Source organism: Strix uralensis, chromosome 14, assembly GCF_047716275.1.
Source record: "Strix uralensis isolate ZFMK-TIS-50842 chromosome 14, bStrUra1, whole genome shotgun sequence".
Lineage (NCBI taxonomy): Eukaryota > Metazoa > Chordata > Aves > Strigiformes > Strigidae > Strix > Strix uralensis.
In genome coordinates, this window is record NC_133985.1 from 23,720,803 (window position 1) to 23,841,958 (window position 121,156).

The 121,156-nt window shown below is 46.1% G+C and overlaps 4 protein-coding genes across 13 annotated transcripts; 3 read left to right on the forward strand and 1 right to left on the reverse strand.

Annotated features, from left to right (window-relative positions):
- Window positions 1–791: 791 nt before the first annotated feature.
- On the reverse strand, window positions 792–31,166 carry LARS1 (leucyl-tRNA synthetase 1). 2 transcript variants are annotated; one of them, XM_074883488.1, is made up of 32 exons: window positions 31,093–31,166; window positions 29,639–29,757; window positions 26,492–26,579; window positions 25,751–25,831; window positions 25,168–25,308; window positions 23,895–24,056; window positions 22,968–23,080; window positions 22,502–22,565; window positions 21,899–21,966; window positions 21,327–21,552; window positions 20,171–20,258; window positions 19,991–20,067; window positions 19,271–19,324; window positions 18,170–18,310; window positions 17,400–17,477; window positions 16,406–16,491; window positions 16,248–16,313; window positions 16,069–16,151; window positions 15,394–15,532; window positions 14,690–14,902; window positions 13,231–13,288; window positions 12,290–12,353; window positions 11,507–11,690; window positions 11,185–11,275; window positions 10,266–10,406; window positions 9,568–9,708; window positions 9,361–9,471; window positions 8,420–8,530; window positions 6,194–6,298; window positions 4,701–4,796; window positions 3,583–3,715; window positions 792–1,187 (listed from the first exon to the last, which is right to left on the reverse strand). In XM_074883488.1, the coding sequence occupies exons 1-32, from the start codon at window positions 31,096–31,098 to the stop codon at window positions 982–984; spliced, it is 3,534 nt and encodes a 1,177-aa protein (XP_074739589.1). In that variant the 5' UTR covers window positions 31,099–31,166; the 3' UTR covers window positions 792–981. The 2 variants fall into 2 exon arrangements, with proteins under 2 accessions (XP_074739589.1, XP_074739590.1); XM_074883489.1 differs by lacking the exon at window positions 31,093–31,166 and adding an exon at window positions 30,076–30,866.
- Window positions 31,167–31,863: 697 nt separating this feature from the next.
- Window positions 31,864–56,885, forward strand: RBM27 (RNA binding motif protein 27). Of its 4 annotated transcripts, XM_074883309.1 has the most exons (21): window positions 31,864–32,073; window positions 34,677–34,795; window positions 35,643–35,764; window positions 37,391–37,482; window positions 38,072–38,265; window positions 39,097–39,354; window positions 39,914–40,147; window positions 41,339–41,473; window positions 43,550–43,699; window positions 45,550–45,697; window positions 45,988–46,141; window positions 47,310–47,573; window positions 47,694–47,822; window positions 48,658–48,780; window positions 49,324–49,398; window positions 49,503–49,667; window positions 50,090–50,194; window positions 50,301–50,492; window positions 52,350–52,436; window positions 52,903–53,013; window positions 53,642–56,885. In XM_074883309.1, exons 1-21 carry the CDS (start codon window positions 32,015–32,017, stop codon window positions 53,726–53,728), a joined length of 3,003 nt encoding a protein of 1,000 aa, XP_074739410.1. In that variant the 5' UTR covers window positions 31,864–32,014; the 3' UTR covers window positions 53,729–56,885. The 4 variants fall into 4 exon arrangements, with proteins under 4 accessions (XP_074739410.1, XP_074739412.1, XP_074739411.1 ...); XM_074883311.1 differs by lacking the exon at window positions 43,550–43,699; XM_074883310.1 differs by lacking the exon at window positions 41,339–41,473.
- A 12,634-nt stretch (window positions 56,886–69,519) lies between these two features.
- POU4F3 (POU class 4 homeobox 3) lies at window positions 69,520–70,849 on the forward strand. The gene is made up of 2 exons (XM_074883661.1): window positions 69,520–69,639; window positions 69,929–70,849. Exons 1-2 carry the CDS (start codon window positions 69,520–69,522, stop codon window positions 70,802–70,804), a joined length of 996 nt encoding a protein of 331 aa, XP_074739762.1. The 3' UTR covers window positions 70,805–70,849.
- A 15,025-nt stretch (window positions 70,850–85,874) lies between these two features.
- Window positions 85,875–119,831, forward strand: TCERG1 (transcription elongation regulator 1). 6 transcript variants are annotated; one of them, XM_074884176.1, is made up of 22 exons: window positions 85,884–85,989; window positions 86,522–86,613; window positions 87,137–87,362; window positions 91,082–91,234; window positions 91,427–91,688; window positions 94,404–94,646; window positions 98,535–98,597; window positions 99,910–100,110; window positions 101,364–101,479; window positions 102,597–102,685; window positions 103,667–103,827; window positions 104,645–104,711; window positions 105,785–105,920; window positions 106,882–106,971; window positions 107,777–107,895; window positions 109,961–110,111; window positions 114,325–114,489; window positions 115,310–115,492; window positions 116,007–116,186; window positions 117,111–117,194; window positions 117,443–117,543; window positions 118,699–119,831. In XM_074884176.1, exons 3-22 carry the CDS (start codon window positions 87,138–87,140, stop codon window positions 118,898–118,900), a joined length of 2,991 nt encoding a protein of 996 aa, XP_074740277.1. In that variant the 5' UTR covers window positions 85,884–85,989; window positions 86,522–86,613; window position 87,137; the 3' UTR covers window positions 118,901–119,831. The 6 variants fall into 6 exon arrangements, with proteins under 6 accessions (XP_074740274.1, XP_074740275.1, XP_074740276.1 ...); XM_074884173.1 differs by lacking the exon at window positions 86,522–86,613 and having other exon boundaries at window positions 85,875–85,989; XM_074884174.1 differs by lacking the exon at window positions 86,522–86,613 and having other exon boundaries at window positions 85,875–85,989; window positions 102,600–102,685.
- Window positions 119,832–121,156: the final 1,325 nt, after the last annotated feature.

The window sequence follows — 121,156 nt, forward strand, 5'->3', positions numbered from 1 at the left end:
TCTGTATAACCCCAAACCCACCTGCCTGTTGGAGGGATAATGAAGGGCGGGGCAGACAGCGGCACACTCCGCAGCGCTTGCTGGGCACTCCCGGCCAGCAGCCCCCGCCCGCACCGTAACCTGTTCTCAGAGGAAGTTCAAATAAACTGTACGGAGCATCGAGAGCTGTGGAACTGCCGACGAGCAACGGCGCAGAACAAAGCACGCTGTGTCTCACCAGCCACCTTCCCCAGTTTGCAGACAGAAGCCCTGAAGCTGTATGTGATGACTCACAACTCAAAAAAGGGAAAAAGCAGCCTGCAATAGCCCTGAAATTACCAAAAAACATCACAATGTAAAAGCTATGAAAAGAACACTTAACCTTTCTACTTAGAATAGATTTATGAATAGTCTTATGAAAGAATAAGAAAGGAAAAGTCAGTCTTTAGCAGTGCTCACTACAGACACTCCCATTTTAAGAGCCAAGAAGCGTGGAAACTCCCATATTTAACTATTAAGAGTTCTTCAGTCGAACTACTTCTGGCCTGCTAGCCTGGGTAAAGGTGCCCTAACAGCGTTCAGTCACCTGGGTCACTGAAAAGTAAAATATAGAAATGTGCAAGCAACTTCTTCCCCACTATTACAGGGGATTTACATCCCACTTCCCTACCCAGATCCCAGCCTGTTTAGGAGGGAGTGGAATTCTGAGTGCGGTGTGCTAGTTTGCTCCTGAAACACTGGCCACAGTTGAAAAGGAAGATTCACCGTGTTAATATTCAGGTTAACTGTTTCTTTTCAAGAAAAGGCAAAGGGCCAGAGGAAAATAATTTTATTATATCCACGTTTAAAAGAGTAGGGGTGAACTCGCATGCAAAATTAGGTTGTTTTGGGTGGGCTTTTTTTTTTTAATAGAACAAATTCTCATCTTTGTTCATTACAGATGCTTTTGAAGTGTCTCTACAAACTTTTGCACTGCCAGGGATCAAGCCAGGTACGCGCCAGTTAATGGACTAGATAAACAATTGTGTCACCAATGTCCTTGGTCAGGCCATTCTCAGTGACGCGCACGTGTCCCTCGCCCAGGTCGATGTGGAAGACAGCTTGCTCCAGAATTGGCGTCTTCTCTGCCTCCTCTTTGCCCAGGACTGGAACACGGCGCGGCCCGAGCACGGGATCATCAAACCTCATCAGCTTCACTTTAGAGAGATCTGCAGCGAAGGGACAGGCTAGTTAGGCTCGGGAGCTACCCACAAGCTGGAGGATCTGCTGAATCCAAGCAACACTTAATCCTCAGTACGTCTGTATCTGCTCCAAGGAAATACATTCTCTCGGGAATAACAGTCGTGTTAAGATTTACACACCCACTGCCAAGATGTCATTCAGTGCTTACACAGCAAGTACCAGCAGAAACGGGGATAAACCACGCAAATACCAACTCCCAATATCACACTCTAAGCACTAAATTTGCCTTATCTGGCTTTGGGACAGCTGTGACAGAACAGTTACAGTATCATTTTCTGAGGAATTAATTTAGAGACTGGGAGAAAGGGGAAGGTGAGAATTGTTTTAAATACAATTCCCTATTAAAATGCACACTAATAAAGACTGCTAAGCAGGCCAAGAAAAGCCTCTAGGAAGCCTGGGATCTTTCAGCCAAGCCTTCCTCCCAGCACAGCCTCCCAGCCCTCACGCACCGACAGAACAGTGACACCTCCTGGAGAAGGTAGGGAGGGACGAAGTGTTTAATCTGGCCAGTTTTCAGTCGTTTCAGAATGCCCCCTGGCAGAAGGCTAGCAGGCACACAAACACAGCTACCGCCTAGATAGTGCACTCCCCTGCCTGCACTTTGCTACCTACGGATCACGGTCCCTGCCTGCACCACCATCAGTGTACAGTTGTCTTTGTTCTACAGATAAACATTAACATAAACACAAGCTGTTGAAAGACAGAGAAAGAAAAAAATTACTCTGCTGTCACAAGCTTTTGGATGAGGTCCAGTGTTCCTTTTATACCCAGCTCACAGTGCCTCAGATTTGTTTGATTCTTAATTCCTGCATTCTTCAACAAAAACACAGCTGCTGTTCCTTTAAGAAAGCTATTTTTATTCACTACACTGGCCAGAAACATAATGCTTCTTTCAACAATGTTTGACATGAAGTTTTATCATGTTATTCTGTGTTTTCCTAAGATATCCTTCCAAGCAGGTGTGTAAGTGAGGAATAAAATTATCAACAAGTAGGCTAGAAAAAACATTGCTTATTTCCAAGAAAAATCAAGGAAAAGCACCCACCCTGAAATACTGCTACTTACAGAGGCCACCTTCAGATTGTCAAGACACCACCAACATTTAAACTGACCGTAGCAGCACTCCTAAGAGGCAGCTTTTATTCCAACTGCAACAAGGCAAAAAACAGGAAAGGGGCCAAGATTTTCTCTGTGCCACACAATGACAGTGACAAAGATGAAAACAGCACCTCTCCACTTCTGCCTTGTCAGCGCACATCATCTCAAGAACTTACAAGGCAGCAGAAAAGCCCTGCATAAAGTTACCAGACAGAAAACTATTCAGAAAGCAAAGAAGCAAGAGGAGGCAAAGTAATTACTGGCAGCAACCAGGATTTTTGCCAAAAAAAGGCACTTCCATAGAGTTGGATGTTTTCCCTATGATAGAATTCAGGTTCCTAAACTACAGTACACCAGCCCCTTCAGAGCACTCCACAGCTCTAAGCAAACGTGCCGCAGCGGAAGCGGCGCCCCCTGCCCCCGGCCACCCTCGCCCACCCCTGGCCCTGCCCAGCACCAGGGGACAGAGCAGGCGGGGTCACAACAGCTTCAGCACAAGCTCAGGGTGCGCAATGACCAAGTGCCCTGGTCTTAACATGTTCCCACCGGAATCCAGCAGCACCCACGCACCGAGCGCTCCCAAAGAAATTCTTCCAGTACTTACTGTGTCTCTTACAACCACAGAATTCAACGTTTAACAGCTGAAATAAAGTATTAGTGCATAAAGAATACAGGAGTAGACAGGGAAGAAATAGCTCGGGGATTCAAAAGGAGTATTAAACTATTTCCCACAGAGGTTGCTAGTTCAAGTTTGGCATGAACAATGGTAACTGATGGGCTATTGAGCGATTCTTCAGTAATTCCAGTTTTAAGTGGACAGTTTTCCACTATGAACTGGGACAGAAATGATGAGGAGCCAACATAGCAACTGTTAAATTAATTCACCTTAACTAAATAGAAAAATAAATCTGGTAAATTTGTTTTCAGCCCTGGGTTCCAAAATCAAAGCGGCAGGAGCTGCCTATACCCAGTTACAGGACTAACCTTTTCTTGGGAATTCAGAGCACAGGGCCAAAGGTCATCCATATTCATCCCTGGCTGAAACTAGGCTTCGGTGTACCAGTGCCAGAACAAAAGACTCATGAGGAAACCCACAGAAAAACCTGTTTGCTTCTATGTTAGCTCCTTCCTTGGTCACTCAAACACAAAACTTCTTCCTCCTTTCTAAGCATCTATTACAGCAGCACAAACTTCAGCAGCTTTCCATTTCCGCTCCTCTCCTGGGAATGTTCAGCATGTACAGCTGTGCCAGTATTTTACCTTTGATTCCTCTGTCCATCTTCATTAAGCGCCTGATCACCATCTCTCTATTGTCTCCTTGCCTGATTTCAATTTTTGTAGAGAAGTGGCCATTTGACGGTTGAGGGTTCACCAAAAATACAGACACGCTGGGCTGCAAGAAAGGCAATAACAAACGTTAAAGGAGAATCTGCATTTGTGATCCAAGCCTCAGAGGAAACGTGAAACTGAAACAAATAAACATCTTCTATCAACAGATATTCCAGATGGATAAACTTCATTTAGAAACAGACTGCCAGTGGCACTCCCCCAACTCTTTAAAATACAGGACAGAGTATGCAGAAATTTTTAGGAGATATTTCAGGGAATCAGTGAAATTTTTACTGTGGAGAAGTGTTAGAGCTAGAAATACTCATACATGATACCACCCTTGTAGAGTTTCACTAGTCTTACACATTACTCATTAATTCTTCCAAGACTCCACGACACAGCTGTAGGATACTTTTGAAAGGTTTTATTTTTATGCAACTGAATGGAATTTACTAGCCCATTATAAAATAACTGATAAACACAGAAAGTATTAAAAAACACTTTCAGATTCAGCAGACAAGTAATACAAAGTTTCACATGGAGATTTATAATACTTTAAAACAAGTATAATAAGCAACACCACAATTTCTAGATAACAGTGGTGAAGTGAGATTCAGCCACACTTGCACTGTGAATTCTCTGTCTTTGGGCTGTGCTTTAACCAGGACACAATCTACCTTATCTAAACAGCAGGAGCTGAGGCACAGGGCTGAAAGAAAGCAATATAAGAGTATGTGGATGCTCAGGTCACTTGTTTTTAACAGTGCTCAGGTCAAATCTTTGAACTGCGCTGACTGGAAGAGCCTTAAAGCTAAGGTACAACCACAGTCACATCTAGGGCTCTGTACAGAGGAAGAATAAAAAAGAATAATAATTCCTTCAGGAAATGTTTCTTGTTTTGAAGGGGTGCTGGGTCAAAGGCAGAATAAATCCAACATTCATGTCTGATTAAAGTTTTTAAATGGCATGTTTGCTTTTGTCTGTTGTTTTGTTTTGGTTTTTTTTAAATTATTTCTTCAGACTTCAAATATCTGAATTTCTGATTTTACCTCAGTTCTGAATATGGAAAATGGTTTTCCAGGACAGCAGTCTTCTTTTATTTTATCTTCTGCTTCAGAAGCAAACTTCACTTCAATGTGATCCAGCTGTAAAAAAGAAAAAAGGGGGAGGAAGGAATGAACAGAAGTTTTTTCTGTCAGGTCACACACTCTAGGCTCCCCCCAGCCACCTTGCTGGTCCCCCGCTCAACAGCCACGAGTCCTCAATGCCTTTTAAAGCGGGGGTGCAGAGAGGGGAGGGTGAGAGGGGGGCACAACACTGACAGGGCTGAACGGGGGGCTCCGCAGAGCCGAGGGGACAGGGATGACTTCCCTTGACTTGCAAACTCATGCCCTGTATGAGCAGCTCCTCCCAGCGCAGGCCACAGGCAGCGTGGCTGGTCTGCAGCGGCAGCACGCGCGCGTTCAGTTCCCATGACCCTTGACAAGCCCACAGCAACCCCCAAGTCCCTGCAGCGGGGCTGGGGGCCCGGCCAGCACCAACTCTGGCAGAAATACGGGGTAGTTCCACCCTGGTACGGAACCTGCCAACTGCTGCTCAGCTGCAGAGGTCTGACAGCCCAGTTCAAGTTGCTCTACGTTCTCCCGCATGAAGGAGCCGCTGTTAACAGATCCACTGCTCCCTCCCGCAGTTCAGTGGGTTTTGCAGACTTACAGATATTTTAAAATAAAAGTTGTCACTCGCTCTTGACTTTGCTCTGATATGGGACAAGTCCGATAAGACCACATTTGTTTCATACTGTACAGGTTACAAAATGAAATTTTGCAATATATATATATAAAAATTTTTTTTTTTTTCCCTAGTTCTTGAAATAGTTTGGGGGGGATTGTTTTGAGTTTTTTTAGTTTGATTTTTTTTTTTAAACACAACCTGAGCTGCCCCCTCATTAACATATTGCCTACTGAATTAAACTCTGGTTATCATACGAAGCAGCGTAACTGCTACTAGACTGGCATCCCTTGTGCTACACAGTCTTAAAAGCACTGCCCAGAACCTGCTCCTTGAGGAGGGCATCGTCATCTGCTACAGCTGCCATGCCTTGGGAAGAGTCCAAGGACACAAAGCTAAGGACTCGGATCATTCTTGGTAGTAAAGCCTTGAAACGTCTCCTTCTCATTTCTTCAGCTGTAAAAATTGTAACATACTGGTTGACTCAGAGAAAAATGTCTCTTCAAAAGTGTCATTGGCCTTTCCCATCACAGATACAACCAGTACTGCAGTAGAAGCTACCTCTGTTTTGTGTGACCATGTTTGTATACTACACACCTACCACTGTGTCTCATGCCTATATTTAACAGATTTATACACCTATATTTGACAAATTTAAACAGCAAGATTGAAATACAGAGTTGATAAAAAAAACTATCAATTGAGCAATGTACACCCAGAAGTTAACGTAAACATGCTTAGAGCCTTAGGAAAGGCCAGTCCTCCAGCTACCCCGATAAAAACCAAGTAACAAATATGCCAGATAGGTACCAACCTCCAGGGAATTTGTCAAATAGACGATATTCTCCATCAGCACTGCACGTTCATCAAATTCCAGCTCCAGATCAAGAACACGTGAACCATTCTTCTCCAGATTTTCCTGACAGAGAAAAAAAAAAAAAAAGATTAAAACCCTCTAAACGCTGGAAGTAAAATGACGCTTCCAAACAGCAAACTATCTACATTAGTCATGAAAAGAATAGGCTTTTAAATGTGAGAGCTCTCTGCTGGCACAACATGCTAACACAGGAGCAATAATTTTCTTGTAACAGGGTTTCTTCTGCAGGGAGTTAGTGACACTGATGGGAGGAGTAAGAGCAATTAGAACACATTTTTAATATAAAATTGAAAAGGTGTTTGACATTCACAGTTATTTATAATCCCTACTTAATGTGCAGGTTGAGAATTCGCAAAATAAGTCAGCATTTCAGTGGTATTTCACAGCAGGAAATTCAGTCTTATGACCCAGTTTAAAATAAAGGACAAGCACACAACAACTGGACATGTTCACAGCAGTCGTAAAACAAGTTCTCTGCAGGGAAATAACTACTTTATATGTTAACATAAAAGTAACTTAATTAGTCCAGAAAGCCAACAGCAACAGTCACAAGAGACAAGTATTAAAGGCAATATAAAAACCACGTGAATTTTTTTTTTTTTACTAAAACAGAACTTCCTCTTTGGAATTTAATCTGTCCCTTTCTTGCTTTCACATGCTGAGCCAGCTGTCTCCTTTGAAGCTCTGCTTTGTCAGACTCAGCATGACTGTGGTTTCCTGGTTTCCTTGTCAGTTTAATGTGAAAGATTCCCTGCATTAACACCAAATTGCTTCCCTTTGTAAATCACAAAGTTTCTTCTACATTTAAGCCCTCCTCTGACGAATAGGAAGCACAAGAAGAAATGCTTCTTGTACACTGGAATTGCTGAATAATTGGTTTGAGAAAAACATACCGATCTAGGAAGCCTGAGCTCAGATGTTTCTACATCCTCATGCAGAATTGCTTACTGCTCTTTAAAAGCAAAGGGTGGATCACCGGGTCAGCCTCGGCACGCCCACCCCTGCCCTGCCTGCACCAGGATCGCTGACCACTGCCAGACTAGGGACATCGAAACGCAGGAATGGGTCTGACCTAGCACACCTGTAGGAGTGAAAGCTCGTCTGACCCTTCCCAACTGCATCAGCTGATCTAACACATCACTACATCTCTTTACAAACTTATACAGGAAGCTTCATAGCTGCTCTGTTCCTCTGAAGGCTTCTGAGCTACCATGAAAAGGAATAACCCTGGAGAGGGGGCAAAAGAGCACCTCCGTCTATTTGTAAGTTTTGTCATATTTTATAGAAGACGTTATTACACACAGTTTAAAAATGAAGCTACAGCTCAAGGAGAAAAAAAATATTGTTTTTACACTCATTAAGATTTTTTCCATTACTAATCCCTCTCACAACTTCCACAGACCATGAGTAGAAGTCAAAAAGGTTTTAAATCCTACTCTGCCCCCCCGCCTTTTTTAATTGAAATTTTGCTTATTCTTTGCTTCTTGGACCTTCCTAGCTGTTGTACTGAATTTTTATTTGCAACAGCAAGCAAAGAAAGGCTTCTTTTTAAAAAAAAACATGGAAGCAAAGATTTTCATGGTCTTGCACGACTCTGGGAAAATAATAATGAAGTAACAGAATATTAGCGATAAAAACATAAGAATGATACACAACGTTCACAGTTCCATTCAGGACTCAGAACAGTCCCTTTCTTCCTCCCTTAAACACAGTACAATCAATTATCTCTAGCCTTGTTCTTAACTTTCAAACATTAAGCACTTATGTCTCCAGAGCACCTTATTCTCATTTCAGCATGAAAAACTGGAGGCCAAATGCAATGCGTTTCAAATGTAGAGGAATCCACGTGTATTTGAAGCAGATTATGTAACCTGCAAAATACACAAGCCTCAACTAGACCATTAGTTCACCTGGGCTAAATCATGCAGAGATTTTTATTTTACCTTTCTTCCACAAACATCAAAGAAGTTTATAAAACCACAAAGATGCCAAAGAAGCAAGGGGCAGGACAGAGACTGAAGTCAAATGTTAGCAGGAGATCCAGGAATGAAATAAAGGAAACAACAATACCCACACACCAAGTTACAGAGTACCGTCGCCTTTGCCCAATACGTTCATCCATAAAAGCTTTTTTTACACAAGAACTGTCCCTCTAACGCTTACCTTAATCATGGCAACAAAGGGCATAACTTTCTTCATATACTTCTTCAGCTCTGGCAAGGTGTTAAGCTCACTGGCAATTACTTTATTATCTGGCAGCTCACCTCCACTGACCTAAACATTGACGAACATCCATTAAAAAGTATAGGTATCATTAAAAAAAAAATCGCCCTTTAATATCATATACCCTTTGTGCTTTCCCATAAATACCAGCAAGGCTTATCATCACCATTGATTCCACATATAATAATTCTCCTCAACCCTTTGAATCATTTTAAAAGTACGATTTTAAAACTTTGACAAAAAAACCCAGATAACTACTGCCACTCAGGCAACTCAGTATTATTCTGCATTTTCTTTATTCTTTATGGTGACTACATATTAATATACTTCAATTTCCTACCAGAATGTCAATGCAATCCCCAGCACAAACACAGGCTGGGTGAGGAGTGGCTGGAGAGCAGCCCCAAGGAGAAGGACTTCGGGGTGTTGGCGGATGGGAAACTGCCTGTGAGCCAGCAACGTGCACTGGCAGCTCAGAAAGCCACCCGTGTGCTGGGCTGCACCCAGAGCAGTGTGGGCAGCAGGGTGAGTGGGGGGATTCTCCCCATCTGCTCCGCTCTGTGAGACCCCCCTGCAGTGCTGAGAAGAATATACTTGAGAATAATAAGCTAACCACTTACAAAAGAAAAAAAAAATGAACAGAACATGAGCCACTTTTTACTCAGATTGTCAAAAACAGTAAAGTCATACTGTTATATCAATGACATTCCTTGGGACATTTTCATTAAGTACCAAAATTTATTGGACAGTTATAAAAGCACAGAGAAAATATCTTGCTTTATATTTAAATAATTTGGTTAACAAATTACAGCTTATAAGATTTTTATAGATAGAGAAAAGAAAGCCGGTAACAGCCCAAGGAAACATGAAAGGGTGCCAACCTGGTAGTGCTTGCGCAGAACCGATAAGGTGGTGTGCTGCCAAGGCGGGTAGTTCTTTGCCACATAGATGGTACAGTGAGAAGGCTTCTGAGAAGGTTCTTTAGTACTTTTCTGAGGAAACAAAGAAAAAAAAATTAGGAAGGAGTCCTGAGGCAATACAGAATTATCAAGTAGGGACGCTTAAAAGGACGACGTAGCAGACTTCACCTTTCCTTTCACAGGGGCCAGGTAGTTCTTGAGACGGAGTCGGAGGTCGTGAGCCGCCTCCATGAGGTACTGGGAGGAGCGGATTAACACCTCATCCACAGGGCCTGCTGCTGGCCAGGAGGCTCTCATGATGGAACCCGGCTTGGAGGAAAGGAAGAAATGACACGCACTGCAATGAAAACACCTTCCTATCTGGTGGGGTTTCAACCCACTGTGGCTTGACTGGAAACTGGAGTTCAGCCAGGCTGAACCTCAATGAGCATCCACCTCTAACCGGGCTGTAAAGGGGTGAGTATCCAGACAACAAGCACTTATTTGCAAGTGTGTGAAGGACTAGACATACCATCACACCTGCCAGATAGCTACGACCTGCCAGATAGCTACGTAACTTGAACTACAAGCACAAGGCACTTAAAAAACCCCTAAATTTCATGCATAACTGTAGGAATATTGCATTATTTGGGTCAATTTTAGATCACCTGTTTGTAAGTAGCCAACCGAATTGCCTTGTATTAAAGCTGCGTGTACCATCACAGCAAGAAGCTAACTCTGTGTTCACTGTCCTATGGACAAGAAGCTATTACAGCTCTCCATATTATAAGACACATTTCTTCTACTTGCATACGAAAGACATCCAGAAGCCTGACATGAGCCTTACTAAAGATCCACATCAAATGACAAAACTGCAACATGAGTACCTTTCCCAGCAGCGACCAGATGTGCTCACACAAGTGGGGGCAGATAGGAGCCAGCAGCAGAGTCTGAACTTCAATGAACTGAAACACCAGCTCTCGGTGCATTCCTTCTATCGCCAGCTCACGATATTTATCTTTTGCTGCCTGAAACAGAGCCAACACAACCATCGTTAACACACTCCAACTGCCACGGAGAGACGCTCGGAACACACACACACAATTCTGTGCCATCAGAACGTAAGCAGCTTAGAACTCAGTCACAGATTATTGCAAGAACTGTATTTTCCCAAAGCACCTGAGAGTGACTCTGTCAGGCAGCCATTTGATTTTTGCATTAATATGGTACTTTTTAAAAAGTGTTTATTGGCACAGACATAAAAGACAAAAATATCCACAACTATGTATCAGGCACTATCATCCCGAAGAGCTTGCATACAGATACTAATAAGTACTAAGAAAAAGGCAATGAATATGATCTATCATTATACATATAATTCAGCCTACTTAATCATATTCCTGAATATCATAAAGGAGCCACATAAAGGAGTCTCTGGAATTCATTAAGTGAAGTGGCATGGTTCAGCAGACACTATGGAGACATGGTTTATGGAGCGTATCAAAAAGCACTCTGCTCCCAAACAATTCTGTTGATGTATTAACTGGATTTCTTATGAAGAGTTCCTTATTACAAAGGAACTAAAGAAAGGAAACACTAATAGTGTCTTTCTTTTAAGCAGCTTTTTGCTCATATTAGATATCAGGACTATTTGCAGCATCACAGTAGTCTTCCTTGGCACAAGTCTGATTCCAATTCAGCTGTATAATTGAGGATCAGAGACATCAGGATCAAAAGAAATCCACAAAGTAACAAATACCAAGTGTTAGCTTCTTGGTATTTCTCACCTAAAAAGAGACCTCCTACCTGAAATTCAAAGAAGCCAGTTTTCAGAGCTTCCTTAAACATCATCTTCTCGTAATTTTGGTCTGTCTTCATTATGCCTGCATTCATTTCACTAGGGAGAGGAGGGAAGCAAAGTGAAAACATCAATATTGCATACTCTACCCCACATAATGGCAACACCGTGGAAAACAGCACTATCAACATCACCAGTGCAGCACAACCCCATAACCTGTTCTGTAATGTTTTATGGAATTCATTGATTTGTAGAAAAAATAACTACTGAGATGCTCTTTGCAAGAAAAAGAAAATTGACCAAACAGTATTATTAGCCTTTGTACAGTACCTGGCAAAAACTCTGTCGTTGAAGGTGCTGGCAGGACCGCCTCTCAGACTGTCTCTGTTTGCAATCATCTCCTTCACCCACTCCACCCATGTGTAGAGACGAAGAATACCAGCATCTGCCATGGCTTCCACAAAGTTGGCATCTTCAACAGTGTCTCCAGCATCAGCCAAGGCTAAACGCATGCCTGAAAGAAGCTAGATCAGCTAACAGGGCTGGCACACTGTTAGCTGGCAGACAGAGATGCAGGAGGCAGGGGGCTCAAAATGTGTTACAAATAACTTCTCATTGTGAGTTAATGAAATGCAAAGTGAATTTACAAAGTGCCTGGCCAGCTGCAGAGAGATGTCTCAAAGCACACACTTTACCCAGGAGAGGTACACTGCCCTCCCCGGGAAGGAAACCAGCCAGACACCAAGAACCAGGAGACCAGGAAATCACAGTCCGAAAACCAAGAGCACGCGCGAAGGAACAGGGGCACGCGTGTATACACACCGCCTGCACCAACAGCGCGGTCTGAGGCTCTGATCCCTTCAGCGAATGTGGGAGAACGAAACAGGCACCCTCAGGGAGGGTGAGCAGTTCTTGGTCAAAACCAAGCTATTGAGCTAACGTGCACCCCTGTTTTCTAAATAGAGTTCAGCCTTTTGAACAAGAACAGGCGGCAAGCGGTAGATTTATTGAAATTCAATACTCCAATAAACCCACAGCTCCTTTGAGAGCAAAACACTAATCTTAGTCATTCTGGCATAATTGAAAACCAGATGCAGGTCAGAACATACTTACCATCTGCAGAAAACTTGTCAACAGCTTGAGTTAGGGTAAGAAAGTTGCCTGTAGATTTAGACATCTGAAATAAACAGAAGAGTCTTTGCTTTCTCACACATCCACTTCGTCGTTGGATAAGCAAGACAGACACAACAAGGCTTTGGGCAAACCACTGAAAGTACTTTCTCATGAATCACAACAAAAGCAATTTGGCAAATCTGAACCGGGTCTCGCGGCAAAAGCAGACTCAACTTTGCAAGCACTCATCTAACTCCTGAACGTCGGAGCTGCCTCGCAGCGTGCACAGGTTGTCACCCCCAAGGTCCCTGCACACCCCAGCGCGGGGATGTGGCAGCTGCCTCCTGTATCGGCTGCGTGACGCGCAGACTCCGGCAGGCTTTGGAAAACAGGAAAACTTGTACCAAAATCTAATTCCAGAAATTACCTAAATTAAACTTAAATGTGTGTTTTCAGCTCATCCTGCATTTATTTTTCAAGAAGGACTCTGGTGGGGGTTTTTTGCTTCCTATTAGACAGTCTCCAAGGCCTAATTCCTAGGCCCAGGCATTTTTAATTAAAATTATTTTCAGAACTTGCATACTTTAGCAAGTTATTGGCACAAACTTTTTCTTCTTACTGCAATGCTTAACAAAGCTAAAATTTAGTGTAAAAAATAATTCTACATTCTATATTACCCTAAAACTTAACAGAAATGCACTGAAATCTTTACTAAACTGGTGAAGCTATACAAGAGCTAACTTATGAAAAGTGTTAGATAGAATTGGAGGAAAGACAGGTCTTTATCTCTGATGAATGAAAAACTGGAGGGCACCAATGAAGAAACTAGGATTTTCACTATTTCTTCCTCTTAAATTCCGAGAAGGATTTTTCCAGTCCGGCTGGCAAATGCCTATTTTGACAACCACAAAAGCCATCCCATACATGAAACCTCACCGTACCTTTTCAGAATTGAGGAGGAGATGTCCATTTGCTCTCACAGCTACTGGCCATTTTTCTCTGAAGACAAGATACAAAGCATTTGGCAAAGTAAAATACATTTTCTCTTAAAAAAAGAACAAACATTTTATGTTCCAGTTTGGGATGAACACCTTAAGTGGAATTTTCAAAAAACATCAAGGGGGTGTCTTAAAAAAATTAAGAAGTGTCTTTGAAGATGAAAAGAACTACAGTGTAAGGGCTAGGGATTATCACTGCTGAATGCAAAGCAGGGAGCACTGCACCGACAACTACACTTCATTCACCCCACCTCCCTCTGCCCAGCTGCGTTTCACTGAAAGGCCAGGGACTGGCACTGCCCAACACCCGACAGAGCCAGGGCCCATAGTTCTCTACCAACAGAGGAAGCAGATAGCAAATTCCCCACCATCATCTTCATTACACATCAGAAAACAGCTTTTCCTAAATATAGTTTTATACAACTCCTAAACAGAGGTTGAAGGGAATGCACACATAGTATCCGCATGCACAGAATGACATCCTTCTAAAAGCACCGTGTGACTGGCAAAGATCCCCAACCTGTACTGCACAGTCCATGGGAGTATATATGTGCTGTTTTAACAATCCTTGAGAAGTAATTAAGAAAACTTTATTATCATTAAGACACTTAAAATCTCAGTGCAGAAATACAATGCAACACTGGAAAATCCGTAGGAGATATTTACAGAAGACATTTGACTTTTATAAAAAACAGGCCAAAGAAAGCTAAAGTTAAATTTTTTTCTCCACTTCTGTACATTGGCTTTTTCATGTGGCTACCTGAGCATTTCATGCCTCCACAGACAGCTAAAACAAATGGAAAATAGCATCAAACACCACAACTCCAACATCAGCTGCATTCGGATTTAGCTCTAGATGCTGCTACTCAGTATTCTCTCCACTCCCAAAGGAGGAAAAACCCTAAAGATACACCAACACTGTTTCAGTATGTTTTTACACATATCCTCCAAAGCAGCACCAAGCCAAGGTTCTGTTTCGTTAGGACCTATAAACCCTTCGGTTTGCTCTAAAGCTGAGAGGAACTGCCAAGTCACCCATGCTACATGCTAGAATTCCAGTGGTCAGAGCAGACAAGCTTTCAGCAAGTCAGCTGAAGTCGTGTTATGCAGTTAGATATCAGTTTTGCTTTAAATACTGTTTTAGAATTTGTATGCAAGAATCTTACATCTTAAAATCTTTAAGGGATTCTAGAAAAAAACAGGGAAAATAATGGTAAGCAGACTTCAATGTCAATAACTTCTACTACAGACAACTGTAACAAAGCAGTAATGTGAAAGAATACATCTCCAACCGAATTCTGAATATCCTACAGTCCCAAAGAGACATTATCAAATGCACCAGCACTACAAACTCTCCAGCTTTATCTCCTGCACACCGGTTTGGTGTTATCTCCAAACTCACCTTTGATCTGACCACATAGCCACATGGTTATAGAGGTAGTACGACAGATGATTTGGAACAAGATCTTTGCCAGAAACTCTGAGATCCACAGGATACCAAAATTCAAACTCCTCCTTTAGCTTGTCCAACTTTTCTCTTGGAATCTCTGTTTTAGGAAATGGAGCTGCCTTGAAGAAGATGTAATCCCAAACTTCTTTGCTCATTTGGTGTGCCCTGCACAGAATTAGTCCCATATCGAGATATCAGTAACAGTTCCTCCTGCACTCCACAGCATTTTGTGTAAGACAGCTTAGAACTGTTGATTCATTCTCCCAACATATTCCATTCGATAAGCAAACATGGACAAGGAGTGCCAAGGTACTTTGCCTACGATCAGATGAGTCCAACATCAGAAACAAAATCAAAGTGCTGAAACCACTCACTCAAAAACACCTGGCAAGGACCATTTCAAGGCAAGTCCAACAAATATTAAAAAAAGGCGATTTACTCTGCATACAGTTTGCTTTCAGGGACATTCCTCCTCTCTCTCTGCCCACCATACTCCCTTCTCTTTCCTTATTTCCCTTCTGCAGATTTGCTGTAACTTAGCTAACAGCAGATTAAGTTTTAACAACAAAAGCAAAGAACCAGCCTCCTTGGCAAGTCTTTGTCAAGAAGAACTCAGGAGACAAGCACACCGAAACCAACTGACCCACCCTCCTTACCTGATGCCCAGAGGAGATTCTCCTTGGCCCCTCAGGTTCCCTCCCTGCAGCAGGTGAGCCACCGTGTAAAAGGCCATGTAGATAGTTGAGTCGGAGAGAGACTCAATCAGCCACTGCTCGTCCCAGGGCAGCCGGGTACCTAGCAGAGATTGACACAGTCACAACCACCCCTCTACAGCACAACACTCAAGCACACATAAGCACTTTAGGACTTCCAGTGGAACATATATATATGCAAGTACTCATGCTTATCCTTAACACAACTGTCAAACAAATCTCAGCTAATTATAATTTGCTGTGTATTATAATGCAGTTATAACAGCTGTCCCATGTCACAGGCCACACAAGATGAAGGCTAGTCAGAATTTAAGGAGAACACCCAAGAAACGGTATTAGTTCCTTCTTCTGGGGTCCCTTCCAAATCAATGACCCAGGCAAAAAGCTACAGAGATGCTGCACAGAATCACTGTAGTCATGCAAAAGTAAAATTACCCCAGCCACATGTGTTTTCAAGAAAGTGCCTTCTCTGGGATGCTGGGGCAAGACATGAGTTGGAATAATCGTTCTACACTTACCTACACCACTCTGGATTCTAGATAGCACTTAAGCCTTCCAAATGAAGGGATGAGTACCATCCTCATGAAGCACTGAGTGAGAAAGGAGTGGTTTGCCTACCTAAGCCATACGTCCTGGAGCATGCATGCTCTTGTAGCCAACCTAAAGTAGCTTCAAAATTCCTCCTAGTCTCTTCACAAAACCTGTAAGAAATAACCTGTTATTCCTCACAGCCCTCCTAGACCACCACCAGCAGCGGCAGGCGATCACTCCCCTTTACAACCACTTTCCTAACTTACGTCTCTAGATGTTTCAAGCACTCCGATGCCTGTTTCTTCCAGTTCACTTCACCGTAATCTAAATACCTACGGTCAGGAAAAGTTTACTGTAATAAAGCAATCCACAAGTAGGATATAACTTGGCAGTAACTTTGTAACTACAGTTTTACTTCACTCACCACTGGTCACAAAGGGCCACAACACATTCATCAGCGGACCTCGATGTAACTTGTTTCTCAGGCTCCATATAAATCATGGCTTCATCCTAAGTGTTGAAAGGGCAATAAAAGCTAAGATTTAAGAACTCAGAAAGTCTTCAAAATCCTCACATCTTGCTAAAAAACATCCTCTCCATTCTAATCTGTTTTACAGCATTTATTGCGTGGCTTTCATCACTGCACAGGCTCTTTGCCTCAGTATTCACTCTAGCAAAATGAGGGCAACACTTGACTATGTACTTCTCTGAGGTATCAGTTCACATAATTTTGTAAAGAATGTCTCCATGCATGACAAAAAGGAGGACAGAACACAAAATATTACTCATTGACTATGCCCCTATTGATTCAAACAGTTACTAGAAAACCCTGGAGGACAGAAGGAGGGAGGAAGGTTACAAAAAATAGAACAGTGAGCTTTAATTCTACCTTCACACACCACATATTCTGATGCAGAATCAAGTGTTGTATTACAACCTGACCATAACCATGTTGCAACAAGGGAATATTGACTAAATAACTGAAGCGTCTCCCACTTACAGTCCTCACCAGGAAAATCTTGTTAGAGAGATGCCATGATCATTGTTCATTTAGTACTCCCTTCTCTGCACGATGAACCCCAGAAACGGGGTGTTTGCACATCACAGATGTCCTCTATTGGCAGGCTTGAAAAACACCGACCACTCGGATCCCCCACTTGCTGTATCTTCCCAACTATACCAAAGGTTAAATCAGACCACCAAAATATTTCCTAGACAAGGTGACAGGATGAAGCAGGGAATAAGAGGTCCCTATTAAGCTATTCATCCCACTCAGTCCCAGAACATAAGGTCCTCCTTTTAACAGTATTTCGTAGTGATCCAGAGCACCACTGAGAGAACCACAGAACCAAAACAGAGGCTTCTTTAGCAACTCTGCTACTGTGAAAAGGAGAAGCTGTGTGCATACTACCACATACATTATCCACCATCATCTTCTGAATACATTTCTTGACATCTTGAACCTTTTGTCCTTTGAATCCATCCACCAACATTACCTGTAAAAGATGGGTCACAGGAGTTTTATTTTTTAAATTAACAAGAAAGAGATGTAGTAGCTCTTTAGATCAACATAAAGTAACAGTTACTGCAATCTTTGACATGAAAAAAGAATAAAGGATTTTTTTCATTAAAATACAGTCATCCTTATCCAAAATGAATGTGTATACATGTCAGCATGCACACAGGCAATCAAACACAGATATTCAGAAATCAAAATTGTTGCCAGCTTATACAAAAACAGCTGAGGAATACATCACAGCAAACCACTACACAAGTAAAGACAGGAGGGGAAAAACAAAACAAAACCACCAACAACAAACACACACCCAAAAAAACCCAAACACACCCCACACCAACAGGTTGCTCTTTTCATACCAGTTTCCAAATCAATACTTGTAACAAAACTGACCAACTCCCCAGGAGGTGATCACTTGATGGGAAATCAGATTATAAATCTCAGTTTGCAGTCATAGATTACTCTATTCTCTTTCTTCAGTTCTACATAACTGCAGAACCTGACTGCAGCAGAAGTCTAAACAAAAAATGGTCTGGGAAAAAAAGAAAAAAACTTCCCTCTTCCATGCAAGTTTTTGTTGCATTGTTTTTTTAAGTCTTTATCTTTACATACTTTTTTTTCTCCTACTCAAACTCAGCAAGAAAACACTTCTCGAAATCTTTTACTACTTACTCCCTCATAAAATGCTTTCAGGTACACTCTCTCCTTGGCCTCAGTAAGCTTCTCCCTGTCATTCTGGCTCTGGATTTTGAGTTCGTCACAGACTGATTGAGCACAAAGGTTGCCATAGCCTGGGATCTCAATGATGGGCACCTGAGAATTAAAAAAAACTGTGTCAGATATTCAGTTCAAATTATCTCAGTGTCAAAATCTACACAAAGATTTGTTTCCCGGATTTCACAAGCTTCACTAGAAGGGATGCATTGAAGGAAACACAGACAAGTATATTTGCTGGTTTGCAGTCCCCAGGCTGACAGGTGAGTCTGAACCAGGGATTATGAAGGGGGAAACAGCAGTCATTACTCGTTACCTGACAGCATTTGTGCTGCGTGGGCCAAAAGCAGTGTTAGCCAAAGAACCCTGACGGCAGCAGAAGCAGGTGCCAGGGCTATGTCAGACCTCTGCTGTATTGTGCTATTCTGCACATCTGCAGTGTCTAACGCTGACCAAGTTACACAGGACTTACACAGCATTAGTGCAATTCCACTCATCAAATCACCAGTTCCCATCAGTGCCCTCCTATGAGCCATAACCCAGCTGCACTTCCCGAGGTGACACCAGGCCCAGGCCCTACCAGGACTGAAGTCAGCCCGGGGGAGCGAGGGTAACACAGAGTATCAGGTGGCCTCCCCTGTAACCTCTGTTTTCTAACAAAAACTGATTCAGCCAGGAGTCTGCGTTAACAGTAAGGGACTTGAGCTCTTTGCATAGAACAGATACAATAATAATCTGGATGCTAAGGCTGTAAAATTTTCATCAACCAAAAAGTTATCGGTATGATGCAATCCATTCTCCAAAATAGGAATTCCCACAAAAATTAATACTTTCCTGTATCTATTAAGTATGGCACAGAATAACAAGTCTTGGTTGCAACCCCTCGCAGACCAAATAGTACAACTATAGCAAAACATGAAAACTTTAAACTTTACAGGTCTTTCAGCTGAGGACTTTAAACAGAGATCCTGGAAAAGGCTGGCACAGTTCTTGGTGCACTCCTCATCAGTGAATACAAAGGGACGTGTACCGCTGAAGGACACATGTGGGTGTACTTACCGGTTCAAATGGCAGCACCATTTCATCTTTGATGCCATACTTCACCCTCAAAGCCTTTGAAAGTTAGAAGAAAAAAGAATGCGATGTGGATAGAAGAAAAATGTTCTAGATTTAAAGGTTTTTATGCATTCATAAGGTCTTTTTGTACATAATATTTTATTATAAAGCAGACAAAGCCACTTCTCTGCCTTATCACCATTTCTCACACCAGAGTTTAATCCCCATCTCATTTCCAGGTGATTCTTTGTCATAATTGTCTATATTTTTAAGAAGGGAAAAACCAATATTGCTCTACCCTGAAAACGAGTGGGACAAAAATTGAATAGCCAGGGATAGCTGTTCAGATGCTGATGTACTCTTGAAGCTGTAACAGGAACAGTTACTTTAAGTCTCATCTGAAATTCTTACAGAGGTCTTAATCTCATCTCTGGGAGTCATTTCCACAACAGGAATTTATTTCTATTTTACTGATACTCTTCTCTACCTTAACATGCCGCAGAAGTTACACAATTCTCATCCAAAACTCTTCTTGAAGTCTGAGCATAAACACCTATCCCAGCCCAGCTGGTTTTAACTTCATTTATTTTTAACTACCTTGATTGCAAGTTAGAGATGGCAAAACTCCAATTACAGGGAGTTTCATTTTACCCACTGGATATCCACTTTTGACCCTCCACACTATGGAAAGGAAACAAACAGAAGCAGTTCAGTTAAACCAACCTGTTTTTTTTTCAAATCTCTCAGGGCTGCAATGTCATCCGGAGAATCAGAGGGAACACTTGTTACCACTCCAGTTCCTTGACAAACAAAAAGATACAGCAGGTAACAAGATTAGTCAACACGTACTGAGTGCACAGTGCACATCAAACAGGCTTTGGCAAGACACTATTGTCGAGTTACCTTTATCTTCCTTGATTGTGAGCATGGGAAGGACATATATAACTCTGTAGGTGGTGAGAGGCGCTGAGAGCGCAGCGCCAAGAATCTCCTATGCAGGACAAAGGAATATCATTACAATAAATAGCACTTTTTCAGACTAGCTGAATAGTCTTTAAATTTGCTGGCATTCCTTACATATTACAAACAAATAAATTGGAATATATATAGTTAGACTAGGAGAAAATACATATGAAAAGCAAGTGTGTACCGTTTGAGACAGTATATGAACTACTGGCAGAAAAGTCAAATGCCAGACAATATAAAGTAATTCACAGAAAGCAAAACTACTGCAGTGTAGAGTTGGAAAAAGATAGTAAACAGCAGAACAGTTTGTCTCCAAATATCTGAAGCACATCACCATCAAGACAGGAATGAATTGGGAAGCTAGTGTCAAAAGCCAGATTAAACAAAGGCAGGAAAAACATATTGTCAAGACCATTTATGCACTGACAAGAGGTAGTCTAGATGTTGCATTTGTCTTCTACCTCTCTAATTGGCTTGAATTCACATCATGTCTACTAGCAAAGAAACAAAAACTTTTCTACTTCACCCTTCAAAGCAGGATGAAGAAAGATGGTGACAAGTTTTAGTGAATGGAGACAGAGTGATGTAAACAGCATGAAGATGCTTTGCATTAGGATGGACAAATGCCACTAGCCACACCTACTCAAAGCACAGAACTTATGGATAGTAAATATCAAACCCACTAATGTTCAACTACTAAGCTAAGAAATTTCAGCATCAGCAAAAAGCCCTCTTCACATCATCCTTTCTAGCTATTTCTTTTTTCCTGTCCCTTTCCATTCCTCGTAGAGGAGGCATCGCTCTTCCCAGCGCCTCTAAAAATGCCACCTAAAACCATTCGTTCACCGAGTAATGCTAAGGCAACAGCAATGCATTTGTCCACAGGTAAGTGCATCAGGTTAATCTCCCAGCAGCAGTTGTAGCTCGGCTGCCAAGGAACCTCTCTTCTGATCACTTGCTTAGTCACTAAACACTCCAAAGTTCTTGTAATAGCTCCTCTATTTTCTTTATCAGTAGAATTCTACCCCCACCTTTGTAAGCATAACCTTCCCAGGAACAGACAAGCCTGGCCAGCAAGCTGCAAGACGCTTACTTCTCCCATCAGCTCCTTGACAACAGGTACGACTCCATTATCTTTTGTAAAGCCCTGGTAGGACATATTCCTGGCAGCTCTTTGGGTACAGATAAAAATATCCCCAGTCACAGTTTCAAAGCCGATGTACTTCATATCTGGGCGAACCCAGCAGTTAGTCTGTCCAAACATGGTCTCTGGTCTGAGCGTAGCAGCCACCAAGAAGATATTTTTTCCTCTTAAGCCACTGGGGGGAAAAAAGTATTTTAGAAGTCACCAAAATAAAAACATTCAGGGTAATACAGAACATGCTTTTAAGCTAATATGAACTTTTAAGTAACATTTCCTAAGGGATGAAAGTGGGTCATTAAGTTCTTTGCGGGTTTTTCATTTTCTTTTTTTTTTTTTTAAATTCCGACTTGGGTTCCACACAGCCTAGTGAATATACAAGCTCAAAACAGAGACCAAGTCTTTGAAGTGACAGAAGTAACAGGGTGAAACTAAATTCTATTAGGCAAAACAGACTGTCTAATTTCATGGTCACTTCTGGCCATAAGATAGAACCTATTTGCCATTACAAATTCAAGACCTACCTTAATTTTGCAGGATAAGGATCCAACACCTTCATTTTTATTAGCGTATATTCTTGAGGCCCGACACCCTACAATTCACAAACAATGCAGCAATCAATACATAACATTGACTCAAGCAGTAAAGAAAATAAATCCTATTCGGTAGGAACCTAACCCAAATGCTCTTTAAGGCACTGACGCTTTCTTCAAAGTAAATCATATTTCCATTGATACAAATGGCTGTGCACTAAAACGCAGACCAGAGAGAGACATTATACTTTATTCCTGTGTCCAAAAATTTACTCATCACTGCCACTATCTCAGCAACGTACAAGTTAGTAACAGCTGATTTGTTGTTTCAACAGATAGAAAATGATAGGATGTAGTGATGCTGCTGGCACAAATTGCCAAATAATCATAGAAAACAGCTGCGGTGGAAAATACTATGCACAGTTCAAGACAAATATTCTCAATAGAGGAGCTCATTCAATCTTCACACTTACTGACAACTGAGAACCAATAACTCTATGTACAATATACATTTTGCTCCAAGATACAATTTATTTTTTCATTCAGAATTTAAGATCATAGGCAATACATAAAAACGTCCATTAAAAATACTACCTCTCCTGTTTGCCTGTCATGATCCATGCAAGGCTGTCCATCTTTTGGAGAATAAATTGTGTATCTAGAAAAAGGTATGTTTTCATTTAGTAGCAAATACAACAACATGTAGACCAAGAGAGGGAAAAAAATTTTTTATGAAAAACAGACCTCTTAATGGTATTTTCATATTTTGCGTAAATCTGTTTGCACCAACGCCAACGTTCAGTTTTTGCAAGAGCTTTCAGTACTGGCCCTATTTCGCTTTGAGTTGGCACCCATGAAAAAACTAAAACAGGCACACAATCTCACGCACTTTGCTGGCACAATAAATACACTACCATGTCTAGTGGAGCATGGAAATGAAAGGATTCCAGTTTAATGTGAGTTATAAGCATGTTCTAGACACCTGTCACAGGGCTCTGTCTTTGGTAAAGCTGAGCTTATCCATATTCACAATAAACTCAGAGCGGAGTGGCAAGCTTACCGTTTCCCAAACTTAATTTTATTTCTTTCCTTTAATGTAAGAAATTGCCATCGTACAAAGGAATCATAATAAGGATTAACATCTGTAGTAATGAAAGAACGGCGCCAATCCACCTGGAAATGCATAAGAGTCTCTGGTAAGTAAATACAATAAAGAAATTCAAGGAACCTCACAATAGCAAAACTATTCATTTTAAAAATAAAAAGAAGTTTCTCTCCAAAAAGGTAATGCAAGTACATATCACACAAAGGGTCCATGCTTAAAAACATAACTATGAATAAAACATAGCTGCCCCTTCCCTGGGAGGGCTCAAGGCCAGGTTGGACGGGGCTTTGGGCAACCTGGGCTAGTGGAAGGTGTCCCTGCCTGGGGCAGGGGGTGGGACTGGATGGGCTTTAAGGTCCCTTCCAACCCAAACCCTCCCGTGCAGTCTGTATGTGCACTCTCTTTCAGAGCCGAGATGTCAAAGACCTGAGGGCCCCGTCCGCTGGCGACGAATTTCAAAGATTTTGTAGCAGTTTTAACCAACCACTCAAGCTAAATTTCAGCACTGCCTTGTCTTTATTTTTTAAAATCTGCTGTCAGTAGCACAAGCATCTTTATCTAACACCACGTCATTACTCTTCCTAAAACTACAGAACAGTTATCCAATATGGAAACCTGAAGTGAAAGTCATAATTCCTTTATTCAATTGTTGTTCCCAGTCGTGAACATTGCATAGGGTATAAGCGCTATATAAGAAAGTGCTTAATTATCACCCAAGACTATTAAAAGGTTAAATTAATAATTCCATAAATATGAGAAACATTTCTAGAATAATGATGTTATCATCCAGAAAGTCTCAAAGGAGAAGTAGCATATTCTTACACATACACCACCACAAGTGCAGCTGCTCTCACAACGGAGTTTTGGATCTCATACGGTTACCTTCAATCCCATGCTTTTCAGATCCTGGACAGCAAGGGGAGGGAAATACTCCAGCCAATGCTCAGCCTCAGAAAAACTGACTACTTCTTCATCAGAGAGACCCAAAGACTTCATGATTCCCCACTGGTACTTGGAGGAGCCAGTCTTGGCAGCAGCCTTACTCTGAAAGGACAACTGCGATTAGGAGAAAGTGTGCGTCCTCGTGTTCACGATAGCGTTATACGCTCAGGAGCAGCTTCTCTATTAATGTTACGGTTTCTATTTCCAGATCTACAAGTTAATACAAATATTCTAGCATCCTTTCTCTAGCAGTGAAGATTAATGATTAGTTTCTGAGCTACACCATTTCCGAGCTTGTATTCAGCTGTACATACACTAACCCCCCTCTTTTCAATGGCTCTGTGCTTCCACCTCCCCGATGCCCCTGCAGAAAGGGTGTGCCACGAGAGACTGGCAAGAAGTGACCTGCTCAGAGAAGGGGGGGCTTTCCCCATGAGGAGGTGGAGCAGTCCTGCACTACATCCTTGTATCGAAAACCTTTTCTGCTGTTACTTTGCTCATATTACTTTTTCCAGCTGTTGTCCTTCGAGTATCTTATGTCCATACCCAACAGCAACTTACTACCCCCAAGAGCAGCAAGGTCACATCTTCCATCGATGTTGAGCAGACAGAACCCCACATCTAAGGCTTCCAGTGTGACCACCTCTTTAGCATAAATAATATACACAACATATCTCTAAATTCTTCCTAGACTTGATTCTTTTCCTTCTTTTGTGATACTCCCAAAGTCATAAATCTCATTTAAATAACTGATAAGCCAAACTAGTTTGGATGACTTGACTTAGCGTATCTAGCCAGAACAGGCTAGATACCAATTTATAAGAGAATAATCAGAATAGTAGGTGTATACATCCCCTACCTCTGAGAAAGCAGGGTTATTTCCTACAACTTGTTTGTGAACGCTTTGTGCAGGGGAAAAGAAAAAAAAAAGAAAAAAATCAGAGTATTACTCTGGATGATCTCATTTTTCCCAGGAAACTATTAAACAGCGCCCCAGCTCACCACCAAGATTTCATGCATTACAATCTCTGGAACCATGCAGCTGGTGCATTTTTTTCCAGTCTACCTTAAAAGTACCCAGCTATCTTGGAAAAAACGATCAAAATATTTGTGCCACAGGTTTCTCCAAGTGCGAAGGAAGAAAAACCCATAATGCACACTTTGAAGCTTTGAGAGCACAGCTACCAATCCAGAACGTCTTTGGTTTGCTCACCTTTTTGCCTTTTGCTTTGTCTTTGATGATAATTTCTTCTTCTTTTTTAGCAGAATTTTCTTCCTCCTCCTCCTCCTCATCAGGAAATTCAGGTGGGCAGCCATATAGTTCCATTTCTCTTTTTAGCTTATCTGCACAAGCCTAAATAGTTATGAGCAGTCTATCAGCACCCTTCTGTGGCAGTGGCTTCCATCATAGCTACGGAGAGCTTTTTACTGATAACACTCTGCATTCCACTACAACACTTTAAGCTTTTTCTGGACACTGCATTAACTTTTAGAAGATCTTGCAACCTCAAGAACGCCTGCCATGGCAGGAAGAGGTGTGCAGTGAGGATTTTCTTGCAAACGAAAAAATACAATAGGTGAACTTGGTTCTAAAGCATTTTATTTTCTAGAAAGTGATAACATACAGTTCAAGCACAACTCATCTTTACCACAGATTCAGGTTCCAAATCACACTGTCTTGATGAATTTTTGAATAGATTAACATGATGCTCACGATGGACAGTAAGCAATGCTCTCGGTAGTCGTAGGCATAAAAAAAGATTAGAAAAAGCCCTCAATAACTCAAAACATCTTACCTTTATAGGCATCCCAGTGCAGTGCAGACCAAACGGAAACAAGCAGTTCTTTCCCTTTAGCCTCTGGTACCCAACTGCAAACTATATGAAGTGGAAAAATGAAACAGAAGAAACAAGAATGGCATAAGGGTAAGCTGGCGCCCTTCTCGATAAACAGTGCAAATCCTTTTTTAACATGAAACTTCTAAAAGATAGATAAATGCAGTCAAGAGCATCCAGAAAACTAATTAACGGAAAAGGTGGTGAAACTGGATTTTGTCATCAGATCTGCCACTCCCTGGCTCCATAAGTACAAGATTTCCTAATTTTCAGGGGGCTGTTTTTGACTAGAGAAGAATGGGTGCAAAGAAAAGATCGGTTTTGTGGAATCCTATCCACTAGTACCTAAAACCTGTTAACACACAGGTAACAGAGCACAGTAGCCACAAACAAAAGAGACAGTAAGGTTTCTTGGGAAGTGTGTGCCATTTAGCAGCACCTCCTAAAAATCTTGGCAAATCTGAAAAAATGAATAGAGGAAACACCTGTGGTCTAGTCTCCTAGAATTAAAAAAGTCATGAGTGGCATTTCTCTTCAACCAGCAATATTTCCACTGAAAATATGGGAAAAAAAGAAAGTTTGAATAAGTCATTATTGAATCTATGAAGTACTTAAGAGGCACTCTTAGCTCAAACTTTAACTACAAAACTAGCATTTGTTCTAGATTAGTGTTTGAAGGTATTGGCAAAGGAAAGTTTTTACCTCGCATTTAGATAAAGAAAATGTGTGTCCCAGGTGAAGGCGGCCGTTCATGTAGGGATAAGGAAAAGTAACAAAGTACTTTCCTTGGCTGAGAAGAAATTCAAAGAATTAAAACATGTAATTAGCTTTTTAAATGACCATCAGAAGATGCACAAGTAAAACAGTTAACTGGTATGTTCACTTATTATCAGCGCACTGTGACATTAAAATAATATTTTCCCTGCCAGTAACATGAGCCTTTGATTTTAAAGAACTGGTACACTAACAGGTTTTATCACCTTCGAAATAAACAAGCAAACAAAAAGAACCCAAACGCACAAAAGAAAACACCCACCTAGGACTGACATCACAAAGAACTTTGAAATAGATATAACATCTTCCCAAAGGTAGCAAATTCTAATCCTCCTTCTGTAAATTAATTACTGCAAAGGCTTAAAGTCATTTGTTTAATCTCCCACTGTCTGAGTTCAGACATTTTAGTGGCACACTGCAAGTAATTACTCATTTCACAGTGATATATTGTTGCACAGCGTTTTGAGTATGCCTTATATTGTTGTAACCTGACCTCTCAAAGCAACTCAGGTAATATCTAGATCTTTATGACACTGCAAATTTCTGCCTCCACCTTTACTCTCTACTCTGTGCCGTGTCTTTTCCCTTCAGACACTGCCACTGATGTATAAACATGGATAAATAAAGGCCAAGTCATTTCTTTGCTTGCAAAATATTACAACTTAAGAAGCTGCCACCGGTGACACCACTTCAGTTGTTACCTTGGTTTAGTCTGACTTTCCCACACAACAAATAACTGACCTCACACTGCCGAGGTCGCTGCTGTTTCAGTCAGAGACCTCCCCAGAGGACTAAGGCTAAAGTCCCCCTCTCCGCCATGAAGAGCATGGGCTCCGCGGACCCGAGAGGAGCCGCACTCCCGGCACGCGAGGCACCTCCCCAGCGCCTGGCTTAAACAAGCTTCGCGGGGCTCCTCTGGGGCAGAAACACGACCAAGAGTTAAACATTTGCTCCAAATCCCGCAGCACACTGCGCCTTCCACCCCCCAGCCCTGCTCCAGCCCTCCCTCGGGGTCCTGGTCAAGGCAGCTCCGAAGCTCCACTGGCTCAGGCAGCGTCAGGGAAGCCCCTCGCGACAGACGAGGGGAGGGAACCCAACGAGGGAACCCAAGGTTAAGGCTCAGCAGCTGCTCAGGCACCTCAGCAGAACGTACCTGCCACGCGAAGAGCAGAGCCCAAACCAGCGCTACACGTGCCCGTGACTTTAGAACCACCAACTTCAGAAAGCTGAGAACAATTATGAAGCCAGCCAGGTGCAGGAGAATTTAAGCAAAGCAATAAGCACCTTCCACAATCAACAGACAGCAGCTCCAGAATATTCTACCACAAGCCCAGAAAGCCATTATCAAAGAAAAATGTTATGTTGACCAAAACCAGCATAAGTTACAAGTAGAATACCCTATTAAAAAAAAAATCCTTAAGAAATAAGAAAGATCAAATTCACAGCAGTTCAAATGAATTAGAAGAGGCAAATACTAAAATGGAAAGGAAAAACCCAGATAAACCTCAGTACAAATTCAAGCACAGAGATGATACCAACAAGAGGGGTTCTTCCTTTTATTTTAACAAAATAAAACAACAAAGGTGGCCCTACCACTGGCATTATTACGTGGAAACAGCAGAAGACAAGAGATGGTTCATAGTCCCTCTACAAACACAGTGAAATCACGTTAGCAGAGGAAGCTTCAAGCAAAGAAGCAAAAATACAACAAATGCAGCAACTGGAACTGAAGTTAGAGAACTTCATAGTTAATAAAAAACTTTAGATAATATTCAAAAAAATATATCAGGAACACTGTCAGCCATTAAAATAACCTGAGAAGATCTGTAGTGGAATTCCATTCTTTTTAAATAAGGGTTAGATTCTTTTCCTAGGGAATCTCCTCTAGTCCAAACAGGAATTATATCAAAGAATTCATTAAAGTCTGAGTTTTGGAAAAAGCCAACCACACTATAAGTCATCTCTCCTGGCCCATTTTCTTTGAATGACTGTGATCTTTAATAATGATACAGATATTCCTGCTCCCACTTCCTACGATTGAGTTTTGCATGAACAGCACAGATCTCTTCTAGCAGTTCCATCTACATCAGAGATTTACCAGCTCAACACAAGAAAAAACATTGTAACAAGTTTCACTTACAAGTGTTACCATAGTAACACTGAAGTTTCATATTAAATTGCTCCATATTGTAAAACTGACCTACTACTTCAATTTTCAGTCAGAAACTAAATATTAATTACAGCCTTAAATTTCAACCTATAAAGTAGTGAATACTTAAAGCACAGATTGCATTCCTTTTAAGTCAAAAAAAAAAAATAAAAAGAGTTCTACCATGTAAGCAAAACACCCCCACACAACAGTTTTTATTACACCTCGTAATTCAGCATTCAAATCTTCTGACCTATTTGGGTCCTTCACTTTTTACTCAGTCCTGGGACTAACTTTGCTGGAGCTGCAGACCACAGCAGAAGCGCAAACTGAAGCTCGAGGATGAAGAGGCTCGCGGGACAAACCCCTGCCACACAGCTCACGTACTAAAAGCAGTCACAGCGCCTCACCCGAGGAACAGCAGTGACCACACGCCTGGCCCTCATCTACTTCTACACAAAATAAACCAGGCTGGCCTACACCAGGACCCAAAATATTTGTTTAGCAATTTTCTTTTCTCAGCGAAGCAGACCAAGGACACACCTTCCTTCAGATAAAGGAGTGGTCCTTCCTAAACAGGAGAGTAAAAGCCTCCCACTAGTAAGGGCTCAGGCATCACACCAAGAAGCCTCTTCCATGTCAAACAGTAGAAGGCACCAAAGAGAATCCATTTTGAAGATCTCAGAAGGTACTGATGCTACCAGGGAATGAGAAGAAGGCTTTCTTCATCCTGTTGGAACTCAGCCAACACATGTTCACCACTGGTTCATCTTGCCAGCATACGTAAGTGCCTCCAGATGATCCAAGAACACTATTTGTTCAAAACAGGCCACTTTTTTCCCCCTGGGTTTTGAAGGAAAAAAGTTCCTTTGAAAAGACATTTCAAGCAGTTCAAGATAAAAACCTGTAAAAAAATGTGATGATACCTCTTTTGGTTCTGCCCATCCGAAGCATCAATCTCAAAGATTCGCTCATCATCCCACTTTTGCTGGATCTCTTTTTCAATTTTCTTCAGGAAATCAACTTTTGCTGTCCCTTTTCGCTCCTGTTAAACAGAAAGAGGAAGAAAAGTCTGGTTGAATGGGTTAACAAATACAGAATTGTACTGTATTACAGACCACTCCTGAAGTCCTTTTGTTATGGGCATGCATTTCGCTGGACTCCGTAACACTGCAGCATAATCTCACAAGAGCGTTGTTAACATGATCGATGATCAGACTGTGTAAATTTGTATCCTTGAGATTCAGCCTTCCAAAATGAGATCAAAAATCTGCAGAAAAGTGTTAACAACCTTCTTCCAAGGCAAAGGACTCCACAGTAGCCAACATAACATACACACACACTAATAAACTGACCATCTTACCAATAACTATCAAACCCAGAGGTGTCCGAGTTGAGGAGGTAGGAATGGATATAAATTGTCAAGTGAACACACCCCATGGAATTCTGTTTCTGTTCCAGACTCTTCATAAACCCCATGTAATGTTTCTTCATCTTGCTGTACATTAAGTGGGAACAGCACTTCCTACGGCGGGAGAGCCTGGCATACGAGTCTACTCTAATTGTAGTTCACAAAGAGAGCTCTTCAGGTAAAGTATTTTAAATTCCATCAGTGCTTAAACACCACCATTAATCGTTAAATATTCCTTCTCCTTATTCTTTTATCATACAACATATGGCAAGTGTTAAAGGGTACATGCACTACAGATACCACAGTCGTAAAGCCTGGCATACACAAAGTTGGAGGATTTGGTGAGGTTTTTTCCCCAAGATCAAGGCACTGCCAAGAGATGTGGGCAGAAGTTGTGCCTACCTTTGCTCATATAGGCAAAGAGAAATCTGATTAACCATAGAAGTACTACAGCAAACCTCAAAGTAACTTTACAAGGAAAGCAAGGATACTACACGAACTTAATGAAAGGTTGTAACTCATGCCAAGCACTTTAATCACCAGTCTCTCACTCCCCTGTGGCACTGAATCATTCACCTTAGCGTGGCTCGACCATTTTACCAGTTATTATGCCGCCCATAGAGCCACGAAAGCAGTGCGGGCTTTCAAAGCGCGTAAGCTCCCCGGAAATACCGGCGGCGGAACCGACCCGGGAACAGGCGAAGGCAGCCGCAGAGGCTGCCCGGCCGCCGCCGCCCCAGGGGGAGGCCGGCTCTCAGGGTCGCGCCCCCCCGACCCCACACACCGCCAAGCCACTGCCCACCGGGGCGGCCGCGCTGAGGGGAGCGCGGGGAGCCCGGCACCGCCCCAGGCGAGGCGGCCGCAGCTCCCGGGCGGACCCTCCGCACAGACCCCGCGGCCCAGAGCGGGGCGCCGGGCCCGCAGCTCTTGCCCGGCCGCGCTGAGGCGCCAGCGGCCGCGCGCACTCACCGCCATGTTGCCGGGCCGCGGCGCCTGACGGGAGATGGAACCGCGCCCCGCCCCGCCGCGCGCGGCCGGGCCGGACCAAGGCGGCGGGGCGGGGCCGGGCCGGGCTGGACCAAGGCGGCGGGGCGGGGGGAGGCGGCGGCGCAGCTGTAGCGCGAAGGGCTCCCGCCGCCGCCCCGCTCCCCTCCCGTGCCCGGCGGGAGCGGAGCCGCCCCGGTGCGCAGCCACAGCCCCGCTCCCAGGGCTAAGCCGGCGCCGTGGCGGGTCCGAGCAGGGGCAGGGCCGTCGGTCTGCTGGCTGGAAACGCGGCCCAGCAGCGCGGGCGCGGCGGGGCCCCGCCGGTGAGGCAGCCGGGCCGCGCCGTGCTCGCCCCGGTACAGCCCGGCGAGCCGCGGGGCCTCTGCGCACACGGAGCGGGGCCGCCGCCTCCCGCGCCCCGACCCACGGCCGGGTTTGCTAGCGCAAGGTCCTGCGGCCGCAGGGCTCCCCCTGCGGAAACCTCGAAAAAAGGGGAAAATAAAATAAATTGCCCCGCGCCGCGGAGCTCCCGCCGGGCCGCTGAGGGCGCCCAGCGACAGGCTGCCCGAGCGCTGAGCGTGCTGTCACTTTAAGAGCACCCCCAAAGATGTCGCAGTGAGGTTCATGTGCTCGCTCGACCTAGCCTGCTGGTTCTCCGCTGACCTTCGGGACGGGCTCTTCGCGGCTGCTATTGGCTCGCAGCGCGCGGGGGCCGCCGTGTGATTGGTGAGCGGCGCGTTGGTCCCGCCCCGGCTGTGCCTAGCAGGTTCCATTGCGGGCTGGCGGCTAGTTCCTGTACTAGGCCTCGGCGGGGGGAAGGGGCCGGGGCGAGCGAGGGCCGCGGGGAGCGGGCCGGGCCATGGCGGCGGCGGTGTAGAGCAGAGCCGGGCGGAGCAGCGGGGCCACCATGATCATAGAGAACGTGGACGCCCTCAAGTCTTGGCTGGCCAAGTTGCTGGAGCCGATGTGAGTGCGGGCGGGGGCAGGGCTAGTCCCCGCCGTGAGGGGAGGCGGCTCTGCGCTGGGGGGGGGGGAGGGCGGGCAGCGCTTTCCGCGGGCTCCCGCCCCCCGCGGAGCGGGGCCGGGATGCGCGGTGTGGCGCCGGGCCCTGTCCCCGCCCGCCGTCCCGAGCCCCGCCGCTCCTGAGGCCCCCGGGAGGGGGACGGGCCCGGCCCGCAGCGCGCGGGTGGCTCACCCGGGGGCCAGCGCTTCAGAGCGCGCGCTCGGCTTGAGCCGCACTCTGGTTTTAGAGGTCTTGGGCCGGCGGTTGGGATTTACCGCGGGCCGGAGCGCTGAGCGCGGCCTTTTGGTACCCAGAATGTGCGTATCGGCCTTGGCCTCCGCGGAGCCCGGCTGCCGGCCTCGCCGGGGCCCGGGGCCGCGCCGCTGCCGTGGGGGAGTTCAGCGTCGGTTTGTGGGGGAGCCCTGCAGGGACCCGCCGGGCGCCGAGCAGCAGGAACAGCCTCCGGAGCGGCGGCTGGAGACGCGCAGGAGCTTTGACCAGCTCCGGGCAGAGAGCGAGAGGGGAGGGCGGTTCGTTTCTGGTGTTGTGAGAGGTGGGAGAGGGTTGTTGGGGGGTTTGGGGCTGGTAACGGAAAGTGCCGTGTTTCTGAAAAGCTCCTCGCACGCCGACGGGGCCTGCGAGGCGTTTGCAGAGTTTATCTGTAGCAAAGGGCTGTGGAGGAAGCCTCGGTAACCAGCCTGAGCGTCCACAAAGTCGAACTAAGACCCGTTTGAAGTTGCAGGACGTACCTTTGCAGTGTGTAGTTAACTGATGTTTCTACATGTATTTTTCTATTTTCATATTTTAAATAAGCCTTAGAACTGCTCAGCTGTAGTCATTAAGTAGCAGGCCTTTGAAAATTCTTCATGACTTTCCTATTTTCTTTTTCAAGATAACGGTGCTCTCTGATACTTGACCAAATCCCTCTGGAAGTCTCTCTAGATTGGAGTGTAACTCTTGCCCCTGCCCCTTCGCTGGCGCTTCCCGTCGGCCTTCTGCGGGGCTGCCCAGCGTTCCTTTGGTCCCCCAGCTGTGCCGTGGGGACGGGAGTTGGAGACAAGGGTTCGTGGCAGAGAATCAGGGAATTTGCTAGTGGGTCCTGACAGCCGAGGGTTCAGGAGTGAAAATACGAAATGGTTAACCTGGAGAAGTGTGGGCACCCTGCGCGTGCTGCCGTAATCCTCAGAGAAATGAAAGCATGGAGAGAGGAATGGGGATGGTTCATCTCCTTTATCTTGAATTGAAGGTTTATAGCTGGTTGCACGTGAGCACTGGCACCAAATACATTACGTTATTTCTTTTCATGAGTGTGCGTAAGAATGGTAAAATCTGTAAATTTGTGGTTTCTTTGTTGTTAATTGCTATATTTAACATGGCTTTCATCAGATGTTGGAAACGGCAAGCAAACTAATTTGGAGTGGAGCAGCTTGATTGGCTCATTGAGGAGTTTTATTTTCTCTTAACCAGTTGTCATCTGCATGGCTTTTTGCATTTTGTTCATTTGTTTTCTGGATTTTTTTTCCCCTTGAGATTATTTTGAGGTCTGTATACTTTATACTATTTCTTTCTATTTCCGTAGTTAATGTTCTTAGAAAATACACAATTACCTCTCTAAATGTTAATCTTTAAAAAAAAAAAAAAAATCTTTAAATCATCAAACTATTTTAGGTTTTAGCTATCCTCTGATAGCTTTCATCTGCATCTTTTGAGAGAGGCAAAATGAGGAGCTACTGCTTAATCATTTAACACTGTTAATCTAGTTCGTACTTCGGGTGTTGTTCTAGTAGCTGAATAAAGGAATCTAAAGCAATATCCAATTTAAAGATTAGTGGCAGAGTATTGCTGTACAAAGTTAGCTATCTTTGGCCTTCATGAAGCTAGATAAGGGCTTAGGTACTGCAGATAGTGGATCTGTATTAAGAATTGCACCCTTTTAGACATTGTACCAGTGTTAAAGGATCAGCGTAAAAATTGTAGGCATGGAAATAGTCCTCAGGGAAGGAAAACCCTGGCACGTTAGGCACAGTAACGAGCTGTACAGGACGAATCTGTGTGCGTATTTAAAATGTGCTTTTGCAATACATCTTTCTGAACTACTTTTCATGGTAGTCATGTTTGAATACAGTAATTGTGCAGTGACTTTCCTGGTGCTTGCTCTGCTGTTCTTATAGACTCATACTTGGTGGTGGTTGCTGTGCTTAGAGAAAGTTAGGAAACAATGGCATCTGCTCTGTTGCCCTAGAATTGGATCTTTCTGTAAAAAAGAAGGAAGGTAGTTTTTCCTAAGCAAAGCTCTGGAAGGAGCAGAAGAGTGGGAACGTTGTCAGGTGTGGTAGGGTGGGGGGAGTGGTCACAAGGCAACTAAAATACTGTGCTGTAATTGAAAGGAAAAAAAGCAACTTTGGTGGCTCAGTCATCCCAGTGCAGCTGTGTTGGTGCTGGATGTCAGAAAAACATCCAACGTGTATTGCTAGTTTATTTCAGTGGCATTTCTGTACCGTGATTGTCCAACGTGGAGGTTTGGGGATCCTTCAGCAGAATCAGGAATGTTTTTTTCTCTCAATAGATGTGACGCAGACCCCTCAGCCTTAGCCAACTATGTTGTGGCGTTAGTCAAGAAAGACAAACCAGAGAAAGAGCTGAAAGCTTTCTGTGCTGATCAGCTGGATGTCTTTCTGCAAAAAGGTACCGTGCTCTCCACTACTTCATCTGTTCAGTGGTTTTCATTTCGCTAAGGGGGGAGGAGGGAGGAAGAAGGACAATGCACAGTTGTTGCCATAAAAATACTTCTTGTTAGATGTGAATTGAATGATTCTCACAGAGATTGAAGGAATAAAAATCTTGATTTTAAAAAAAAAAAATCTTAAAATGATGTTGTGTAGCTTGGTCTTGTTCAGGGTGGGTGGGAGGCAATCCTTTGAAATAAAAGCTGGCAATTTCTTTTTATCAGTCATGTTGCCAGACGTTGCTCTGACAGATGTTTGATAACTCTTGAAAACCTGGTCCATATTAATCTTTCAGGCTTCTGGTGAGCTCATAGCAATCTGGTTCAAATTCAAGGTTTTAAACACTTGAAATTCTGACACTCACTGGGGAAGTTATTGTGCATTTTTTTTTGTGCTCTGATGTTGAACTGATGATTAGTCTTCTGTGAATGATTTACTTTCATAAAAATTGCCGTAAAGAGGCTGCTGACTGTCGCTAGTGGAATAACTGTGGACTTATTCCTTCATCATAAGTTTCGATCACGCTTGCCCCTTAGAACATTTCAAAGTTGTAAATGTGATTGAAGGAAAAGTCACTGTTTCTGGTTTTGATATACCTGATGAATTTCTTTATCTAAAGAAACAGCCTCAAGTTCCACAAATGTAATTCCAGCTTCTTGAATGGAACTAATCTTCATTAATCTAAGATGATACTGCTGCTGCGAGCAGCCCACCTGGATGACTGGTTTTTTAGAGACTTCTCTGGTAATCTAACAGTGCCCTTAAATCAACATGTAACCATATTTTCTTGTGTTCTGTATCCTCAGAAACTTCAGGTTTTGTAGATAAACTTTTTGAAAGTCTGTACACAAAGAGTTATCTTCCTTCTCTTGAACCCACGAAAGTAGAAGCGAAGCCTGCAGGTCAGGAAAAAGAAGTCAAGGAGGAGGTAACATGATTTTTTCTGTCCATTCAAACAAGAACATTTTAAAATCCCTTTGTAGAATCTACCTTTGATCTAGATTAATAGCGTTCGGACGTCCCTGGCAATACAAGCTGATAATGATTTTGAAGGGTTTAAGAGAGGGGGAAGAAGCAAAAACATTCCAAAACAGTTCCTTTTCCAATTTTCTATATCTGTGAGGAATCCAAATTATTTTAAATGTTTTCTGATACTTAAAATCAGTGAAATACGGTGGCCTCTATATTGGGGGATAATTACTTTTAAAAGTGAGGTAGCATTTGTTTGCCAACAGTTATTTCTTTTATCTTGTTTTTAAGTTTTATTGACAAAATTGCCAACAATCAAGTTGTTGAGAAAAGCAAAGTAATATTTCCATAGTTGTCTAAATCTGTTTGTATATTGTATAATCCTCTGCTATCACTTGTCTAAGATGTTTTTTTCTTCTAAACTGGTGATTTTCCAAGGGAAGAGACGTTTTCTCTGTGTTTGTAGGATCCTAATGTACCAGCTTTGAGAGAGAGTTGGGGAAAAATTGCTATAGAAGTAAACATTCTTTATTTTCGTACACTCTGATAACAGTTTGCAAAGATATTTTAGGCTGAATATGTGTTTTAATTACTATAGGAAAGATGCAAATAAAGTCAGAGAGTATATATGAAGTTCTAGAAGATATCCAGGACAGCTTTATGGGACAACTTTACAGGATCAGAACATTAATTAGTTGTTTCAACATCAGTAAGGCCTTGATGATTTGTCATATAGCTGAGTGTATTACGTGATTCCTGCAAATGGAGGACACAGAATAAACCAAGTGTAAACCATAGCTAAGTCTAGGTTGGAAGGGACCCCAGTCATCCTCTGATACAACTTGTCTTGGAAGCAGGGCTTTAGGGTAGGTTCTCCAGAGCCCTGTCAAGCCAAGTCTTGAATATTCCTACCAGTTCTCCCCAGATAATCCTTAACAAGCATGCAGGAAGCCTTCTTTTCTGTTTTGTTTTAACTGGGAAAAAATCTGTTAAAGATTATTGCATCTAAACTTTTGCCACCAAAATGTACAATAAGTTCTAAGCAGTGTAAAATGGCAGCAAAGGCAGCAAAAGTAGAAAATGGGTTCAAAGTGATTTACAGTAGTGGTGTAGCTGACAGACTTCTAAAACTGATTTTGTTGAGGCCAGCGAGAAATGTGACTAGTTCAACCACGTGAACGCTTTTTTGGTTTAAAGCATTTATTTCAAAGTGTAAACTATCTACTTGGAGAAGTAGCTTTCCTTAGTTGTGTTCCAGTTAAGAGAGTCAGAAAATACCTGATTTGTAGAATGGCTTACTCTAACGAGATGGAGGGTGGATAAAGAACTTGTCTTTCATGAATCCTGTTTAAAAACAAAATATCAGAGTAGTTCTATTTGGGGGCATCTCCTCTGCAGAAAAACCTGAAAGATTGGAAACAAAAAGCCCAACAACCTCTGGTGCTTAAGTATTCTGTGCAAGTAATACTTCATATTGGTTTTATATGGGATGCTAACTGCAAGTTGAACTAAATCTTGGTCTTATTTTCTTCATTTTTTTTAAAAAAAAAGTGATACTTATTCTTGATTGTTGTCTCTTAAACAGAATTTTCAAGAGCCAGTTGAAGAAGAGCGGGATGGCAGGAAAAAGAAATATTCCAGTCCACAGAGAAGCCGTGCAGATTCCAGTGAACAAAGGTTAGTTTTGAACCAAAATACTAATATATTCTTCTGTATTTGCTGGCAATCTTTAACTATGGATTTTTACCTCATAGGTAGTGATTTTTTTTTTTTGTAAAAATAGTGATTTCCTCCCTACTTTTTTCTGTCTGCAATGTATTATCTGTATGCCGATCATGTGCATGACAACCCATCAGTAGAAGTTCGTCTCTTCTGAAAAAATGACAGTATTTTTCAAAGGTAGTACCTAGGAATGTCATAGATTCCATTCTTTCTCTTGTTACATAAATGAAGAGCATTGTGGGGGGAGGTCTTTAGGGGTTGGGGGGGATTCACACAGTGTCAACATCGCTTTTAAAATGTGTTCTGTTTCAGTCGTCTAACTTTTTCACCTTTCCAGTTCTTCTTAGCCCTGCCCTTGCTGGTTTCTACCAATCAGTGACTCATCTTTGAGATTCTCTACTTCTCTATGTAATTTGGGAAATTCTGACTCAAATGTTTTTCTGTCCAAACGGATGGGAAGGATGAACAGCATCTTAACTTGCTGCAAGCTTGTTTTTTAATTTGGTTTCTTTTTTCATAAACATGGTCTGCGTGTGTCTTCCAGAACCAGAGAGAAGAAGAGAGATGATGGAAAGTGGAGGGACTATGACAGATACTACGACAGGAGTGACCTGTACAGAGAGAAGTCGAGCTGGCGACGCGGAAGGAGTAAAAGTCGTAGCAAAAGCAGAGGGTTGAGTCGAAGTCGTAGCCGCAGCAGGGGTAGAAGCAAAGACCGCGATACAAACAGAAGTGTTGGTGAGTACCTGAGGTCCTGCTTTAGGAGAACATCAGGTGTCGGTGATGTGCGGCGACTCCTGCACACTGTGTGGTCTGGTAGGCTCTGGGTGGCCTTGAGTAGTTGGAGCAAATTTTGAGAGCTTTGTGTTCCTGAAACCCTTAATTAAGATGCTGTTCTTCAGAGTAGAACAATTAAGGGGATTGTTTCTTCTTTGCTAACTTTTTAATTTATCCACAGGTGTATAGCAGCAGATACTGGTAGCTGGTATTCTTGTGCTGTGTGTGCTGACAAAGCTGCTGATTTTCTTTTCTTTTTTTTTTTTTTTCCCCTCCAGAGATCTATTCTTTTGCAAAATAGCGTTACCCACTTTGGCATTTCTTACTGTGCATTTTTTAAAGAAGGTTTCTTTGTAGTTGGGGGTGGTTGCTATGTTATCCATTGTTCTTTTAGGGCTAATTCAGGTCTCTTGGAAAAATAAGAGGCACAGATTACAACATATTTCAATGCATGTTGAGACCATGTTGGTTAAGGGCAAGGGGTAGGTTTCAGGCTTTCCCTGCCTCTTTCTACTTTAAAAGAGAAAGCTGTAATCCAGAATGGAATAAGGAGTAGAGGAATGAAGGTGCGTTTTGCAAAGAAAACATTTCTATTTCTGAAGTTAAAACCCTGTTTGCGTTATATTTAGTTCTTATAACGTTAGTAAGACTAAGTTCCTTCAAGAACAGTTTAACGTGAAGAATACTGAATATTTAGGGAAATGTTTATACTGTTGTGATTGTCTTTTTCTTAAGGCTCTGATATACAGAACAAAGCATGAAGACTTTACTTAACTTTTTTTTTTAAAACAGAGCACCGAGAGAGATCGAAATTCAAGAGTGAAAGAAATGATGTTGAAGGCTCATATAATCCGGTGTCTGTGTCTCCCAGTAAATCTACTGAACCGTATTCCTCTGCACAATCTATTCCCAGTGCTGTTACTGTAATTGCACCTGCGCACCATCTTGAAAACACAACAGAGAGCTGGTCAAATTACTACAACAATCATAGCAATCCCAGTTCATTTGGCAGAAACCCTCCTCCTAAAAGAAGATGTCGAGATTATGATGGTAAACTGTTTCTTAGTTTTCAGTTTCATACCTTGTTTCAATTATTCTGACCTTTTTTTGAGGTTTTCACTAAATGTGGGCAGCAAGTCAAAATGCAGTAGCCTATGGAGTATACCTTGTGTGTAAAAGATGCGTATATGACCTGCATTTTACTGGGGAAGTAAATGCGTTTTACTTACTAGAAGCAGTCTACTTACAGTCTGACAGTTGCTGGATAAGAACATCTGGAGTTTTTTCACAATTCTGTATGTGCTTGGCAAATATTTCAACCACTGGCAGTTCTGATAAAGATTGCAGTGTATGTGTCTTAATGGAAATCAGGTGGTACTTCTGACTTTTTTCCCCACAGCTTTTGTGACGGATACATGTACGTTTGTATGTTTTTATGGAAGATTATTCTAATTTGAATTATTTTGAAACCTCATCTGATAATGTAATGTTGGATCAGTGATTGCATGTTTTCTGTAGTAAGAAATTCCAGGAAAAACTGAGATGCTACAAATCGCTGACAACTATTTTTTTTTTTTCTAAAAAGATTGTTAAATTTCCTGTTTTGCAGAGCGAGGATTTTGTGTACTTGGTGATCTTTGCCAGTTTGATCATGGAAATGATCCTTTAGTAGTAGATGAAGTTTCCTTGCCAAGTATGATTCCTTTTCCTCCGCCACCTCCGGGACTCCCCCCTCCTCCTGGTATGCTCCTGCCCCCTTTGCCGGGTCCAGCTCGTAATATAAGGTTGCCAGTTCCACAGGCTCATCCACAGGCACCACCTCCCGTTGTGCTTCCCATACCAAGTAAGTTGTCATTGTTCTCTGTGTGTCTGTCACCAAGTTACAGTCATGGCTCTTTTTGGAAGATCTGTGTGTATTTAAGGTAATGAGTTCAGGTTTCTTTGCTAGTCTTGTGCCATTCAAAATATTGCCAAAATCATTCAGAAAGATCCACTTGTAAAATGTGATGTTTCTAACACTCCAAGTAGAATTAGACAGGGACGTAGAGGGGAGTATCTTTCAGATTATCTCATAACCCTGGTGGTGTTTGGATTGATCACTGACAACTGCATTACTAGCATTTTTTTCCTACTGCAAAAATGTTGAGATTTAATCTCCTAAAAGCTCTAATAAATTTCTGTGTTTGTGCTATATTATCTACTACTAAAAAGCAATACAGAATTGATACATCTTAAGATCTGTTTTAGCTCAACAGTGATCTCATATGTTTAGCCTTTTTTGTTACCCTACTGCATCTTGTAATGTAAATTCTATGAAGAAATGAGAGTATGAGTTATGTGGATACTCAGTTTCAGTACTCTCTATTCCAGTAACAAAATACGTGTTGTGATAATTGTATCAAACAGCAGCAACTATGGAATGAGAAATAATACAGCATTAACCCAAAACTTTGCATGAGCCTTTTAGTGGAAGTGGCCTGCTATTGAGTGAACTGGCAGCGCTTCTGATTGTGGTCGTGTCTTGACAGGTTGTGTAGTGTAACCCGTTGTCCTTTTTGGGGCATATACTAAGTAGGAATGTATGTATTGTATATGGGGCAAACAAAGCAAGAATATCTAGATAAATTCCTTGTCTGTGGATGCCTTCTGCCCTGTAGTTCTTGTTCTAGAACTGTACTCTTAAGGGTTGCTGATACAATCTCGTGCTCTGAGCAAGCCTTGATTCTCCATGGGAGAGCTGAGGGAGGAGCTGCTTTAATGAAGGCTCCAACAATAATAAACCTCCAGGGGAAAAAAAGACACTTTTTTCTTTTTTTTTCTTAAGGCTTTGTCCTTAAGAAGGAGAAAAGGTGTTGGAATTGGAGTAACTTACCTGAACAGGGCTTCTCAATTTACTTTTACTGTGGTGGGATTATAAATATTAACAATCTTGACCTTGCTCAAAACAAGGCATAAACAAATTGCATTGAATTGTTTGCACGTTTTCTCTGTGGAGTTACAAGTCTTAGTGATCTATTCTGTGGTGTCATTGTAGGACCACCTTTAACACAGTCAAGTTTGATAAATAATCGTGACCAGCCTGGGACAAGTGCAGTGCCCAGTCTTGCACCCGTAGGAGCAAGGCTACCTCCTCCTTTACCCCAGAACCTACTGTATACAGTATCGGAACGTAAGCAAATACTTTTTTTTAAAATCTGCTTGAGATACATATTTTAAAATTCCTCTGTTGATGTGTGATTAGAAATTATTACCTCTGTCTTCCTCCAGTACATACAAATCTAAAAAGAAGTCTGATGGCTTTCCCTGTGGTCAGTCCGTCATCTGCTGTTATGGTGTGCAATAGCACTAGTGTTCTGCCACTGTCTGAGGGGAGAGTGTTTGTGGGGAGCTTCGCCTGGGTTTCGTACCTTCAAAGCAATAAGATTGTTGCATGAGAGAGGGGCTCCCTTCGTTTTCAAGCTGTTCAGTACAACGTCAGTAGGCAGAAGATGGCTCTGCAAACCTCTAATTACTGTTTAACTTGGTCTTTGTTCCTATGCGCTTTTGGCTATTACAGATGAGAGATTTTATTTTTTTTTCAGCTGTGTATCACAATAGTCTCTGCAGTCTTCATATACGTTACTGCTTTCTTTCTATCTTATTTTCCAGAATCAACTTAGCTCTAGCTTTCTAACTTAAAAAAAAAAAAAAGGCTTTCAATGGACGTGTCCATCTTCCTTAACAAAGATGATTTTTAAAAAGTGGGGTTTTGAGGGGACATAGCAAAATACCTGGAGAGTCCTACATTGCTCAATTTAAATCCAACAAAGCTTAGATTCCTTTGATAATGAAAGGAGGAATGGCATTTCCATGTTTTACATGAGCAAAATAAGATAATTAAATCTCAATGTTTTATATACCTGTCTGGGGTTTTTTTACATAAGTATTCTGAATTTTATTCAAAGGACGGCTCTAGTTCATGGTCCATGTCATTCCTTTGTGACTTCCATGCTTTTCAGAACTTGAGTCACTCAGATATCTTGTTAGATAATTGTTCAGTTAACTCCAAATGCTGTCAGGCATTTAGATGTTACCATCTGATTCTTTCAGCTTCAGAACTTCTTCTAATAGGTGATTCTGCCTGTCTTAGCTCGCGGGACATCACTGACCTCAGTCGCACCACGTAATTCTGTTCTCCAGAACATCTGGGGAGATTCTCATGCCCCGTTCTCGGACTGTTATGCTAACAACTGCTGGTTGCTCTCTTGCAATCAATCCTGGGCCAGATTGTGGAGGAGGAACTTGTGATTCAGCTCATGCAAGGTTAATGGAAGCTCCTGGCCGAGTCTGAAACTAAACTGCAAAACATCAGTGTGGAAATTCTGGGGCATTTGCTCTAAATTGCAGAGTCTTCATTGTTGCTGTGGAATAAGGAGCTGAAACTTAGATTGTTTCAAGTCTGTCAAGTCCCTTTGTATAGGCATTCAATTCAGTTCCAGAATGTACTGTGCTTCTGTGGAGGCTTTTCATACACTTTATTCATTCTAGTTCTTGTATAGCTTCTCCTTTTTATGGTTGGAAAAATGCATCATCCTTGATTTGGAACTTGGGCTGGAAGAACAGTATGAATCAATTCTGTCTTGTGTTTTCATGGCTACCCCTTTTAATTAAAATAATCATTAGTACCTTACTGGAGCTAGGCAGATGATCTCACTCTTAGATAAATTAAGAGAATTTAATAGGTAAGTATTGGCCAAATTACCTCATTTCTCAGCTTTCTTTGACTGGAATCATTTAAGTACATTCCTCCCCAAAAATCCTTTTCTTAAGTAAACTAGACTGTTGGGCAGCAAAGACTGAAAATCTCTTTGGATCTTAGGCCCTAGAAAATAAATGCTCAAACTAAATCTTTTATTGCTCCCCTTGAAACGCTGTCAGGCATTGTGAAGCTTGTCATACAGACACCTCATTCCTCTTTCAGGCGGCTCATCAGCAGTACTCCATTATTGCGACCTATGTGCTTTTGACAAACGGTAACAATCAGACTGAAAAACAAAAGAGAATTATGCCCAAATAGCCTTGGGCATAATGTTCAGTTGAGGGTTTTCAATGGCTACGCACATTGGCTGTACAACATCTTTTTTCTCTTCTCTTCATCCAAAACAACTTCTGATTCTTGGACATCAATGCATTTCCTTAAAGGAAAATTAACCCTGAGTCTTAAACTCATTTGAAAAATTCTTTCATTTCTCTCCTTTTTTTATAGATACATATGAGCCAGATGGCTATAACCCTGAAGCTCCTAGTATTACCAGTGCTGGTAGATCTCAATATCGACAGTTCTTTACAAGAGCACAAACGCAGCGTCCAAATCTAATTGGCCTAACATCTGGGGAGATGGATACAAATCCAAGAGGTAGGAAGGGTTTCTAGTCATTGCTGTTGCTATTTTTGTCCAGGACCGTCAACACTTACTTTCCCCTTTTTCAGGCTGAAAGCAGTAGTTTTTCTCACTGATCCAGTATTTCAGACCAATTTTCTGACATCTCTACCTTTTTTAAAATGCTAACATGACCATATTAAAGTCAAAGCAGCCTTTTTGATTACAAATAACCACTTGCGTGGGAACGTTACAAGGGGGTTTTTTGTTTGGCTGGTCGGGGTTTTATTCCTCTTTAGCCTGTGAAGGCACTTTCTGGGTGCTGGGTGCTTCTAGAAAGAGACGTGATGCGGAAAGATGGCTTTAACATCTGCGACTGCTTTTTGGTTTACCAAGGGTGTGTTTAGGACTGGGGCACGGAGGTGATGATCTACAGTACTCGCCTGGGCTGTTGTGATGGTAGTGAAGAGGGGAACTGTTGTGGTGTGGTTTTGTACTTGATGGTCTGACTCTGTCAGCCAGACGTTCTCTCTAAAGTGAAGATTGCAGGTAGCGTTCGAAATCTCCTAGCCCGTGGAAATCCCAGTCTGCATTTAAGTAATTCTGAATCCTTAACTGGATGGATGTGGATGTAGTCTCTTAGTGGTGACATGTACAATAGATCTTTTACGGGAGAGAACAAGTCAAGGCTCTTGAAAGAAATTTTTGTTCTGTTAGCATAACTTTCTTTATCCCTCCTGCTTTTCCCACCCCGATCCTTAAAAGATGTGAAATGTCAGTGTTTACTGTTACACTTCAGTGTTTCTTACTCAGTAGATAAGAAAGGTGGTTTTTTCAGTATTTCCTTCCAGTGACTCATCCTATAAAGAATATAGTTAAATATTATTGCAGAAATCGCTGTTGCTGTTTTCATCTTAATGAACATCGTAAAGGCATTGGTTGGGGCTTTGTTGCTGGCCCTCAGGTTCTCTGAGAACCCATTTCAGTTGTGAGGCAGGGGTGAGTGTTCGGCGGTGGTGCTTCAGACCACTTGTTTTACTTGTCTTTGTCACGTGTGTGAAAGGTTTCCTCTAAAACCATCCTCCAAAGTAAGATTAAAACTATGCCCGAAAATGCCCAGTCTTCATTCTCACCAGTGTAATCAGCAGAGCTCTGGCTTATATAAAAGCCATAGAAAATTGACTTATAACTCAGACTTCTTTTTAGGAGTTGAATATTTGGCATACGCAGGAGGCTAACAGCAATAGCATAATCTTAAAAATGTTGTAAATAAGTACTTGGCAAACTGTGATCTAGTGCTTTAGCTCTGTGTTTTGTAGAAGTTGCTTTGAACTTTAATGTCTCTGAGTATAATTTCATGCCATAGCTGTGCTTAATTAACAGTTTGTTGCTGAAAACTGGGTTGAGGGATGACGAGGGGTTAGCAGTGGGAGGAACGGGTTCTTGGTTGCTTTTTCACTGCCAGCAGTTAATACAGGGAAAGTTGGTTGTTTATTCAGCACATGCCACATTGCAGAACTCTAACCTGCAGTCTGGGGACCTAGCTTTGTTTCTTTTCTTCCTTTTTTTTTTTTTCTTTTCCTGCAGAATCTGAGTTTTCAGTACCTGAAATGCGGAGTTTTAGTTTTGTTTCTTGAAGCTATTACCAATCTTAAAGGTCAAAAATCTCATCCCTGCTGGCTGGACTAAATGTTTTCCTCAAGTTGTTTAGTTAGGCTAGCAAGTGATCTCTGCAGTAACTTCATAAACAAAACTGACCAACTTGATAAAGTCTTCCTGATTTTTATGTTTTTAAACTCAATCCTGTTTTGCTGTTTAAGTGAAAGCATTTCTGATGTCTCCGTTGATGTATGGTGAATAACACTGGCCTTTTTCCTTTCCTCCAGCTGCCAATATTATCATCCAGACTGAACCTCCCATTCCCATTACAAATAATAGCAGCAATGTAACTAGAGTTGTCCTTGAACCAGACAGCAGGAAAAGATCTCCGAGTAGCATGGAATGCCCACCAATAAAGAAACCGTGGCTGGGAAAGTAAGAATTAACAACTGCCATTGCCTAGTTGAAATGCACTTTATTGCTGTCAATGCTGTGAATGTTGCTTTTCACTAGGCCCTATAATTTGAGCTGGCTGGGTCAGAAAAGCTGCATCCACCTAATATGGAGACTAAATATTTGGTAGTGGGAGGAGCTCTTACTTGTTAATGTCTAGAGTGTATACTTCATATGAGAAAAATAAAAGTTAAATGAGCGTTAACATTTGCTGCCTTACTTAAGTATATGTATGCCTATCTAAATTACTATCTTCTTCTCATTTTCTCTAGACAAGCAAATAACAACCAGAATAAACCAGGATTTTTGAAAAAGAGTCAGTATACCAATACAAAATTAGAAGTTCAAAGAATTCCACCGGAATTGAACAATATTACACAGCTCAATGAGCATTTCAGCAAATTTGGAACTATTGTAAACATTCAGGTAAAAAACAAATTTCAGTTTTACGCCTGTGTGCAGGTATTTGATTTTCCCTGAAGCCTTGTTGAATATTGCAGCTGGACTACATTCCTTGAGAAATCGTAATGGAGGCTAACTGGGAGAGTAGGTAATCAGATTCAAGGAAACCTCTTCTCGGTCTAATCTGTGTTATTATCTTAATTCTGTAGAGGTATGTTGACTTCTGCCTTCATGAGGTCTTAGGAAATTTGAAAGGTTTGCAGGTTTAACAGTATCTAAACTAACTCAGGTTTTTGAACAACTTATGTATAATTTTTGAAAGAGATCTAACATTTTCTGTTTTGTGTGATAGTCCTGTTTCGTAGTCAGGATTTTGACAAAGATGCTCCAGGAGAGTCTCATGTGCATCACTTTATTACTGCTTTGCATCCTAGAACTGACTCCCATTCAGTGGTATCCCTTGCACTGTAAGAAGGGGAAAAGCACTATATAAGCAAAACACAGGTAGTTAGATGGTTAAAATAGCATTTAATTACCACTTATTTTTCTAGACAAAACAGTTGCCTCTTAAGTCCTCAGAGGTCTAAGTAAAAGACGGATACCTGGGAAGCCTCTGTATTTGAGTTGATAATTTTATGTCGTAGCCCCAAAGATTCTGTAGTGCTTTCTGCACCTTGATGATGAAATAATGCATTTAAAACGTGCTATCTCAATCATTATACTAGAAAGTCCAATATATGTTTTTATTCCTGTGATTAATTTTTAGAGAAGAATTGTCTTCAAGAGTGTTAGATAATGCTGCTTTGGGAATGTGGTGAACCTTTGCGTTACACACCCTCGGACAGTGGTCTTCTTGCAGGAGGTTAGAACAAAGAGCTTTCCAGTCAGCACTAGGCTCTCCTCAGTCCTCCCCTGGTGGCAGTTCCCAGTGCTCTGAATATATGACTCTATTGCTGGAGGAGTCTTGTTTTTCTAATTTTATTTTACTGTATAGAGGCTTTGCTGCACGTACATGCAATATTTGCCAAAAGGTACTTGGCTGTAATACACAGAATGTTTTACCTGTATTTTGAGCTGCTAATATCGTTGGGTATTCCACTCATTATTGGAGATTATTTGTAGATTGGTTTGCTACTGGTTGAGATGTTTTCTTCCTTGAGAAATAATGCATTCCAATGAACTTTCAATTTAGGTTGCTTTCCAGAATGATCCTGAAGCTGCTCTAATTCAGTACTTGACTAATGACGAGGCTAGGAAGGCAATTTCCAGCACAGAGGCAGTTCTGAACAATCGCTTCATAAGGGTCCTGTGGCACAGGGAGAGCGAGCAGCAGCCCCCACTGCTGCAGCAGCAACAGCAGCAGACACCCGCGCAGTCTCTTCATCACCAGCTTCACCTGCAGCAGCAGGCCCTGACCACGGCTCCGGCGGTAACGATGCACAGCAACCTGTCAAAGGTACCGTGCTGCCCTAAGCTGGGGCTGAGCGGCGAAGGGGCTCAGTGCTTCTGAACGACTGCTGCTTCAAGAAAGCAGAGTATGTCATCTTTCATTGTTTTAATATCTGTTGGTACACAGGTGATGAATAAACCACTGGCATCTGGTGCCTACGTCCTTAATAAAGTCCCGGTGAAACGTCGCCTTGGAGCAGCAGGTGGAAGCCAGCCTGACTTAAGCCAGTCTGGGGCTGTGGCAGAGGATTCTCAGGTATGGGAGTGAAGGCTGACCCTCCTTGTACTTGCACTTAAAGCTTTGGCCTGGTAGCTGAGAAAGGACTATCAAAGAGAACTTGCAAATGGTTTCCAGTTGGTTCTGTTTCTTTTCACTAATGTCCTCAGCAGCCTTGGTCAGTCACTTCTTCCTAGTTTCATTAGCTGTTTCTATAAAATAGGGACAGTGACCTCAGAAATAAAGTACCAGTATTTTAAGTAGCATAAAATTTTCGGCAGTGCTTCGTAGTAAACAAATTTGACAGCCTATGTGTGATGTCAGCTTTTTGTTGGCAAATATAATTGGTTTCCCGGTGATTTTTGAGCTTAGGTTGTGTTTTAACACTAGTGCTAGTAGCTTATAGAATACTTCTGCATAGAGTTCAAGCTGATGCAGTTTAATTCACACTGAAATCGTAGTGCAGCGTGTGCTCTTGGCCACAGAGAAGTCCTCCTTTTAAGAAAGGAAGTACGCAGGTGACTTTTGCTGCCTTATTTGATCAGAAAGTATGATGTTTGCAAAGCTGAATATAATGCAGATCGGCTTCAGTGGTCTTCCTAGGGATCAGGATACAGAGGGAGTTTTGGGTGAAAAAGGAAAGAAAGTATCTTTTACAGAAATCCTTTTAACAAGCATTGAAGCCGATTGCTTCCAAGCAAGTAGACTGTTAGACTTTATGCACATGTTTGAATTGCCTTGGTCTTCTTGTCCCATTGCACAGATCTGGAAGTTTTGTTCATGTTTCACAGAATGCATTCCTCTCAAATTCACTGATGGTATATCACATTCATTTTAAGCTATTACATATTTTTGTGTGTTTTTACTATTTCAGACATTTCCTACTTCCACAAGCCACTCAAAAATGGTTTACAGTTCTTCAAACTTAAAGACATCTATGAAGCCTGGTGCAGGGTCTAAACCTCACGATATGCAAGAAGCCCTTAAAAAAAAACAGGTACTTTACTATTCATTGGCTGGCTGACAGTATAGCAATCAAAGTACTTTATAAAGAAAGCTTTGATAGACAACTTAAACCTCAGATATTGCTGTATAGCTTTCTACATGCGTGTCGTTTTTGTCATCTTTATCAGACTATCTTGCAAATGCACGTTGAGGTTAACCATGGGTAAGGCAGTGTTCCTCTTGGGGTGTCTTACTTGACACACTTGGTCACATATGGGTTTTCTGGGTTTTCTTGAGGCATTTCTCTGATTTTAAGCTCTTCAAGTACAAGACACATAAATGACAACGTAGGGTATGTTTCTTAAGAGGTGCCTGAAGGGGGCAAAAATTTAGTAGAGTACTTCACAGCAGGAAGTTAGCAACTTCTTACTGTTTTTTTCCGGATCAGATACACTTTATACTTGCGTGCTTTGCAGACTAGTAGTTTTCGTTATGGCCTTCGCTTCTATAGCTTGAAGAAGAAAATACGATGTATGAGAGTACATATAATGCTAGACTGCTTTTTACTGACTAAAAGAATTCTATTCTCCTATAGGAGGCAATGAAACTCCAACAAGACATGAGGAAAAAGAAGCAGGAGATGTTAGAAAAACAAATAGAATGCCAGAAAGTGAGTCTGGAATGTCTTCTAGTAAACACATTCTGATTTTGTAGGTGTCTGTCTGTTCAGTGTTGGTTTTCCTGGACTTTTATATTCCTGATCTTAATACACAGATGTTGATATCCAAGCTGGAGAAAAATAAGGCTATGAAACCAGAAGAGAGAGCAGAAATAATGAAGACCTTAAAAGAACTATCAGGAAAAATATCGCAATTAAAGGATGAATTAAAAACTTCATCTGCAACCTCTACACCATCAAAATTAAAGTCCAAGACAGAGGTATGTATTGTGCAAGACACTTGCCCACCTGTCTTTTGTAACTGTTTCTAATATTGTGTCCTAAAAATGCAGTAGCATTAGATCAAAACACTTCCAAGCAGTATTTTGAATTTGAGTGATAACTGTGGACAAGCAAGCTATGGTTTCAAGGAGCTCGGGTGACCTAGTTTTGCATGTAGCTCACTCAAGCTTGTTCCAATTCTGAAGCAGAGAATTCTGGGCCCTTCAAAAAAATGGGGTGGGGGCACAGCATGGAGGGAATTAAAACAAACTGAATTTAGAGGAAAGTATGGATATTGTGTACTGATCTGTCTGTATCATTTACAAAAATGTGTTGCTGAGAAAGTGGAATAAAACTAAGAGCGTGCATTACAGTTCTGCTTTTCCCTTCCATTTTCTCTTTCTGCACCTTTTCCTCTAAGGCACAAAAGGAACTGTTAGATGCAGAGCTGGACTTTCATAAGAGACTCTCTTCTGGAGAAGACACAACTGAATTGCGAAAAAAGCTGAATCAGTTACAAGTAGAGGTGAGTTTGTCTGGATTGATGCTTTTAATGTGTTCATGATATATGAATGTTTTAAATCCTTTCAAACTGAGGATGGCTTTGTATGTTATTTGCCTTCCTGAAACAGGCTGCCCGTTTGGGCATTCTGCCTGCTGGTCGAGGAAAGTCTGTGCCAGCCCAAGGCAGAGGACGAGGACGGGGTCGTGGTGGGAGAGGAAGGGGCATGTTGAATCATATGGTGGTGGATCATCGTCCCAAAGCACTGACAGTTGGAGGCTTTGTTGAAGAGGAAAAGGATGAATTATTACAGCACTTCTCTGTAAGTATGAGGTCACATTAAAAAAAGAAAAACCTGAAGAGGAGAGTTGTGGCCAAACTATAAATCTGAGATTAAGTAGGTAACCAATACCCTGGATTGTGCTTGCTTGCAGAGAGAGGCACGCTAAGAACTTTGTAAATAACTGTTTCTTTTCCAAATTCTCAAAGATGCAAGTCTTTCTGTTTGTGTTAGTGCAAACAGATCAAAGACTTCATCCTGAATTCATGGAACAGGCTGTGGATAAGCAAACAGTTTCAAGAGTTACCAAGGGTGTGAATGTAACGTCTTATAGCTGCTTTACAATAGCTGCCCAACGCATCCTTTTAATGGGCAAAGCTAAATAGCCTACTCTTACTGATTCAGCATTGAAATAGTTTAAAACAGACATTAGAAGGCTGGAAAATACCTGTCAGCCTCTCTCTGTTTACAGATTATTTTTCAGATTAGCAATTCATACCATTTATCTTGTTTCTCTGTAGCTCAAGAAGCGAAGCGCTGCTTTGCTAAACAGAACATCAGTTTCCAAGTCATTACAAACTCATGGCAGGACAAGTAGCTTGCTGGTTTTCAGGCTGTTACCGGGTGTGTTAGCATCGTAACTAAGTTAACATAATAAAGGAAAAACTGATTTTACACTTCCCTCAGTTACTCTTTCCAGAATGAGATGTTTTCATGTGCAAAGCCAGTAAACTTGTTAGAGAGGTGATGTAATGGTTCATAAATAGACCCAGCATGAAATCTAAGCCTGATCAAGTCAGTTTGGTATTTCTGGATGCTCTTTGCAAAGAAGTGACTGACATGGAGAACTAATTTTGTAGAATCCTGCCCTTTAGAGCTCGATACAGAAAAGCAGTAGAGTTCTCGAGGGAACTGGTAATCTGACAGCTTGTTTGTTTCTGGTTTGGGTGGGAGCAGAGAACTTTGCAGTTCTTCATACAGTGGGGGTAAGCTTTGCTCTTTGGGGAGCTCTTCCTCTCTGCTTTGGCCTCGTTGCTTACCCAAAGGCCACTGTAACGGCTTTGATTAGGTAAATTCAGTGAAAAGTGTTGTGTGGTTTGATCAAAAAACCCAATGCTTATGGCACGGTAAGAGTGCCATGAGCCCTGGGAGAGGCCCTAAGAGGGGACCAGAGTGCCTTTTTGAAAAACGTCTTTCCTTTAATTCTCAGTCTGAGAGACTTCATATTTTTGAAAGTTTTAGCTATCCTTAGCTGCTAAAACCAGAAGTAGTTTTTACAAACAACTGGTGCTGTTACTCAAGCTATTATCTTCCTGGCTTTTAAACTACTTTTCTTCTGCTCTTCATATTAAGTCTGAAGTTGACTACAGTTTTCTTTTGTGCTGTCTGTACTCCATGCATAAAACCTTTTTTTGTTTGTTTTGGGGTTGGGGTTTTTTTACTATTTAACTATCATTGCTGCGGTCATTCCAGTTTTCACCATTATGCAGTATACGAATTCTAAAAATGCAAAGTTCTTGTTAATCTAGCCATACTAGATTTTATTTTTCTCCTCTCAGTAGTGTACTTAGAACATTATTCAGGAGCTCTGCAGCAAAGTCTGATTCCTGTTACTGAAATCTCTTTTGCAAATTAATGAGCTCTGAGGGACTTGCTTTCCTCCTGCAAAAATAAGCTCCACTTATTAGAATAACAATAAATCTGAGCTTTTGCCCAAAAATACAGGTACAGATGCTGCAGTGTTGCTGGATGACACGGCTGAGATTTCTCTGGATCTCACTTTTTTGTCCAAAAAATAAGGTTTCAGTGGCGCTTTAGTACACTGCAGTTATAGCACATGATGATCATATTTCTGGAGGAGGAGATTACTACTGTTCCTAATCAATTTTTCTCTCATAGAAATTTGGAGATATTGAAGACCTTCAAGAGGAGGATTCCCCACTAAGTGTTGTTCTAACTTTTAAATCTCGCTCAGAAGCTGAGAATGTAAGTAGAATAATGGATTTTTTTTTTCCCCACTGTTCTAAAACAAGAATTTTTAACTTCTTGTGTCTGCGTTCATATATGGAAATTTAGCAGGCTTTGATCCCACCAGTCTCAGCTAGGTCCTGTGGGTATTTGTTGCTACTGCATATAGGGTCACCGAAGGGGGAAATAGCCCCTGTTTACCTCAACAGTAACACAGGTCTTTTGCTGATAAGGGTTCAGTGTCACGGACAGTTCAGAGCTCTGTTCATCTCTTCAGGCTGCTGGTAGATGAGCATTTGTTAGTAGATGCAGGTTTGAGTGAAGTTGCTCTTGGAAGATGAAGTGGATGATTGTGACTTAAATGGTTGAGATCTTCAAACGTGCATCTGCACGATGCTCACTGGGCTGGCTCATTGTTGGCAATCTTAAAAAGTCTTTTCCTGATCCTCTTTTTGAAAATATGTTCATTTAACATACAATCTAGGCTGCTAACCAAGGGTCCCGGTTCAAAGACCGAAGGCTACAGATATCATGGCACAAACCGAAGGTACCTTCTGTGTCCACAGAAATAGAGGAAGAGGAGCCTAAGGAGGAGGTAGGAAAGTGTGTTAATAACCTAATTGCTCTTCTGGGGAGCCAGGAGCTCCTTTAGGATACAGTTTTCTGTTTACTGAAGAAATTTCATAAAAGGTGTTTTTGCAAACCAGAAACTTAACTGGTTTTGAGTAGTCTGTTACGTTTTCCACATTTTAAAAAAAGGAAAAGGGGGGAAAAAAGCATCCTACTTTCTGGAGGGGTTGTTGATTGGTCAACTATGAAAATAAACCTCCCATTCTCTACATGCAGCCTGCTAATCCTTTTACTTCACATTAGCAGTGCTCCACTGTAGGATAAGTTATGTATATTCTTTCCTCTAATTATGAACACACTATTTTAAAGGTTTTTCTGTCTAGGCAGTTAACAGAAAACTGTTGTTTCAGAGAGGGTGGGTGGTTGTTTATTCCTGCTTCCTTTGAAGCTTGCCTTTCTTCCCTTGATGTGTGAGGCTGCTGTTCTTTCTGTAAAACTTGTTGAACGTAATTGTGTGCGTTTCAGGGGGACGTACGGTAAACAGGAACCTGATACAAAGCCCAACCAATGCTGTGTTGCACGACAGTTTCCTAGGATACAGCATGGAACTTCTTTCTTTAAAAGTACGGTGTTTTTTTTTTTTCTTCATCTAGGAGACTGAAACCTCAGATTTATTTTTGCACGAAGATGATGATGATGATGACGAAGATGAGGATGAATCCCGTTCTTGGAGAAGATGAAACTTGATGTTGGGAATGTATAATTTTAGGAATATAGTTCAAGCTACATCTTTTAAACATTTATTTAACAAAAGTTGATGAGCCAAAAAAAGCTTTACTTTCTTTTCAAACCACAAGATTTAAAGTGAGCAGTTTGTTATAAAAACATTTCGGATATAGAGCTGTGATACTAAGCTAGCCAAAGGCCCAGTAACTTTTTACATAATTATCAAGCTCACCAGGGTGGTGATTTTTTTCTATTTAAGAAGGATAAAAAGAGAGAGGGGGGAAAAAAAATTAGTATTTTCTTGTCCTCTTTTTGTGTCACCTGTATTACCTTGTTTTGGGTTTTTTATAATGTGATTGATTTGTTAGTTTATAATTGAAAAGATATAACAGGTTTTATTTAGCAATATTATGGAGTTAGGGGAAAGACGCAAACTTTCATTAAATGTTATGAAAGAAAAAATTGCCTCATTTGCTAATTGAAAAAAGTATAGCATTTTACTTCATATGGAATCACTTAATGTAGGAATTATTTGTGGCTAGATTCATAAATCATTTATTTCAATATGTTAGAAAGCCATGTGGTTTCTGTGTTCTACTGCTTTTTGTGAGAGGAGATGGAAGAAGCAATTTAACAGGGTATTGCTATAATATTGTCCAGTTCACTCTGTTTCTTCAAATTCTGCTTCACAGGAAACATCAGCAATGACACATATTTGAGTGGATTTTCACTCACTGTTGATTTTCTCCTGTAGTTTCAGTAGAAGGTTCAAGTTTAAGTCAGACTGTTTACTGCATTTCAGTATTTGTGAGCATGAATGTAATGAGTTTCATACTTCCTCAAAAAGAAAAACAACTAAACTGGCAACCGCCTACCAGCCAGTAGAAACTTCCTCCTCTCCCTGCCACCAGCTGCTCATGTTCAGACCAAGCCCACGAAGCGTTCAGAGCAAAAGGTGTTTTAGCCACCAGAATGTCCGAGTCCTGCTCCGAGCTGGGCGCTAAAGCAGAGCTGCAAGGGATGAGGCTACAGAGGGGCGGCCAGAGCTGGGTTTGGAAGGTTGTTCATTTGTTCAGACACTTTTGAGGTGAACACCATTACGTTCTCAGTTGCCTTATTATTTTTAAATGTATACCATTTAAAAAAAAAAAAACACACACACCCCACCCCACCCCCCCGCCCTGAAATGGTGTGTGTTCTGGTAGAGATGAGGATAACGAGGTCAGGTCCTGGAGCCGTGTACCTTAACCGTTACGGCTCCTGCCGTTCAGGAGCGTGTTGTCTGGTGAGTGTTTTCCTTGACTCTGTCCCTTTGTACCGTACACTTTTCAGTACATTTTATGCACGTTTCTATACAAAATAAACAGAATGTCGGTGCAAAAATGCTCTCCTCTTTTGAATAATGAGTTTACCAGCAAGTCCCTGGCTGAAGAGAGAAGCACGTCACAGCCTTTCAGTGGCGGTGGCTCTGGAGGTGGCTAGTGGCAGGAGTTGAGCGTGCCTTTGGGGTAGCAGCTCCCGGCACCAGCATCCTTCTGCGGTGCTCGTGTAGCAAAAGGCAACCCAGGGACGTCTCCTACTTCCTTGTCTGTGGAAGGGAATCTCTCAGTATTCTGTCGCTTCACATTAAAACCTCACCTCTATATAATTAGGACTTACCTGCTAATAACGAGGCTAAATTACAGACATGAAGAAACAAGGGGAAAACAATCCTACATACTTGGAAGAGTATCTTGCTTTTCTCCCATCATCTCGAATGGTTTTTTTAATGTCTGTGGCTCAGTCAGTGTATATTTTGAAAAATCCATTGCAGTAAACATATTTGAGTCCTGACAGTTTAAAAAGTGATAGAGGGAACAAAAGGATTTATATATTTTTTTGTACAGAGTTTTTTCTTAAACTGTATAATTCTGTAAATATTTGCTTTTTTGTGTACTAAAACTACCAGCGTATAGATTTCAATAAGAACTGTTGTATTTTTGTATTTGGAAAATGGAAATTACAGTGAATGAATGAAGCTGTAAGAAAACCTGCAGTAGCCTTTGAGACACGTAGAGTGGGATTCCTTTTCATATGGTTTTAGCTGGCACCCCGTGTGCGGGGACGCCTGCCCTTGCCCAGACGTGCCGGCTCTTCGCGCCGGGTGAGACGGGAGGGAAGCGAGCACGGGAGCTTCAGTTAATGATTTTTTTAAGAGCTTCATACTATTTTCTTTTTTCCCCCCTTTACAGTACACACTGGCAGGCTCACCTAAATCCTCGAGTGACATCCCAAACGCCATTTCTAAAGGCCGGGGCACAGAGGCGGGTTGTGCCGCGGGACTCAGGCTGTGTGTGGGACGTGCTGTTGTGTTCCTGGGAATTTCAGTCAGGGCAGCGTAGTGGTGTCTGACTTCTGGGCGAGGAGGAGGAGGAGAGCTGTTTGAAAGTGACATTCACTTTGCCCGAGCTTAGGGATCTCCCTGTATCTTAGGGTACACCAGGCTATATTGAAGTGTGTGGGGGTTTCGTTTTGGTTTTTTGTTTGTTTTAATAGGTAACATGCCAGTACAGCTTGCTTTATGGCAACACTTTCTTGTGAAATTCACACGTACTTTCAGAGGGTACCTTAGACAGGATTTAGAATTAACAACACAACTTGTCTACGCCAGCCAGTGTATTTACAGGCGATGTGTAATTCATGTTTCAGTCTGAACTTAGGGTGTAAACAGTGGAAGAGTATGTGATAAAAAAAGAAAGTAACTTACGAAGAATTATCTCCCCTTCGTTGTTGACTTACCCTAAGCAGGAAGGACAAAACAAACTCGAGTTGGAAAGATTAAATCTGAAAACGGTTGCCTGCTTATTGTGAGAACAACACTTCTTTTTTTAACAAAATCATGTGAAAAGGAATAAAGTTCCTCTTGGTGTATAGTAAACTTGTACTATAGTTTTTACAAATTGTGAACTTGTGTAATAGTATAATAGGAGATATTGTTGAATTTCTAACTGTTTATACATTTAAATTCATATATGTAATGTTTGTTTTATTGATTACAATCTGAATTTCTAAGATGCATGTTGACTTTTTTGCAATAAAGATATACTATGGAATGGTTCAAGATTTAGAAAAGACAAAGAAAATTCTAACTTAAATAAATTGGACAGCAGAACCATTCAAAAAAAATTACAACTATCACAAAAAGAGCGTTATCACTTTCTTGGGGGGGAAGTACACGTGTGATGGGAGTATTTATTTGTGTGGAATGTGTGTGCAAGTTTGTTTTACTTAGGAGCCAGGAGAAAAATCTTCAAGTGTATCAGTGGTCTGAAATAGCACTAATTAAGAGAGCAAAATTGATGGGGGGAGGATACAATGGGGGTGGGAGAGATTCCAGTAAAGGCTATTCTACATTTTGGGGAAGGTTCAAAATTTAGCAGAAGACGAAAAATGTTTTATGGATCATGGTGGGTTCCATGGTCTCTTTTACAGATTTGCAGCATTGCTGGGTTATTTAAAACTGTGTGTACAAAACGTGAAGTGGTATGCATGCAAATTCTAACCCCTCTGCAATTTGGTCTGAAAACTAATTTGTTCTGTTACTAACTTTACTCTTGGTCTTTGCTTCTTTCACTAGTTTTCATTATCCCTTTCTCTCTCCTGTGTTGCTTTCATGAATGGAAATGCCACTCAGCTTCTCAACACCTGCTTTACTTGATAATGTTTTTCCTCCGTAACAGGATATGCAGTCCAGGATTTATTTTTAACAAATCTGTGGGCATCTTAAGTTGACATTGGACGACTGGAGCTCAGGACTTGACACTTTTTTCCCTTGCAAGCGGAGGGCCGGTGCCGCGTTTCCCAGGTAACTGCTCTAGACAGTTGATTTTCGGGAGGGCTCAGTGCAGCAGCAGCCCCGCGGCCGAGGCGTCCCCACGCTCCCCAGGCTGCTCCCTGGGCCCGTTTCTGCACACAAACACCGAGCTGCGTCGGGGGGGAATTAGTTGAAGCTTATTTTGTGGAGGGAAGCAGCAGTAATCAGGGAGGTGGGCTATACAAGCAAAACGTTTGCCAAATCCAAGTGTGGGATTATTTTCTCTGCAATAATAATTTTTCATCACGAGGGGTCGTAACGGGACACTGCAGAGGTGAGTGTGACATCTCCACGGCCAGCTGAGCTGGGCTCTCGGCGTGACGGGTCCCAGCTGCCCCAGCCTCCGTCCCCACGGGCAGTGCAGGCGGCATCTCCAGGGAGCAAAGGGCACGCGGAAAAGTTTATTGGAAATTGTGTAGAATAGGATTTATGTTAATCTCCAGATAAATATATTTTAAAGCAATATCTTCTGTGACCCTAGCAGCGTTCATCCTGAAAGTCTGATGTGTTTTACTGTGATTTGCCTGCTTTTATTTTATTTTCAGTTTGATCTAAACATGCTTTCACAATGGTAAACTCAGTTACAATCATACAGATTTTTATATGCTGCTTCTGTGCTTTTTCAATATTTTCTGCTTGCTGTCTTGCTTTTAACAACAGTATCAATTGAAAGTTTATGAACTTAATTCAGATATGTTCCTGCAGCTTTCATATGACCTGAAAATTGTATAAATAGAAAAAGCTGATGTTGTAAACTTGTGATTGCATGAATATTGCATGCGCGAGGCAGGATGGTTTTGGCACTCTGCAGGGAATGACCGTTTCCACTCTGGCCAGAAGCAGCGTGCCCTGACCGCGCTTGGGTCCCTCGCGTGGGGATGGGTCGGTCCGTCTTTACTTCGGTCTAAGAAGGCCTTTGCCATAAGAGCTGCTCCGTGGCACGCAGTGAGTGCGTGTGGTGCTTGGCCTCGGGTGTGACGGCGACGTCCGGCCTGGCCGCGCCGTGCGGGTTGGGGTTAGGTGGTATCGGTGTGCGATACTGCTGCTCCTGCTCCGCCTGTGTCACCACACAGACCGTGGGTTTCACCGTGAAACACGTCGCCTGAAGGGCAGGAACTGTTACGGTGAACCCCAGAGGTGCAGCAAGAGCAGTTTTTGCTCTGAGAAGGCGGCGGTTACGCTCTGCTGAGAAAACCCGCCACGGCCCCCGAGACCGCCGCTGCTGGCCAGGCACCACGGAGGCATTTGGGTCCAGTTGGGCGGGCTGCGGCGCTGGGACGGGTCCAGCGTCCCACCAGGGACGAGCCCGTCATCCCCACGGGCAGAGCAGTGCCAAGCCGGGGTGAGAGGGGATCCCTTAGGGACAGCGTCTGAGTGTGAGGACGAGCCACGGGTCTGAGCCGGGGAGCAGAGGGCAGCCGGCCCTGGGGCACTGAGGGATTCCCTCGGCCTCGTGCTGTTTCACCCCAGCAGGGTCGAGCGGCAGAATCGCTGACCTCCCGGAACGCCCCGCTTCACCCGGGCCTTCCCCCTTCTTCCCACAAAACAAAAACAAGAGCTTTTTCGCTACTTCTTTATGGCACCTGGCAAATACGCTTTTTGTCAGAAACAGCTTTTGAACTTCAAAACACACTTTATCTGGCCAATTTACTCCAACCCAAACGAGGGCTGTGACAGAGTTGGCGTCGCCGCCCTCGGTGCATCCAGCTGTGGTGGAGGCGAGTGACCAAGGCCAGAGGGGAAACCCCTGGCAGTGACAGTGACAGCGACCCCAGCTGAGGGGTTTGGCTGCTGTGGTGGTGTTCATCTCCGTTTTCAGGGGTCGAACCCCTTTTGTACTTTGTCTTGCTGTGCCTTGATCGCGTCGGTGTGGCACCGCTGAGAGCTCTGCACTCAGTGACGTTTTTGAGTTAATTATAGCCTCGTCTGCGCATCTTGCACCGATAACCTTAAAGCACTTCTGCTCTGTGATTTATTTAAATGCTAATAAATTATACATTTCTGGCACTTTAGTAATTCATGTGAAAATTATTTGGAGTCAACTCAACATAACATACCTCTGTGTGCTCTCTGGTGGCTAAAGCTGTGTCAGACAACAATTTCATCCACTCTTCACTTTTTAACGTGAATTTGGCTTATCTGTGCATCAAAGAGGAGTGAGGAGGACTTCTTGAACAAGCACACGTCCAGCTGTTGGTGCCTCTATTATGAAAGAGGGAGTTAAGTGTAAAACAGTATAAAAGTATGAAACAGATAAAAGTATACATGGCTGTAAAGGTACCTAGGCCTATGAGGCAGTATTTTCAGGCTGTATTTGTATGCAGTGGGAGCTTTAATATCAGCATGTGGAGATCGATGTGACAAGGAGAAAAGTAATGAGACTTGTTAATTGAACTATAAAATGCATTATTGTCTGAGGTTTGCCTGGGGTGGAAGGAATGGATTCTTACAGATTTACACTGCCCCAAAACTGTTTGATTTTTCATTGGGGGAAAAGCCTAATTAAGGGGCTGCAAAACTTGATGCCACGAGCTCTAGGGCGCTGCGCTTCCCTAAACCAGGGGAGGAAAGACCTCCAGAACACCACATGTGTGACTTCAGACAGTGAAACCTGCCAGGCTGTGCAGGGCTGTACACAAAGCTTTGCTCTGCAGCTGAGCCTCGCGCCCTTGCAGAGCAGAGCAAAGACTCTCCTGCTTCCTCAGCCAGGCGACGCTCCTGCCGCAAACCCTCGCAAGGGGCCGCACTGTTTTCCAGCTCCTCTCGAAGCTCTGGGTGGGAGAGGGCCCTCCCTGCCCTGGAGAAAGCCTGATTTCATCACGAATTCCTGTGTAGCTGTTGACGTGGCACCTTTTGGGCACTCTTAGGAGCAGGGACCCGCTTTAAACAGTTCCCTCTATCACCCGCACTCTCACCGGCTTTGGGAGGAGCCAGCACCTTCCCTTCAGCCTCTGCACTCCCTGGGTTGCCCGTCTCTGGCAGATCCCAACTATAAGCATCCCCTGGACGTCTCACGTCTTTGTGTGGGCGACATAAACCTTGCCACAACTGGTGGGAGCCTGGGCTGTGTTACCCAAACGCGGGGTCAGTGCTGGGGAGAACTGCGTCGCCTCGGGGTCCCGGGACGCGGCCGAGCGCCGGGTTAGGAGCCGAGCGGGGCCGTCCCACAGGAATGCTCCCCAGGGGCTTCTCGAACGCTGCTAATACAGAAACCTTTTGCTACCTTGGAAATATTTCTTGCCTACAGGGCTTTCTATCCAGGATGTTTGCATCTAAAGGTAAAGCAGGTTAGGAACGTGAGACTTTCTCCTCCTGGTCACAGCAAGGCGTCCTGGGGTGTCTGATGGGTGAAAAACTGTGCACGAAGCAAAGAGATGTCACCTCCAAGAGAGGCCGAGCTGCTGAGACACCGTGTAACGCGTGCAGCCGCCGGGCATTGGCCGTGGCAAAGGGCAGCCGGTGTGCGGGCAGCCGGCCCTGCACGGCCCCGCGGCCTCTGCAATAAAACATCGCCGAGAGCTGCGGGAAACCGCGGCCCGTGGGCGCTGGCACCGGCCGGGGCTCGTGAGGGCACGGCGCTGGCAGCTCCCAGGCTCTGCCCGGCAGCCGTTTGTTTGCCCCGAGCTGAGATGCAGCCGTTGGTGTGACTTCTTCAATTTAACCCCAAGAAATGTGACCGTGGAAGGGATGAGTTTAACGTCAGGTGACAGGACTTCTCCCCGCCCCCTTTGACTGTTACATTTTCATTTCAAATTTTAATGAAGATTTCAGGGAGCATTAATGTAACTGGGATGTGAAGGCAGCACAGAGCTGAATAATTTTGCAGCACTACAGGACACAGCAGCACCCAGCAGCTCGTGACGCGGGTGCTCCGGGCAGCGTGGGGCATCACTCGCCCCCGGGGGTGCAGACCCGCACAGAGCTCCCCTCCCAGAAGCAGCCCCAAACCCTCAGTGCGGGATCCCCTGGTGCCTCACGGAGTCGTAACAGATTCAAAATGAATCCTGAGGCAGATGCGATGGAAAGTGTTTGTTAGAGCACCCAGAGCAGGAAGATTCTGGATTTGGTTATCAAACTGGTAATCAGCCTGTCTGGGGATGCTGGGAGGGCCGCAGCTACAGCCGTGGTGCAGCTCTGGCATTTAAGCAGCTTGGCCACCTTCTCGGACTAGTTTTAAGATGCAGCAACTCTAAGAGAATTTTGAACCATGTGGGCATGTAGAGGAGAGATTGTGTACTATGGGCAAGTCTTAAATCCCTTTAATTTGGAAAAAACTTTTGGAAATGTTTTGGCAAAATTTTTTTTTTATTATTTTATTTTCCAGTTTGAAAGCGGAAAAAAAAAAAAAAAAAAAAGTAGGTATTTGCTCTTACTGGTTTATGGATGCTGACCAAAGTGTGGTAAATACGAGGCAAACAGCTGTGCTGGGAGCAGCGTGTGAGGACGCTGAGCTGCTTTCTCTGGCACCGTTTGCCTGAGTCTTCTTATTGCTGCGTTTTGCTGGGCCGTGCAGGATCACGACTGGTTCTGCTCCACACTGTGCTCCTCCAGGTGGATGTGGAGACAAACGCCCCTTCCTGAACCAGCTGGAGGATATTGAAGAGTCTCTGCTTAAATGTGTGCTGAACAGTCCTCGCTCTGCTCTCATTCAATGAGCAATTTCACAGTAACTGAAAAAATAGCTTTGGGCCACCGAATTTTGGCAAAGCAAGAGGGTTCTAAGTCTTTTTTTGGCTATGTAACCTTTGTCTCTTTGAAGGAAATACATTTTTTATTTTGTTTGCCATTTCAAGCTCTTGTTTGAAAGCAACTTGTTCTCTAACTATGCTTTGATTTTTTTTTTAAATATTTGTTTTCTAAACAAAGCCATTAATTTTTAAGTGTATTCTGTTAGGGAAATGGCTAAACAGCAATATTTCTGCAGGTTCAATTCATTATATTCACCCAGATAAAGGCCCAGCATGAAAAGTCAGTCCTAAAACCTGCCTACCATCACCTACAGTTTCCTCTCCTGCTGTCGGTGTCCCTGGTGCGGGGCTGCCCCAGGCCCCAGCCGTGACCCCACCGACCCCCAACCAGGGCGCAATGCACGCGAAGAGCCAAACGCAGGTTTTGTTCAAATATTCGGTCTCTGTTTCAGGCCTGAGCAGCCAAATCCCAGTTCTCCCTTTTTCCTATGGCTGGATTTCTGTTTTTCTTGTCTCATTCCCTTAGTCTTTCCCACGAAGGGCTGACTCCAGAGGCCTCAAGCCAGCCAGGGAGCTCCCCGGGGGTTCTTCACCAGAGTTGGGTTCAGTCTGCAGCTGATGGTGTGCTGGAGAGTATCTCAGTTCAATCCTGTGACAACGGACAGTGTTAGAAAGTATCAGGAATCCTGGATTCCTGATGGAGAAATGTGCAAATTAAGGGCAAGGCTTTGGGGGCAGTCGGGTAAAACATATCAATGTTGTTCTTTCTCCATCCTCCCCAAGATTGCCCTGACAAAGATACAGCTGTTTGACTTGTTGATTAGCAAAAACATTAGCAGACCTACTGTTTCAGGACATGAATAATTAATGTTTGTTCCTCATTAATTTCTTGTGGAACAGAGTCCTGTTAGACTACATTTAGATGTATTTCTAGAATTAGGAGCAAATATAACAAGAAAGAGATGCCTGACAGATAAGTGCTCTGTTCCACCTACCCCCACCCCCCCGGAAAATATTGTCATGTCACTCCTATTATCTCCGTCAGGAACAGATCGGGTTTATTTTTAACAAGCACCGATGTGTCCTTTGTTACAATTTTAATTTCAGGGAATGATACAAGAAACAAGTTCTATAATTCATGCACATTACAAACGAGTACAAGGAAGATCTCCCAGTTAGCGTGAACTGTCTGGCATCTTGCATTCCTGGGACCTCAAATCAAAACCTTGTTTACTGAAAAATTCAAAAATAAGATTGCCTCGGCTTTCCACACGCTGCTGCTGGCAGACAGGCTGTTTGTTCTGCCTCCATTAAACAAGCGTTTCAGTGCTGCAGTGTAGCTTTGGCACCTCTGATTTTCTAATATGGCCACGATACTTTTCTAGTACTAAAGGTTTTTTAGTTTTGGTCTGGAATTAATACAAACACCCACTCAGCCTCCTGGAGCTGCCCGTGCCCACTGTCGGTGACCAGTAGCACAGCCAAGACTTTGCTCTCCCAGAGCTCCTCTGCATGCAGCCGGCAAAACTTCGCTTTGTTTTTCAATTACAGAAGATGAGAGCCACCACCTATCATTTAATTTGAAGCAATGCACAAACCCCAGGTATTTCCACTTTCCTCTCCTTGGAAGGAAGTTCAGCAACTGGCTGGGGTGCCCAGTCCTTGGGGAGCAGGCCCGCTGGACTAGTGTGTGGTAGCCCACACCGAGCAGACCCGCAGGGGAAACCCATCCTTGCCAAGACAAAGAACAGCAAGAGATGGGAGGGGAACTTCGCCACTACCTCCAGCACCCTGAGCAACAGGACCTGCACGTAGTTCTTCTGCTTCCCACGAGCCTTCCTGTGCCCACAGTTGCCTCCCGGGCCCATTCGGCCCAGACTTCCCAGGCCTCAGCCAGCGCGCAGAGGTAGGACCCGTAAAAGACAAATCACGGAAGAGAAAAACACGGGCTGAAAGCCCACGTCACGAAATCTGCTTGCTGAAGGCAAACCAGCTGGTGCGCGGCTGATAACGAGTCAGCACCGAGCCCCGCAGCCGGTGCGGAGCCTGCGTGGTGAACCTTCCTCTTGTCTCAGGAATGCCGCACCTTCGCGGGTCTCAAACCCCCGCGAGCAGCAGCAATCGGGCAGTCACAGAATGGTTAAGAGACGGTGTGTCCAGCTGTGTAACGACACACACTGCAGCTGTCTGGCTTTTTATTGCCACTCTTCCAGGCTCCAGCACGCGGGGGGTCAGTAGTCCGTAGCTCAAGCTGTGTGTCCTGCCGCAGGCTGACGTTCCTTCCCTGAGGAGCCTTTTCCCTGGGTGGATGCTGGGAATCAGCTGCCATCCCGCTCTGCCACGTGGCAGATGCCTGGGTGCCCCCTGCCCGTGCGCTCCAGCCTGGGACGAGCACCGGCCATGGCCCTTTGGGCCAGCGCAGCTCCCCACAGCCACGGCTCCGGGTCCTGCTCCCCTTCCCTGGCACCGCAGCACCTCCGTTTCCCTGCGCTGTGCCGGGTTGGCCAGGCCAGCTCCAGCTGCACGGGGGCCGTGTGTCCAACACCGATTTCTGGCTGTGTTTAGTGCCGGGGCGCAGCTCAGCCACTGGAGCCGCGGGGCTTTACCAGGTGCCGTGGGACGCGCTGCTGAGCGCCGCTGGCTCCAGCTTCGGTGCCGCAGCTCATCTCCGTGACTATCAGACACACCTTGGGCTCACCCCTCCTGCGGCTCTGCGCCTCGTCCCATCTCCGAGTTCATCCCCGGGCCATGGTGACCCTCGGCAAGCCACTGAGCCCCTCAGCACCTGGCCCCTTTGCACGGGGAGGTGACTCCTGGGCGGTGGGGAATGTGCTTTTGTCTTAAACTGCCTGTGAGTTCTGTGCTGCGGGACCCAGCTGAGGGTCTCTGCCGAGCAGTACCGCTGTGGCGATGCCACTTCCAGCTTTTCTCTCTGAAATCATCTCCATCCCACCCCCACCTGTATGAAAAACTTGCCGTTCCCCAGCCCCTTGCTTTAACCCTTCAGGTTCTTCTTCAGAACAGCCTGACAGCACCTTCCATCCTCCCAGGGCCTCTCTCCTGGGTCGGGCCCAGCTGACCTCTCTCTGGACCCTCACCCAGGTGTGGTTTCAGCCCCGGCGCAGTCCTGCCTCTCTCTTTAACCCTGTTGCTTTCAGCCCTGCAGAGGAATGGGCAGCTCCAACACCCGAGTGCTCTGGGTGACACTCTATACCCTCGGAGACTTCCTCGCTGTCAGACCCCGTCCCTTTGAGAGCCTGACACGGTGTGGCCCCGCTACTGAGCCGGGCAGCTCCTGTAACTTAGCAACTTTCTTTTTGCTTTGTTAAGTTGGCTTCTTCAATCTCCTTAATGAATAAGAGAATCAAGCCAGGTAATTGATGCTTGGCCGTTTAGCTGATGAATAATTGACTGTCTGGGTAATCCTAGATATTTCCTTGATCAGATTGTGCAGTGGAACAGCCATATCATAGCGGGTGCAGCGTGGCTCATGCCTTTAGGGTAATAGAAATGTGCTGTGCAACCCCAGGTTCTGCTGGAACCTTCCAAAGTCAGCGCTCATCACCCAGCCTTCACACGGATCGGGCACACAGGCTCAAGAAGTGGTTCTGTGTGAACTTTGTGGGGCTCAACAAGGGCAAGGGCAAGGTCCTGCCCATGGGTCGGGGCAATCTCAAGCACAAACAAGAGTTGGGGGGGTTCAGCTGGAGAAGAGAAGGCTCCAGGGAGACCTTAGAGCGGCCTCCCAGGACTGAAAGGGGCTACAGGAAAGGGGGGAGGGACTCTTGATCAGGGGGTGTAGGGATAAGACGAGGGCTAACAGCTTTAAACTGAAAGAGGGGAGATTTAGATGAGATCTAAGGAAGAAATTCTTCCCTGTGAGGGTGGAGAGGCCCTGGCACAGGTTGCCCAGAGAAGCTGTGGCTGCCCCCTCCCTGGAAGGGTTCAAGGCCAGGTTGGACGGGGCTTTGGGCAACCTGGGCTAGTGGAAGGTGTCCCTGCCCGGGGCAGGGGGGTGGGACTGGATGGGCTTTAAGGTCCCTCCCAACCCAAACCAGTCTGTGGTTTTTTGATAACAGGCTGCATCTCAGCAACAGAATTTATTTTATAATGTGAATCTTGAGCCAGATCTGAAGAACACGACTCCTTTTCAGCTACACAGTGAAGACAAATGCCAGGGGGTGGCAGCAAAATCCCCCAGGACTCGGGATGGGCAGGGAGGGAGCAAAGGCTGCAAAGCAGGGGACAACGTGGGTACACACGACTGGTTCCCCCAGCGAGGAAAAGGAAAGTGTCTGTGTTAGGTGTGTGTGCTTTAGCTTGCTCACGGATCTTGAAAGATAAAAGTATTGGAGTGGTCTGCTCCAAAAGAGCCGGATTTGCAGGAAATTATGTGGTTGTTTTAAATAGCACTTGAAGAAAATTTAATGGGGCAAGTTATGTTGGCTTTGTGACTGTAATAGTGCTGTTTACAGTCATGGATATTAGCATGAATTGTGTGTTAAATAACACGTTTGTGTTTTGAACTTCCCATCAGTCCTGTGTAAGCATTTACTGTATAATTTTTAAACAAAATTGAATTAGTACAATGAAAACAAGAGCCTATCGACAACACTCTGTGATGGGCTTTGAATTAAATTCTAAATAAGAACAGAATATTTTGATATATTAGGAAAGTGGATAGACATCTTTGAATTGTGACAAAGAATACAATAGCACACGCTTTTAATCTGACTTTTACCTTCAGATTTTCAATGAGTGACTAGCGATGTATCATCAGGGTATGGGTTTGGTGAGGTGTTTTTCCAGAAATACCATTAATTATTTACCAGTAGGTGAATGATCTCTGAAATCTATTGCAGTGACACCGTTGAGTCCGCAATGGTTTCTGATGGCAAACCATCTGGGCTCTCTTAGCTTGTTATTGTTTATCCTTTGGACTTCTCTCCTCTGTTTGTAAGGTGTAACGTCAGTAGACAGGGCCAGGAACATCAATATTTTACAGCTTTAATTAAAGGGAGCTCCACAGCTCCATTACCCAGCCCGGTTTCTTTCGAAGCAGCTGCCTTCAGGAGGGAAGGAGAAGGCTGTGCTGGGAACAGGCGCTGGGGAAAGGTGTTCCTGGGGGGCTGTGCCGGGCCGAGTCGACACCAGCCCCGAGCCCAGCCCTGTGTGCGCACGGGTGCGCCCGGCTGCCGCGCGTCCTCCCAGCAGCCGGGCGGCTTCGCGGGGAAGGAGGTGTGCGAGGGCCCCGGCATCTCCTCCTCGCTCGAAGGGAAGGCAGCAACGGCGCAGAGGTGGAGAAAAAATGCCCAGTGCCAAAGCTCTCGGAGCCGGGGCTGGGGGACGCGCTGCGGCGAACACCTCGGGCTTCGTACCCAGCTCCCCATTTGCCGCCTCTTATTTATTTACGCTGACCAGGGAGCACGAAGGGAGGATTAAAAACAAAACAACACAAAGGACTGAAATTTATCCCTCTATTAATTACTTCCAACGCACAGCGCTGCCTATAAATATGGTGCCGCTTTGGATAAAACTTTCATGCAGCTATTTAGGCCCTCTGAAATATAAATGATTTCCTTTAAATTTTTTATCATAAATCAGGGCACGGAGCTTTGCGACAAGGCGCCGGTTCCCCAGGACGGGCGGGAGCCGCTTTGCCAGCCCGGCCCCCGCGTCCCTGCCCGAGCTGCGGAGGGAGCGGCCGCGGGTGCGGAGGGACCGGCCGTGGAGCTGCGCATCCGCGCACCCGCTCCGCGCCCCGCGGCAGGCGCTGTCCGCGGTGCTGACGCCCGGCGGTGCCGGAGCCCCCGGCGCTGCCCCCCCCCGACCCCCCCCGGGCCCGGTTTGGGGCCGGGCCGAGCCTCGGGGGTGCGGGACGGGCGGTAAAACCCGCGCTCAGACCCTCAGCGGGGGGCGCAGCCAGCGCCCCCCCCCAACCTCCGCGCTTTGTGGGGGGGGGAACAGCCCCCCGAGTGTGCGCCGCAGGCCGCGGATCTTCCCGGAGTGAATTATAAAATGGGTTCTTTTCTGGCATTGAGGCTGAACTTTCGCCTGTTTCGGGACACCGGGGCCAGACGCCGCATCCCGGGGCCGGGCGGGTTTCCCGAAGGGGAGGGACCGCAGCAGCATCCCCCGCGCTCCGGCCACCGCCGCGGGACCCCGGGACAGCCGCCCCCCGGCGCTCGGGCTGTGTTTATTACGGCTCATAAAACTCTCGGAAACTTTAAATCCAGGAACAGATTTTATTCTTGTTTAAGAACTTCAAGTTTCACACTTGTGAAACACGTCCCCGGGCCGCCGAAGTCTCGTGGCGTCCGAAGAAGTGTGAGATCAGGAGAAGGCAAAACCAACCCGAACCCGCCGCTCAGCAGCAGAATGACGCAACTTCGGGACTCTTTTTCGCGGAGGGGGGGGTGGTTGCGCGTTTTCTCGGCCCAGTCCGCCGCGTCCCTGCGAGCGCGGCTCGGCTCGACGGCTCCTGCTCCGCTGCGCTCCCCGGCACGCGCGAGCGGCCTTGGGGGGTTCGGGGGTGGCGGCCCGTGTCTGCGGAGCAATTCCCGCCGCCGCGGGAGGGGCAGCGCCGGCATCACCCCGACACCCCCCCCGCGCCCGCAGCTGCGGCCCTGGGCGAGGGGTCGGGGCCCCTCTGGAACCTGAGGCGGCTCCGAAGACGTTGAAGAGGCCCCGTTTCCCCCCCGGACCGATTTCTCACAATTTCCTCTCAACTCTCTGTCTGCTCCGGTTTAACCCGCCGGCCCCGGGGCGCGGAGCTGCGGGACCCGCCGGCCTGGGCAAGGCTGGGCCAACCCTCACCCCGGGAGCTTTACCCACGGAGAAATGCCCCCCGCTTCCCGTCCCCCTCCCTCGGGACCTGCCCCGGCCCCCCGGGAAGGGCAGAATTCGGGCGGGGGGACCCAGCCGGGGCTGCCCGGCGAGGCGATGCCCCGCCCCGGCCCCGACGGCGCGTCCCGCCGCCCCGAGCGGGGTGCGGGAGGGCGGGGGGCCGGAGCGTCCTGCTGCCCGTCTGCTGCCCGCACGCTGCCCGCGTTGCCCTCCGCTCCCGCGGCGCATCACGCGTGCGCAGGGCGCGGGGCCCGCTCCTGGCAGGCAGCGTGTAAGATGAGTGAAGATGCAGGGGGGGGGGGGGGGGGGGGGGAGCGGGCGCGCAGGGGAAGCTCTGCCATCGAAAATCGCTCACTCGGGCAGCAGCGAGGCAGAGAGACGCCCCCGAGCCGATGCCAGGGGCTGCCCGCCCGCCAGGATGATGGCCATGAACGCCAAGCAGCCGTTCGCCATGCCCGCCGCCCTCCAGGAGCCCAAGTTCCCCGCGCTGCCCGCCGGCGCGGAGCCAGCGCGCAGAGTTTGCCTCCCGGCCCCGCAGGTACGTAGCTGAGGCATAATTACCGCTTTAAGGCACATTTTCTGACAGGCACCGGCTTAATGTTTTTTTCATGTCGCCAGAACAATCGCGCGTCGCGGCACCTCGCCCCCCCCTCCCCTTCCTCCCGCTCCCGCCTCCGATCCGCACGTCTGCGATGAGCGGAGCCGCTGCCTCCGTATTAATTTTTATGACCCGAGCTCCGCGGAGGAACCGCGGTGCCGGGGCAGGTTTTTCATCCGGAGATGGCACTATTCCCCACTGACCCCGCCATGCGCGTTCTTGCTCGCAGCTGCAGGGCAATATATTCGGGAGCTTTGATGAGAGCCTGCTGGCCCGCGCCGAGGCTCTGGCCGCCGTCGACATCGTCCCCCACGCCAAGGGCCACCACCACCACCACCACCACCCCCCCCACCACCACCACCCCCCCTTCAAGCCGGACCCCAGCTACCCCGCCATGAGCGGCGTCCCCTGCGCCGCCCTCCCGCACCTCGCCGCGCACCCGCACCCGCTCCCGCACCCGGCGCTGGACGGCGGCGACCTGCTGGACCACCTCTCGCCCTCGCTGGCCGTCGGCGGCCTGCCCGAGCCGCCGGCCCTGCCGCCGCACCCGCTGGCCGCCGCGGGGCCCTTGGCCGTGGCCGTGGGCCCCCCGGGGGGGCCGCCGCCGCCTCCCGCCGCCCCGGAGCCCGAGGGGGACCCGCGGGAGCTGGAGGCGTTCGCCGAGCGGTTCAAGCAGCGGCGGGTGCGGCTGGGGGTGACCCAGGCCGACGTGGGGGCGGCTCTGGCGGCGCTGAAGCTGCCGGGGGTGGGTTCGCTGAGCCAGAGCACGATCTGTCGCTTCGAGTCGCTGACGCTGTCGCACAACAACATGACGGCGCTGCGGCCGGTGCTCCAGGCTTGGCTGGAGGGGGCCGAGGCCGCGCACCGCGACCGCGCCGCCGGCCCCGAGCTGCTGGCGGGCGCCGAGCGCAAGCGCAAGCGGACCTCGATCGCCGCCCCCGAGAAGCGCTCGCTGGAGGCCTACTTCGCCCTCCAGCCCCGGCCCTCCTCCGAGAAGATCGCCGCCATCGCCGAGAAGCTGGACCTCAAGAAGAACGTGGTGCGCGTCTGGTTCTGCAACCAGCGCCAGAAGCAGAAGCGCATGAAGTACTCGGCCGTGCACTGACGGCGCCCGCCCCGCCGCGCCACCGGCACCGCACCGGCACCGGCACCGCCCCGGCCCGGCCCCCCCGACGGCGCGGCCCCGGACCCGGCCCCGCTGAGCTCCCGGCGCGGCCCCGACGGACCCCCGCGACGGGGCGGGACGGCCCCGACCGCCCCCCCCCGCCCCGCCGAGGCACCCCGGGACCGGAGCCTGCAGTTTCCCGCGGAGCGCAGCGCCCCGGCGGGGTTTCCGCGGTTTCCCGGCCTCCGATCCGCCCCGGGAAGAGCCGCTCCGGCAGCGCGGCCCGGGCAGAGCCGCCCCCCCCCCTCCACGTCGGGCCGTGGCCCCCCCACCCCGTGCCGCCGCGCGGAGCTCCGAGCCAGCGCCGCTCCCCGCCCCGCTCCGAATAAAGTTTTATTTTTCAACCCGAAGGGACGCGTCTTTCCTCGCCGCCCCGCGCCGGGGACACCCGAAGAAAATAATTAATTTTGCGAGCGCAAAACCAACGAACGCCCCTCGGCGGGACGTGTCGCCCCCCGCCGGGAAACGGGACCGCGCTCCGCCCCGCCGGGCCCCGCGGTGCCACCGCCGCGACCCCCGCCCCGCTCCGCGCCCGCGGACCGCCGCGGAGGGTGACAGCAGCCGCCGCCCCCCCACACCCCCCCGCCTCCGCTGCGCGCCCGTCGGGTGGAACCGAACGATCCCCCCCACAAAACCTGTCGCGGGGTCATTTCTGACGCTGTTTAGAAGGGGAAACGGCTTTTATTTACGACTCCCAGAAGCACCTTAACGATTAAAAATTAATGATCGAAGCGCGAGCCTCCCCTGAATATTTCACTTCAGCATTTCAATGAGCGACAAATATCAAACCTGGGAACCGGGTCTCGCCCCCCCCCCGCGCCCGTTAGGGAAGGACCTTCCACCCTCAGCCGATTAATTGCGGGTCGCTCCCTCGCTCCGGGTTTTTCCAATCGGCCCCGATGATTTTTCCCCAATCAAATGTCCTTTAATAATAAATGCCCTTATGCCATTACATTATATTGGGGGTTCTGAAAATTTAAAATACGGGTGATGCAATATTCATCGCCCACCGTAGCGTATAAAAGGGCCGGGAGGCAGCTCAGACGGCGTCCTCCCCCCGCCGGACTCCGGCCGTGCGGCCCCGGGGCGTTTGGGGGGGGGGGGGGGGCGTTACCCACCAGACCAGGTAAGGGGCGGTTTTATCTCTTCCCTCGTCCCCGTGCGTGGCCGGGAGCGTCCCCCGCCGCCTCCCCCGGGGGTCGCGGCCGCCCCGCTCTCCTCCGCCCGGCCCGGGGGGGGGCTGGCGACCGGCCCGGCGGCCGTCGGGGCGCCAGGCGAGCGGGACGGGGCTGGAGCGGCGCTGGGGCCGGGCGGGGGGGTCGCGGGCCGGAGCCAGCCCCCCGGGCGGGAGGGGCCCGCCGGAGCCCGGGCAGTGCCGCCGCAGGCCGGTCCCCCCCTCTCACAAGCCTTGGGTCTCCCAGCGTGCGACAGGAATAGCCCGTCCGAAAACTGCCTTCAGGCGGGATTATCGTCCTCCCCGGTTTGCGCTGAACCGAGTTGAGCCTCGCTTAACCCAGCCTGAGCCTCCCTTAGCCCGCGCTTCCGCTCCCCATTGTAAGAGAACCTGTGGCGGCCACATCTTCTTGCCTGTTCCCTTCGGAGAAGGACGTCGCGTCATGCTGGTTCTTACCACGGCAAAGGCGTCACTGCAGGTTTACTTTTTGTGGCTGTTCCGGTTTTGCCCAGGTCTGCTTGGTTTTGTGACCATTCTGCATTTGTCCCTTTTGGCTAGGTCCAGAGAATGGCTTAAAGATGTAAAACGAGCCCTAAACGAACTTTCCCAAACCTGCTGTTACTGTTCCAGAAACGAGCTCCTGTGTGCTCGTCTCGCCGTGCCGACCGGGGAGACCCGAAGCCCCTGGTCCTTCTCGCCCGCCCTCCTTCGTGGTTCCCCTCCGCGCGGGGCCAGCGCTGCAGAGCCTCTCTTGGCCCACATTTCACTCTTTGCAAATTCCGGGTTTGTTTTGACTCCGCACGTGCAGGTTTGTGCCTCACTCTGCCCAGATACCACACACGGACCTGATCTCTTCACCTGGGATTCTACAGGTACGTGCTGCTCCGGCCGTGGCTGGTGCCTCAGTCCTTCCCTGGGTTTGGCTCCCAGAGCTCCGGGGCCAGACAAACCCGCCGTGATGCAGGAAACGCCTCCGATCCTCTCAGAGCTGGGGGCTACATTCCATCGACTTCAGTGGGAATAGTTCAGAGCCAGTGTCTGCTGCTGAGGAGGCCCAAAGCAGCAGCTTTACCATTTCCTGACACAACAAGCAGTCCCCTGAGGCCAGAAGGCAACGCCGAGGGTGGTGGGAGCACTCGGAGGAGCCGGGGCTCAGCGGGACCCAGGCTGCAGCCGAGCCAGGCCCGGGCACGCAGCTCCCTCCTCCAGCCTCGCAATCCCACAAGCATCAGCACCTCCGGCTTCTCTGCCCCCCCTCCCCACAAGGGCTGTTCTGGCTGCAGCTGGGGGCTGCAAAGAGGGTTTTAGGGGCTGCTGAACGGTAAGGTTTGCATTTCTGATCCCAGGACCCTGTGCCCCGGATGCAGAGGAATGCGTTCCGTGCACGCGGCACCGCTCACCTTTCGGTATCCGTCGTGCTGTGGAAAGGCTCCGTGGGAAGCTGCGTCCTGCCCAGCTGCCCAGCAAATCTGGTGAGAAATGTCACCAGAAGCCCGGGAACAGGGTGCAGCCCCTCACAGGCAGCCTGCCTGACCCCCCTCCTGCCTGACCCCCCTCCTGCCTGACCCCCCTCCTGTCTCCATCCATCCCTGCACACCTGAGCCCCCACCCCTGCCTGTGGGCCGGGGGCTGCCTGCCCTGCCTGGACCGTGGCTGGAGGCCAGTGCTGGCCCTGGCTCTGCCGGCTGTGCCGGGTCACCCTCACCCTCTCAGGGCACGAGTTCTGCGAGGATCTGCCGCTGAAACGACGACCCCCACTCGCTCGCACCCTGTGGATGTCTCCAGGAGTGAGGGTCAGGACTGAGCTTTCCTGGAGGGCTGGGGCTCCTCATCCTGGTCAGCCTGGGACACATAATTCCTCAACACCCCCCCCAGACCCACCTCCCACAGGTAAAATGAAAGACATAGGCCAAACGCGCCGGGAGAGGGAATTCCCTTTCAGTGCGAGCCAAAGGGGAAAGTGAAACCTGCTGGGCTGGGGGTGGGCAGGGAATGCCCAGTAACGCCCGTGGTTCAGCAGGCAAACCCCCGTCTATGGTTTCTGAACTACTAACAATTGATTTATTATTTTTTTCCCCATTCCATGCTTGTTCCTTAATATCCTGCTCTCTGTCTCCCAGGGACTGCGCACCAGAGATGAAAGCACAGAAAACCAAACAAGCCATTGGCGGTGCTCACTCAATTGATTTTTACACAAGATTTGCCTTCATGCACGAAGGATGGAAAAATGATCCCATTAATAATGAATAAAAAAAACAAATGCAGGGAGGAAATCAATAGAAGCACATCTGATATCATGGGAGCTGGGGGGGGGGGAGCCCCCAGACATACAGAAGAGGGAGGGGAGGGGGGGGAGGGAGGTGAGGGCCTCGGGACAGGGCACATGGGGACACGCGGCAGCGGTGGGTTTGGGGCTGTGGGGTCAGGCAGGGTTGGGGTGTGTGGGGGGGTCGAGGGGCTGCAGTGCAGACGCGAATGGTGATGGCCTGGCAGGAGAGTGTGTGTGTGTGTGTGTGCACGTGTGCGCGTGTGTCCCTGTGTGTGCACACATGTGTGTGTGTGCGTACACGTGTGTGTGTACCTGTGTGCGCACACGTGTGTGTCTGTGTCCCTGCCTGTCGGGGTTCGGCCGCCGTGTCCCGGGGGGGGCTGCAGGGCCCTGCTGAGGGTCCCAGCTCCCAGCGGCTCCCACTCACCCGCGCTGGGCAGAGGTCCCCCGCTGGCAGGGGAGCACACTCTGGGCCCGGGGCCGTGCTTGTTTCCCAGAGAAAACCAGTGATTTTCAGCTGCAAAGCCCCTGACGTCCAGTCTCTTTTTTCTCTGCACTCCCCCCTCCAGCGTTTCACTTCTGCCCAGTTTGCAGGGAGGAGGCTCGTCCTCCTCAGCAGACACGTCCAGTCTGGGACGAGGAACGTCTCTTGGGAAGGTGGTTTGTGCCAGACCTGACCTGTGTGGAGAGCCCCGCCCCAGCTCCAGGCCCCGTGTGCGGGGCCAAGCTCCGCAGGGCTGGAGCCAGGGTTGGGTCTGCACCCGAGAGACACGGGCCTGGGGCTGGGGAACCCCAGAGCTCTGGGAGTCCCAGCACCACAGGCAGCCCAGTCCGGCCCAGCCCAGCCTGGCTCAGCCCAGTAGCCAGCCCAACCCAGCTAAGCCCGGCTCACCGAGGGAGCAGTGGGCAGAGCAGCTGCAGGACAGTCGCCTGCCTGCGAGCAGGGCCCCCGGGGGAGAAGGGAGCTCTGCCTGGGCAGCCTGGCAGGTCCCCAGCAGCCCGGACAGCCACCGGAGACAGGACTGTGCCCACCGTCACCCGCCGGTTCAGCCAGACCAGCTGGGGAGGCCGAGAGCTTGTGGCCGTGGGCTTCGGGGGGTGTTTGCATCCAAGAGAAAATGCCGCTTTACAGCAAGACAGAGCAGAAGGAATTCATCCCAGCCATGCAGTTTCGCTAGTTATTCTCAGAGCAGAGTGTTTTAAAGCAATTAAGCAAATTTGTCTTTAATGACACTGGTTGTGCTTTGCAGTTTGCCTGGAAATGTTAGATACAAATTGATTCCATCATCAAGACATGGTTTAGACTTTGTTTCTTTAAGCAAATTTAGAACTATATTTGGAGATATCTGTCACAAGATTTTCAGTTGAATTTTATATGAAGGAGCAAAACAATACGCAGAGGAAAATTAAACACTTTGACTGGTTTTAAATCCAAAGAGAATTAAAAATGTACAATAACACTACATAAATCTAGATCAGCTCTTGTAAAACAGTTCTGACATACAGTAAACGTCTTCAACCTTCAACGAGCCTTGTGTGTGGATGGAAATACCAGTTGCTGGATGCTGAGGGCTGAGGGGTCTGGACCTGCACTGGGGCTGCACTGGGGCACCCGGGCTCTGGCCCCGCCATCGGGGTTACTCCTTTCCTCCGTGCCTTTAGTCCGTGCCTTTAGTCCGTGCCCTTAGTTAGTCCGTGCCTTTGAGGTTTCAAGTGTTACGTGTTTCCATTCTCTCCAGGCGCACGAGGGGAGCCAGGACCCAAGTGCCTGCATGAGCCATGTCACCCAGCCTGTGCTCCTGGCTGCTGGGGACCTTGCGGGGGGCAGACCTGGGTGACACCAGGACCAGACACCCCGTCACCCCTCCCACCCTGTCCGGGTCGCAGTGGCAGAGCCTGATCCTCACGCGGGTTATTATTTATAAATGTTTGAGGAGTGCAGTATCTCTCCATTTACTCACTGTCATAACAGAAGAGCTGGGAGGGAAACCAAGCCATCATCCACCAAAAAAACCCAAGCATTTGGGTAGTGCGAGGGCACTAAATAATTCAGCTCCTATTTAAAAGTGTAGCGTTTTGTAATTTCAGTGGAACCATCTTGGTTTCAGTCCCTACATCCTGGCACTTGAAGGATATTCTCCCACCAGGCAGGTGAGCCAAGCTTCTCTTTCCAGGAGAGAAGGAAGCAGGGAGCAGGTGGGGAGGTTAATCACGCTGTCAGCATTTACTTGCTTTTTAAACTTGCATGAGTTTGGAGATCAAAATGGAGAGGAGATGTAGGGCAGATGGATTTGCAGGGAAACCTTTGATTTTTCTCCTCCCGAGGCTGGTGTGTCTAACACGTGCCTTCTGTGAGTTTGCCGGGGCTCTTGTTTATGCAGGACAAGCTGGGCCACTGGGTCCCGAAAGCACTGGGGATGCTGCGGGGGGAGGACGGCAGCGCGGGGGACAAACCCTCCCTCTGGCCGGGACTGAGCGGCAGCACCCTGGGCTGCCGGGGGAGAAGCACCCTCCGGGGCCGCTGCTGCTCTGCTCAGTCAAGAGCCGCCCCGGTGCCCTCACAGCCCCAAACTGGGTGGCTGCGATGGCGGGTGTGAGAGGCCCCGTCCCTCTGCCCCCCGAGCTGCCCCTGCAAGGGACCGTCAGCATCCTCCTGCGCGGCTCCTGCCGAGCTGTGAGCACAACAGACGAGGCGCTCCCCAGAGCCAGAGGGGAGCACCAGCACCGCGGAGGGGCCCGGTGTCCCCCGCGCTGGGCAGGTGGGATGGTGGGATGCTCCTCGGTCTCCCATGGTACCCCCCTTGGCCTCGCAGCAAGGGCCCCACCACCTTCGCCTTCACATCTTGATGCTGCTTCCGAACAGCAGCAGGAGCCGTTCTTTGGGCTGAGGAAAGGCGGGAGAGGGAGGCTGGGCGAGGTCCCGAGGCCCAGGGCTCGCTGCCACGCGGGGCCGGGGGCAGGCGGGCGCTGCAGGGGCTCCGGTGCCTCTCGGCTGGGCTGCGCTGCCCGCTCGGGGAAGCAGAGACGAGGGGGGATCATCGCAGCTGATCGTGCTCTTCAGACGCGCAGCGAGCGGGGCCGCGCTCGGCAGCCGCAGTGTTTGTGGCACGCAGAGAACATCCCTTTCATCTCCCGTGTTTGAAATCCTCCTCCAGAGCTACCTCTGGGACAGAGCACGCCCAAACACACTGTATAATTCACACAACAAAAAACACATAAAAGGATGTTACGCCTAGACGACAAAGCCGCTAAAAAAACAGGAAATGCTTTGGGAGGGATTAAATTTTCAAGACCTCTGCAGAATGCAGAGCTAAAGAAGCTTCAGCTGAGCACCGGTCCTTTGCCAGAGGCTAAAGCATTTTCGCAGGTCACCGGCAGCTCTCTCCTTTGGGTCAGCTCCACGCACACCAGCCACGACCAGGAGCAGCCTGGAGCTTGCACCAACACGTCCCCAGGCCGGAGCAGCCTGCCCGCCGCAGCCCGGGCTGAGGGTGCCCAGCTGGTTGCCCACGCAGCCCCCGTGCCAGTGGGGGGCCAGTCGCTGCCCCGAGCCCGCGGGCCGAGCTGGCCCTGAGCTCACCGGTGCTGCTCCAAGGGAGCCGGGTGCTTACACGTGCCCTCAACAGCTCTGCGAGCAGGAACACATGTCAAGGATCTGAGTCAGAGATGATGTTAAAGTTTGATATCGCCATTGTTTCAGAATACATCTGGTTTTCCCCAAATGCCAAAACACATTAGTCTACAACCGTTACCACATTATGGCCTGAGTGCAGCTTTCTGCCTATAAAAAAAAAAGCAAAACTCAGAGATCCTCCTTTAAGTAATGTAGTGAGAACATATAAAAGCATCTGAAAAAAACCCTTGAACTTCTGTTTATTGCTTGGCTGGTTCTGTGCTGTGCGACTCCCCAGCCGTGGTTTGGGGACTGGCAAAGGGACAAGCAGCACGCAGCATTTTCACAGCCCGTGTCCAGTCTGCTCCAGCCGTGGCTGAAAGGTGCCTCGCTGCCTGTGGGCAGGATCTCCTTCCATCACAGAATCCCAGAATCATCTTGGCTGGAAAAGCCCTTGAAGCTCCTCCAGCCCAGCCATGAACCTCACACTGACCGTTCCCAACTCCACCAGATCCCTCAGCGCTGGGTCAACCCAACTCTTCAACCCCTCCAGGGCTGGGGACTCCCCCCCTGCCCTGGGCAGCCCATTTCAACACCCAACAGCCCCTTCTGGAAAGAAATGCTTCCTAAGAGCCAGTCTGACCCTGCCCTGGCGCAGCTTGAGGCCATCGCCAGGGCGTGACCAGCTCCTGTCTCCGCTCCCCTCGCAGTGCCCCGGGCTGGTCGTTCCTCCCTGGCTGGCCTCTCCTCCCGAAGCACCGTGCTCCTGCGGAGCAGAGGGACGAGCGTGTAGCAGTGGGCCGGGAGGTTGAGGGATGGTGGCTGGGGGTGGGCAGCAAGGATGGGCTCTCCTGGATCCCTTTGCTGGGACAGGAACCTCAGCGGCAGCTGGAGATGGAGGGGAGCTGGGGCCCGGCTCTAAGCGAGGGGTTGACCAAGTATTGATGCTGCCAAGGGGGTTGAAATGCCTTGCAACTCAAAATAACTCTCGTCTAAAGACAGAAGGAATTATTTAGCAAAAATTTTGACATTTCTTTAAACGCTGCACTTTTCAAAGGCAGATTTTGTGCTTCCCTTCAGTAGCTTTTTGGGGGGCATGCAAGCAGTGAAAGAACCCAATATATTTTGGATAGAGCAAGTGTTTTCCTTGTCAGAGACACTGGGGTGGGAGGAGTCGTTCGGTTCTTCCTTTCATGAGGAAACCTGAAATATTGTGGATTTGGGGTCAGTCCAGGCCCAAGCTGTTTGGAGGAGCAGAGCAGGGGCGATGAGCACAGCCCCTGTCCCCCCCCTGCAAGCAGGGCACGTGAGCCAGTCCTGCAGTATTAGCGGCTCCGTCTTGCAGTCGGGTTGGATGCCACGTGCAGGCACGTTGACATGGAAAACACATTAGCCCCCACCGAGGAAACCTGAGCAAATTGGCCGTGAGATGCGGTGTCCCGGGATTTAACATCGATGCCGTTCCCCGGGTCAGCACGGCGGAGCTGAGGCGGGGCCCCAGCAGCGGGTTTGCCCCAAATCCCCTCAATCTTGGGCAGCCAAACGAACTCCCCCCGAGCAGCACGGACCCCCCTCACCCTGCTGCAGCCCCCCTGCATCCCAGCGCTTCAGCCCCAAGCAGGTGCCACAGTCCCAGGGCACGTCCCCCCGGGAGCAGCCCCACAGACACTGTCACAGCGCCGTGACCCTCTGGTACCGCTCCAGGAGTGGGAGATCACGTCTGCCCTGTCCCTCCACACTCAGCTTCTATCCTAAAACCGCCTCATGAAATATTAACCCCGGAGATGGAGCACTGCTGGTCTCTCAGGGACAGCGGCACATTTCCAATGCTCCATGGAAGATCTCCTCTCCCCGCTACCCCGTCACGGGGACTGGCACAAGGCTGCCATGTGGCCACCCCCGGCAGGGGACACAGAGTCCTGACAGACCCCGACCCTGCTCTTCTGGGGGGACGCTGGTGGGGGGGTTTGTGGGGGCACTTCTGGGGTTGGGCAGCCCAGTTGTGTCTGCGCCCTGCAGCCCCCGGCTGCGCAGGCTGGAGAAGGGACCTGGGGACCAGCAGAAGCCGTGGTCAGGAGCTGGAGGAGACAAGCCTCGCGCGGGCAGAGTAGCTCACAGGGCATCTCCATGTCCCTCTAAAGCCCTGACCTGTGCCAGCCAGGAGCTCGGGGGCCAAGCGGCTCAGTCGTGGGGACACGCTGGGGACCGAGTCCCTCCTGCTGCCTCCCAGGGCATCGTCTGGCGGCAGCTCGTCCCCGGGACGGTGCGGGGCTGGCACGGCTGCGGCAGTGGGAGCAGCAGCGGAGGAAACGGGAGAGCAGCAGCACCTAGGCACATCAATAATTCATAAAACGCCAGCAGCAACAAAGGGAGAGAGGGACCAGAAGCAGGAGAACAGAATATCACAGAGCTTTTTAATGGTCTTTTTCTATTAGTGTCAGCTCTGTGGCTGGTCTCAGGCAGGAGGAGTTGCCCTGGATGCCCCCAGAATGTGGGTACAGGGGACGGGTGTGCCCTCCTCGGCCAGGGCCTGCTCCCCAGCCCCACGGCGGTGGCTAGCGGTGGTCACAGGTCTCAGAAAGACTCGCAGGGTGGGGTGGCACGGCCTGGGCACGGTCCCTCCTGGCCAAGGAGCTGCAGGAGATGATCATGCTGCAAACAGGGAGCAGAGAGCCTGGGCTCAGCTTTGCGGCTGTGCTCTATCCGTAACCTCCATCTCTAACCTCCAAACCGCTTTGAGCACAACCCTCTGCTCTGGCTGGCGCTGGGCACCTCCACAGACCTCACCTCCTCCTCTGCAGCTCCGCAGACCCCTTTCCCCATGTCGGGGGGGAAACTACAGACTCTCCATGCACATAAAAAACAGGGTTTTTTCATATAAATCCGGGGACAGCATTAGGCCAGATCGGGGAGCTCCGTGCCCGGGGCTGCGTGCGCCATGCCCTGCGGCAGCTGACGTGACGGATGGGGATGCGCCCTGTTAAAGTTTAACAATGCCCAGACCCACAACGCCCAGACCCATCTGCTCCCCCCCGACGCCCGGCCGGTGCCTCACAGTGGCTGCGGGCACAGGCCAGCCCCAGCCCCGCCACTGAGCAGGAGCACGGCACACACGTGGGGCAGGGGGTGGCCAGCCCCACGGTTTCAGCTCCAAAATCCACCTCTGGAGCCCCATCACAAGGTTGCTGAAGGGTTTAAATGACATTATGCCCGTAAATGATATTACATGGCGAGTGGTGCGGCGCGGTGCGGCGTGGCAGGTACCACCACCGCAGCCTGCATGCGAGGGGCTGGCCTCCCCATCGCCGGCTCCCCGAGCTTCCTTCAGACAGCCCCTTTCTCTCCATTTCCAAGGTATAATTTCCAAAACCAATAATTATTTAAACCTCACAGAAAAGCACAACCATAAATTCCTTTTTCTGCCCTTGGTTTAATAACCTAGCAGTCAGAAAATATGAAAGGATTGTTCTACAGATAGGTTCGCCATGAAATGCAATTAGCCAGAGTGAAGCCAATTAACATTTTAACCATTGCTATTCTGCAGAAAAAAAATTACACCAGGAGAGAAAACAGATAGATTACCATAAGAGTGAGGGCTGGATCCCAATCAGAACCACAGCCCAAGGCCCTTCTGTTTATCTCACCCTTGGCAGCAAGCGTCTGCTGCACCGGTGGCTGAGCCCCTGCGGAGCCCCCACTAGCCCCAGGGGACGGCTGGGCCAGGGGTGGGGTGCGGTGGGTGTTCCCCTCACCCCTGTGAGCTGCACAACCCCAGCCCCGCTGGCCTGGCTGACCCTGGACGCAGAAATGGTGTCTGGTTTGCCGAGGGCCGTGCTGCGGCTTCACCAGCGCTGCTCTCTTCAGGGATGAATGTCTTCAAGGGACGCCCAGGCCCGGTGGCGGCCACCCCCCCTGCCAGAGTCGTGCCCAGCTTTTGCGGGGACCTTCTTCCCCTCAGGGACCTGTCCTGGGCCCCACACGGGCAGCAGTGAAACGCGAGGCCCTAGGAAAGCGACGGCACCTTCGCTGGCACCGGCAGGAGCCTCCCCCGCCCCACTGCCCGGTGCCAGCTCGGGGCTGTCGCCTTCCGACACGGGACCGGGGGGTCTCCCCGGCAGATGCTGGCGCAGCAGCAGCCGAGAGGCCCTGCAGACAGCCCAGGGCAAAATTTTTAATTCGGCATCACACTTCAACCTGAAATCTGAAAAAATTTAAAAAGAATGACAAGATGTCAGCGTCTGGGAGCCTGCACGACCGAACGGCTCATCGCGGCGCCACGGACAGGGCAGCGCTCGGTGGTGGTGCGGGGCCTCTGCCCTCGCGGGAGCCCACCACGGCCCGAGGGCTGTGACACTCGCGACACCACGGCACTGAGCATCAGCTCACCTCACAGAGCTGCAACGAGGAAGAAAAAGGCCGCTCAGTTTGGACCCAGGAAACTCCGGGACTTGGGTAGATTTGAGAGGGAGTCTCCAAAACGTGAAATTTCAAGCATCTTTCCTGCAGATCTGGCAGAGAAGTTGGACGAGGACAGAAACAATCCTTTAAAAATTACGGAGATCTAAACATTTTAAAAGGTTTACAGCTTAAAAATCTCCACGGAGAATGCTCTCTCTCGAGCAGCAGCTCCATGCTGTTGCATGGCAGAGCAGAGCCAGCAGTCCCCGAGCCACCCCGCAGCAAGAGCCCGGGGCGGGTGGGCGAGGGGGGAGGAAGGCTCTGCGGGCGCCCTGGCCACGGGCTCTTCTGAAAAACTCCAGGGACGCCCAGCTGGCCCCAGGGCTGTCACCCTTGTGCTACCACGTCAGCCACTCCAGAAGCACTGCGGTTTGGGTTTGGGGTTCCCTGGGCGGACTCGGGCCCCTGCCAAGCGCTGGCCACAGCCCTGTCCCCCCGAGCACGGCCCACGGTGCCCTCCCGGCCCGGGGAGTGGTGCCGGGGCTTTCTGAGGTGATGAACGAGCCGCGGCTCATCGGTCGCCTCTCACATCTGTGCTCCCGGAGCCTACCCTGCTGGTTAATGAGCGAGGGCGTCCCTGCAACCAGCAGCCTGCGCTATTAGAATCCAGATTTTTAATGTGATCTGGGGGAAGTTCACATTAAGCGCAATAAATTGTACCATTTCCAAAAGCCGCATCCAGCTGAACAGGTGCCGTCAACTCTGTCAAAATGACTGGTGTTTTGCAGCTCACAATCAATCACTTCTGATAGAACTGCAGTCCAAGAATTACTGGCTGCAGTGCTTTGAGAAAATAAAGCTGAGCAGCACGGGGGGGCCATGGCGCAGCAGCGCGGGGCCCTGTGCGGAACGGGGCCAGCTCTCCCCAAACACAGGAGAAGGCCCTGCAGATGCTCCTGCCTGCCAGCCTCTAATTAATAAATTAATGAGACAATCCTGAAACAAGCAGATGAAAAGCAGGATGAAAGACGCTCCTGGAAGACAGACAGCCCCACTGTCTGGGGAGGATCTCAGCTATCACATCCCAAAACCATTCTCATCTCCTGCCATCAGAAAGCGCCGAGCGCTCGAGGCGCTGGCGAGGGGGACGGGGGCTGGGGGACGGGGGCTGGGGACTCCCAGCTCCATCTCCTCTCCCCCCACGCAGCTCACCCGCCGCTCGGGCTGAGCCAGCGGAGCTTGACCCCGGCTCCTTCCCACCGCTCCTTGGAGGGGCCGAGGCCACGGGGAGGGCCCTGGCTCCCCAAGCGGCTGCCAGCCAGGGCAGGGTGGGCCAGGGACCCGCTGGGATGGAGGGGGCACGCACGCACCCGGGGAACCCCAGCCACCCGTCGAGCTGTCAAAAATCCTCCCAGCAGCAGAGACTTCAAGAAAAACACATGAACAAAGAAACCCAGCAGTAAAATCAAAGTGTGCAGGACTCTCTTTAGCACAGTGCTATCAAGAAGTCCCTTAGTAATTCTGATTATTTTTATTATTTAAGAAAAGACGTCTCTTTTTTTGACAGAAAGAGAGGAACAGGAAAAGTGGGATCACAAAATCAAAGCAGTTAGAGATGGAACGACACGATGGCTCAGCGAGGCTCCCCACGTCCTCCCCGCAGCGGGCAGTGTGGCAACGTCCCCTGGCACACGAAATGCGGCCTTGCAGGGTTGCTCTGTTTCTTTTTTTCTTTTGAAATGTGTAATTCAGCTGCAGAAGGCTTTTCAACAGAATATTTTATATCGCACTTTGTCTCAAACATAACATCGGCGCCACAGCTGAGCTCCCAGTTTCTGCAGCGGGTTATTGCAGGCTTTACCCATAAATTGAGAGTTTTCTCAGTCCTCACCTGATGAGTCAGGCTATTGGGCCATAAAATAAACACAGGACTGAGCGTCTGAACCAAGCGCGTTTGCTTCGCTGACCGCACGATTTCTCACGTACGTTACTCGGCCGTAACGAGTCCTCAGTCCGTTGCCTGCCTGCCAGGCTCCCCGGGGAGCCCCGACGGCCACGTCTCAGGGGAACCCGCCAACACTGCCTGCCAGCGAGGGCTGCGGACCCGGCCACACCGCGGCTGCCCCCCCGGGGCCCTCTCCTGCCCCAGCGGGACCCCCCAGGGCAGCAGGAACCCATTCGCGTCTGCACCAGCCCCGCGGGAAGCACGGCACAGCAGGAACTCTCCGCTTTCCAGGTCCGCGGGGCACCTCGGGGCGCACACCGCGGTTTGCCACGACCCGCGTCTCGGCCCCTTGGCCGGCTGCCGCGGGGAGGTGGCCAGGCCAGCAGCCCCCACATGCTGGCAGGTTTTTTGACAACTGCAGCCGCGTGCCATTATGGTAAATCAAACTCCAGCTGGAGAAATGAGCTACCCCAGTCAAAACAAGGCTTTACTGCTCTAATGGCATCTTCAAGGAGCTTCTGCCAGTGCACCGTGTGTACGTCAGGCCTTGTGCCAGCAGTTATGTCAGTCAGGGCCTCGGGGGTGGCGAGGCGGAGCAGGATGCAGCCGCAGCACTAATGGGGGCTGAGGGACCCAGCGACAGCCCCTCACCCTCCGCTTCTCGCTGCACCCCCCGCTCCAGCTGGCGCTGCTGGTTCAGCCCTAGCGGCTCCAGCCCTGGAGATGGGCCCGTGGTGCGGGGAGAGGGCGCGCAGCCGCCTCCTGAGCCCCTCCGGCCCCTCGCTGCGGGGACCCCGCGGGCTGCGGGCGGGCTCACGCTGCCTCCTGGCGCCGCAGAACGTCCCGAGCCGCTCCTGCCGCCAGTGCCTGGTGCGAACACTCGCCCGTCCTCTTCCTGCCCCTCGACAACTGGCGCGGCCACGGGAGCGAACCACCGGCTCCCTGAGGCGCTGCCCGGGCCGCTCCGCTCCTGCCCGGACGTGCGGAGCGGCCCCCGCCGGCAGGACCCGACGCCTCTGCCCCGGGGCGCGGTCACCGCCAGAGCAGGGCCGGACCCCGGAGCCCCCTCAGAGCCCCGCGCCAGGCCCGCCCGCCGGACGGACGGACGGACGGACGGACGGACAATGTCCCCCGGCGGCCGCGGGCGGGGCCCGCGCAGCTCCCCATTGGCCGGCACCTCCCCGCCGCCTGCCCGCTCATTGGCTGCTGCTGATGACGATATTTCCTGGGCGGTTAAGCCCCGCCCTCGTGCCCCGCCATTGGCTTTTCTGGTTGGGAGCGCACAGTGGCCCGCGGGCCGTGATTGGTGCCCGGGGCTCGCCCGCTGATTGGACGTAGCGCCCGTCCCTTTTTTTCCCCCCGCAGCCTGTTCCGTCTTACGTGAGGTCAGTTCCGCTCCTCTCCCCGGGTCACGCCTCACGTGACCCACTGCCGCAAGCGGCGCGGGACGCCCGCGCTCAGCCAATCCCGGCCCGCCTGGCTTCCCCCATTCAAAGTCGGCGGGCGCGGCGGCCAATCGCAGGGCGCGCCCGCCCCCGCGCGCGCTGACGGGCGTGGGGGATGGCCAATGGGGTGCGGCGGGGCCTGGCCGGGGCGGCAGCGGCAGCGGGTGGGCTCGGCGGCGCTGCGAGGCGGCGATGGCGGAGCGGGGCGGCGGCGGCGGCGGCGCGGGGGCTGGCGGCGGCGAGGGGGAGGCGGCGGCGGAGCGGTACGGCAGCGAGCTCAGGTACCGCGTGGCGGCGGGCGCGGGCTCTCGCGGGGGCCGCGGCCTGGCCCGGCCCGGCCCGCCCGCCGCGGCCTTCCCGTAGCGCGGCCCGCGGGCCCGGCCTGCTCCTGGCGGGCGGCCGCCAGCGGTGGCGGGGGAGCGGGCCTGGGCCTGGGCGCGGCCGGCGGGGCGGGGCGGGCAGCCCGGCGGGAGCTATAGCCTCGCCGCCTCCATTTTCTGTCCCCGCGTGGAGCCGGCGCTGGGACGGGCCCCGCGGGGGCGGCCGAGCCCTCGTCGCCGGGCCGGGGCCGCCCGCCGAGCTCCGCGCTCGGGCGTGGAGCCGGGCTGCCGGGGAGCGGCGGCGGGCGGGCGGTCGGGGCGCCTGGCGGGGTCCCCCGGGCAGCTCCCGCCGGGAAGCGCCTGCCCTTGGCGCTCTGCGCGCCGCTTGCAGCCCGGGTCGGCAGGAGCAGGGGCTGCCCGCGCGCTCTGGACGCTGAGCTGCGTGTGTGTTGCCGTTCACCTTCTCATAACCTTTGTTTTTTTCAATTTTGAGTCATCATGCCAACATTGGTATTGCACTGGCACTAAATGGTGGGCAAAATTGTTTTCCTGAGAGCAGCAGAAGAGCGTTTGTTGGTTCCAAAGGTGAACGTTTTTTTCTATATATACATTTAAAAGGCTCCCCGTGTAGAGGGTTGGGTGGCACAGCGGGTTTAGGCCTTACCGTAGGTCACAAACGTGAGGGATGTAGATGGTCCTGTCGGACACTCGTGCTACAGGACAGTTAAAGCCCTCGGCACGATTGACAGCCGCTGCTTGAGAAGTCTAGGATGTACATGCAGACAGGAGTCAGAGCCGCAGGTCGTGTTGAAGGAGCTTTGGCAGATCTGGATGCGCTTCCGCAATGCCTGCCTACCCCGATCCCAGCTCTAGGTTATTCATTTCCATGAGTAAAAATTAACAGTTGAGGACTAACAAACTTGAGCTGTGAAGGGGAGGAAACTATTGAAGTAGTGGCACGCTTAACTTTGTTTATTCAAACTTGGCATTTTTTCCACACCCTTTTGATTTTTATTAGGGTTTTTCCCTGTTTATCGTAAGAACTGATTTTCCTACAGCCAAACAGCAAATGGAAATGAACGTTGTTTCCCTTTGGCCTTATCCACAGAATGGCTCAGCAGCAAGCACTGAGATTCCGTGGCCCAGCTCCCCCACCAAACGCAGTCATGAGAGGCCCACCGCCTCTCATGCGACCACCTCCGCCTTTTGGTATGATGCGAGGTCCTCCTCCACCACCTCGCCCCCCTTTTGGACGTCCTCCCTTTGATCCAAACATGCCTCCGATGCCACCTCCAGGAGGGATCCCTCCACCAATGGGACCTCCGCATTTACAGGTAAAGAACCGGGGATTCTCTTGTTTTGCTGAGTTGGGATTTAGGGATTTTCCTTGTTTATTTTCACGTGTGGAAACGATAAGAGGAAAGACATTAAAATGGATGAGAAAAACAGTAGGACACGATGAAAACATAAGGCTTGCGTATGGTATTATGAAACTAATGCATAGCTGTGGTGTGTAACTGCTACTTGTGTAAGGCTCCTTGAGGCAGTTCTAAACAAATCAATTACGCAGTCAGAATACATGCTCACCAGTGGAGTCTGTGCTGAAACCTGACTTCATGTTGGTGCCCTGTGGCCGTGCTGAATGCAGGATTAAGGCCATGCTCAGACTTCTGAACGTGTCAAAGCAGGCACGCGGAGCACGCGTCAGCCTCCCAGGGTTATCTTAATTTTGCCCGTATTCGCTTAGTGAGGTAGTGACGGACACGCACAGGGACCGACAGCAAAGGTGCAGCTGAATCCTGTGGGGTTCCAGCACGAGCCACACCTGCTGTCGCTCTGGTGGTTTATTATTGCTGATCACCGAGGGATTGGTTAGGTGGGCAGGCAGCAATTCTGAGAAGTAGGTATATAATCAGTGGCAGGCGTGTTTTGCTTCAGGAGGGCGCGTGGTTCCTAACGCACCCAAAATTGTCAACACACTGACAAAGGAAAAGTTAACATCTGGAAACAAATGGAAGAGTGGGCTCGGTGTTTGCCTGGAGCAGCTGCAGGTGGCCCTTGTGCTGACATAAGTTTACTCTTGGCAGAGGGAGAATGCTCTTTACCTTTTTTGTTGTTGTCTTTGGTTTGTTGGCGTTTCTTTGTGTTTGTTTTTTTTAATTTGGAGCATTCTAGCACCTACAGGGATAGCCTGAGCCTGTTGGGCTCAAGTAAGGTAGATTTCTGTCTGCATTTCATGGTGATGTATGTTTAAGTTTTTTTGTCTACTTTTCAGAGACTCGTACTGTTTGAAAGGTACAACACGTTTGTGAATAAGAAATGTATTGTTTTAATAGCACTGTAGGAGTGTAGTGCTGTTGGGGCAGTGTAATCACTGTGTGGGCCTGCAAGGAGGTGAACAGTACTATGTGGTTTATAAATAATGGTTTAAATCCACTATTTGTAATAAAACAGTAAAAACTTTAGTGCTGTGAAATTTATTTTAAAATGTAGGCATGCGGGCAAGATGGAGAGAGAAGATGCTGACATGGGTTACTCCTTGGCATTTTAGGCTTTGCTTTGCCTATGGTTTTTGTCAGCAGGGCTCTGGGGGCTTTTTTCCACATACCCGTACCGTGGATCGGGTCCCTGTATGGCTCCGCAGAGAGCTGCGTGTGAAATGGGGGAGCGCTGCGGGAGGAGGCAAGGGAGTGGTGAGAGCAGGAACAGGGACTTAAGCTGGACTTAATCTAAAATAAATGAACATCAAACTGTAGTCTGATTTTTGTGTGCTGTCATCATGCTGAGCACAAGAGTTCAAGAAGAAACCGGTGCACGTTTTCCATAGCAGTTTTCTCTCTGTGTGTTGTTAGAACTCGGGCTGTTCAGGGAGGTGTGAAGCAGCTGTTCATTTCATTGAAATGTTCTCAGCTGAACAAAAGTCCTGTGGAGCTGAAGACTGAAACAGTAGGTTTGAGGGGTGTAAAGAGCCCCACTCACCTCGCTGACTGCCATCTTTTCCTTTCCTTCAGTACCAGGGGCGTTGTTCTATGGTATGTTTTCATGCTCAGCTTAAGTTTATGTAAGACTATTTCCACCTACTGTGCCTTTCTTCTGGTGCTTTGTGCTCCCATTTTCCCTCTTGGTGTTAGTGTTCATGTGCCCATGTGCTACCTTGAAAGCTCCTGAAGCAATGAAGAGGATCTTGTTTCTTGCAGTTTCAAGAATCAGCCAGAGTTAATTTGAAGCCCCAAGCCTAGCTGCTGCTATCTCCTTGATTTATGTGTTTGAATTATATTCTGAATGTGCTTCAGCTCTCAGCTGTTACATCACAGCAGCTTTATCATGCCATGCAGTGAGCACGTCTGCTACAACTCCTTACCATGTGTGGAATCCATGCACCAAGCACGTCTGAGTCTTTCATGTCAGCCCCGTGCTCTGCTTCCCACCGAATGTTGGTTTTTAGCTTCTCACTCTGCCACTGGTGCACGGGGAGACACGATGTTGAAAGGTGCTGCGGTTGAAATGGAGGAGAGGGTGCGCTCAGAACGGAGCCGAAGGGCATTCGGGATGCCCTGACTGGGCACCTGGCATCCCCTCCTCGCTCCCAGGACCGCCCTGGGGCGGTCTAACGCCTTTTTTGGGGGAAAGCAGCAATAGAAGGTAAAAAGTGAACTCTGCTGGATTCTTTTTACAGGTTGTAGAGCAGTAAAGAGAAAGATCATCTTGTGGCCAGCTGGAGGAGCTGTGGAGAAGAAATAAGGAGGCAAAGAAAGACTGTAGTTACTTTAATGGCCTTTTTGTTTGTTTTGAATTCTGTCCATGTACTCTTGACTTCCTTTATAATAGCATTTAACAAAAATCAGAGTAGGTACGTGAGTTCAGAAAGCGGTTTAAAGTATCACTCTTACGGCAGAAATTTTGATCTGGGGAGTACTTCTAAAAGAAGCCAAATGCAGGCAGAAACCAAGGGCATGGCACATGCTGGAAACCGCCAAGGGTGGGACTGCAGCCCTCGGTGTTTGCGTTGTGGCACACCGAGCCGCCCCGTCCCCGTGACACGGGATTCCCCGCACACATCCCGGGTTCAGCAGCACCCCAGGCTCGCTGCCCCTGCGCCTCTCACCCAGCCTGTCAGCTCTGAGCGCAGCACCCAAAGGGCTTTACCCGTGAGCTGTCTTGGCACTGCCTCTCTGAAGAGGAAACCTTTTGAATCACAAGTTCAATTAGAACGGGAGTGATGGAGATAATTAGGTCAGTTGTAGGTGTATGCAGAGTGAGTTAAAGAACTTGCTGGGTTTTGTCGACTGTCTTTTTTATAGGGAAGTATTCACTGTACTTGTTACGCACAGGAAACTTCAGAACAGTCCAAATAAATAAGTAAAATAAAAGAACTTAATGTACTTTGAATTAGAAAGCAGGCGTTTGGGCTTTCAGGTAATGATGGTGTGCAGGGCAGTTCCGGATTTCTTACGATGATGCAATAACGAAAATGTAATTTGATATTTTTCTTTTTTTTAATAATTGGAGCTAGTTAGAATTTTAGTTAATGGGAAAGCAAGAAGTAGAATGGATTGTAATGAAATCCGCTGCTCTGCTATGCCAATAAATTTGGTCCTTACTTTTGATTTTTTTGTATTTCTTCACTGGGAGGATCATTGTGTAACCGTTTAGTAGTGTATTTGATTCCCAGCTGGGGATGTCGTGAGTGGCAGTTATTCAGGAACAATTCTTTCATTCTTTCTCTTTACTGCATTGGGATATTTTCTCCTTTTCAGGAGAGGAGTTTTCTGTCACCCCACTTCTTTTCATGCCACTTTTTTCTGATGCTTTGCATTTACGTTAGTGTCTCAGCAGTTAAATGCTTATGCAGGTGTTCTGCCGTAGGTGGTGGCTGGTCAGGGAGCGCACTCTCTGAGCTGGTAGCTTTAGATTGTTAAAGAAGCTCTCGAGGCTGCCAGAGTTAACCTTCCTATAGTTGTACTGTCTGTTGGTGCTCTAATAAAGGAAAACTCTGCTTGAAAATTGTATTATTATTATTATTATCATCATTATTGTTATTATATGCCTTTAGAGACCACCATTTATGCCTCCTCCCATGGGTAGCATGCCACCACCTCCCGGTATGATGTTCCCTCCAGGAATGCCGCCTGTCACTGCCCCTGGAACACCAGCCATGCCCCCAGCTGAAGAAATCTGGGTAGAAAACAAAACTCCAGATGGCAAGGTAAGGCAGTTACCAGAAAGAGCGAAGTAGTGGGTGTAAACGCGTTGTCATACGCAGTCTGGCACTGTGGTAGAATCCTACCCTCTTGTCTATCCTCTTACTAATTGTTTTTAAAACAGCAGGAACTTGGTCATTTATAAACCTCCTCCTCCAGATCAGCAGTGGTTTGATGGTGCCATTCTTCAATTGTAGGTCTATTTCTATAACGCGCGTACACGTGAGTCAGCGTGGACTAAGCCAGACGGGGTCAAAGTTATCCAGCAGTCGGAGCTGACGCCGATGCTGGCTGCCCAAGCCCAGGCCCAGGCACAAGCCCAGGCCCAAGCAGTAGGTGCCTCCACACCAACCACCAGTAGTCCTGCATCTGTGGCCTCTCCATCCACATCCTCGAGTACTCAGTCCTCCACAACCGCTACCACAACCACAGCCACTTCCGTTTCACAGACGATTTCCAGTGAGTAACTGCGGGCTTCTCAACCTTTGCGATGGTGGGGAGCAGGTGGTGGGGTACTGCTTTGGGGAATTGCTGCAGCAAAAACTTGGTATCCAGGAGGAGGTTGTTTCAACAGAAAGTGGAGTATGAGTTTAAAGTGCAGTATTTAATCTAGAAGAACTTTGCATGTGAACCTTTTTTTCTTTTTTCTTTTTTTTTCCCCCGCAGTCTGAGTTACTTCAGGATAATAATACTAGATCAGCATGCAACCCTTTTTCTTTAGGTCTTTGTATATTTTTCTTCTGCTGTTATCGCATCATCTCAAAGCTATTATGCATCCATTTTCTTTTGACTGTAGATAAAGCTAAATTGGGTTTTTTTAAGTATTTCACAAGAAAAGTTAATCTGAGGTAGGAATTCTAGTTGTAGCAATTTCTGCTTTGTTTCCAAAATGGCATCTGTTGCTTGAAGAGGCTGGATCTTTGAGTGCTGCTCCTGGGCTGTGCAGAATTGGCTGATTGCAGAATAGAGCTGCTTCTGGTGTATTACTTTTATTAGCATTATTCTTCTGACTAAGCCTCATAAGTTCCCATTTGTTAGAGTTGCACAAAAGAGGAAAAAGAAAGTCCTTAGAGCCATTATTGTTCACTCATGACCTTTGAATAATAGCCTGAAGATAATTGCTGTTTACATGGGCTGAGCCCTTGCTTTTAAGGGTTTTCCAACTGAGGGAACCTCAAGAGAAAAGGGGTCTGAATTTACGCAGCATGCACATACTGCATGTTTGTACGTGGTATCTGCATATAATAGGAGTAGTGTGAGTTACACTATGGCATCTAGTGCAGAGCATCTGTACAGAGGCGTGTGTTGTGTAGCACAGATCTGTTTGCACGAGCGTGTGAACAGCAAACCCTAAGGTCACCTGGCCTGGCCAAGCAGGGCACGCCTGCGACGGAGCGCTTTGGCTGGTGTCGCTGGCCTCACAAGGGCTGCGAGAGCACGGCGGCTGTGCTGATCCCCAGTCCTGTTGTCTGGCAGTCTTGGGTGTTGTAGCTGTGCTGGCAAAAACGTGTGCACTGAGTCAGGCCAAAGAGTCTGCAGATGATGGGCGATTGCTGACCTGTTCTGACTCTAGTTGTAGTGTATAGTTGCATCTACTGGAATTGCTTCATCCTTTTCCTGTAACAGGTGAGGCAAGTCAAGCTTGACTCACCATTTAATGCAAACTTTAGAGATCTGTGTGTGAAAGGGAGGTGACCCTCAACTTCTGCTTTCAGTTAACACTGGAGGGAGGACAGATCTTCAGGGTAGCAAATAATTTTGTACCGCTCAAAGCATTTTAGGGCTCTTACTTAATTTGACAGGTAACTTAGTACTGTGTTCAGCTGCCTTGTTGAAATATGGTCTGGTCTAACTATTTTGCTGAGTAATGAGAATCAGGTAGGAGGTGAATGTTAGCTTCTGGCCTAATGCCAGGCTTTGGAGAACTGATCCTGTGTGTGGAATAGCACTTTATGCACCTTCTCTGAAACAAGATTTCCTAATATCGAATCTGTTCCACTTCTATCTGTTCTACCTGCTACACTTTGTCTTTGCTTTCAAGAACTGTTACTGTTGGTGTCTGTGCCTAGGTGATAAAATTCTATCATTTATAATTTTATAACTCTCAAACTTGGCCTGGAAAAAAAAAAAAAGGACTTCTGGCTGAGCTTCATTCTTGTCTGGTACCTATTTGACTTAGGTCTTAAAACAAATCACATACTGACTGTCTGCTCTGTTTCCCTAAATTTTAGGCAGTGCTAAGAACTTTCACCCTTTCTGAAACACTTAACATCAGATCAAAAAGTCTTTATTTAAATGTGCTAGTACTGGTATGTTATTGGGAATGCTTCTGGTAGTCGTTAAACACTGAAGAAAATGCACAGTATGCCCATATATAATATGGTCATAAGTTGGTGTGGCTTTTTTGTAGGTTTTTTTCAATTAGTTCATTTTTACAACAGTTCCTCTTCCCCTCCACCAAATTTTACAGTGTAAATTCTCAAGGCTGGTCAATGAGTTGAATCAGTCACGTCTCCAGCTCCTGTTTGCCAGTGCTTTGATACGTAGCACTATTTATTCTGGGTTAAGTGCTGGTTTCAGTCATGTTGCAAGGATTATGGAATTCAATGCTAGTAGTGTATTTTCCCACTGGGAGGCACTGAAGACCAAGAAAGTTCTTGCAGCTTCTGAGCAAAAGTACTTCCTTTTCCTTGCTTATTTACACATGATTTTTTATTGACCTTTTTCCATTCTTGGATTACAACTTAATAACATAGTTTTACAGACTGTTGTCACACACATGCTGCTTGTTAAAAAGCAGAACCTGTGTTCCTTTAGCATAAGAACAACCCTTTTCCCTTTGAAACTCTCTGTAATATTCCCTTTCTATTTTTCTGAACAGGGATACAGAGTAGAATTTCATTTTGGGCTGTATTTGTCCTTCGATACACCCTTGCTACTGCTATAGAGACTTGTTAGGTGTAAAGAATGGGACAAGGAAAATTTGAACTTGACTTTGTGAATATTTAATGTTACAGAGAAGACAAAGTTTTTTGTCCAAGAGTGTCTTCCTGCTGATTATACCTAAGCATATCTGCTTATATAACGTCTGTTGGGAAACAGAGAGCCAGTATGTTTGCAGCAAATATATTGTAGTGTCTAAGATACAAGGTGTTCTTTGTTTTTTTTTATCAGCACCTACCACACAAGACCAGACCCCGAGTTCGGGTGTTTCAGTTGCCACACCATCAGTCAGTGTTTCAACCTCTGCTCCTTCTGCTACACCTGTGCAGACTGTACCCCAGCCAGTCCCACAGACATTGCCTCCTGCAGTTCCTCATGCAGTACCTCAACCAACTGCAGCAATTCCTGCTTTTCCACCAGTAATGGTACCTCCATTTCGTGTCCCCCTTCCTGGCATGCCTATTCCACTTCCAGGTAAATTGGCAAACTGTAATTGTCTTGTCCGCTACATGTCCATGTTGTCAATTTGTTTGCACTCATGTGTCCACTGTGTACGGAACTTGCCTGAATCCTCTCCACTCAGAGTATTTTTGAAAGAATTCAGGGTTAGCAGACAGACTTTTTAATTAACAAAGAACGTCAATCTTTTTAACCTCTAGTTCTTTGGTGTATATATATTGGAAAACAGCTGCATTTAAACATGTAAACCTTTTCTTTTAGGTGATAGGAAAATTGCACTAAACACTTCTTAGTCTCATGGCACTTGTCTATCTTGTCATCCTATTTTAAAAAAAGTGAGCTTCTGGACAGAATCCTTATGTGACTCAGAATATTATAGCACTATATTTTACTAATTGCAATATTGCTATAATTTTTTTTCTACTTGCTTGATTTAGACCTTAAGTCTTGTGCATAAATATTTGTTAGGACGTGTATTATAGCTGAAAGAAATTAAAAGAAAATAACATACTTATGAGCAGGAAAAATGCCCATTCAAATGCATTACCTCTGAATGATGATTGGTGTTTCCAGTTCTCTTGGTTTGCAGCTGTCAGGTGTGATGGGAATGCATTAAAGTGGGGGCCATAATGAAGGTGTTCAAGATGCAAGGGTATTATTCCTAGGCTTTAGATGTAAAGACCATGGAGAAGAAATCTTAGGTGGCAGCCCACTGACTCCTGGGTAAACTATATTTTCTTAAGTTTTTATAAAATATTTAGATACTTAAGGAAGTCATGTTAGGCTGGCAAAATTTTGGACTCAACTGCTGTTTGTAATCGCTGCAGAGGCCCTCCTAGGAGGTCTCTAAAACCACTCCTGGCTTAAATACCATGCTTCAGTTTGCACAGATACAGCTGAGTTCCTCTGCTAGTACAAAAGTAATTAATGTTTTTTCAGTGTGCAGTAGCACTAAATGTATACCAAGAGCTGATGATTTTCTGTTGCAAAGGAAGGTTTGCAATTGCAGACTGGTTACAAGTTAGTTTCTGATTAACATTTACAAAGAAGCAGCTCTGAGCAGCATCCCCCTATTTTTGAGCCTGTACAAGCTGAGTGAGGTGACGTCTTTCCTGAGGTCTTGGAACAATCCAGTACATGTGAAGGGGGGCCTTTGCCTTCCATCAAACTGGCTGGATGACAAGTAATCCTTTAGAACACTTCTTTGAAGGATATAAGCATCAAAGTAGTTAAAACGGGTATTAGTTCTACTAACTACAAGAGAGGACCAACTTTTAGTTACCTCTGCTTTTAGGATAGTCTTCTAAAATAACTGGGCGGAGCAACTTTAATCTGTAATTTGCTCAAAAAGGAAATGGCAGTGTAGTACTCATTGTTTTAAGACAGGAAACAAATACGATGCTGAACATGATAGTCAAGACTGAACAAAAAATGGATAAAGGATAGAGGGAGGATTCTGATGTCTGTATATTTGTGAGGTTTGGAAGAACAATAGAAAGGGTTAAGCCTTCAAGATGGTCAGCTGAATATTCTTACCTGCAATTTCTGACACTGCCAGCAAGGGATCAGTGTAGCGTGGAGGGTCCCTACTGGAGGGTCCCTGCGTGCTTTGAAGGATGTAATCATCTGCTGGGGTGTGACCTGTCAGGTTAAATGTGGGTGGTCAAAGCAGTGGAGAGGAGTGCCAGTGAAAACAGAATCACTGGGGTGTGTGCTTGGGTTGGGGTTTTTTGTAAGCTTTCAGTCAAAGTTTTGCGAGTACTGCAATACAGAAGGAAAGACAGAGCAAGAACATCAATCTTCTTCAAGTAATTTTTTAAAATTTTTTTTTTTTTTTCAGAACTTTCCTGGTATCAAGTCTTAGATCTGGCTTCTCCTGTTCTCACAGTGAGATGAGCCTTTTGGGTGGAACCCATAACCGCAAGAGGGGATAGCTAGCAGTGAAGTGTGTGCTTCCACTAATGAGTCAAATTTGTCGTTTTGCCTGATCACAGAATAAAATCAGTTTACTTCTTTCAGCTGATTCTGTCCTGAGTTGGTTGTAATGGTTTATAAACACAGTAGAAGAAAAGGAAACCTTTAAAATATTTTACAGCAACAAGAAACAAAAGAGAAGTCAAAATTACTTCATGGCAGTATATGGTGAATTCAGAACGGCTTATGAAGTTTTAATGTGTAGATGTTTGGGGCTTTCAGCACTAGATACAGCATCAGCCAGATTGCTTTCAGGTTACAGGCAGAGCTGAACAATACTGCTGTCAAGTGATTGCAAAATTAATCTCTGTATTATACTGTAGTAAGACGGAACAATGGAAGAGTTGATTAGTGATATCTCATAATCTCAGATCTTAAAAAGTAAGTCTGCTTTCTCTTAATTCATACATTAAAAGTTAGTTGTGTGTTTGAGAATGAACTTGGCAGAGGAAACAGTTGGGTATTTGCTAAGTCTTATCTGCGCTGCAGTACCTCTAATTTCAGTGATCCCGCAGATGGCATTATTTATACTGACCCAGTTTTAAGACATGCTGTAACTTCCTTAACAAAACGAATTTTCAGATTCATTTTCAAGTACATAACATGAAACAACACCACCCTTCACCCCCCCAAAAAAAATTTAGACAAACACTTCATTCAGTGCTGTTTGAGTCAATGTTTTTGTGTCTCAATTCATACTTTTTTTTTTATAAAACTAGTTTTGGATTCTTTTACTGAAATTATTAAAGAACATTACAATTCTGTCTTCTCAAAAATAATTTTTAAAATAAATTAGCAATATTTTTGTATGCTTTTCATACTATATCTCTAAACAAGAAAAATCAAAATTACTTTGGTTATAAACACAGGGGTTTAATTTCACTTTGTGCTGGAGGATTTCCAACATCAGGTGATGGAATTGAAACCATTTAAGAGGAAGTTTCTGAAGTATTTCAGTTTCTGAGTGTCCTGACTGGACCAGTGTAGAGAGAACTTCTGTAGTTTCCTTCTATACCCTAAAATGAAGGTTTTTGGAGATGCGTTCCCCTTACCCCTGACCAACTTCCTACTGAATTTAGTGTCTAATTGAAGAGGTTGAGATGCTTTCCTCTTCGTGGCCTTTCTATGTCATTTCTTAATGAGCTGGAGAGCAGAACAGTGCATGATGCTACCTTTTTGAGGGCTAGTTATGCTGCTTTTAGAGCATTTTTCCGCTCGTGACGTTCCTGATAATGAAAAATAAAGAAAATGTTTGCTGCAACTGACCTAGTGCAGCTTTGTGTACCTCTGTTTGCAGCTTCGGTGCTTTTATTTCTTTCCCCCCCACCTTCTTCTGCCTCCAGCCTTTCCGTAATGACCCTCATAACCTCAGCTTTCCCTCTGGGTTGAACTTGGCTTTCACCCTGCTACGCCTCGCTAGTCTGACTAGTTTAAGTCTGCCCTTCTCTTACCACTGCTTTCTAAATGCCGCAGCAGACTGAAAATAGCAAAGACTGTTGGTTTCACTTTGTTGCTGCTCCCTGACGGATCTGTCTGAGCAAAGGCTGTCAGTGGAAAACAGCACCGTTAGTAGAATATTTTCCCGTGGTCCTGCCCTGCAAGAAGAGCCGAGTCCCCCCTTGGATGAACTTAAACCCCTGAGTCTTCATTGAAATACCTTTTTTCTTTTTAATGACATCCCAATAATTTGCTAAACAGCTGATTTAATGTAGGCAGAAACTGTTGCTGCAGCTTAAAATTAGTTTTATGTTTGATCTGGCATAAAATGTTGGAGCAAGAATAATTCACATTTTCTTGCCGGGAGGCTTTCTCTTTGCCAGCTGGAAATGGCATTCCAAATTGTAGCAGGGAATCTGTAGCGTCCAGACCCCCAGTGGTAGCCGACATGCAATGGCAGCTTTCCAACATGCTTGCTTGTCCCTTTTACAGGTGTAGCAATGATGCAAATAGTCAGCTGCCCGTATGTAAAGACAGTCGCTACCACCAAGACCGGTAATTTTCAAAACCATCTTAGTTCGTTTTGTCTGTAAGTTGGCATGGTAGTGAATGTTGTTGTTTATCTTTTATTTATTTATTTGCTTCCCCAATTGAATGAATATATATACTTTATTTTCAAAACCAGTATAAATGCAAATATCATATTTGGCCAGGAAATAGTTTTCCCACATAACTGTTAGTGTTAGCTTATTTTATACGAAAAATCTAGTACAGTTTTCTGTAATCATTGAGTTCTGTAATAACTGTGAATCTCTTCATGCCCATACTTATTAGTTTCTTGTGTGTGGATTTTTGTTTTTCCTACTTCCACATGTACAGTGACATGATTGTGCTCGCATGTTGGTGTGCGTGTACGTGTGTCTTAGTGTAAATTTTCATTTTTCAAATTGTGGATTTAAAAGTCACTTACTGAGAATACGGCAATGTGTAATGTGTGCTTTCCAATATTTAAAAAGATAAATTTTTTTCCATATAAATGTTAAAGGCTCAAAATTACAATCTTGTAATTCTAGTCCTATCCAATTTGTTTTTCTAGAAGTTGTCATTCAAAATACGTTCAGTATATACCCATTTTGTTGGGATGAGTACAGAAATAATAGGATAACGTAGCATTCTGGCTTTCTTATCTTTGGATATTTACTTGCCATTTTGCTTTAGGATGTGAGTAAAATGTTTTTTCCAATCGGTCTGCAGTGCTAATCAAAACCACCACGCAATCTGAAATCACTTAATTCTCATCAGGTTTTATCCAAGGCTCTGAATTAATGTTAACTTTTTTTAAGTCACGATTTAAGATTTATCAGAGTTCTGCTCTGTATTATATGGCTCAAATTCAAGCCACTGTTGTCTTTTTAAAAGAGCAATAGGAATATCTCTTAAAATGACAGCATAATTAAACAGTGGAGTAGATTTAAAAAAAAATAATTATTTGCTATAGAGATCTAATAAAGACTTTAAAAATAAATAGAGCACTCAATTTTGAAGTATTAAAGCAAATGTCTAAAAACTAACAAGCTTTGTGCTGTGCAGAGTTACACATTACTCTAATTAAAATAAAAAGCTATCTAATTTGCCTGGTAATATGGGCATTACTGATTGTAAAACACAGGAAGGAAATCTAGTAACAATGCATTGCTTTCCAATTTAACTTTGAAAATAATCTTTATATTTATTTATATAGGTTGATTGTTTGTAAATTAAGTCAGTAAAGTGCTAGGTTTTGGTTCTTACGTACTTCATTGTCACTTACTGTTTTTTATCCTTTTCTTTTTTTCTTCTTTTTTTTCTTTTTTTCTTCTTTCTCCAGGTGTCTTGCCAGGCATGGCCCCTCCCATTGTACCGATGATCCATCCTCAGGTCGCTATTGCCGCTTCACCTGCTACCTTGGCTGGAGCAACAGCAGTCTCTGAGTGGACAGAGTACAAAACAGCAGATGGAAAAACTTACTATTATAACAATAGGACTTTGGAGTCAACGTGGGAAAAACCCCAAGAACTGAAAGAAAAAGGTACTTTCTTTTTTTTAATACAGCTGTATACTAGGCAAAATTGCTTAGACCATTAATGGTTGTGTTTGAAAATGTGAACGAGAATATTTCTAATCCCTTATCTCCCTTAAGAATATTTTGAAATGCTGATTATAAGTATCCGTTTGAGTTGGTCTTGAGTCTGAAAGTTACAGTTTCTTTTGTTTCCCACTGTATTGTAAGAGTATTGGTTCTAGAGTTGCTTCCCAATCCTGTGACACGTGGGTAAATGCGTGTTTCTGCTCCAGTAGAAAGTAAGTACTTTACGCACTCACGTGTTTGAGAGGTTCCCAGTTGCAGAAAGACAGAAAGTGAGGGGAAGATTCAGCTATTCTAAAGACTGTAACACAGGAAAGAATGAAAATCATTGAGATGCTGCATTTCAGATCTTCAAAAACTAAGTATATAAGCATCTTTGGAATATGAAGAAAAAATAAATTATCTCCCCCTATCCGTTTTCCAAAGTCATATTCTGGTCGTATTCTGTGACTTGTGTTTATTTGAATCCACATTATATCCATGGGTGGTGTGATACTGGAGGGAAACTGTTCTTGGATCATAAATAAGAAGGGGCAAAAGTCCTGTGGCTTTTATTCAGTTTATAAAGTCTTTTAGAAAAACAAATCCAGTTGAACTCAAATAGTTCTTCCTTTTATGGTCTGCTGAATTTTTTTAGTTACAAGAAATCTTTGTTCAGACAAATTCAGAACACTTACACAGTTAGCTAGTTTAATACCCATCCTTCTAATAATTCAGGTTTAAATAATAGATCTTTTTACTGACGTGAAAACATCGAAGACAGCAAATATCAATTTTTCCAAGTAAAGATTATGCGTTTTATAATTTTTTTTAAGCGGATGCAGAGCAATCCTCAGATGATTCTCCATGAATTTTCTCTGTTGGTTTTTTTATTGTCAACGGCATTTCAAATCTGAAAGTCGTCTTCAGTGTTGCACTGTTGGTTGATATTTTTATTGTTTTTTCAGCTATTTCTGTTGGTACACTTGAGGTAGCTTTTTAGTAGAATAGGCTGCCTTACGGTATTTTGTTTTCCAGTCCCAAGTATATCTTGGTATAGGAGATAATTATGTCTATAAGCAGACACTGTAAAGCCCAAGAAGGACAGAAAGTGGTGAAAATACAATAAAAATAAGTTTTGTTTTGCTGTTGAGCTTAGAAAATCATACTGATCAATTTGTTGGGGTTCTATAATGGAAAATTCTATCTTTATTAAGAAAAAATGGAAGAGAAGATTAAAGAGCCAATTAAAGAACCTACGGAGGAGCCTTTACCAATGGAGACAGAAGAAGAAGAGCCAAAAGAAGAACCTATAAAAGAACTTATAAAGGAGGTAAAAGACCTTGCAACCAAATAGTCAGTATCGCCATTTTGAATCCTACATCCTACAGGTGTGGATGCATCTGTAGACCAGGCATATTGACAGGAGACATGGTTAGTAATTTGAGTTCTTAAATTCCTGGGGTGATTTTGAAAGCCTTCCTTTTTGGACTCATAGCTTTTTTTTTTTTTTTTTTTAACATAAGGAAAAAAGGACATTTAAAAGAAAAATACAGAGTATGCGAGTTAAGAAATTAGTAAGAACATGGAAAAATTAGCTAATTACATAGACATGGTGTTCTCTCACTGATTTTGAGGTGTTCAGAAAAATTAAACTTGTCCTGAATGTTTGAGATCTTTATATTAATAGCTAATAGCTTTTTTCTATTTCTCTTTATTTTGAACAGTTTTGAAACAAAGCTTACAAGTTCTCCATGTGCCATAACTGATGAGTTTAGTCTGTCAGGAACATATGTCCTAGAAAATGTCTGTAGTGTTTGCATTGCAGAAAACAAAATTAACTAGTTTCTTGCAAGGCATTTTGTCATGCTGAGAAGGCCTAGTTCTTGAAGATGCTAAGGTGTTTGAATAAAAATTAAGGCTTTCATACTGATTTCTGTGAACTTCAACGTAGCTTAGTAAGCAGAAGCGCAGAATTCAGTTGCTGGGTTTTATTACCACTCTACCCTGTTTACTTTTGAAGTAGTTGCTAGTTTGGTTCTTTCTGCTACAGAGGTGGCTGCCGATTTTTGACTGTTCTGTACCCTGTGTTGCACTTACAAGTAAATTAACTTTAAATCAAAATTTCTTTGTGAGAAAGTACACCCTTGCCCCTGTATTCAAGCCTTGATTCAAGGACTTCTGCAAATCTAGGAAGGCATTTAAATAAGGTTTCATTGAAGTCAGAGGTTAAGTAAACACTTAGAGGTTTTCTGAATTGAGATTTCTGAATAGCAGTTACTATAGAAATTTCAGTGCTTCTGTTTTAAGCATGGCTGAAGTGTAATTGTGAGCTGTTTCTTAGCATTGTTTCAAAATACATTTGCTTGCTTTAAACAAGTTAGTTACTTTATAATAAATAATTAGCTAGCTGTCATTGCCTGAGTTCTGTAACTCACTTTTTCCTCGAGGAGCCAAAAGAGGAAGAAATGACTGAAGAAGAAAAAGCGGCTCAGAAGGCCAAGCCGGTTGCAACCACTCCTATTCCAGGGACCCCCTGGTAGGTAACAGTTTTCCCTACGGTGGGACCGAAACGTCGTTTCCTGTTGCCACTGGGAAGGTTGCTGGGTAGTTAGAACAGTAATAGTGTGTGAAGATCCCGTTCTGGGTATGCTTCTGTCTCAAGGTTGGATTCGTCCAGCCAGCGCTGTTCACGCTGTGCCAGTGCTCGGGTGTTCGGTGGTGTGAGCGCAGCCTTGACTGCAGTCCTGTGAGGTGTGTTACCCGTATCGAGTTCATGTCCCAGCCCCCTTCATCTGCCACTGCTTCCTCCTCATCTGGTATGAAATATTGGCCAAAAAAAAAATTAATCTTGGACTTGTTTTGTCCTTATGCCTTGGGGAACGAATAGGTGCAGCTGCTGGCCAAAACAATCTTTTTTTTTTTTTCCACTTGGCATAGATATTCATCAGGTGCCTATGTGTATAATGTCATGATGAGGCTACTCTTGCTGTAATATACATAAATCATCTTTGTGTGTTTGGATGACCAAGGTAAAAATCTTACCGATGGGAAGGAGATACTGATTTTTGCAATCTAGCCATTTTATTAATATTTAAAACTGTCTCCCTTCAAATTACTTCTGCGGTTCTTTCATCCCATCACCTATAAAGTCCTGGAGGGCTCATTAGGTTGCTTTTTCTCATATTTAGTGAGACATTGAAGAGATGAGGTACATTTATGCCAAAATCTGATTCAGCTGACTAAAACATTTTTCTAGAGAAGAACTGAGTATACTGCAGCTCCTGATAAAAAGCATTCTTAAAATTGCATTTCAAATCTGCTAGCAGAGAAAAGCAATGATTTGGTCTCTCATTGGGACAGTAGGAGTGTCTGGTAGTTGCGCAGTAAGTACGACCTGGATCTGTCTGTGACCGTTCTGTTCCAGGTATATGGAACCGTTCTGTTCTGTGGTAGCAGGTATATGAACGGCTGAGGACAAAGCTAATGCAGGACTTCCCGTCTGACTGTTAATTTCTAGGTGTGTGGTGTGGACTGGTGATGAGCGTGTGTTCTTCTACAACCCTACCACTCGACTTTCTATGTGGGACCGACCAGACGACCTCATTGGAAGAGCTGACGTGGACAAAATTATTCAAGAACCTCCTCACAAAAAAGGGATGGAAGAAGGAAAAAAACTTAGTAAGAGCAATCTTACTGCCGCCTTAAGAAGTCTGAATATAATTTATCACTTATTTGGTGTTGGTTTCTAAAACTAGTAACATTTAAGTAAGTGCAATAAATGTAAAGACATATTGAAGAATGTATGTAACTTTGGAATTTAAGAAGGCTGGTGAGAATGCAGATTTATAGAGTCCTTTGGAAAAAAAACAGTCTATTGAAGAAAGTAGATATTAACAGGGTTGATTTTTTTTTCTAAATGCCAACAGGCTGAAAAAAACCCCACAGTTTTTACTGACTAAAAAAAGGGACTGTGTTTGTTTTACAAGCAAGAGGAATTTGAGGGCCAGAAAAGATTAATCATAACGTACAAATGGGCTCTCACAGAAGAGGCTTTAACTTAGAGAACATCAGCTGGAAAACAGTTTTGGAAGCAGCTGCCCAGAGCAGGGAACATGCAGGAAGCTGCTGAGATGAGACTTCTTTCTGGCATGAGTTCTAGTAACTGATCCTGGGATGACATGTGGGCTTGGTAGTTGGAGGAGGGCAAAGTGCAAGTAGGTGATCAGGAGATCCAAATGTGCTTCATTAGACTGTTTGGCCTGAGGTTATTTCCCTGGAAATAAGTGGTCAGTGTCTGTCAGTTTAAATCCCAAGCTGGCCACGAGTCCGTTAGTCGTGCCACCACATTCCACAGCGACTGCAAGCTGTATGTCCTCCTTTGCCAGGATACGTTATCGCTGCGTGCCCTGTCCTCTGTCCTTGCACAAGGCTTCATTTGTAAATCACAAACTTTTCATAAATATAAAATCTAAAGTATTATTGAAATCTGTTACAGTTAGAGAAGAGCATGAATCTACAGAGGAAGCAAATGAAGATGAGCCTATTAAAATCAAAAAGCGCAAGTAAGTTTGCTTTTTCAATACTTAATGGTCTGTGTAGATAAAATAACTGAAGTTTTTCATCTGAGCAGTGTGTGTACTGTTGTATTCAGCGGAGTAGAGCAGTGATAGGATCGGTGAACACAATCATCAACTTTCTGCTGTTTTACTTTAGCAGCTCAAGTATTTTATGTTTCTCTGAGATAGCTGAAATTCATGTATAGAGGAAATAGCATCTCCTTTGGAAATCATTCAAAATGGAAATAAATGGTACAAGTTGGTGAATGCAAGGAATATTTTGAGTGCGGTTTAATAACTTGCTTCTATTGCTTGTTTATCTAGCTTGTTAATTTCTGTGCACAAGATTTTGTTGCCAAAAAATCCAGCCATCCAGATTGTCATGGTGATGACTCTGTTTTCACTCTTTTGTAAAGGTTTAAGAGTTCTGTTTAGGTCTTTTGGTCTGTTTTGCCTGTTGGAAGGGATACATGTCACTTTGCTCTGAGTTACCTACACACACTGTTCTAAAAGTAGTTTTACCATTTTATTTGTTATTGTGTACTCTTAGGGATGATGATAAAGTTGTTTGCAATTAGAGCTTTGAGTTTGGGACGAAGTGTGTTTGCTCGTAGTAAACGTAAATCAACAAGGAGCACACTTTTTTCCAAAATGCTTTGACGGGTGGATGTATCACTTGTGTTACAGCATCTTCTGTTGTGGTGATTGTGAGGTGTTCTCCGTTTGAACTAACTCCCTCAGCCGTAGCCTTTCACAGGGCTTCGTGCTCTTGAACAGAAGGTCAGAAAATTTGTGCAGTTAATGTAATATCTGTTGCACATCTGGCGAGACCATTGAACACAACCAGATGTGCTAACTTACTGGAGTCGTGTTGGCACTGAGGTTACTGAGAACACCTTGGGTCTTGAGCTCTTCCAGGGTGGAAGCATCCATACCCAAGTCTGAGAAGGGCTTTCATGATGTGTAAGCCTGCGCTTCTGAAGTACTCTGTTACATCCATTCTGGCCTCGTGAAGTTCAATTTCTGACCTACAGCGTTGACATACTACTTCTAAAATTATACTGTATAATTTTTTTCAGGAAAGATGATAACAAAGATATTGATTCAGAGAAGGAGGCTGCTATGGAAGCTGAAATTAAAGCCGCCCGAGAGAGAGCCATTGTCCCTCTGGAGGCTCGGATGAAGCAATTCAAGGACATGCTTCTAGAAAGAGGGGTCAGAAATCTGTGTGTGTGAGAAGGGGAGAGAGGGAGGGGGAGGTTCAGGCAGAGGTCTCGGTTCTTAGCAAATCCAGAACCTGTGGTGCTTTATGGAAGGAAAACAATCTCATCCTTCCTCTGATTAGTGGATGCATTTGGTACAAGACTCCATGTTTCGAAGAATGTTACGATTACAGCAAAATTTTGATTTCTAAGTAACTGAAATTGAACAGTATCAGGACAGTTTGGGGTTTTTTTAAACTTTTTTCCAAGTTAATTATGTAATTGAAAGCTGCCATTGAAAATAAATAGGACACACAAACTGGACACATTCTTAATGTTTTTGGAAATGTTCCTACATGAGAAAAGCAGTAAGTTCCACTGTGGTCCCTACACTCTTACCCTTAAATGGGAGAATTTTTGCTTTTAGTGAACTAAATTTGAAATCTGCTTGATACAAATCAGTTTTGATAAATAAATTACTCTATTAGAATATAACTTTATATAGTAACTTTAAAAAATGGAAGTGGTTCCAGCTGCCTATGCAGCTTTCCTTTAGCTTCAATAACTGGATTTTACGGGGTGGTTTTAGTAAAGCTTGTTTAAGATGACCTTGAATGTGTTTAAATCAATCTCTTCTGTAGCAGAACTGTCTGCACTCATAACACTTAGAAAAGGTATAGAGGACATGGGATGTGAGAGCACAGGATCTCGAGGCTTCCTTCTGATGTACTTTTTTGTAATGCCACACAGTAGTAGTAATTAAGCATGTGTTATTATTTAGAAGTTTTCAGAGCCAATTAGTGTTGAAACTTGCTATGACAGCTTCTATCATCCATTAGTGATGAATACTTCAGGATGAGCTTGTTTCTCTCTTTTCATCAGATGTACAGTTTTGCTTGAAAACAATGGGACAACCAATGTATATTTGGGAAACTTAACCATTAGTTAAAATCTGACTTTTTTTTTAATTAAAGGTCTCTGCTTTTTCAACATGGGAGAAAGAGCTACACAAGATAGTTTTTGATCCTCGTTACTTACTTCTCAACCCGAAAGAAAGAAAACAGGTAAAAGAGAAGTCAAATTCACTCCCCATCCAGCTACTACAGGCTCTGTCCAAATCCTCAGTCTGCCGGTTTTGTTCCTGCTAACCTTCCACACTAATCAATATTGGAAGGGATTTTTGTTATGATTAGGGTTTGTCTGGAAATGGAAGAAGCCAGCAAGGAAAGAAGTGACTTGATAGGTTTTATTTTTCCTGTGGTTGGAAGATCTAATATTTTAACCCAGTGAAAGTTGCATGCATACAGAGAGCTCCCAAAACCTGAACAAAATGGTGAGAATTGTCAGTATCTCTTCAAAATATTTGCGTAATGAATAGCCTATCTATTTATTAAAGAAAAAAAAGTGGTTGGGGGAAAAACCAAAGCACGTTTTTATTGTTAAGCAGGTTCTCACTCCAGAAGCTTTTCTTCAAATGGTTGTAGGGAAATGGAAAACTTCAAGAATACAGGAAGTGTCTGCTGTCTGAAACGTATGACCCAGAAAAATGTTAACGTAACGTGAATGCGTAAGAAACTTCTTCACAGGTCTCAGATCACATGTTTAGATACGGTTACACTACGTGTTCATCAGATTGGAGTAGTTTGCATATTCAAATACAAAGAGTATTTACTCTTTGTATTTATACAAGTATATCTACAAACCCTTCTTTCTACCTCGTCTATGTTGGTTCTGTGGTGAGAGGAAAGGAAACAGGAGAAAGGGAAAGAAATGTGATTTTTTTTTTTTTTTTTTTTCTCCTCCCTCTTGCCTAGAGCTTATGTGCCTTCAGGTTTGTGTGTTTTATGTCGGTGACTGGTGTTTCTGTAGGTATTTGATCAGTATGTGAAAACCCGAGCAGAAGAAGAGCGCAAGGAGAAGAAAAACAAAATAATGCAGGCCAAGGAGGATTTCAAGAAAATGATGGAAGAAGCAAAGATTAATCCAAGGTAGGAGCTTCTTGTTCGTATGCATAAGCTCTATTAGAACGGAGTATGTTGGGTGGTGTTAGGTAGGTTAATCTCTTTCAAAATGGGCAAAGAGGAGAAAAATCAGACACTGTTGAAATCTTCTTTTGCCTGCTTGTATTCACCTAACCGGTGAAATAGTAGAACTTGAGATTTATAATGATTTGCATATTTTAAGTTGTTTTGAAGAGCTCCCCAGCATGCTGACCGGATTGTGAGAAAGGCCTCATGACCCACCACAAGTTTTCTTGAATAACCCTGTTTCTTCTTAAGAATATTAGTAGTTTCTGAGAAGTACTAGACAGGTTTCTTCAGTTTGGAGGGGGCTGAAGGGATGTCTTCCTGGTTACAAAGTATGTTAATGATAATAGGACAGAATATTCTGGCTGCTTTAATATAGAAATTATTACATACCCCTCATATTCAGACCTGCTTGCAGTGATAATAGCAAGGTGGTGACAGTGAATGTAGTAGCATTCAAGATCTTACTAGAATTGTTTGTTTCGCAGCTTTCTGACATAGAGTTCATGAAATATGTCACCAGATGAGCTCTAAAGTGTTCTCTTTCAGCATCTCTTGGGTTATCTGGCATTAATTCTTTTACAGTGAAATAACAACTCATTTGTTTCACTTCAGCTTAATTTTTTTCAGTGTCACGCTTTGGAAATCTGGTGGAAGCCAGGGTTATGTTCACTTTAAATTACTTCAAGTCTGATTAATAACTCTTATTTAAAACACCTGCCTGCTCATTTAATAAGGGTAGCAGTTTCGACAGTAGTGGGCTGGGAAGAACGGAGGCATGGAAATGTTTTAAGAGAAAGTTCATCAGTAGTAAGTTTAACATACAGTTCAGAGATTAACGTAGACTATTGTGTTAACTTGAGTGTCCTCAGCTTCCAAGATATCTCCGATGTGTCATATTGGGATTGACTCTTACCTGGTTATGGGTTGGGGTGGGAAAGAGAGTTCCAGTTGAAATACTGTCTTGTTTAATCTTATCCTTTGTCTTCTGGTTTCAGTGTTTGTCTAAAGGTATTGCTGTACTTCTGTGAGTGCCAGACTGGTTTTTTATCATCTATCTCAGTCCAACATGCTCAAGAGTTTGTGTTCCACTTCACTTAAAACAGCTCTTGTTCTTCAATATAGCTGTACATTCACTTTCTAATCTTTTTGAATAAGCTACCAAATTCTCTTCTTGTTTCAATTTACCCTACAGCAACAGTAGGCTGGATTTTCCAAGTCTAATTATTTCCATGCTGTGATGAAAACATTCGTATGATTATAAGTGTCTCACGTATTCTTGGGGCCAGATTTGCATCAGAGCTTGGAAAAAGCACAGTAGTGGTTTTTTTCGAGGTAAGTGGCAGTACTATATCTACTGCACAGATTGGAATCTGGCCCTGGAGGTGAGAGAACAGTCAGGGAAGTGCTGTGGGGATGATGGGTTGAAAGCCCAGGATTGCTGCCTCTGCCCGTAGTGTTGAAAATATTTGCAACTCCGAGTGTTTTAAGACTAGGCTATGCAGTGTTCACGGTAGGAGGAAAAACTGATTCAGCCAGTGTTCTGTTGTGACTAATACCAAAAGATTATTTTCCTGGTGAACTCTTAGCATGGTTTGGCTGCAAGTAAGTGCACGTAAAATCTTCGGTTTCACAGCTGTGAAATACTTGGACAGACTGGTGGCTGAACCGCTAACCCACAAAAAAGAAGACTTTTGTAGACAACTGAGGTTTTTAATTTCTTCTTCTTGGTTGCATTGTAATCTCTCTTCCTACACCTGCACTTTCTGCAGGTAGCTGTATTCAAACCAACCAACCAACCCCTGTAAGTCTCTAACAATACCTTTCATGTGTGTGCCTAAACCTGACTCCTTTCTATATAGTACATTGATCAAGCATCTCTGTAGTGAGACCATAGGATGTTGCCTTTTTTTTTTTTTAAATTGTGCTCTGGCATGTATTCTAGCAGAAGAGATTTTTCTCTGCTGAACCTGCTTCCCAGCAAAGACAGCTCTGCCAAATGAGTTCACTTGCCATTTTGTTGCAGAACTACTTTTAGTGAATTTGCAGCCAAGCATGCTAAAGACTCGAGATTCAAGGCAATTGAAAAGATGAAAGATCGAGAGGCCTTGTTTAATGAGTTTATCACAGCGGCAAGAAAGAAGGAAAAAGAAGATTCGAAGACCAGAGGCGAGAAGGTAAGGTGACTTTTTTCGTTCCAGCAGCGTGAATGGCGTGAGCGTGAGTGCGATGGGACAAAGGCAGTGCTTGGTTTCCAGTGAGCCTTCTCTGAGGCACCGTCCTGCTCTTTCCAGAGAGGTTTGACAGTGTAAACACTTCACGGATGTCCCTTTGGTCTTTCTGAACTAACTATTTTGAGTTTGCAGGTGTACTGACTTTTAGAGTGCATAGACTTGAACTTTTGTGAAGCTGAGTTTACTTAAATAATCACACTTCTTTTGTTGTTTATCTAAGCAAGTAACATTCTGTTATTAACTGGAATAATGGCTGATTTTTATTTTATTTTTTTGAAGTTATATTATCCTGAAGCATTAAAAGGAAAAGGATTCTTGCCCCGTTTGGCTGGAAGCCCCAGAACTCTGTTCTCTCAGTGGAGGCAGTAAGAACTTGAAATTCTCTATAGGATGCTCCGTTTAAATTTCAAACAGCTTCCATATCTTCTCTTTCCATCTAAAAGCTAGCACTTCAGTGACTTTTTAATCTTTCAGTAAATATATCTTATGTATAAACTGCTGCTTATTAGAATTAAAGGTCAACTATTAAAGATTAATGAATTCCAAATGTCATTTGACCATACTGTCAATAGCGGGGAGCAGGCTTTCACCACTGGGCAAGCAGGCTGCTGTGGAGGTGGCATCAAATATTATCATCGAAATATGCAGCCACTTACTGAAATGTCCCTGTGTGTTGTGCGAATGGAGAAAATAACCTCTAAAGCCTAATCATTTTTGACATTTTAAAGTCTGCAATATTTAGTTTGTAGTATAAAGTTACTGCAAATTTCACCTACTAAGAATGCTTACAAAAGAGAAAAATCTGATTAACAGGTTAGATTTGGGGACAGTTCGTTATGCAGTAAGTTTTGCATAGTTTAATCTAGGTACTCTGGTCTAATTTGATTCTGTGCTCAATTTTTTCAAATGTTGACTTATTGCTGATATTCTCAAAAAATGATTGTGCTTTCAGAGGAGAACTAATGTAGTTCAAAACTAGACTTTTACATACTGCATTTTGATTATGAATATGGAATTTAAAGCATTCTTGCAGCTTATTAGTGCAGTTGAAGACTAAAAAAAAAAGTAAATATTTGTTTTGTTATTGCATGATTGTTCTAAAGTTGAAAAGTTAAAAGAAGAGAGATTGTGTTTGTTTGCTTTTGAAATAATGTTTTTTCTCCGAAAGCCTTTTGTAACCATTTTATGTATTCTGTTTTATAACAAGTGGATAGACTTTACAGTTATGTGCTGTGCGGCCTGTCAATCAGTTCAGTCTGACAGCTGTCAATCACTGACACGCAAATATTATGGGATTCCCTAGTGAGGAAAGAATTGGTATCTCTGTGTGGTGACTTTAGCCTCCCGCAGTTCCGGTACTTTACATTTTTTTAGTTTTTTTCCTTGTGAAGTGATGAGAGTTGTACCTGCAATGTGTTAACTGCCAAAAAAAAAAAAAAAAAAAAAAGACTTCTAAATACACCTGAAATATTTTCAGTCTTATTTTCCTTTGATTTTGAAAGTGCTTAAAACATAAAAGAAAATTTAAGGCATTTAACTTGAAGCTTTCTCAGTCTGTTTTAAAAAGTCCAAAATCTTTATTTAAGGATTATCAACTTTACAGAAATCTTTAACGTAAGGGTTTTAAATTCTATAATGTGTTGATTTTGCTTCGTTGAGTTACAGAGTATTGGATGGTGATGGAGCAGCCAGCTTCTCAGATGGTTGTTTTTATTCGTGTGGCTAATTTCAGTGGGTAAACACAATGCTAATGCTGCTGGGATGGCAGGCGTGGGTTTGAGGATATGGGGAAGGGACTGTGAGCCGGTACCGCTGACCGAGCTGCTCCCCTCCGTCCCAGGACACGGCCTTGTTCCGTGTCCTCCTGACATGCCGAGAGGTCCAGCTGCAAACGCCCTGCAGGCAGCTGGCCCCGCCACCTGCCCCGCAGTAAGATCTCCCAACAGCTTCCTTGAGTAATACCCCACGTAGTCGGGCTACCCGTGAGTTTAGTGTATCTATACGCAGTAACAACACGGAGCTATGATCCAAAGAGATTACTCCTTGGAGAGATGTCTTTGCCTCAGTTTTTTGAGAAGTTTTGGCCTTTTTTTAAAATTGAAACCCCAGTTGCAATACTCGTGCTCTATACATTGCAGATGACCGCAGTTAAACCTGCGCTTTAAGAGCGTTGAGGGTCTGGAGAACTCGCTGTTCTCGGGAGGGAATTGGCTGCACCCTCCGGATCCCTGCCTGGGCGGTGGCTGGCGAGGCCGCGGCCGGCCCGGCTCCATCTGTCCGGCGGCGAGCGAGCGCCTGGCTCCTGCGGGAGCGAGGGGGCTGCTGGCGGCTCCGCTGTGAGCCAGAACATTTGACGGTAACACCATGGAAGCATCTTTCCGCAGGCTGGGGGGGTCCTCGGGTTGGTTTTGTGTCGCAGCTGGTGCCACGGTGCTTCCAGCAGCGCTGCGGGCGGGCAGTTCCCATCCGGTGCAACATACAGACGTAGGTGACTGTGCAGGGCGCTGCCGCTGAAGCGCGGCGATACCCTTACTTTATAGACTTCTGTAGTAACGTCTGGGAATTGTTTGGTTTTTAACAAATATTTCTAATGCCATGGCTTAGAAAGCTTCATATTTTTGATACTGCATGCATGTTTTAAGATGTTTTGAAACAACATTCTTAATTTTACAATGAATAAACGGTTTGCTTAGCATTTTGTTCAGCTACTTTAAGAAAGTGATAGTGCTGTAGATGTAGAGCAACTTCCCACTGGCACTAACCAGTTGTTTTCTAATCTTTGTTTACTATCTTAATCTCTCTGTTGAGATAGTAAAGCAAAAAAGCCTATAAAGCCTTTATGTTTATATGTTAATATTGTGAAGAACTAAAATTGTCGGTGGGCAAGCCTGCAGAATGTTGGTTCTGATCTTCATTTCATTCTTGCATTCTGTAACGAAACACATTTTTAGAGAATTGGGCTGTGACAGTTCTCTGGCAAGCCAGAGCTTGTTCGCCCATCGCTCTGCTCGCTTCCCTTATGCACCTCAGTGGTTCGGAGCTAAACTGCTTTTGGTGGGTTTCTTTTTTTTAAAGGGGTGAGAAGTACCAAAGAGTGAATGGCCAGCCCTTCTCCTAGTTGTGTTTTGGTTTTTAATTAATGCGCCATAAAGACGGGGTTTGCTTTGCGGACCCGCGGGTGTGGGTGCTGTGAAGGCAGCACGCTTCGCCTGGCGCCTGGAGTCCCTGCAGCCCTTCCCCGGCACCGGCCCCTCGCCTCCCTGCTCCCGAGAGACGGAGGCTTACGTGCCAAACCAGACTTCCAAGGAAATGACAAGGAGACAATACCTAGGACCTGAAGTGCAGCAGGAACAGGGAGATCACCTACCCCAGAAAAAAGAGATGTAGTAAAGGCACAGTAGTCGCTCTTGCAACTGCTGGTTCTGGGAGTCTGGATGAAAAGATGTTGCTAGTTGTCTTGAGATGAAAAACCAAATATGATTGATCCTCTGCCAGCCCTTTGCAGTGGCTGTGATGGACAGAGTGCTTTCATGCCATTTCTCATTGAAAAAGTAGACTAAAACGTCTCCTTAAACTTTTTGTATATATGTGCATATCCATCTTAAGTGTAATTTACTTAATTACCATATGTGGATAATTCTTGATTGGTTAGATCCATCTTAAGACACTGCTCTCTATCAGCAGGTCCAAGTATTCGTACACTTGGAGGATGAATCCATAAATACTTGATTTGTCCAGAGCCTTGTTTAAAACTGCATAGCTTCTCTAGTATTAATATGCAAAATGCTATAATGTAGAATCTGTAACTTGTTACTTTGAGAGAGAGAGATATAAAAGCTAAAAAAAAACCACCTTAAATTGGAGTAAAATAATAAAAGCTGTACTGGTGAACCATTCTTTAGTTCATCTTAGATGTAGCAGATCTTCTTTGCTTAGCTCCTTTGCTTTAGCAAAGTTGTCCCAAGGGGAAGTGAGTTTCAGATGCGGTTATGTCTAAATTCAGAGTTTTAGTGATTTCTCTAAATTGTGATGGTATGTAATATTAATATACTTCCCTCTGTCGGAGGTAAGTTGACTCCTTTTTTCTAAGAGCAAACTGTTGGGTGTCGAAGTATCTTTCTCAAGTATTGTCTTTCTGTTTCCGTCTGTAAAACAGATCAAAATGGACTTCTTTGAGCTACTGGCTAATCACCACCTGGACAGTCAGTCTCGCTGGAGCAAAGTGAAGGACAAAGTAGAGACTGACCCCCGTTACAAAGCAGTAGATAGCTCTTCACAGAGGGAAGACCTTTTCAAACAGTACATAGAAAAAATAGCTAAGGTACGCACGGGGAGGTCTGACTTTGGATGTTCTGCGGGTCCCGTTCTGTTAGTGTGTGAGGTAACTAACCAGAAGATAAACTAGTACGTGCTTTAGTTCTGTACTAAAGAGAACTCTACCCCACGGTTATTTGTAGAAGTACCCCAGAACAACAGCTTGAAGCTTCGAAGTACTGTCCCTGGTGGTGCTGCAGAGGGTCTGGTACACGTATGCGCACACAGCGCACGTGGGAGAATTCATCCCGCAGAGCGAGAAAGGCAGAGACTCCTGCAAAGCCGTTGGTTGTGAAAATGGCTGTAAAACTTCAGAAAATACAGACACCACGTTGGTTGCTTCCTACCAAGATGGGCAGAGTTTCCTTTGCTGTGACTTTTTTGTATTTATTTGTGCTTCCTTCAGGAATGTAGATGGTTCATATGCAGTTCCTTTGCTGGTTTTTCTCTCTTAATCTGATACTCATACCTTTCTCTTCCAGGCAATAAACAGTTGAGAATGTAAAACTGGGCTAACAAGCAGTGATACCGCTCTACCCCTGCCCCCCGTTACTCAGAGTTTGTCACTACACGAGACACATGCTCCTGAGAATAGTTGTTCCATGATCAGTGTTGTGACCAAACTTCTTTCCCCCACGTAAACCCTGTAAGGCTTCAACATAGCTGTTGAAGCAAAATTTTGTAATCTATCAATCTCAGATAACTTAGAAATATTTTGTTCCAAGATGCCTTTAGTTTGATAGCCCTTTAATTTACTTACCTGTCTAATGACAATGTGAGAGGTGTTGTATTGGTTTTGTTGAGGAGAATTTGTTATCGCATTTCAGAATTTAGATTCTGAAAAAGAAAAGGAGCTGGAAAGACAAGCCCGCATCGAGGCAAGCTTGCGTGAACGAGAAAGGGAAGTGCAGAAAGCTCGTTCAGAGCAAACCAAGGAAATCGATAGAGAACGCGAGCAGCACAAACGGGAGGAGGCCATACAGAACTTCAAGGCGCTTCTGTCTGACATGGTGAGATATGGACAGGCCTGCTCAGCTTCTCACTGCATTCTTTTTGTAATGGTTGCACTAGGTGAAAGCTTTTTGCCGTTTGTAGTTAAGTTTATATAGAAATAGAATCCTGTTGTCTTCTCCCCACTGCCCTCCTCTCGCCGTTGGTTGGAAGAGAATGCTTTGGTTTAGGGTTGATCTTCTGGCAGCTCTGAGGCTTACGGCTAAGACAGTACGTTCTGCAGCGGGGAGGAGGGTGCTGGATTTTTCTTTTTGAGAGAATACGCAGCCAGGTCAGGGGGGTATCTCCATCTGCATTTGAACTGATGCAGAGTAGTCCCTTCTGCCACTGCCTGTTCAGTATTTGTGGGGAAGCTACTACAGTCTCTTACTTATAAGCTGTTTTGTTGGGTTTTTTAATCTTTAATTTGAACCTTAACTTAAAACAAGAGAAATAAAAACCTAAGTAGTGTATAAGAAATACCAACAAACTGTAGAAAAAATGGTTTAAAAAAATTGTCATCTTCTGGCTCAGGTGCGTTCTTCAGACGTGTCGTGGTCTGATACCAGAAGGACTTTACGCAAAGATCATCGATGGGAATCTGGCTCCTTGCTAGAAAGAGAAGAGAAAGAGAAGCTCTTTAATGAACATATTGAAGCACTTACCAAAAAGAAGAGGGAACACTTTAGGCAACTTCTGGATGAAACCTCAGCGGTAAGAGCTGCGTGTATTCAAACTTCAGATCTCTGCCAGCCTGTTGTGTGTGACAGGAAACCAGAAGATAAATCAATCTGATTTGTTTGGTTTTATTTCCAGGGCCCCTTTGCTTCACCGCTACCTTTTTCTTCTTCGTAACGAAATTTGTGCATTACGTTTCCTTACCTGTTTATCTGGAGTGTTAGTTTGGTCTAACGTACAGTTCATTGGCACTTAAACTTCTAACCAGTGATCTTTTTATCTCCTGCAGGATGTCACGTTTCTTCAACCCTGAGTTATTTGATACTCTTTACTATTTGGCGTCTTGCTCTTTCAGATGCCCAGGGTGTTTGTCTTAATGAGTATCAGTGCATAACCTTACCGGGTTCACCTCTTGTGATGTTCTCCTGCTTTATCTTGTGCTACTGAACCTGGGCTTGTATTCTGTGTAGTGCTGTGGCCACGCAGCACCTTTTCTGTGCCTTGTGGGGTGTTAGTGAGTCTTGCTCTTTTTTAGTTATGCGCCAACTTGAGTCAACTTTCTTTTAACCTGAAAGTTTTCCCTCATTTTGTAATGTGTTAGTTAAAAGTGCTTAGAACATCAGGCAGATTTTTAGTGTGATAGAATAAGATAACAGGTAGGTAACTCTGAAGCAAGCAGTGCGTTCACATACGTAATATGTACTAGAAAGAGACTTTGGGATGTAAACTGTGAGGACTTGGATCTGAAAATGCCATCTCAAAATACTAAAGAAAAATAAATATATAAAATCAACTAATTAAAAATATGAATGTACTGTAATCAAAACCTAACACTTAAAAATACAGCAACAACTTTCAGTGGATTTGGGAGATATTTAAAAGCTTTAGATGTAGTAGTATTTACATTCTGTATTCTTATAATATTTCTTTTAATTTAACTATTTTTGCTTCTTTTGAAAGATAACTTTAACATCAACATGGAAAGAAGTAAAAAAAATCATTAAAGAAGATCCAAGGTGCATTAAATTTTCTTCGAGTGACAGGGTAAGCGGTTTGCGTCACTGTTGCTGACTTTCAGTTTAGTGCAGGATACAGACAAAATTAGTTAATGGCTGCTGGAGTGGTTTCTGCTTTATATGAACAGGAGTCATATTGTTTAAGATTTTTTTTTAAATTAAAGTGTAAAATATAAGGAAAAACATAATTAAAGTGTAATTACTGCTTACGTTCAGTATGTTGCACGAAGTCCTCAGCCTGCATTCAGTGTTTCAAGCTTACCTCTTTCCTTTCAGAAAAAACAAAGGGAGTTTGAAGAATACATTAGAGACAAATACATTACTGCCAAAGCTGACTTCCGAACGCTATTGAAAGAGACCAAATTTATAACGTACAGGTGTGTAGCATGATGTCAGCAATGGACTAACCTTTTTATTGCTCTTTTCTATATAAGTGGCAACAAACTGATGTCGGGTTTTGCCAGGAGTTTGCTCCTAGCTAAGTTGATGTTGAAGTTACACTTTTACAACCTTTCATATCCTGTTAAAAAAAAAAAAATGTCTGCCGCAGCTCGAGACCTCTTTTTGCTTTATTTTGACACTTCTGCTGCTGACTAACAAGCAGTGCAAGTCAAACCACCGCAGGTGTGAGGTTCTCCTTGGCTTTGGAACAGCCAATGGCACCCTGAGCGTCACCTTCCGTTTGCTTTGTGGTGGGACCATCTTTCCTGTCTGCACTAGGCCTTGGCTTAGGCTGAGGAGGGATCAGTACTGAGACGGGCCTCTGTTTCAGCGCTTTGGAGTAGACGGCAAAGAAATACTGGCTCCGCTGAAATTTTATAAAAGCCCCATAACTAATTTGCCTGGTTTCTGTGGGAGGGTTTTGCTGAAAGGGTGTCCTTGCGGGTGGGTTGATTCACAAAGCAGGTGCCTTTTTCACTGGGTCTCAGGGACTGATGCAGCATCTTGGGTAGGGACCAAAACAAGTTTCCTATCAGAAACACGAGTTCACTTACAAGGGAGAAAATGCAATGAAGTTCTCTGGGTCCCCAGCGCTGTGCTGTGGGGGGGGGTCTGGCTCCCAGCATCACTGAGCTGGGTGACAGAGCTCTGAGCTCGTGCTGGACCCTGCTGAGATTTCCACATCCAAATTCTCATTGTTTGCCTCATTTAGATGCTGAATTTAAAACTCTGTTTTGTTTTTTTTTCCTTTGGTCCCCTCTAGGTTTTAGCACTGTATAGTTCGTGTAGCGCTGTACAAGGCCCTTGCAGCCAGACACGAGTCCTCCATGGCCCTTCCGTAACGTAGCACAAATGTAGGCCACAGGCCTTTAGTTCCCATGCACGGAGCACTGTTGAGGAGCCTGGTCCTGGCCCAAAGTGGCATCTTTCCAGCTGAAAAGCTCCCCGGGTCCCTGCACCCGTCCTGGCTTTGCTGTTTCACCCCCTCCCTGTGGTGAGGGCGGCTCCCCTGCGCTCGCAGCCGCCGCCGGGGGCAGGGTGGGCTCCAGCCTAGCCCACGCCCGGGTGGTAATTCTTCTGCTTGGTTTCAGATCCAAAAAGTTGATCCAGGAGTCAGATCAGCACCTGAAGGATGTAGAGAAGATATTGCAGAACGACAAGCGGTATCTGGTACTCGACTGCGTGCCAGAAGAGAGACGCAAGCTCATTGTGTCCTATGTAGATGACCTGGACCGCCGAGGCCCACCCCCACCGCCCACCGCCTCTGAGCCCACCAGACGAACAACAAAATAGTTACGAAATACTCTTAAGCCAAGGGTATCTGTTAAATCAAAAGCTTGCATGAGCCATCTGTCAGGTTTATACATACACATTACCATGAATATATTGCAAAACCATCTGAGGAGCAGAGGAAGAAGCAGCATTTGTGAACATAAAATGGTCTCTGTGGGGGGAAAAACCAACAACAAAAAACCCACGTTAAAGGTATTTATGAATTTCTCTGGGGCATGACTGACAAAAATCTAACGTGTGGGCTGTGTTTGGGAGCTGCAGCGCCGCGAGCAGCGCGGTGTCTGGGCTGTGGGTGTCTGGAGGCTCTTCTCAGCAGTGTCACCCATGTGAGCCTGGAGGACGATCGCGCTCGTGGTTCGCAGTTGTACTACGTGTGTGCGCCCGCAGCCCGGCACCGCCAGGTCCTGGCGGAGGAGACGGGCGCTGCCGGGACCTTAAAGTGCTCAGTGCTGAAGACCGTGTCCTGGAAACACGTCCCAGTTCTCTGCTTGCTTCCACCCTTGTAAATGGAACTAGATCGATGAAAGCCAGAGTTAGAGCTGAGAGAGGAGAATTAGGACTAAGAGACCAAATTAAATTTGTTCACAGGTCTGCTTTGTTCCTTACCCTACCCACGAATTAGAAGCAAAATCAGGTTGCTCTGCCCAAGTGAAGATTTGTCTAATAGTTTTTACTCAAAGTTGGAAATACTTGGTCAATAACTGGTTACCGGAGCAGAACAGGACGGTTGTATAAACACACTTTTATTTACAATAAAGTGATCTTTACATACTTCTGGATTAGACTGTGGATTTCCCCTCTGGGCGATTCTTGTAAACTATACTCCTGTTTTGAATGTTAAACTTGTGTTTCTAAAGTTTAATTTTGAAATGTTGGGATTGTTCAGTTTATGTATTTGAACTACAATAAACCAACCCTTTTTATATATGGATTGTACAGGCCTAATACCAGTTTTTGTTGGATTTTATTGGACTTTGAATTCACGAGTAAAGCATGAAGTCATATTGCCTAAACCGATGGCCGTGCTTGGCAGAACCCGTGGCCCTGCGCAGCACTGGATCTCCCTGCGGCTCTGCTCAGGTTGGCACACGCGCAGCGGGGGGCAGGCAGTTATGTTCTGGTTTGGTTCTTTAGTCTTTTGCTTAAATGAGATGGGATGGCGGCGTCGAAGTGTTTCCTTCTGTCTTTGACGTGGATGTCTTCCTCTCAGTCGAGGGGTGTGGAAGGATGGATTCTTCCCTGAGAAATTGATTTTTTTCAGCCATTTACAGTTTGGTGACCACCCCCTGGGCCTTGCAGCCAAGCCCCAGGGGGAGGTTGCTCACTGGGAGGGATTTGTACTGCTGACAGCTGAAACGGGTGCTTGTAGGGGCGCTCGTTGGGCAGCACCTGTGGGAGCAGGGAGGAGGATTGTAGAGGCCAGAACTGCTCCACCCTGCGGGACGTCCAGTTCCCACCTGGGAAGTACAACTGAACTCTGTACGGCTGCCGGGGAGCAGGGGGGCCCAGTGGCAGCTGCCCCTCACCAGCCAGATCCCTGTTGGGCAAACAGAGCAACAAGAATCTGTTTTGATTTTAAATTTCTTTAAAATCTTCATTTTTATGAACAAAGTCTGCTAAGGCGCAGCAGGGGAGGGTTTGGCAGGGCAGGGTTGATGCTCACAGACTCAGCTCATTCTGGTGTTCAGCTGCCAACAGCGCAGAGTCCCCTGAGCCCCCCGGGTGTGGGGGGACCCCACAGCCCCCCCTTGCACCCCCTGGCCTGCCCGGGGCCCTCATGTCCCCTCAAACAGCCGTGGAGGGTGCCTTGAGCAGGACGAGGGGGGGCTGTGGCTCCCCATGAGGGCAGGGGGCGGATTCATTCCTTCCCGCACGGCTGGGCACAGCCCTGCATGAAGCCACGTGGTTTTTATGGCTGTTTTAAAATATGGTTAACTTGTTCATTAAATGAATAAGATTGCTATTAATTTTAATTTATCTTGTTTATGGAGACCAGATGTTCATTAACATTTATTTATCTGCTTATTCTGTGGATAAAGCAATTATCCCCCCCACGGCGGGGGGGTGCTGCGGTTGCAGCTGCAGCCGTGCTGCTGGGGGACACGCGGGCGAGGCAGGACAGCGTGGAGCTGGTGCCCCCCCGCGCGGCGCCTCGGGCAGGGTCCCCTCTGTGTGTGGAGCTAAAGCTGTGTTTGGTTTCTGTGAGATACGGTGCGTGTTCAGGCTGCCGAGGGGTGAGGGCTCAACAGTCTACCC

What these genes read in the sequence shown, in the direction of transcription:
- LARS1 (XM_074883488.1), bottom strand. An exon ending in AGAAGATGATGGTGGATAAT is followed by an intron (nt 16,492 to 17,399) that starts GTATGTGGTAGT and finishes TTCAACACTTAG; the next exon opens with GATGAAGCCATGATTTATAT. An exon ending in ATTTGACAAATTCCCTGGAG is followed by an intron (nt 4,797 to 6,193) that starts GTTGGTACCTAT and finishes TCTTTTTTACAG; the next exon opens with CTGGATCACATTGAAGTGAA.
- RBM27 (XM_074883309.1), top strand. Translation starts at nt 32,015, where the DNA reads ATGATCATAGAGAACGTGGACGCCCTCAAGTCTTGGCTGGCCAAGTTG. An exon ending in GATGGATACAAATCCAAGAG is followed by an intron (nt 43,700 to 45,549) that starts GTAGGAAGGGTT and finishes CCTTTCCTCCAG; the next exon opens with CTGCCAATATTATCATCCAG. An exon ending in AAGAAACCGTGGCTGGGAAA is followed by an intron (nt 45,698 to 45,987) that starts GTAAGAATTAAC and finishes CATTTTCTCTAG; the next exon opens with ACAAGCAAATAACAACCAGA.
- POU4F3 (XM_074883661.1), top strand. Translation starts at nt 69,520, where the DNA reads ATGATGGCCATGAACGCCAAGCAGCCGTTCGCCATGCCCGCCGCCCTC. An exon ending in TTTGCCTCCCGGCCCCGCAG is followed by an intron (nt 69,640 to 69,928) that starts GTACGTAGCTGA and finishes TCTTGCTCGCAG; the next exon opens with CTGCAGGGCAATATATTCGG.
- TCERG1 (XM_074884173.1), top strand. Translation starts at nt 85,901, where the DNA reads ATGGCGGAGCGGGGCGGCGGCGGCGGCGGCGCGGGGGCTGGCGGCGGC. An exon ending in GGAAGAAGGAAAAAAACTTA is followed by an intron (nt 103,828 to 104,644) that starts GTAAGAGCAATC and finishes AATCTGTTACAG; the next exon opens with TTAGAGAAGAGCATGAATCT. An exon ending in AATTTTCTTCGAGTGACAGG is followed by an intron (nt 117,195 to 117,442) that starts GTAAGCGGTTTG and finishes CTTTCCTTTCAG; the next exon opens with AAAAAACAAAGGGAGTTTGA.